Genomic DNA, 144,179 nt, shown 5'->3' on the forward strand with positions numbered 1-144,179 from the left:
GTAGGGCATAGTTCCCTTTTTCTATACCAGGGAGATACTACTTCCTTACTATCTATACTACTTCCTTACTATAGTACCCTTACTATCAAAAATTAGAGTGCTATGCTTCCTATATAGAGCAGGTATCAAATGTTTTCATGCAGATAAAAGGGCAGGATGTATGTTACCTACTTAATCTAAAGACAAGTTTATAATCCGTATAACAACTACATAATCTCAGCCCAGACATAATTTAGTAAAGTTGATCAACAAATTTCACCAGCTAATAGAAAAACTGGTAAACAGTACAAATGAAATTACATTAATTGGGCTTATATATATATTTTTTACAGCTATTACTACCCATAAAGGTCACAAAGTCTGGGACAGAAGAGATGCAGTAGAAACCTGTCAAAAGAGATGAGACAAAAAAAAGAGAGAGCTTACAGCTCAAGTGAAAAAGCAACAGCAATACAGTCATGGTGTACTCTAATAAGTGACAAGAGAAGTAAATTGGCTCTGCTTACCCTTGCACAGACTAGATTCATAATAAATAATTAACTACTCATTAACCCACTCAAAAAAAATAGTTGAGCTGTGTTAACTCGTTATCTTAGCAGGACTTGTTATTTGGTTGCCCATGCTTTTGGTGTAGATATTGTAGCAGTCTCACCATCATGCATCAGCTCTGCAAATTCCTTCAGTTCCTCACTCTTCTGCAAAGAAGCAATATGGTTTCTGCAAGACAACACAGGGGACAAGGCATAGATAGAAAAGAATGCATGTCTGGAGAATGGCTGTCAAACCATCACTGCTGAGCTCTAGAGTTTCAAACAGCCACATTCACGTTGAGACCACATTTTGGGGGAAATAAATAAAAAAGAAGAGGTGGTTTATTGTGAACTTACTCACCTGCTGTACTAACCAGTAAACTCTCTACACACATCCTTTTAAAAATCATCTCAGCTGCTTCTCAGTGACCTAGGATATACACACAAAAATGCCACTTAATTGCAATATATTTTTTTCCTTTTTCAATGAGCCTAATGAAGTTTTTAAGTACCCTGACAAAGCAAAAGGAACTTTCACAACAAAGTATTCTTTGGCCTGTATATCTGAAAAAAAAACCAGAGAGGGGTGACAGCATCTAGCAGATGCTGGGTTTTGTATTGTTGGGGCAGGAAAATTATCCAAAAGAATTCCAATTAATGGAAATTTTGCCCATTTTGGTATGTCTTTATTGTAGTTATGTCTAGGTATTACTTGCTCTTAATACCATATGCCTGTACATATTAACTAGGACAACAGACCATACACTCACAAATACAAAATGTTGTTACATTAACACTGTGACTTCCCATGAGCTCTTCTATGCAAAAATCCTGAGGTGCTTTTTAATGTTAATTAAGATTCATTTCTGCTGGGTGCAGCGTTAAGTATGGCAAGGGTTATTCAATTTATTTATTCTATAGGATTACAAATATCCCTGAAATATGAACTGAGAATAAAATTCCACCATAAGAGATGGAAAGGAGAGTAGTTATTTCACTAATAACATAAAGAAACTGTTGTGACATCTACATTTCACGTAAGCAGAACAAATTGCAATATCTTCTGAAACCAGGTAGGTTGTTTGCTAAGGCTGCTCTGAAAATAGCAGGCTTTTTGAAGTTCCCTACCAATGTGTTTTCATCAAATGGCAAAAGAATGCTGCTTTGGCTATGAAATTGTATCAAATGTTACAATTATAACAGTTTGACTGTAAAAATTCTGTTGTTTTGCACAGGAAATATCTGTTGCAAGAACAGTTTTTACAAAAAGGATCAGAAATAGATGTACCATTTTTAAGCAGAAGACTTGCAAATGTGTTTTAAAATTGGTAGTAACCAGTTTTCAGTAGAAGAAGGAGATTAAAAGCAAACTCATTGCACTGATTGTAGTCCTCTCTTACTTTTCTGCAATGAATATGTGAAATACTGTATTTTTTTTCCATAACTGCTGATGTAAAAATCTATATAAATGGGTATGTTTCATTCTCTTCTTGTGCAAAGGCTCTTCTGTTAGCTTTGGATTCCTATGAAACCGCACTGTGAATTATAATAAGAAACAAGATGACAGAGCTCAACATTTTCCAGTTAATTTTATTCTGCTCAAGGCATTCCTGCTGTCAGCAGGAGTAAAATTTACTGCCACAGAAAAGCACGGAAAAGTCAAAGAAGCTCTTCTAAAATTCAATGCAACTTGCATGTAAATGAAATCACAGCAGGGAAGGCACCTCCCTCTGCCTCTTTTTTCAAGGTAGGGATCAAGCACCCTTGTCATGTGTCACCCCAAAAACCAGAGTGGAAATGGGGCTCCACGTTGTACAGGAAGAAAAAAGAGAAGAAAGAAAGAGAAAAAGAAAAACCCTCTGACTCAATAAAGAGAAACTGCAATAGTCAGCACGAGGAATAAAGCTGTTACCCTGGCAACGGCTGCATCACATGGGACTCCTCCTGCCTCCAGGCCCACTGCTGTCACGGAAATTCGCCTGCTCTGATCTGGAGCAGTGGCTCACGCTCAGCAATGCAGGCACACCGCGAGACGAACACCGATGCATGGAGCACACTCACATTTCCAGCTAACGGCCTGTGTGTTTTCCAGTGTTCTTGCTTGGTTCTGAAGCCCTGTTTGAGAGCTGACTGCATAATTCATTAGCTCTGAATTTGAGAAGAAATTGGTGTTAGGTTGATGCAGAGCAAAGCAGTACTAATTGAGTACCATGAAGGTAACAGTAAGAAGAATGCCAAATAAGCCATGGGAATAACATGTGTAGTCATCTTTTGGAAGACTTACAGGAGTGTGCTACTTGGTCTAAAATAATTTATCTGTGAATCCTTTCTGTCCCCAGTAGTTCCACTTAGTTACTTTAAGCAATAAATTTTTTATGGTACCAAAATCAATGACAGGTTTTTCACTAACTTTTAAAAGCCACTCCCATTAATTTACAATGTGGCTGTTATTAAACTTTGCTGAACAGGATCCTTTACTTACTTACATAGCAACAGCTATGACGAGATAGATGTAACTTTATGGCTATCTTCTCCACCCCTGCCCCATAGAGCAACATTTTAAAGGTACTTACCTAGATGAAACAAGGCAGCTTTGAAAAACCTGCTCTGAGTAATTTCTCTTCATCCAGTTCCACAATTCCCATTTCCCTCAGTTTTCAATTGCTACAGGTATATTGAAAGGACTTTGCAAAAGTAACTTACGCTTCACATTCTACAGATCCATTCAACAGCATCTTTCCAGCAGTTCTGCAGCAGTACGAAGCATCAGTCTCTCCCTTCATCTAGATGTAATTTGCAAAAGCTAATGGAACCAAAAGCAGAGCAATTCAAGAATCTGCAAGATTAACTTACAGTTGACAATAGAATCAAAACATTTATAAAATCTGCTTACAGCTTCACGTGGGATGTCCAGAATCTACAGCAAAACTACCGGATTAGTAACTAGCTGAACTGAAGTTCCTTGTACTAAATTTATAAAACAATCTACATTGGTTGCTCCAAAAGTAATGCCCCCTATTTATTACCATGGAAACTATAACGGTTACAAAGAGAAGAACATTGTTTGATAGAGCAAATTCTCAGCTACAGAACACTACTTTTCAACATAGTCCCCACCATTAGCTATATATTTTTGCCAGCCATGAACAAGAGCCTGCATGCAGCGTTCATCAATATCTGCACCAGCAGAAGTGACCACTGTTGCTGTCACCACTGCTGAAACGCACCACCTACTGCCTCACTGTGCTCACATCCATTGTTTGGTCACCATTAACATTCAGCAAGTGCTGATGAATGTCAGTGGGTGCCATTATTTTCCACATGGAGGAACACAGTGACACGCCTTTGCTCCATATGCACTTCCATGTCAGACACGACTCTGTCCGAGTGCCTCTCTGCTGCCATCTGTCACACGGCAACAACATGTAATGGGATCTTGTTGGGAAGGTTCAGCCTCTACTGCCGTACCACCAACACCTGCCTCTGACGTCATGGGCCAACATAATAAAATACAAGGCATTACTTTCAGAGCAGCTCTCATAAATCTTAATGTAAATAATTAAGAATTAATTTATTTTTAAAAAATATATCTGTATTAGTTTATATTTACTGAAAGTCAAAAACTAACCAAAATTCACTGGCATCATGGTTACAGACATGAGGGGGTTTTCTGACCTCGCCTCACAAATGGTTTGCAAGTACTTCTTCGGGGATTAAATATCAAGCTGAGAATAGTACTAGAGCAGAAGAGAGACCAACTGGCAAAATGAGTTGCTTTATCCTCCAATGATCTCTCGCTCTAAAAATACGTGCACATACACACACCCCTCCACAGAGCAGAAAGTTCTCTCTTAACAAAATTGGCTCCTTTTTCACATCGTAAATAAACAGATAATTCCAGTTTTTAAGTTCTAGAGTAAACTATTTGCCTGTGTGAGCTGAGCAGTGGAGTCAGAGTGCTTGTGGGGCTGAGACTGGGCATGCCCTGCACCAGTGCTGCGCTGTGAGCTGCCGTAGGAGCCTGCATTGCACTGGTTTGTGCTCTGAGAGGCTTTCAGATGGCATGAGGGGACACTCACAGAGCAGCCAGAACAGCACCACAGGGCAAAAATAAACAAATTCTGACATCTGACAGATGAGCAGGATTTAATTCCTCTTTCTTCCTGCCAGTCACACACAGCAAGGTTTAACAAAAATATCATACATTAAAGAGGAAGTTTCTCAGGATGTCAGTGCTAAGAGTCAGATGATGAACAAGGCATGAGAACTGCTGCAGGGCAACACAGCAGCCAGAAGCTGCAGTCTGTTCAGCCCTTCCAGAACAAGAGGTTCTCAAAAAACACTGCTGCTACAGTGACTTGAGCAGCAGAGCAGACTTGGTGGCTTGCTCCTCTTGGAAGCATCTGCTTTTCTCCTCCCAGCTCCCAGTGACCTCCCAGTGTTCTCATTAATTATGGCTCCAGCTGGGTGCTACAGTTAAGTGTTTTAAACCACTGAAATAGCGGAATACGTACTATTTTTCCCAGTGGATCTATTGTATGTCATTCAAGCAAGATGAAGAAGCTCCCGGGCAATCAAGCTGCGTGACAACTAACACAAATTGAGTGGTGGCAACACATGAGCAAGAGACAGAAGGAGCAGAGAGTTAAAGCTTGAATTCATGTGACATACTGACCCACAATAATTAGCAAAACACCACATTTCACAGCCTTGGCAGCACAGAATACCACTACTTCTGAGTTTTAACAAAAATAAATAAATAAAAGAATAAACTGATTTACCTTAAAAAAATAAATCACACTTTTTCAAATAGTATACTGAGAAAATCAGGTGCTGGCATTCACTTACAGGTATTCAGTCCAAATGTAAATTAGCACAGAATACACTGAGTATCTCACACATGAAATACTCTTTAAAATAAATCTGCCTCCCCAGAGCAGGCAGAATGCGAGCTTGGATGTAACTACATGAGAACTAGCCAGAATAGACTAAATGATGCCTCAAATTTATCCATAGCTCTATTCTGTTAGTGCAGTATTTTTATAATAGAAACGGGGCTTTGTTCCTGACAAGCTCTTGGCTACATCCTGCTCTACATGAGCACCAGCACAACAATTCAAAGGAAGACATTTGAGTAAAACAGACCACATTTAGTCCTCTGTTCAGTCCAAGGAAGCCGTGGCAACTGTGTGTTTTAAATTTTTGGTTATAAAAATCATGTTCCCATTTTAATCAATAAAAACAGTGGTTCCAATAAAATAAAATTTAAAAAAAAAACTTCAAAATTATGTTTTCATACATCTAGTGAGAGGGAAGTGAAATAAGAAGGCACAGGAGCACAACAGCTAAATATGCAGTTCAGCTGAAAATACAGTTTAATCAGAACTTATGGATTTGTTACAGATATTGCTGAACGATGCGCTAAGAATAGACTGAGCATTATACTGGTGTCTCACAGGCTGTAATCTTTCAGCCCAAGAACTGGGAAGTGGCAAATGTGTCCTTAAGAGTGGAACTTTCAGACATGCTCAGAGCAATGGCACTGTAAAACAGATTTCAATCATTTCTCACATCTTTCAAAAAGCCTTCTTTTTAGGATCACCCAACTGGTTTCTACATTTTGCCTATTCTTTACATATAGGGACAATCCAAAAACAAAACAAACAAAAAAAAGCTCGCAACATTAACTTTCCAAAATCTAACAGTAACTTTGTTTTCAATGAAATCTGTAAGGAGCCTATGTTTACACTCAGCAGCCAAGTCACTTCAAGGACAGCTACTGAAAAAAAAAGATTTGTTTCTAACAAGTGCACCTCATAATCATAAAATTTAGTTCAAAGTTTCCAACCCTAGTTACTTTTGGACTGATAACAAAATGGGATGAAATGCAGATCAAGAAAGAAATGATCTAATTGGGAAAGGAAGAAAGAAATGTAAGATAGAAAGAACATAGCAATTCAATCTTCACTAAAAGAACCAGCTCAATTTTTGAGCCAATAAAAAACACAGTTTGACCTCCAGATGCATCTTTAAGACCAGCAAGAATATTATAAGCTATTATAAATCATACATATACTTTCTTCAGGGCTGCTTGAGTTGCTTAATTTCATTCAACGTGTGTAATAGCAACTTCTAATTACTCACTCAAAAATATTTCCTGTGCCTTCATTAATTTTTAGAGTAGAGGTGGTTAAGTGCAAATACAACATTAGACTGTTAAAAATAATTTGAGTTGCTATGGGGCAAATGTGTGAGTATGGTCTGCTGTGTCTGATACGAGGCAAAAGGTACAGAGCAAGGAATGTTTTTTGCCATTTTCCATCATAACTTCCAAAAGATATTGCACCCAACATTAATAATTTCTTCTTTCTCATAAATCAGTGTAATGTTATCACAGACATGCATGAGGCTGGTACGTGAAAGGTGCCAAAAACCATCTCTGTTCCTTAAAAGTACTTCATGCCTAAGTTTGCTTTCATATCTTTGAACAATCTGGCATTTCTCTCACTTTTCACTATGAAGAAAGACAACTTCAGTTTTGCATTTCCTCTTGAGGGCTGCCCCGAAAACCAAACAGATTTCTGAAACCTCCCTCACTTTCCAAGGTCCGCTTCTGCCTCCTGTACTGTGACCACCCAGCCCTGTGGTGATGTACTTACTTTAATAACCTCATCTGCACACATCTCATGAAGTCCACTGGGCTCCTTTATCTGTATGCTTTTCCACTCAGTGAACACTCACTATTTTGTTAGCAAGGATTACCCCTGAGAGAGACCACACTGCCCCAGCAGACCACACTTACATGTATACTCAGGTCTCTCAAGTGAATGCCACCCATATCTGGAGGCTTATTTGTGTTGCATTTCTGTATGGTTCAACATTTGAACAGGGTTCTTTCAAATCAACCTGGCTCCTCCACCCTCCCCACTACCAAGACGATGTCAGAACTGGGGATGATGTAGTCAAATGACAGTCAGAATCAGCGTGTAACATAGATTTAACCTTCAGGCTCACAGTCCAGGAAGATATTTGTGCATCATCTTATAGTGCATTAAAGGCTGCTGTCTGACCTGTCTATGTCTTAAATGTGTCCCTTATCAAGATAGCAAGGGTGCTCTGCATAGAACTGTAGCCTGGCATTACCTCAGCCATTGTGGGCAGCTGCCCATGCAAAAATAGCTGGTTCTGAGCACAGCAACTTGAGAACAGCCAGAACACTTTCAGAAGGGATTCTACCCTCATCTTAAAATGGGATGACTCTCTCAATACTCTGGGTTTGATTAATTCAGAAATTTAAAAATGAAAGCCAGATTTTCAATTGAATTTCCTTCGGCTTAGCTTTCATGCAATTATTTCCTCACATTACTAAATGTGAGAGCCTGAATACCCTGAGTTTCAATTATTTGTAAGTGAATTATTCTTCAGTATGTTTTGATAACCTTTTTGTTGACCCTTCTGCTACAAAGAATTCGTGGTGTATGTGAGAAATCTCCCTAGCCTCCCCAGCAGTAAAAACTGATACAAAGAGTTCACTGAGTTTCTCTGTCATGGTCTCATCGCACAACTGCCCCCGACACCTTTTCCTCAGGTGGTCTCACTGACTCATAAACAATGTTCTACTTTTGACATACATATTTACAGAATGTTTCACTAAACCCTCCAATTTCTTTAACAGAGAAGTTCTAAGCTCTCGGACTCCTGTTTACATTTGACCAGTTTGTCATGTATTAGCTGCCCTGTTCTTCGTCTTTAAGGTTTTCATTTCTTAAAAATCAGCCTTTCCCCTAGAATATCCACTTGGAGTCTTCCAATGAGTTTTATTGGATCATGTTTTTATTAGATCACTTTTTCTTTCTGAAATGTGGCACACTTTACATCGGCCAGTAAACTCTTTGTGATCTCCAGTTGTTTGTTGGTTCTTGCTTTCTGGATTGCCTTATTTTTACAAAAGTAAATACATGGATTTATTTGGATAAGTTCTACACTCTTTATTTATCTCATCTTCTCTCTCCTATTATGATTGTCAACCTAATTAAATTTGATTGTTCCTATAAAGTCTTAAAGTAACACAACTAGAAGAAGAAGTGTAGAAGAGCATTTACTCTTAAATTGCTGAGGAATAGTTCTTCCAAAGAGCAGTCACGTACTAAGTCTAAAAAATCCTCACTATAACATACATTCTAATACAGATTTTTTTTCTTAGCTATAGTGTTTAGATACAGTTAAAGTTAGCTAGCGGTGATCATAGAATTGAAAAAGGTAGCCTTTTGTTTTTCCAACTTCGGGATTAGGTTTGCATTTGATAGTGGGCATTAATCTTTTCGACAGTTTATACTATCCTGGTGATGTTATCTTATCTGGGTGATTAAGGTCAGATTTAGTCTTCCAATCAGACAAAACATTCAGTCTCAACAGGAGCTTTAATCAGAACGATTACTTGCTGTGTTGAAATTGCCCCAGTGAATAGTGTTGCTGACCTTCCTTCTGCAGGAAATTGAAGCTTCTGTGAATTGACCAGTCAGAATTACTGCCATTTCACCCAAGATCAGGATTAAATATGGACTTTCCAAACCAAAGACAGAAGAAAAAAAACAGTTCAGTTGGAAGAGACCTATAAAGTCCAACCGCCTGACCATCGTAGGGCTAACCAATAAACTTTCTCATTTGTACAGAAGCGTGTAGAATTGTTTATCTTAGTCTTCAAAAGCTACATTGGGTATGTCCTGTGGCTACAGTTACTGTCTGAATTCATTGCCTCCTATAGGTAATGGCATACAGTTAATGACTTTTTTTTTCTGGCAGGACTGTTTTCTAAATTACTATTAAGCATTAACTGATGTTAACTAAGGTTTCTGCCATCTTCCCACAGCTCACTGTGAAATAAAAATGAAAATGAAAAGCCATCAGCTCCCAAAGAATTATTTTTCCTGATTTAAGCAAGTCTCAGTAAAATTGCTGACTTGTGAGAGCATCTCTTCATTCCAAAAATGTCTTGCCTTCCGGCTGAAATTCTCCTAAATTAATCAATGAAACCTCCACAGAATAGGAAATGTGGAAGCAGACTTCTTGAAGGTTTGACACAGCATCACAACTTTGATTTTCTAAGTCAAAATCTTGTATAAGTAACATCAACAGTCATTTTCCAGTTGACTTGGAAGCAAAAAAGTTAAATCATACGAGCAGGGAACGCGTCATCATTTGAATGCTTTTTAAAGGAATTTCTCATTTTGAGGCCAGATAAAAATGTTAGTGACTACTGCAATTGCAATTTTCATTCTGATTATCATCCTGGATTCAAGACTAATTTAATGTAGCAGTAAGTCAATAACCACTCTCCTTTTTTTTTTTTTTCTGAAATCCACATTTTCCTTTAAAAAGAGGTCTGCCACTGCATAAACAGCAACACAGGTGGTACCAAACAAAAATGAAGAATATCAGAAAATAACATCAAAAAGAATATAAGCAGAAACAGCTAAATGTCAAATCTTGTAATTTTATTTAAAATCTTGTGTTACTCTGCAGCTGGTACATGATAAGCTGTATATTATATTTCAAGAATAAAAACAGAAGATTTCTATTCTTTAATCTAAAAAATACCTAGATGTAAGATGACAGAAAAGAGCCTCAAGACTGCATTTCTAAAGCTGGGAGGAAGATAAAAATATTCAAATATTGAGAGTAAATCTTTTTAAAATTGTTTGAGTTGAATGTTCAGATTTTTGCTCAAACAGTTTCAAACTTAAATACAAACATCATCATGAAAAATACAGCATTAACCTCAGTGAACTCAGCTTTCCTTTAACTTGCTAGTGGCACTTCAGGTCTCAGAATCACCATTCATGGGTGTAACTGATCTTACTGCTATCAGCTACCTGCTTCACTATCAACACTGCTCCCCACAAGACTTCAGCAATCTCTAAAAGCTCAGCCTGAAACATTAGGATTTGGTTAAATTTGTAAAATCAGTATAAGAAGGAAGACATTTGGGCATTTGTATTTCTTTTTCATCCCACTATATTTTTGATTCTGCAAAGCTTTCCTCCAAAATAAAGCATCCTAAAATTCATGTCTCCGAGCAGTTATCATAAATCCTATAAAAAACAATGAAAATTCCTCACTTTTTATGCTCCTTTCCTGCCACAGCCAGCCATTTAGCCTTCAAAGAAGTCTCAAAGAGGACTATTTCTAATTCAGACTTAAGGTTACCGAGATGCCCCAGATACCAGAGGCTGCTGAAATGCCAGACTACCTTGAGATGCTAGTACATGGAAATTGATCTAGTTGATGAGAAGTGAGTAATTGAGACCTCTAAAACCCTCCTGAAATGTGAAAATTTGGTTTTATGAAGCACTAGATCAACTGTAAAACTTGACTGTATCTCTCGTAAGTCATAGATCAGAGCCTGTAGATACAGATAATTTTGTACCATCTCTGTTCTCTGGGCTGAAACTTTTTACATCATTTTGACTGATAACAACAAGAGCGTTTCAAATACCAAACACTTCTTCCATCACCTTTTTACCACAACTAATTCTGACATAGTATCAGCTGAACATTGGAATGCTGAAAACCATTAAGAGAATTAAATTCCATAGAATAATACGGATGGACAGGGAGAAATCTTGCATGCAGCCACTTGCTTGGAGTTGTAGCTATTCTGGATATCTTTCAAGTCTCCACCATATGGGAAAAAAAAAAAAAAAAAAAAAAGGAAGGCATTTGTGCCAATTAAAATAAAAAACATTAAATCATGGAATTATGGCAGAAAAAAAAATGAATCTTACATTTACCGCTTTATTCTCTGTGCTCAATCTCAGCCATCTAGCTTAAAACCTTGGTGCTCTGCCACTAAATATTCTAGTGCACCATGACATTTTCTTTCCCTCTGTTTATTGATTTGAAGTCTGTTTCACAGAGCAAATCTCTACACTGCAATGTTTGTGGCCCAAAATAGAATTCTAAAAGTATCTCAGTACTCAACACTTTTCTTCAACGTTTTTTTGAGTTTCTGAAAAAATAGGTTAATGTAAAGCACTACAGAGAATCAAGCCTTGCTCAAATTTTCCAGAACTCTTAATGCTGTTCAGAAAGTTCTTGCATATTTTAGCACTCAGGTCTCCTTCACAGAAATAACAGGTCATTGGGAGCTCAAGCAGGCACAAGTCTAGCAAAAATCAAATGGGGCAATAATCTCACTCATCAGCACTGGTATTTATACTGGCATACAAAAAGAGGCCTGAAGCTTTTAATTTTTTTTTTTTTTTAACTGAAAATAACAATAAAGAAAATTTACAGATAGAAGTTTTTGTTCTTGCTTCTTATGCTTGCTTTGTCAAAGAGCACTGTAAAGTTGCACCAACTGCCTGCTGTCACAGCGTACAGCTGCACTGTGGGATCTGAATTCAGATCATATTTGAATGGCATAAATTATTCAGCTTATAATTTTATTCCCCCAGAATGTTCTTCTAAATTTCGTCTAAGCTTATGAGTATAAAATTTTACATGCATAGCCTCAAGCTCCTTCTTTCAATCTTTGCTGCAGCACAGCTCCAGTCAAGAACATTTTGCTAAAATGTCCCACACCTTCTCAATCCCCCAAGATAACCAAAAATGCCTTTCAGACAGATTTGAGATCAGCATAATCCAGCTCCCCTCCTTTGCTTGTTTTGACGCTGAAACCATACAATTTCACTCTCTTCTGCTTACAGAACTGCCCCAAAGGGTTTTTGAATGTTTTAATTCTTCAGACTTACTCCTCGTAAGTTTTGCTGAATTCTTCCTGTCCTTCTACTCTTTACAGAAAAAAAAAGCACAGCACAAAGCTCTCGTCCTTTTTCCAACACCTTTTCAATCCAGATTAATTCTTCAAAAAGACAAAGCATTTGTAAATTTAGACAGCTATGCCCTAAGAACGTCTGGAAAGGGATCAGTTAATACGCTTACCTTTCCTTTTGTTTTTGGAGCAATCTGATTCTGTATTTTTGTCCAGTTGTCCTTCATAATATCCTCTAATGTGATCTAGACAGTCCCTCCACTGATGCCATTCTCTAACACCAAACTACCAAAGCCTAAGGAGCAAGCTACTAAGTTAAAGAAGATGTAAGACATTTTTCTGAAACATTAGCTTAATGTTCCACCCTTCAGCTATGCCACAAAAATGCCCAATATTAGGTTTAGCGCTTTTGGTACTGGAGCAGAAGCACTGAATCTTAACTAGTTCCATTCTGAAGCAGAATGATGCAACAACCGAAGGCAACTTTGGAGGGAATGGCGCTACTGAGACCGATCCGACTGACGCTTAGACCCTGGGTGAGGTGACTGCTGACTGACTGAAGTTATCACTCTGATGCAAAGGAGTGCCTGATAATGACTCCTGAACCACAAGATGTTTTTTTTTTTCTTAATAATGAATCTGTTATGCTTTGTAGTTAAGTTACCAACTCAACCTGTGCTACTCCTGTGATTAGAGTCAGACACCTACAAAAGCAGCTCACAGAAAAATTCCTATACTTAAATTCATATACCTAGATGAGATTAGAAACAAGTACTGCGGACAACTAGGGCTTCCCTGTTCCTTCCTAAAAATGAAGCTCTCCATGTTTTAGTCATGAAGACACAGCTGGATCTTCCCTCAGTGCTTTTACAATGGAATAAATGGCAGGGGGAAAGGAAAAAATATTTAATTAAAATATTTAATTAGCAGAATACTTGGGGGGGGAAGAGAGCAGACAACATAATTTATCTTACCGTTCACAATAACTTATTGAGAAAAATCTTTACTCAGAGGGCAGTGAGGCACTGGGACAGGCTGCCCAGAGAAACTGTGGATGCCCCATCCCTGGAGGTGTTGAAGGTCAAGTCGGATGCATGATCTGGTGGGTGGCAGCCCTGACCATAGCAGGGGGTTGGAACTGTACTGGGCTCTTAAGTCCCTTCCAACCCAAGCCATTCTATGATCCTATGACTTGGAAAGTAGGAATTAACCTCTAGCTGTGAACTGATGTGATACAGAACAACAAGAAAACCAGACCAAACATTATAAAATATGTTGCTCAGAGGCTCCCTCTATTAGACATGTGTTTTGCTGTTCTAATAAAGTGTGTACTGTAATCACCCATCACAGAAACTGATGTCTCAATTAAGAGACCAAATCATTGAAAATCTTTCATGCAAATAGTCAGCCCCGGGAAAAGATAATCAGTAAAACTTTATTGGTCTACAATTCTGGCAAAATAGAAAAAAAATGTGCACTTTTACTGTTGGTAAATGTTCGGTCTGTCTTTAAAGATACTAGCATGGTTAATACTTTCAATTTTAGTTCTGCATTTTTCCTACAGCTTAATTTTACTACCTAGTCACATTTCTGTAATGTAGTGTCACCTTAAGGTCAGCATTCCTCCTAAAGAAATTTTTCTGTTTTTTTTTCCTTATATGTTCGTCAGACATCATTTCTGCTATTCTTTCTTCAAGGCAAGCATCTCTCTTTAAAATGAAGTGTAACAGAAATGACTGACTTAAGCTTGACCAAGCTCCCAACCATCAGAATTGTCAGTAATTCATTATGTTGAACAATTTCTGTTTTGAATTCTTCAGCACCATCGAAGGAAATGGAAAACAATAATGATGATATGCATTAATAATTCTCTGTTTAGTCAAAGTTGTAGGTTGTATCTCCTGTTGTCCTACTACAAATACATATTTCATCCATAAAATAACACCAGCTCATCAGCCATGTCTCACCCAGACACCAATATCTGCACTTCAAGAAGTTTAAAATCTTTTTTCTCCTGATCACTGCTCTCCCAAGATGGAAAAACTCTTTCCAGGAAAGCAGTTTTACAAAGCTCTAAAAGCCAGTTACCTGTTTTGTCATGTTGTTCAGTAGCCCTCATCTGCAGTTAACAATCCCACTGCAGTAAATGTGTTCAGCAAGGAGATAATCTCCCAGAAAACTTAACTTTAAGTCAGAATGCAGTGGATGCACTAAGTAAATTAATGCTGTGGCTTCAAGTGTTCGCACAGTTGTAAACATGAACCATAACAAAGCAGGACAGCATTACCTAGAAATATATACATGAAAAGAGAGAAAGAAAGAGAGAAATCACTGGAAAACTAATCAATTTCCTATTATATTTAAAAAAAAAAAGAAAACAACTCTGTGCCCTGATTTAAGATCTGCCTCAATATCACATCTTGCACATTTGTAGTTGATACCAAACCTACTTTGGTGTTGATCTATAGAAGATTTGTGTTAGTATCTTGTATGGTTTCTACCTTCAGGCATCTGATCCTCTGGAAGATACCTTATGCCAACAACAACCCAAAACCCTGATTCTTTGATTTATTGCAAAAGTAGTGAGAACTTTGTTCCCGGCAGATCTCACTTTGAAAAATCATTAATATTGTTCATATTCATTTTATGAGCCAGAAGACTCATCTCATCTTAGATTTTAATAAACTAATGGAAGATATTATCAACAGCAAGAAAAGATCAAAACCCTTCATTTGGCAGAGACTGTCCCTCTTTAAAAGATAGAAAACAGGCACTCCTTATGGATTTTGCAGATCTGATTAAGAACACTACAAATCAAAACTTCAGGCTCTTAAATGGTAACACCCTGTGAGATCTGCAAATGATATTATCTTGTGCAAGCACTCTGGCAAATAAGACACAGAACAGTGTCATGGTTTTGTGATTTTCGGTTATTGGTATTCCACATCATAACATCATGTAGTGGATATACCTGGTTCTCAGAAAAGAAGGACTACTACAGTCCCCACGGCACTTTGCTCCTCTGTTACCATTTCCAGCCAGAGGGAAAAGATAAAAGCTCGCAGTATAAAAACTTGCAGATCATGAGACCTCGTCCCTTTTCCGCCCGTCTCTCGTCTTGGCAGCACCTCGCTCTCCAGCCGTCTTATCGTCGGTAGTAGAGTAAGGCCTACCTTGATTTTGGGACATTCTCTCTCTCTGTATTTATCAGCTTAAATTGTAATTATATTGTATTATAGTGTGTTGTTTTGCATTCCAATATCTTATTTAGTAAATTAGTTTGTTTCTCCTCAGATTGTTGCTGCTGTTCTTTGCTCTCAGGGCCATCTCCTTACCCTTTTTCCCGGGGCGTGGACCCGTGGATCCCCCGTCCCCTTCGTCACGGAACCAGGCCAAACACCCGTAAACCATTGACAAACAGATAAAGCCTTAACACATTTTTCATGTTTGAACTTGGCAAAAAAGACCAGTCTCCAGCCCCTCTATGAATGTAGCTATACACTTACATCACAGGACCACATTAAGAAACAAGCACACAACTTTTATAATTACATGTCCTACTTTCTGAAATAACATAATCCTAAGCATTAGTTTCACAGAAATCCACGACTCCTGCTTTGAAGTTGTGTCTTCAAATGATTCCTTGACCACAGTTGTATTTTTTCTAAATGTCCTTATTCTCCTTCATAAGAAAAGACTCCACAACAACAGATATTTAGCATCCTTTTTATTTTTTCAGCCAGAAATACAGTTTCATATGGTATTTCAATAAATAGTGGTGTTTATTCCTTAAGCAATATCCCCAACTTCTTTGGCATCTGACCATACTGTTTTTCAAACTAAAGACTATATTAGGAAGATTTTACTTTTCAGATCATTGTTCAATACATTAGATTTACAGAGGTGTAGTTAACTTAAAGATACACATCAGTTAACAAACCTACAAAAGAAAACCCAGGCCAGGAAAACACAGACAGCCAGGCTGCCTTCATTTACAGCTGTGGAGTAGCTATTAGACTGGGATGAACTCTCCATCTCCCACAGCACGTGCACCAACCAGTGCTTCTTATTATTCCGAACAAACAAAAGTAGAAAAAAATTGCATTGTAGCAGAAACAACTGATCAAATAAGTTATGTTTCAAAACAATGTTATCTTAACTTCTACAGAGGTAATCAGCCAAAACCAAGTCACACACTGATTCAGTAAGAGATTGCACCTAAAAAAGTCTAATAACTATTTTTCATTTTCCAACATAAGTTACTAAAATGTTTTAAATACACCTAAGAATACAGCTGTCAAAACTGCTTTTGATGTCACATTTGGATAAAAATTTCTTAAGCAACCAAGTAAGCCAGTGTGTTCAATCTACTCTCAATAATCCAGGATCATCTCTTCAAGGCTAACATAGGAATATTTCACTTCCACTCCTTTAGAAAAAAATCTGCCTTACAAATCCCTGTAGAAGAGTTCAGTTCTTCAGATCAACTAAATTTCCAAAGCAATGACAAAGTTATTTGACATCTTCTATTAATATATATGTTACAGACATCATGAATTAAAATTAGAACACCGACATACCAATGCAGACATTCTAGTGAATTTCCTGGAATCTAAAGTGAATCCCCATTTAGGAGTCAAGACAATGTAAAAAATCCCCATTAACAAAAAAATCTTCGTTCCCCAAAAGATTCTTTTAGTATTCAAATATGTTTCCTAAAAAATTTTGTAGAACAGAGGAGGTAAAGCAGTTAGTTCCATGCAGAGTCAGAAAAATTTTGTGTGATTAAAGTAGCAAGTGAACTAAAGTGTATTTTCACAGAATCACAGAATTGCTTGAGTAGGAAGGAATCCAAAGATCTCCTAGATCCAACTCCCCTGTTTACCCCCGAGTTTGAGTGAATTTCCCCCTTATCAGCAGTGCAAGACCAATTTCTAGACTGTTTAAACATCGAATGATCAAGTTTAGCCAAGCTCACATTTCTTTCAATGATGTAAAAAAAAAATGAAAACAAACTCATATGAATATTCCACTGTAGAATGCAGGAACAAAAACTAAAGACAAAAGACCTCCAAATTTGAGTACTTATCCAAGAGCAGTTTCTAACATCAGGCAAAAATTAGCAACAACCAAGCAAACATCACCAATTTTTCAGTGTTAAATTACTGTAAATACTAGAACTGTACAAAAAAATCCCAAACCCAAAAAAACCAAAAGCCTTTTAAAAATTTTAGAATTTTTGTTCTTAGAAGGTGTCCAAAGAAATATCCCCTAGTTGCAGTCAAGTTTGCATTAGAAGCTGCTTTCTCAGGAAAGATTTATCCTTCCAAGTATTTCTAACACATTGCATTGTCTAGATTTCATTCAAATAAAACTTCTGATAACATTTAGCTGATACAACCACCTACAATGTGGACAGTCATGTACACAGTACAATAGTGGATTTTTGCAGCAACAGATAAACAATCAGAAATTGGTTCTACGTTTGAGATGACAGCTCATGTGTTATTTCTCGCAAACATACGGTCCCCTCTAAGGGTAAGGTGTTGGAGCTGGTATTGTAGCACTTCTGTGTCAGCAGGTTCCTTAATGCTCATTTTGTCTAAATTGAGGTAGTCCAGGGATTTTGAGTGAGCCCTTTTACCTTTTAAAAGGCAAAGAGGCAAGGGACCATGAAGTGCCTTATAGGGCTCATATGGTAAAGCCTTAGTGCATTTATCCCCTGAGCTGGGCATCCGTCTCCTCCTCCTTCCATTCACTGCTGGAATCTCATATGGCTGATAGTACCTACTTCTAGCTCTGTACAAACGGGAGGAACGTCCAAGTCCTGAATCAAGCTGTTTGGAGCGCAAGTTAGGCCCAGATTCCCCTTTACTCTCTTCATTTCCTGTACATTTCTGGGCGAGTTTTAGCAGCTCCTCTCCAGTTGCGAAGCCAACCAGGTAGTTAGAATCCATGTGGAGGATCTGATATCCCGAAACCGTCCGTCGCATGGGTGAGCAAGGGGTACTGGAGCATCGTGGCTTCTCAGCTTCCATTCGGCCTGCAGCACTCACCTCAGCCAGGGGCACTGGGAGCGTGGATATGGTACTTCTGGACTCTCCATTGATGTCAACTTCCATTTTAGACACAATGCTATTCTCCTAAAAATAAAACACAGCTTGTTCAGAAATAGAGCCTTTATACAATATGACAGGCTGAGAGAGGATTGCAGAAATGAGGTTTTCTCTCAGCCAGAAGACAGGACCAATACTTCTCTGTTCAGTTGTCTTGTGACAAATCGGGGTCTCCTAACAGAGCAATTACCGACATCTGCCTTCTAAAACTGTTTCAAGTGTTTTTTTAATAACAGATACAGGAAACATATTCCTGATACAGCATTCAAAATATTCTTGATTATTACTGTACAAAAACCACGTATCTTTCCACTCCATTTCTCATTTTAGTCCATTTGATTCCTTACACCCCCTCTTTTTAGGCCAACCATTAGCACATCCATGGTAGTTTCTCCCATATTCAGCTGCACATTTTTTTCCACTGACAATAAAGTCAGAAAACGAAGTTTTCTAAAACTGTGTCTAATAGCTACTATTTAGGGCATGACTGCAGAGCAGGCACTGCACATGTGGCAACAGTTCATTTTAGATTGAACAAGCAGCTTCCTGACTGTTCAACAGCATCTTTATAGGCTCTCAGGAAGTCTCCCTCTCCCAAAAACCATCACTTTATTCACAGTTAATCCAACGAAAATGTCATTTTATCTAACATATTTTTTAATAGTAGAAATAGTATTCTAGTGATCAATAAATAGTGTAAGGTAAGTACCTCACAAATGACCTACGTTCCGATTCCTGTGACACATTTTTTTCCCTATTTGTTTTGGAAATAAATATTTTGCCCTCTGTCTTCCCTCACAGCTATTCCTAATACACAGTTTGGTGTCTTTTGAACACAACAACTTTCTGCTACAAGTCAGCACCATCTCTAACATAAAAAGATAAGGTCGATATCACAGCAAGTATATGCCAGTGGATGCCCAGGCACATAGAAATCAATTCTTTACAATATCATTTCTTTCCAATCTCATTTACACAATCCCCACACCACAACTATAGCGGGAAACAGACAGGTCACTTTTTTCCCCAATCTACGCTCCCCCCGTTGTCAGCCCCACCTTTGCTCTTGATACTAACTATTGACTGCCTCACCAATGTCTTTCAGAGGTGGAGGTGTGGGGGGGAAGAAAATTAAAATCATACAGCTTCGTAATGGAGACTAGAAGAAGAAAGAAAATTTAGCATGCAAGTGTCAAGCAGAAAAAATTCCCAGCTTCACTAGAAGTTCAATAATATTTTCAAAAATGAGACACTTTTTAAAGAATTTATCAGTTGGCAACAGCGTGTTAAAGCTGCTACTTGCTGCCAGTCTGACTGCAGGCAGATGAGTAAGGATGAACCAAGCTAAGGAGGGAAAATTTTGCCTTTATTTCAATACTTTAACGAACTTTTTTGTAATTAGACACCCCAAAAAATCCCATCAAGATGAGTCTCCATCTTAACATGAGAGAAAGATGTCTGCAGACTTAACCTGTAAAAAACCAAAATATCTATCCACACAAAAAATTTAAGCCTATCTTGTTTCTATTCAAGAATTGGAAGAGATGCTCCAACCTCTACTTCTTCGCCTTATTTCAAATCAACATTGCTGCTCCAGTCCTATTCTAATAAATGAGCAGTAAAACAAATCACTACAATTTTGCCAAGGAGGATTTTGTTTGCCACTGACAAACTTCTACTAATGAGAGACTGTTGTGTCTCTGTAGCACAGTACCTGCCAGTAAGACAGCAACATGGTAAGATTTTCAGACAGGGAGCTATAGTCAGGAAAATTCCAAGATTACTGCAAGCGAAGCATAGATAAATCTTGCACTGAAACTTCTGGTTACTGAGAAACAAACATTTAACTGTTCCTGTTCATTTAATTTCTAATTTGTAGCCTGCAGTTCAGAAACCACTCTAATAGCCTTCTAGAAAGATTCAACATGTTCTGTTAAAAAGTATAAACACGCTAGAAAAAGTACAACTTAATCCTAGATGCATAAATAGAATTATCATACAGCAAGCTTAGACCTGAATCATTATCTAGACACATGTAGACAGCAGTAGTCAAATAAATCAATAAATAATACACACCCTAAGGAAAGAGAGAGAAGAAAGGGTGTCCCTGTGCACTTTCCGAGTTAAAAAAAGCCTTGAGAACTGGAAACCTCATTTCTAAGTACAGCTTTTAAAATTAATTTACTCCAACCTGAAATATGGGTGTGTATCCTGGTAATAAGAAGCAATCAACTTCAAAGAACAGCTAGAAGCAGGTGGGAAGAAGAAAGAATAATGACCCTTCAACTGTCTAAAAACCGTACAAAGGGAAAATCAGAGGAGAAAAAAGCCTTCAAGTGAGCAAGCTCCAGTCTAGTACTCAGTCTGAAGCTGCAGAACTTCCATGTCTGTCTGCACTGCAGTGCGTGAAGCAGAAACCCGACAGACATTTGAACACAACAGTAGCATCAGAAGCCAAGTTGCAGGATTTGGTGCCATAAACATCAGAAGCTTAAGGGAATAGCATGGCTCGTTGGTGCGAGGAATGACTGGCCAGCTCCACAGGCAGAGGTCCAAAACTCAGTGTATATGTGCTCAGCTGCTCTCTCCCAAGATTTAATGTGACTGACTCAAGCTGCCATATGGCTTCAATATGCTTTATTTCCTTATCTGGTTAAAAAAAAAAAAAAGTAGCATTATTTAAGACTTCCATAAAAGAAAATCATCTGATAGCTTCACAGTATCTGTGAATATAGATAACAGTACCTACAAATACATTTAACACTTCCAGACTGAATTTTTTAGCTATCTCCACAGTTCCCTACATCAGATGACTACTACTAGGTTTGTTGCTGAGTAATAGTGTAACCTTGTCAGTAATTATCAGCATCAACTATATTACTGAAGAAAAATAGCACTTAATTCTTCAGATTACAGTTCCCCTGTCTTCTTGCTTCTCAGAGAGCGCCAATTCAAGATAATTTATAATTAAAGATTTAATACAGAATCAATACAAGGAGAAGATAAACAAGATAGTACTTGCTTTTCTTTGCTGTTGCTTCATTTTACTGCTTTAAGAAGTTACCTTCAGTAATTTCCTGTACAGCTAACTAGAGGACTCACTTGATCAATACACACTAAAAGTGGTTCCAAGATGCACTTCACTTAAATGAGATTTTTACAAGATTATAAAAACTAACTTTAAATTACAGAGCAGGCTTTGCTTATAAAGAAATCTGGCCAAATGCAGCTAAATATTGGCAAAGCTGGTTAACCACAAAGAAAAAGAATTATGAATAGAAATGAAAGGTTAACTATTACAAATAATTTTATTACCTCAATAAATGCATTAGCATTCTTGGATAGATATTTGAGGGCAAAAAGCAACAAAATAAGAAGTCTCTGCTTTTTCACATATACCTGCCTGATTTCTGAATATTTCACAGAAGTTATCAAAAGCCACTCAAGGACTGACATGCTGCAAATAACGGAAGTGTATTGCATACTAACATCACACTTGGATGAGAGCCCTGAAATGACCTCTAGTCATGTGCTCTCACAGCACCAAATAACTTTTGCTTTTTTCTCCCCAAACCTTATTTTTTTCTGTAAAATGTGTTACTTACATTTGTCTCCTCCTCAAAGAGAGGGTAAGTGTCTTAAAAATTAATAATCTTTAATTATTCAGTATCTAAAGACAAAGAAAGATGAAGTGGGGTTTCCCTTGACAGTCTTAAGCTTTACAGACAACCTGTGTTATTTCAAAACCACTAAAAAAAGCTGCTCTGAGAAAACAAACTGGTTCTCTGTAAATTGGCACATTTCCGTTGTTATTTGTCTATCTACTAAAAGGTGAAGTAACTTGAGAACATGCCCTGTAAATGCATTTTACTTGTTGGTTTATTTAGATGAGTATTAGATTCCTGCCCATCTGAGTACTGTTGTTTGGGCTTTTTTTTTTTTAAATCCTTTTTTCTTTTTCTCTAGATAAGAAGCCTATCTGTGGTACCATTTGTTAAGAAACACCTAGATCTTTCTGAGAAAATTCTCTTAATCTGTAAAAGGCAGAAGTGGCAATAGATGCGGCACATCCCAGTTGAGTGCAAACATCAAACATATCAAGCAGAGACACCAACTCAAGCAGTGCCAGTTCTGATGTTTCCTGTTCTGTGCTTCCATTACTTAATATACACAATGCATTTAAAATATATGTCCATTAAACATTAGGAAAGAACACAGGAAGTAACGTCACCCAGCATCTGTGGAGCCAACATCTTTTTACGACATATTTTAATCATCTCTGTTTGTGAAGGGGAAAAATAAGGTCCACATCTTTGCCCTAACACTCTGAAATGAAAAAATAAATCACATACATGCAATATATGTATCTTGAAATATCATCTTGTTCTGCTGTCCTCAATGGACATGCTGATGGAATTACACACTTGCAGAGCAAAGGTTTCTGGAAATAATTATTTCCAATCTGTGATTAAAACACTAAGTATTTAGTCAAAACAGTGCATCTTAGCGTATCTTACAGACCAACATTGTGTTTGCAGAGAAAGGAAAACAGAAAAGAAGAATCATGGAACAAGCCCAAGATGGGTACTGATAAACTGTAAGCATTGCTCAACACTTTCCGTTCCCACTAAAGAAGTGGCTGGAGGTAATGCTGAATTGTTGCACTTTGTAATGCAATAATCAGGTGATTAACAGCTCTCAGTAACAGGTTAAAATGACAACTACAGAATCATACAGTCCTTAGAGTTGGAAGGGACCTCCGAGGGCCATCTAGTCCAACTCCCCTGCAATGAACAGGGACACCACAGCCAGATCAGGCTGCCCAGGGCCTTATCCAGCCTTGCCTTGAAAGTCTCCAGGGATGGGGCATCCACCACATCTCTGGACAACCTGTTCCAGTGCCTCACCACCCTCAGTGTATAAAGATTTTTTCCTTATACCTAAGGTAAGTCTACCCTCTTTAAGCTTGAAACGATTTCTGTCACCACAGACCCTGCTAAAGAGTCTGTCCCCTTCTTTCCTGTAGCTCCCCTTCAGACACTGAAAGGCTGCTACCAGGTCACCTCACAGCCTTCTCTTCTCCAGGCTGAACAGCCCGTCCTTGGAGGAAAGGTGTTCCATTCTGCAGATCATTTTTGTGGTGAAGTTACTGTGATTGTGGGCAGATGAAGGCTTAAGACCTCCAGCAATCCCAAGTATGGGGCAACAACACATCACTCCTACCACACAGTCTGTGCAGAACAATAGATTACTGTTTTCCAAAAAAAAAAAAACCATACATCAATTTCCAATGATGTTCCTACTGCAAGAAGGAAGAATCAGTTAACTAATTTGTTAACTCCTGCTATTAATTTGGCATTGAACAGAAAGCAAGTCTGATCCAGAAATGATTCATCAGAACAGAGAAGGCCACAATCGAAGTCCTGAGGAACTACACCTGCAGCCCCAGCAATGAGCTCCCCTGGCTGACAGGCAGCCAGCAGACCAGGTCAGCACCACATCATGCCACTACGCTCAGCAGAGACAGGCAGAATTTCAAAAGCAGATCCAGGCTGATTAATTTTGTATAAGGAGGCTTAGTAAGCAGGAAGAGTAAGAGAAAATGGTAGGAAAGGTGGCCATCTAGTATCTCTTCACCAAGCAAGAAGAGAGAGACACATATAAGAAGGTACCTTTTCTGGAATGCATACAGCCCTCTAAATAAGCAGTGCCCCCTCCTCAGTCCACCATTAGCTCATGTCCCTAGCCAACATGGAGTAGCTGTTTGCTATTATTGCTTATCAAAAGGCTGAGTGGGATGACACACATGAAGTACCTGACACACATTGTGACATGAAACAGTTTGTTCTTCAGTTAGTAACGGCTGAAAATTAAGATGGATTCTTTATGATTGCATTTTATGTTTTCACATCTTTGCTTTCCATCTTACTAACCAAAATAAATAACTTCCATAAGTTGTCTTCTCACAAGTTTTAGGTTAACTGACTTCGGAAAAAACTACCACACACCACAGCCCCACTTGTCAAAAAAAAAAAAAAAAAAGAGACTCCCTTTTTAATACTGGAAATAAAAAGATGGAATAACTTAAAAAAAATATTACATATTTCATTGAATAAGTACTAATTTTTATCTTAAAAAAAAAAAAAAGAAAACATGAACAGCAATGCTCCTACATCAGGCAACAAACAGGTGTTAAGCAGTGCACTGTCACCACACCTGAAAACATAACTCTGAAAACACACACACCTAAACAAGAACAGTACTGTATTCAGCTTTGACTAGGAACAGCAGTATGAAGACAGACGCTAGTTAAAAACAAGACGTAGTTCTTAGTTATTGGGGAAAACACTATATTTAATTCATGCAACTTACTTTGCAGGATTTCTCATTTCTGTAACTGGAGCACTCTAGATGACTAGCTTTCTGTCTCAAGGTGATGTAATCTGCACCAGATATTTAGGTATTTGCTGAAAGGGTGCATCTCATTTGCTTACACCATCCAGATTGCAAAAAGGCCAATTCCTAAGCATCCTAAAGCAAAGAACGCACTGGCTTAATAGTTTTGTTCTCTCTTTCCTTCTCAAATGCTCCTTCCCATACTTAAACACTGGCTAAACACATGTTTATTTATTTAAGCGAAATACAAATGAGGGTGACTATTAATAAGTATTCTACAGCATACCAAAGTACAGTGCATTTATTTTTACTATAACAAGTGCCAAACGAAAACTTTGACCAGGAACACTTGGTTTGTTTGACTTTACCCTAGCACATGCATTTGCACATAATCGTGCAATTATGCAAGCCTAGTCACCAGGCCTGCGGAGTAAGGCTGGTCAAAGTGGGGGATTATAAATGGCTACCATGTCGGTGCTGTTATGCAAGAACTTAATTTCGACGGCCACACCGCCCCTGCCTCCCTTCCCTCCATTTCAAAGTCAGTGGGAGAAACTCCCTCCTCCATCTTTATTATTCTAATAAGAGCTCTTCTTCGAGAAAGGAGGAAAAAAAAAAAAAAAAAAAAAAAAAAAAAAAAAAAAAGGAGCACACTCCAAAGCAGAAAGTGTTTCAAAACGCACAAACAGCAGTAGCAGGACAGTGGGAAGAGAGGCTTTCAGGACGGGAGATGGGAGGGAAAGCTGGAAGGGGGATCAGCGCTGAGCACACCACAGCCTCTGCCCAGCTCGCGCTTTGGGGCGGCCCTCGAGGTGCAGCCAGGCCCCGCTCCCAGCACAGCTCCACCGACCCGTTCCCACGGGAAACACCTACGCATGGAAGGGCACGCAGACCCGATGCAGAGACACAGTGACGAGCAAGGACATGCTCATAGAAAGCATCCCTTGCACATCATTCACAGATGTGAATGAAAAGTGAACTCCCGCGGCGGCACTCTACAGCCCGTGAAGCACTTGGAACCGCACGCTGTATTTGCCTGACGAGCTGCCACCTGCAAAAAGGCACACACACAGCAGCGCGGGGACTGCTGCTGGCCGCCAAAGGGCAGTCGGAAAGAACGATGGTTGGTCACGCACAGGCACGGCGCGATACCGGGCTGCAGGGCTAACGGCGAACACCGGCACGGAGCGCCAGCTGCCCTCCCGCCGCCGGCCCGGCGGGCACCGCTCAGCCCCGCCGCACGCGGCCGATAGCCGCGGGCACGCCCCGGGCTCCCGCTCGAAGCCGCGAGAACCAGCCCTCGCCTTCCGCCCGGAGCCGCGCGCCGCTAGGGCCGAGCCCGCCTCCCGCGCGAGGTCCCCGGGGACGCCCTCCCGGCGGCTCCCAGCCCAGCACGATCCCTGGGAGTGCTGCGGCTGGGCCCAGGCGACCCCAGCCGGACCCGCGCCGACAGCGCCAGCCGCTGCCACCGCCTCTCCCGCCGGGACTCCCCCAGCCCCGCCGCCCGCTGCGGGAGGCGCGGAGGCCTAGCCCATCCCGCCTCCTACCTGCGCTCCAGGGCGGCGAGCTCGGCACCGGGAGGCAGCGAGAGACGCGATGGCTGGTGGACGAAGTGGCCCGGTGCTTCCTTTGCTCGTCCCGGAGCGGCCCCGCCCCGCTCAGCGCGCCGGGGGCGGGGCGCGCTGTCCGGGGGCGCTCCGCCATCTAGCGGCCGCCTCGCGTCCCGCCTCGCTGCTTTCCGCGCCGCTCTTCTGCGCCCGGGGCCGTCGAGGGGTGCCGAGCGGCGCGGGAGGTGCGGTGCTCTCCGGAGATTTTAGTCCTGTTGTCCAACCTGAACCTCCCCTGGCACAACTTGAGGCCATTCCCTCTCGTCCTACCGCTAGTTACAAAGGAGGAGAGGCCCACTGTCTGAACCCTACTTTTTTTTTTTGGCTCAAAGCTTGCTTTCTGAGGTATCTTTTGTAATAAGACTCTAACGACTTACCAAGGAGGTGTCGCCATGTGGCAATCAGCATCACCTTGTGGACATTTGAAAGCATTTCCTTCAGAGCTGTTTGCCTCAGGAAGAGAGTGCTCAGGAGTGTTTACTGGCAGAAGATCTGGCCTGTGACCAAATAACTCCAGCTTGGTATGGGAGTCTGGGGAATGATACCATCGTACCCTGTGAAAAACAGGATGCAGGTGGGCACCTCCCTGCTCCCTCTTATCTGCTGGCAAGGCCTGGAAGATGGGAACAAAGGAGTTTCTGCTGAGATCCCAAAGCCAGAAGCTGCCACTCCAAAGAGAGCTGACTCGACCACTTTGGTCATCATAAATAAGTTCATACTGCTGTTGGAAATCATCGTCAACCAAAGCAGTCGTCAACAGAAGTTTTTGTCAACTGAAGCAGTCTCAACTGAAGCAGTCATCAACCAAACAACAACCCCCGATGACCCATCACTACTGAAGGTCAACATCTGAACCATGAGCAAAGCTGGACCCATGGTGGTGACTATCTCTCTTGCTTTCTACAAAGACTCCTTGCTTTTATTTCCTATCTCTTTTCTATCACCTGCCTTCCCTTCCCCATCTCCCTAAGCAACTAGGATCTGTAATAAACTGGTCAGGCTAACAGTTGACCCATTGTGTCTTAATCTCGCCATTGGGTATACATATATTAAAAGAACCTCCTCTCCCTCCTATAAATTGGACTGAGACACCCACCCCCACCTCGCCAACAACCTCCTCTCAGGGTGTTGTAGAGAGCAGTGAGGACTCCCCTGAGCATTCTCTTCTCCAGACTAGTAGAACCACAGAATCAAGCATTGGTAACACATTCTCTCAAGGAGGAGCTTTGTTTATGACAGGTATCTTTTCACTTTGCACATAGCCATAAAAAGAAGGCAACTTCCAGCGGACAGAAGCATTGCTCATCTCAGCCTGCAAACTGCTGCGATATTTCCACATCCATAACGTGTGGACGCGACTAGATACAAACTTGTATCAATGGTTTTGCCAACAACCAGTTTCACCGTTTCCCTACTCTGTTTGGTACTTATGGGACCAGGTTAAGGTGTGGTTACTGGACCTAACATTGTAGTTATTGCCTAAATTATATTCTTCAAGTAAGAAAAAAGGGAGCGGAAAAGAGAGCATTAACTTCACAGTGATTATTTCGTTGTTTGCAGGGAGCTGAGATACACAGCTGGGTCGCAGGTATTTCTGATCATGCTGGGCTGGAGCTGAGCCAGCTTTTGTTCCTAAAGCCTCTCCAAAGACATGCTCTTCAGTACACAGCTAATGTCTGCTACCCTTCTTGGCAGTGCACAGAGGTCCTCTGCAGAAAGGCTGTGCTCCTGTCTCCCTCTGGACTCTGAGGTCAAGCTACAGCTATCTCAGTTACCATTGCCTTGCATGGCTGAGGAAGCAGCCAACGCGAGGCCTGCACCTGCCTCACCAAGCAGTGTGCACTGAGACACACCTGATGTTTGCTTCATGGAAATTTTAGCTGGAACTACTCAACACAGGGAGAAAGAACAAGGGTTTTGTAAGGAATTTCAGTTATTGTCCTTTTAGACTTTTTCCATGCAGCAAAGCAAGCTCAGGATTTCCCAAGACTGACAACTGTTTTTCACTGTATTTCTGCAGTACTTTCAAAATCACCCAAGATTTTACGTGCTGAAAAAGATACATTAAGGTGCTTGGGATTTGTTTTCCTTACTTAAGAACTCATGAATTCCTGCACTGATGACAGTGAATTAGACTGACAGTATAAATCAATTTTTAAAAAATTATAATATTAAAGGTGAAACATACGGAGAAAGTGCTCATTTTCTTTTATTATCTGTAATTTCTTCCTTAATTATTACCCCTAGAGAAATTTTATCAAAATATTTTTCTCTCTGCTTTTGTCTATTTTGGGCTTGCATGTTGGAAACTGCTGTGGTGATTAGAGCACTAATGAAGTTACTACATCACAAGGATGGAAAGACGATCAATTAAAAGAATATGTTTTGTTAATCAAAAGAATAATAGTTTGTGTATTTGTTTTTGTGCATGTGAATTAAATTCCAATGCTTAATAGAGCAAGCATTTTTTATTATGTATTCAGTTTCTTTCTCCTTACTGCGGATTGTAGCCATTATTCTGAAAATCTGGATTTTGCTAGTAATCCGTAAGGACATCCAAGATAAAATAGAAAATATTTTTATTTTGGGGACGAGAGGGGGAAGGAAGAGAGAAAGACAGTCCTGAGTGGGTACACTTGAAATAGTAGGGTAATGTTTATGATGAAAAAAATCATTAAAATCCTGAGTATTTTTATACTGGAAGTTAAGAGTATGTCCTCTGTCCTATGGATAAGTAATTGTAATATAACATAGCAACATTTGCCATCCAAAACCTAAAGCTGCATCTTTTTTTAACAGATCTTAAAAGGATGTTTGGCTGAGTTAAAAGGGACTATGGTAACAATTTATTTAAAACTTAAAGTGCCTTAAGTACGTAATTGAATGATCCCATCTTTATTTCTTATATAATAAGTTAAAAATGAATTTCAGAGAGCATGGAAGTATTCCTTAATTTGCTTTCTGACACAAATTTCCTTTTTGCACAATTAAACTGACTTCAATAGGAATCTTGACTACTTTTGCAAGGCTGAATTTATTTCTTCATGTCCAGATGGAGGAGGCAAGCACTGGAAAGTATTTAAGTAGGTTGTGTTTTTAGAGTTTTATGTTTTGCAGATGTTCGGTCACTACCCACTCTGATTCAAACTATCTCAAAGAAATAATTACACCCAACCAACATGAAAAGGTATACCGTATTCTGTCTACACAATAGGATTTAAAACTTATCTGGGAAGGGGAAGATTTGGAGCAGTTTGGGAGAAACAGTGCATTTAGCATGCACATATACAGGAAAAGGCAGCAGAAAGTACTTGCTAACTGTTCTAGCTGGAAGTCTTCCAGCTATGAACTAAAAAAATCTTCGGTTGGTTCACTCTATTAAGTGAACCAACTATGACAGACACTTAATTAAGATTCACAAATACTTTGAAATATTTCTCATATTTAACATCATTTTTAGAGGCTTTAGAAATTATGTTTTAATTTCAAGTATATTAGCAGCCCTCACTCCAAAGAGGAATTAAACAGATATCAAGAAAAAGAAGATAAATGAGATAAGGTTCAAATGGACCTATACCTAGATTTTAAAAGACTAACAGAGTTTTAGTAGGTATACAAGTATAAAATAAGTAACAGTGATCTTATGGAAAGCAGTTATTCTCTTCTGGGGAAACATTTATTGGAACAGGATGAGATTTAATGAGATGTGCACCCAGACCACCCAATCCACCCAAGATTGGCTGGAAGCAAAGGTACTGCAATTATGTTCTAATTCTTGATCTAATACAAAATGCATATCACTCAATTACCTTTTTTCCCCCCTTGCTAGTGATTTTTGTTTCTCTTTCTGAATAGTATGGAGATACGCAAGTGTGGAGCACCAGAAAATAACTTTGATTTTATTTCCATTTAAAGGGGATGTCACATAATATAAAAGAAAGCCATTTCTCAAAAGTGTGTTGAATAAAAGATACATTCCGGCTAGTATACCTCCTTTTTGTAAATTATACCTTTGCAAAATATAAGTGTTTCTTGTCCTGTACTTCTCATTAATCTCTTGATTAAAACAAGTGAAGCTGACTGGCCTAGAATTTTCTGGTTCCTCCTTGACCTTTTTGAAGACAGATGTGCCATTGACTTTCCACACACACACAACACACACACAACACACACACACGGTGACCTCTCCAAGATTCTTCTGCAGTGTGAACTGCAAATACAGAATCTGTCTCCAAAGTACAGATCATTTGTAAGGCTCTCATATGCCATCACTCCTCAACTCGTTCATTGGAGGAAGAATGAGTCATCAGAGACAGACCTGGACATCGTTTGAGGACTGAGCTGGACTTTCCGCAGGCTACTTTGCAGGGAATGTTAGTGCTGGAATACCAACTCTTTGCTACCCTTAATAGAACTGTATTCCAGTGCTGTTAGATGTAAAAATGATGAGTCACAGTGCTAATGGAGGTACTATAGTGTATGGTCCAGAGTAATAAACCCTAGAGTATTCTGGGGTTTGTTTGTTTATTTAAAATTTATGTGAATGTAATTTTAGTTTTATTTTTAAATTAGGCATCTCTTTTTCATGGAAATACAAACTGGATTGCTTTGTCATTACATTAGCTTTTACATTTCAGAGCAGACAATTCATTTGAACTTTGTGGGGATAAGTGTGGGAGTTGATTAATTAGTATTTGAAAATAGTGAAATGTGTCCAGTGATTTCAATAGTAAAATGTGTCAACAAGCAAAGTGAAAGCCATTATTTGAAAAGAATAATAAAAGAAACACAAATAACACCTAGCCTTTGCTTCTTACACCACCTATAAATTCTTTCAGAACTGACTGTTTGGAAGGGTCTTCACTGTTTTCTCTTTAGCATGTTACTTATGGGTCAATCAACAATATAACTCTAACAACAATGTAAGCTGGTTTAAAAAAAATTATACAGGAACAGGGGAAACCTTATGCTTCTTAGGTAACAGACCATTGTTAGATCACTACATTCTTCTACTTGAATATTCTACTGCATTGAAATGGCTCTTAAAAATGTTACTTATAGCTCTTCTGCCATCTTCCCTTTGAACTCTACTGGTTTTGGTGCTACTGATCAGATCGCATGATCAGTATGTTTTTTTTTGCCTTTCTCCTTATTCCTCTCTCCATAGGCCTGTTTATATGGATTCCTACAAAACTGAACTATGAAGACACATTTGATTTTTCTTAACAAAGATCAATTGCTAGTACAAAAAGAACTCAAAAATATGTCTTTATTATAACAGATTTAAAAAAAAAAGATTAAAAAATTGCACAAGTTTGAAGAAATATTTTTGTTTTTTCTTCTCTTGAAGGAAACACTAAATGTTTACTTAAACTACATATCTGTGTGGTAGCATTTTGGGAGTTACTAACTTTGAGCATTGATTTTCTGTGAACTTAATCCTTGAGAACTCTGTCATATCTGGCTGCAATAGGATCATAGAATCATAGAATGGTATGGGTTGAAAAGGACCTCAAAGATCATCGAGTTTCAACCCCCCTGCTAAGTGCAGGGTTGCCAACCACTAGACCAGGCTGCCCAGAGCCAAGTCCAGTCTGGCCTTGAATGCCTGCAGGGATGGGGCATCCACAACCTCCTTGAGCAACCTGTTCCAGTGCATCACCACCCTCTGTGTGAAAAACTTCCTCCTAATATCTAACCTAAATCTCCCCTGTCTCAGTTTAAAAACATTTCCCTTTGTCCTATCACTATCCACCCTCACAAACAATCGTTCCTCCTCCTGTTTATACGCTCCCTTCAAGTATTGGAAGGCCACAATGAGGTCTCCCTGGAGCCTTCTCTTCTCCAAGCTAAACAAGCCCAGGTCCTTTCCTCAGAGGAGAGGAACCTTTCCTCATAGGAGAGGTGCTCCAGCCCTCTGATCATCTTGGTTGCCCTCCTCTGCACTCGCTCCAAGAGCTCTGCATCTTTCTTGTGCTGGGGGCCCCAGGCCTGGACACAGTACTCCAGATGGGGCCTCACAAGAGCTGAGTAGGGGGGGACAATCACCTCCCTCTCCCTGCTGGCAACTCCTCTTTTAATGCAGCCCAGAACATAGTTGGCCCTCCGGGCTGCCAGCGCACACTGCTGGCTCATGTCCAGCTTCTTGTCCACCAGGACCCCCAAGTCCCTCTCCGCAGAGCTGCTTTCAAGTACTTCTTCCCCCAGTTTGTATAAATACCTGGGATTGCCCTGGCCCAAGTGCAGCACCTTGCATTTGGCCTTGTTGAACCTCATTAGGTTCTCATGGGCCCACTTGTCCAGCCTGTCCAGGTCCCTCTGGATGGCTTCCCTTCCCTCCAGTGTATCAACTGCACTGCTCAGCTTGGTGTCATCTGCAAACTTGCTGAGGGTGCACTCAATGCCATCGTCTATGTCATTGATAAAGACATTGAAGAGCACTGGTCCCAAGACTGAGCAATGGGGGACACCACTTGTGACCGGCCTCCACCCTGACATAGAACCATTGATCACAACCCTTTGGCTGCGACCAGCCAACCAGTTCTTAACCCACCGAACAGTCCATCCTTCAAATCCATACCTCTCCAATTTGGAGAGAAGGATGTGGTGAGGGACCATGTCAAAGGCTTTGGAGAAGTCCAGGTAGATGACATCTGTCACCCTTCTCCCATCCACCGATGCCGTCACTCCATGGTAGAAGGCCATCAGATTGGTCAGGCAAGTTCTGCCCTTGTTGAAGCCATGCTGGCTGTCTCAGACCACCTCTTTGTCACATATGTGCCTTGACATGTGTTCTAGGAGGATCTGCTCCATGATTTTCCCATGCGCAGTACAGGCACAGATATGCAGTTCAAAAAACTTAATGGGAGAGAGTTCAACTGCATAAAGAAATAGGTTCTGAAGGTCAGAATGCACAGTTTGTCTTGTGTAGTACAGTCCTCACTTTGCCTTATTGCCAGAGTAGTAAGCAGAAACAGAAAAGCACTTATAGTGGTTCTATGCCTAATGTTATCTCTGGAACATCAGGACGAATAGCAGAACATGTGACTACTTGATCTTGCACCTTTGTGAGGAGTGCTTTCAGCATCAAATGCTAAATGCATTATGTCTTCAACCACCAGGAGTAAATTTGGCTCATCTGTTCATTAGTGGCATATTTGCATTTTTTCCCCACTAAGACCAATTTGGGACACTTCAAATATACTCTTAAAGAGAAAACAAAACAGACACGTTTGCCAATGGCCTTATTTTTATTTAGGAGCACATAAAAAAAGTTATGCGACAGCTTTGGTTGACTGGAATGGTATGCATACTTCAACAGTATTTTTTCAAATGGTAAACAATGTGTACATTCAGTTGTGTGCAAGACAAACACTGTCAGTAACAGTTACACTACAAAAATGAAATGTTTTAAGTACATAGCTGTGAAACCCTTCATATTTTTGGTATTTAACCAGCAGTTTTTATAATTAGTGTGCTGAAGCTATTTCACACGTGGTAAAGACACAGACCCTGTGGCAAGGTGAGTAAAATTATGGTTGCACTGGCTCTGGAGATGAGAAATAGCCCACCTATTACTCAGAAGCTTTGCAAATTAAACATGAGTCTTTAACTTGTAGCTTATTAAGTCTGTAATTAACAATCTGCCACTTGAACTGAAAAAAGTGGACAATTTTTTCATACATTTGGAATAATTATAATCATTCAATGGTTTATCATACCACAGAAAATGACAGGACTGCTGAGACTGGATGATTACTCTATATAATCCAGTAACTCAAGGTTCCACTGACATGGTAATGCTTCTCACAAATCTTACAAAATCATTAATGTCCTTTAATAAGAGCTGCTGTCTATCCCCTAGATTGGAAGGACAGGGTTATGGAAATCCCCATGCCATGCTCAAGCCTCAGTATTTTGCAACATCAGCAACTGAGTCCTGGCAGATTACACTCTCTACTCTGAAGGGATGGGAATAAAGTATAGACAGAATATTTACAATTTTTAGGATAAACTTACTAGCAGACCAGCTGTAACCTTTTCTCTTTTTATAAACCCTGCTTTTTAACATCATCTTTTTGTAGAAACACATGGCAAAGCAAATAAAGCTGTCTTTTTAGTAAACAAAAGAATTTTTTGATAAAAACATATAAAAGACAGTTTTATCTGCTGGATGATATACAGGTACCCGTATACAAGCATGTATACTAAACAACAAAAGAGAAGGTACTTTGAATGTTATAGGTCTGATGCAAACACAGAGTGACACAAAAATAAAAGCACACTGACTCACTCTATCATGCCTAATTATTGCAGCATATATGATATAAAGTTGTTCAAATGCAAAACCACCAGCTAATTTTTTAAAAACAGGCAAAAGAGATCTCTTTGGAAATGTAATTAACTTTAAAATAATAAAAAAAAAAGCTTTTAGCCGGGATGTGTGTTACGTTTCAGCCCACAAAAGAAATGTGCAGGCAAATCATAAACTCCTGAAAATAGATGTTCATAATGACAGCAGACAGTGCTTCATTACAGTGACATCAACAGAGCCTCTGTAACACATACCAGTTTTGTACAAGTTTACAGTCAGTATCTGAAGACACTGAAAAGGTTTATGTGCAGCTTTTTCTTTAGACGTGTGCAGTTCAAACTGATAAATGCATTTCCTGAAATTTTTAGAAAATGAGAAGACATTTGACATACATATGAACAATGCACATCAGTTAACCTTGTTTAAACAGAAGATTCTTAAATGCACAATGAATAGCAGACATTAATGGCTTTTGCATGATCCACAATTTGGTTGAATGAACACTAAGAAATTGTTTAAGAAGTTGTTTCCAGTTTTTTCTGATCAAATTTATGTGTTCTCAGGAATAGTGTCACCACTATGTTCTACATCTAGCGAGGCTTCTTCAACAGGAAGCTTAACATCAGGTACACAGACAGAAGATTCACTGGAAGCTGTAGAGATGAAGAAATTACTAGATTTTATACTTAAGAATATCCACGCTAAAACATCAAAAGCAAGAAAAATGTGGGGAAAGTGTTACTTCATGAGAAAGAACACACTGCCTTGACGTTGGCAACAAGATACAGAAAGAACCAAAGGAATTACTGTTGACTTCTGCATCTCACATTTCCAACAAAACATTCTTGCCTCACGTAACACCACAGGAAGATGAACTTCCTCACAAAGGCCTTGAAGATCCCAGATGATGCACTTACACCTTTTCAGACAGCATCTTTCAGAAAATCTTTTGTGTACTATTTTCCATTTGTTTACATAAACTACTTCTGTATTGTAATTTTCAATTTTGAAGACCTGTTACCATACGTAAAAGGACTTACATTAAGCAAAAAAAAACCCCAACATATTTGCAATATAAAATATATATCACAAAATGTACTTGTAAAGCACATACACAAAATGGCTTTGACTCTAAAACTGTCTTTAAGATAAAGGACCTTTAGATGCAGCTACTACACAAAGCCTGGGATCTTACGAACAGATTGTATCCACAAATTGCATAACTCAAAGAGAAATCCATCGTGGTAATGTTTTAGCTTAGGTGAAAATTGTTGCAGCTTCTGGCCCATACGCCAATGAGCAGCTGAACTTGAAAAAAAAAAAAACAAAAACGTACGTTTAAAAAAAGAAAGCTTTTTACCCTGTTCATGTGTGTGATTTTAATTACTAAAGGACAAATATACTGTGTGCAGCAAGATAATGTTATTAAAAAAAGCATTAAAAATATTATTTTCATTTTATCTCATTTACATGTATGTAAAATTTCTGCATCTACAAACTTTGTGTGGAAGATTGTCTTTACATAATCAAAATTCACATTCACAGCAGAAGTATCTAAATTATCCACAACATTTTTCCTCCTTCCTCAGATTTGTCAAGAGCAGATCTTCAGTTAGGAACAGTCAGCTTTATTTGCTGGATCCTTACTACACTTCATGGTAGAAATTCCAGCATTTAAATAATTTTCTTCTGCTTGTCTCACTTGGGAATAGCTAGATATTACTGTCATACTTCAAAATGAAAAACTATCAATTCTGATACCACAGAAATTCTTTCCAACATTTCGGAGAAAAAGAGAAAATAACGACTAGTTCAGTTTTACCATTAAAACTATTTATGCAACAGTACTGAGTTCAAATTGACTCATAAAATGATCCCACCTACACAGACAAGGAATGTTAAGAAACAGGTGCCCTCAGAAACAATGTAATACATACGAAAAACAACCAACCGAATGAAAATACTGCTGGAAATAATGTAATGAAGTTTTACAATTCTGCCCCTGACAGAAGTTACTTACAGGAGGTTGGTTTCTCTATTGCTGGCTTTTCAGGCAAAGTTTCAAGTGGTGTTGGTTGAATTTTTGCAGGGGTATACGTATTCAATGGAATTTTTCTTCCTGACAATGGACTCATATAAGTTGGAGAAGCTGAAAAGCAACATTAAAAGCATTAACAGTAAAAACTCTCAGCTTAGCACAATGCTAAAAATTGCAGCTACTAAACTGTTTTCTGTCCAGTACGATCTGTTATCTGTCATGTTCTATAGAAGCCACTATTATAGAACAAGCAGCTCAGCTACAGATTTTTGACTACTGCATTACCAGTAAAAACTTTTAGAAATTTACTTTGAAAAGTGATACAACTTCATGCTGCCACTAACCCAAGTTTCAGCAATAGTTGCCTTGACAGAAAACTGGCAACAGCATTGATGCTACTTCTCACAGGTTATGAGGATCGCACTGGAATGTATATTTAATTCAAGATGTGAATGAAATGTGTGCACAATAGATTACTCTCCAGACAACTGCATGCTAGTACTATAAGAAAGCAGAGGGGGAACAAAGTGCCTATGGCCTCAATTCTGTCAGGTCAGATTTCCATCCGGTGATAACCAGACCACCACAGAAGTATTTTAAAAATACTGTCATGTCCTGTGTACTGTGAAATCTTGAATTGCTACTGAAGCAATGTTTTCTTCCTAACCAGCGTAAAGGAGGCATTCTAAATAGCTGAGAACTTTGACATACTTATGACCCACTGAGATCTTTTCCAGTAAGATCAGTTTTCTTAAATTATCCCCTCTCCTACAAATAGGAGCCCCAGGCTACCAAATTAGCTACTGATTCAAATACGGACTGTATAAACCTAAAGTAACATTAAAGAAAGGAAAAATCCTAGCACCTGTGTTAACAAATTTTCTCATCAGCAAGTTTTCTCATCGAAGCACGAGTCTGTAAGCATTTCCTCAAGACTGTTTTTCACTCACCTGACATACAAATTATAACTGTCCTAACAAGTGGTCAACTGGACCCCACTGAAACTGCTTCTGAAGAAACAGCAGTAGACTCGCAATGGGAAAGCATCTTCCCAGATATGTACACATGTACGAAACTCAGTTTTCATTTCAAGACCACTTAAATGTTAAACATACTGCACAAACTATTAAAAAAACAGAGTAGTGGCAAAGCACTCTACAGGTTAAACACTAAGTAATATTGAAATAAATAGAGAATGACACAGTTTTAAGAAATTAAAGGCAACTAATCTCCTGAGGTTACTCCAGTAGAACAGTACAATACAAAGCCAGAAATACTGCGTGCTCACTAGGAAGGACTCCTTATCATTTGACTAACAATGCGGGCAGCTCAGACAAGTTCCTAATGTGAAGAAATAAATGAATTATGATTTTGAGAAGTCTCTAATCTACTATACCAGTCAACAGAAGCATTACTTCACTGGATAATGACAGTGTCTATACAGCGAGATATGCTGTAATTTTAATTTTTTGTGGTATCATCTACATTATTTCTTTTTTTCCTTTCAAAGCAATATTCTTAGTTTGCTTGTTAGCTGTACTAGAAAGATTAACTAGACAATATCTAGCAATTTAAAGTGAGTGTAATTACACACTAAAATCAGTACATGACTCCTGTAGGTTCTCCTTTGATGGAGCAGCAACAGAGGCAAGAAATTCATCCACCTGCTTCAGAGACAGGGAGTTGTGAAGAGTTTCCAAAGGGCAAATAGAAGGCACCATGGAATATAGTTCAAAACCTGCAAGAAAAATAATAAAAAAAGAGATTTCCAGACTTAGGACAGGATTTAAGCTATTGCATCAGCAAGAATTAATCCACGACAAAGAGCACATGCAGACATAGTACTGTTGATATCATATTAAATATTACAGGAGTTGGAACAAGATGTGCCAGTTTCCAGGATATACAAAACTCAAGGTACCATGTAGCAAGCATATCATGGGATATAAATCCCATGTGCAGTCTTCAAACTTTACAGCTGTACTCTACTCCCAAATTAGTTAATGAAAGATAATCTTCCTCTAAGACAAACATATTAAAAAAAAAAAAAAAGAGTCAGCTATGGCAGTATTTCTTCTACTCATTCACATTCCTCATAGAACAACAAATAGGTGACTAATTCATGTTAAGTGCAATAAGACAGCTGTGCTGTAAACAGCCAAGATAAGAACTACAAATGCTACCACTTCCAGGAAGAAATATATTTTCAGAATTGAAATTCTATCACATTCATTATTCCGTGAAAACGAACTGTAGCCTTATGTATCAAAGGAAAACCACTATTAGCACTTTTCTACCTTTCGTTAATGAGTTTTAACTTTGTAAGACAGTTTTACACCTACCTTTAGGCATTTTCAAACCTTACTTAAAATACTAGAAGTTTCATACATTAGAACAGGTACGTATTTCCAAACCAGAATCTAAAAATTTTTCAGACTTTGCTTTTCTATATTAGTATTGATCATAAGGCAACCATGCATACTCCTATTACTAATGTAAGGACAAGTATTTAAACACATCTTGGAAAACCCTGCAGCTCTGTAAACTGGTGTACATTTGGTAACTCAATGAGCAGCTCTTCATCCAATTGCATTTCAAAAGCAGAAAATACATCCATTAGTATTTTCAACATACAGCTGTAATGTTACAACTTTGAAATTAAATATTTTAAATTTACAGTTGCTACATATTAAAAAATATATTTCAATGAAGAAACAATAGTGAATGAAATAATGTTTAGAGTTTCAGTTCAAGGCACATTTATTAGCAATAGCATTACGACTATCAACTGCTCCCTCCCCCCAGACAAATCAGCATCAATATTCCTCCATTATCCAGTGCTACTCATTCATTCATCCAGTGCTTTGCACAAAGAAGAAAAATTTCACCCTGAAAATGCCTAAATTTATATTTGGATCCACCTTGGCCATAAAACAGGAGGAACAGTCACTCCAAATATACAATCAACCAAAGCGTACTTATGTCGACTTCACTTATACTACAAATAAAATTATGCATTTCATGGAAACTTTGTTTTCATATACAAAAGAAACACTGCCACATATTTTGTTTCTATTTTCATGTAAACACAATGACTTAAGTTTCAGTGTAAGCACTAAAAAATGTTTGGCATACATGTTAATATCTTAAATAACTATGCATGCATGCAAAGCGCAAACCCTTTCTTTGCATTACAGTAAGGTTAAGACTGCTCTTTTTACACTGACAGAAAAATCACAATCATTCAATCATTTGAATGAGAATTTTTTTTAATTTTATTTTGCAATGAAAGTAGTGGGACAATGTCAGGTTAACTTTTTAATAACTATTACTGCGACAGTGCAGTGTTATAGAAAACCATAAATGAATTTCAAGTGCACTCACCGACTTTACAAAGAGAAAAAAAAAAACATTTTTTATTCAGGAATTTGCCCCTTCAAAGTTTTTTATTCTGTTTTGGCAATTCTGCTGATAGCCATATACCAGCACGTTGCTGCAATATCTTCAAATCTGATACGACTTAAAAGACATCTTGGAAAACTATCTGCAGTGTTTTATTTGAATATTTTATAAATCATGAGATTTTTTGTTATAATTCCATGACAAATAAGTTTGAATTTTAAAGATGAAGAAGCCTGACAGTATCCCTTTAAAAAAGCAATTTCCTGTAAACTAACAACCTTTGAGTTTGGGCTACATTGACTCATAAAATATCATCCCCATCAAAATGCAAGACAATGAAAGGGTTACGCGGCATCTCAAAAAGCCACCCTGCTGCCTTACATTTAAAAGCTATAGAGACATACCACTGGAGCCTAGAAATTCCACAGAGGAAATGGACCAGCACCTAAAGAGGTGTGGGTGTTCTGCACAGAGGCCCAGAAAATAAGGTAAAGCACTGTCAGAAGACACTTGTTTCACCATGTTCCTTGAACTAAAGATGGTGGGAGAGGGAGGAGTCTGATATGAGTTAAAGGGTGTGATAACAACATAAAAGTAAGAAAAAACAGAGTGAAAGGGAAAAAGAGAATCAAAATGACAGTCCATAGGGCAGACAAAACAACACCAACATGTCCTTATGTTAGTAGAGAACTCTGAAATCTGCGATGTACTCAGGTACTACAGGAGCTCATGGAGCATGCATTAGTCTTGTAAAATGTGTGGTAAAACATCTGTATTAAATGAATCAGAACAATCAATGCATTCATTAAAAGCAATTTAGATCTATTTTTGAAGAATGCAGTCACAAAAAGAGAGCGCTAAATGGAACAGAAAGTAACCAATTATTAGATTGATACTCAAATGCAACTCTGACCTTGTATGTTTTGGAAATATTACGTGATTTGATCCTAAAGATAAATAAGGGGTTCCTATTCTTCCTAATACGCTAGTTTTCCTTCAACAAGCACTGCAGTGCAAAAAACTTCCTATGTATTCCAAATGAATATCGTAAGACTACTTTGCTTCTTAGCAAAGCAAAACAAAAACATGCCCTTTCCTTAATCTTGTTTCTAAACAAATTTATTTTGAATCTAATATGCTGATGATTTCTACTGCAGTCTCGATGTCATCATCACTAAGCTTGGCCAGAAGCCATGCGTATTTTAAAACTACAGTTAAGAAATCTGAAAAAGCTACATTAAGATCAGGTGGATACTGAAGACTTGAGTTTGGTTTTCGTGAACAGGATATACTTTGGTCCTACTCAATCAAGTATAAAGTTAGGCATGAAATATTTTGCTGAGGAAGAGAAAGACGTACCTCTGTCTTGTGTGTTAAATGAGACCTTATCTGTAAATACATTACTTTGAAAACGATCTAACTCTCTTGAAGCTCGAAAGGTCAATGTAAGCAACAGGCAACTCTCTCACTGTGATTTTTTAGTGCAACCTATAAGTAATTTGCACATCTGATGAGAACTATGAAAAGGTAAAATAAACTTTTGTCTGATGATAAATACAGCAATTAAGCGGGAATGGAAATGAAGCGACTGCTTTGTTTTTTTTTTAATTTAGCATCATTTCAAGAAGATAGTTATAAACTCGAGTTGTCATTTCAATGATTTATTTAGAATCAGGAGGCTGATTCTATATTGGGGAAACAGCTCAGCAGGAGAAAGGTGAAGAAGAAGCAGCAGCAGCTATCAAGAAGAGTATGCCCAATAAAGATCAGATTTATTTATCTTTTTATCTTGCTCCATACAGTCTGATTACATGAGAAATTGGGGAGAATAATTTATTACAGAGATCATGATTAACAGTAGCACTTCCATTTTTTCAAGAATTTTTCAGAGAAATGAATTTTGATGTTATATTTAAACTAATGAATGGTAAAGAAGGGGTTTAGGATATCTAATGATTACAAATACACTTGGAATTGTGCTTGAAGTTAGGAATGACAGACGGCTAGATGATACCGTACACCCCATATTTGAAATAAAAATAAAAGGGATGAAGCAAGGAACCTTTTGTTTCTGTTTTTAAAATAAAAGCAAAACGTACCATTGGTTGGGTGTCGAGCAAATGAGATAGAAAACCTTTTAACAGCAGAACCACGTGTGGTGTCTAAGAAAGAGAAAAACAGGTACCTGAAATTTGTAACAGCTACCAAAAGAGGGACATTTTAAAAAAGGAAAGGAAGAGGAAAGAAAAAAAAAAGATGAGAAGGTATTAGAACTGAGTGGCATGCAGAAGGGACTGAGGAAAAGGACTAAAATCTAAATAGAGGTTAAAAAGAAGAAAATTTGGATTGCTGCTAACTACAAGATGTGTAATGAAGTGTATGGAAACGAGCAGAATGAGCTGGTGATTCTGGCATACAACATTATATCAAGTTGGAGCTGAACACTGAGTAGTGAACCGTGAGGGGGAAACAGCATGAATACCATCTCACCTCAGAGTTATAAAGGTGTCCTTTGGCACTTTTATGTTCTGAAATCTAGTGAAAAACTTTCTTCTCTACCCCAGATTATTAAAAACCGAAAACCTCCTGCTCGTTTGTAATCCAAACCCCACTGAAAAACAAGTCAGGAATCCTAAAATTTTCACCATCAGTATTTAAATTATCAGTTTGTCATTTCTTTCGTTTGTTGTATATGCTCCAAGTAATTTACTTCAAGATCAGTACCTGATGATAAAACCCGACATATAAAATGAGAAAAGAAATTCAAAACTGAAATCTTTGTTTTCTTAAAAAAAAAAAGCATTTGCTGAAGTCTCCTGACACGTATTACAATTTTGTGAGCTAATGTTCAAGACAGAAATGAGAATTAAGTACACTGTAACATTAAATATAAGCAAGCTATGGGCAATCATGAAAGAACAGAACCTCATAAAACTAATACTAAGGCAAAGGATTCTAGGATTCCATTAAAAAAAGATTTATCCTTAGAAGTTTAATGTGGCACATGAGTTTGTGCGTGCATGTGCGAGAGTGTGCACATACCATCTACGAAGCCAGAAGAAGTCAGCTTTTTACGATGAGTACGAGCATAATCCTGTAGGTTAGGTGCACTTGAAGAACCCCCGAGCACTGAGGTGCTAAACAGGCCCGCACAGTGAGACCCTAATGGGAGTTAGAGAAAATACATACAACAACCAGGTGTTCGTCCATTCACATTGGGGATGCATGCAGCATGCAAGCACATGGCTCTTACCACACAAAAGGCAGCTTTTGGCAGTGCCTTGGACAGGTTCACAATATGCTTGTAATGTCAGTGAGGTACTTGTAGGCTGAAACTACCATAACTTACTGTGCTTCTACTCATGAGACAGCACTCTCTGCCATATGTGCAAAGAGAGGACTGAGTTTAACATAGTGACTTCTTATCCTGTTTTCACATTTGGTAAAGAAAAGTTACTAGTTAGCATTAATGTAAACATAACCAAAACAACAAAACAAAAGCAAGACGATGATGTGAATCTCATGTGCTTTAAAACCTGCAGTTCTGAAACAAATATGAACTGGGAAAATACTGCTCATTGCTTTCATCCAAATCAGCTTTTGAGATAACAGGCTGCAATGAAGTATGCACGCATTTCCACAGACACGGAAATATTTCCCTTTTAACCCCTACAAAACATTAATCAAATTGGAAATACTCTATTCAATAGTTCAGCTACCATCACTGACTGTTAGAAACTGAAAATGTTTAAAAGTTTCACAGTGTTTAGCTTGATTTCCTTTCCAGAGAAGACATTTGTACATCTCCATGCAAGTAACAGTCCTTTGTTACAACTCATACAATCCTGCCACTGGAATGGAAGTTTTGACAAATCTCTGAAAGCCACATCGAGAAAAATAACTTCTATAATTCACTGCATTTGAAATTTACATAGGACAGCGATTGAAACGGAAAAAAAAATGCTTCATTTTTTTCCTCAACTCTTCACTGCCAGTTGAAAGGAAAAGTGGTTTCACTCAGAACTTATCTTTTGCATTTTAGATAGGTTGTTTCTGAAGACCAACTATCTATCCAGTAATACTTCCTTTCATTGCGTTTGATGACCCAAAAAGGAAACATTACTAGCACATGTGACTAATCACAGCCAAAATAAATTGGTGCCTGGTCTGTGGCAACAGCCTTCAACATCAAATGTAATATCTTGACCTGTGCACAGCAATAAATCAACTTCCACAAGCCACATTGTGCCATATTGGCAAAAGAAAGTTACTTAACTTTAGCAAGCACACAATAAAAAAATGACTTTGATAAACAGGAGCACCTGATGTATGCATTTTACTAATGGAAAAATACAGTTGGAAGAAAAATATCACAGAATGATTAGACATGCAAAAAAAAAAACAAACAGATCCTTACAAAGAATTAAAAAGCTACTTTCAGTTATGTATATATAGCGTATACACTTTATACACTTTATTTTTTCCATGAAAGGACACGCTTACAGAAAAAAGATATAGTATTAATTTATATTAGTGTTAGATTTCATGGTTTTACATATCAGTCTTATGAATGCCAGGTCCCAAGAAGCAACAGAAAAACACCATGTGAATTAAAAGAATTTCAAACAACTTCTTGCATTATAGCATGATTTGTTCTAATGCTGAAAAGAAGAAATTTATTTTAGGAGAGGGAATCTATGCAAAAACCCTAATATATCAAGATACTTGATGTTAGTTCCCCTTTCCTCCTCCTCTTGGTAAAACACCCTCAAGAAATGTGTTTTAACAGTTTCCACTGTAGGTCATTTCTATTCAAAAGATTCTTGCAAAAACCTCAGTGTCAACTTCAGTCACAAATTACTTCTTAAAAATCTATTTATGTTAAAAATAATCCTGTGTACCTCCTTCAGTCAGTACTGTCAATAGTGTGAACAATTTGCTCTTTTCAGTTGTGATTTATTTAGAAACTATTGTTGCAGAAAACTGTCCAGTTCAATAGGTAGACACTCAACGCATTATTGATAGCAGAACACTACCAGGTCCTATTCACACAGAAGTTTTTTAAAGAATATACAACTGTGCAGAACAACAGGCAGATGAAAAGCTGCTAACATGAAACAAAATTTCAATTGTATGCACATACCTAGACCACCCTGCTTTTGTTCCAGAAGAGTTCTTGGTGTTCGTAAGTTACTATTGCTTTCTGATAGGACCTGAATATAAAAAAAACCAAAACAACAGAAAAATAAGGAAAAGTAGAACAGCAGAGTGAAACGTCCATTTAACTTGATACAGCAGCCTGTTTCATACAGACAAGTGTTAATAAGCTGTATGATAAGTGTTAGTAAAAATGTGTAAAGGAAACATGAAAGATCATGCAATATCCCCTTCTGAAGGGAGTCCATTTCACATATGAGTTCCTTGCAATGGAGTGGTGCAAAGCAAGCATTCAGAATGAGAAGGGACACAGACCAAGACGGATATGAGAACAGACATTTGAGACATTTTATTTTATTTTACCAAATTCACTCTCCTAAACTGCGCCTGTATTGAAAAAAGGAGGGGAGGGAAGGAAAGACAGACAAGCTATTGAGGACACCATACAGTCACTGATCCATGCACGGGCTCAGTCAGTGTAATCTTCAGATGCTCACAGCCTTTACTGATGTATACTTTTCCTATGCACTTAGTTTTATAATCTTCCACAAAAGGAAAATCACAAAAATTTTCAAAGAAAAAGCGTATGATTAACAGAACACCATCCACTGTCACACATGTAAACAGTCTCTTGAAATACAACGAATCTTGGATCTTCACTGGTATTTTAAAAAACTGCCTTTTTTTTTTCCTGCTTCCTCCCCCACATATTTAGAAAAATCTTCAAAATATTGTACAAGACAATGGATGATGTACTGCGTTGGGAGTTTTAGATACCTCCAGATACAGAACGCAAGAATTATTAGTGCTAGAGTTTGTTCCCTGCAATAGTTAATATCAGGCCACTGAAAATATGATAAATGCAAAACAAGTTTTGAATAGCAATATGAAGTTCCAAATAAATTATTTTAAATGGTATTGGTTGCAATTATTAAAAAAAAATAATTAAATTTCAATTTACCTACCACCAAATTAAGCAATGCCATTTTTAAAGTCTTAAAGGACAACTAAACCAAAGGAGAAATCTGTTTTATTAGGCAGTAGACTGTCTTTTCTACTGTGGTAACATTTGCAATTCCTAGAAAGAAACCAATTTTTCAGGAAAGTGTGTAACACATTCAGTGAAAAAACATGCACTTGCTCTTTTTCCCCCAAACATTCTCGGGAAGTAATTTTAAAAAGTGGAAGAATTTGCTTCAAATGTAATCCATAACAAGGGATTAGATGTCCTTAAAGACAGTTGGTTGTTGCTTGGAATGCATAATAATGTTTAATGAAGTAAAGTTTAAAAACCTGTTGCCATGAGCCAAAAATACTGGATGTGAAAGCCAATGATTTAGGGGAGACAGGGGAAGAAGTGATTTGTTCCCCTGATCTGCGTCTTCGACGCCCAGTACCCACACCACTGGTGTAATGCAGCCAGGTACCAATACACTCTGGGCTAGACACACTCAGGGGGCTCTCTTCCTGGAAGTGAGAAAGGGGGCAAAAAACAGCAAAGCATGCAAAGTTAGATTCAACAGAGCCAAATGAACAGAAAAGAAAAAAAAAAAACAGTCTGCTTGCACCTTTTTATATACTACTTCTGAAACTATTAAACAGTGAGTAGGGAAGAATATTATTAAAATACTAGGAAGTTATCAGTTCCACTCAATCAATTATCTTTTAATACAATACTTTCATCACATTTCTGGTAGATTAATTATTGAATGGCATGAGAGAAAGAACAATGGGCACCAGTAACTGGTAACCTTGACATACTGTTTAATAGTTTTCCCCATCTAAATACATTAAACTTTCCTATTCAATTAAGAGTTTTCATTTCTAGTCTATATATAGCCCTATCTAAAAGACTCATTTTTATAATTCCCTTTGAGGCTTTCTAACTGGCTGGTAGGCAATACAACCTGACTCATAGTAGATTTCTAGTCCTAAATACCCCCTAAACATTATCGGAAGCTAGACAGCTGTAAGACTTTAAGAGAAGACAGCATCAGGCTAAGAGCTCCACAAGCCTTAAATTACCATGTATCATTAGCAAACAACATTTTTGCAATACAGATTTTGATTTTGAACACTGATGAGCCTTACTTTCCGATTTCAACCCTCAAACTCCTTTTTCATTACTCAATCACACATGAAATGTTTTTAGAAATACTGCTGACTATATCCCAGATTTAAACTTCCATCTAACATCTGACAGTGTCCTTTCAAATTAATAGATATAAGGGAAAAGAGAATTGCCTTAAAAAAAAAAAAAAAAAAAAAAAACCAAAAAAAAAAAAAAGGTTCAAGGCAGTTGCAGTTTAAGTTTCAGTAAAATCACTTTTTTAAAACACTTGAAAATACCATTTGGTATAAATATTCCAAATACTGGTTTTGCAGATTTCAGTGGGCCAGATGAAACTTTCAACATTTCTCTCAGAAAATAAAAAAAGCCCTCACAATATATGTCTTCCTTAAATATTCCAGCAAATAAACAATCACTGAAAGCTGGAACACATTCTATCCAGACATTTGTTACTCACACAGTTAAAATTTAGCAATTCATGTTGTTGATACCTTTTGAAAGTAACTTCCACATGATTCACAAAAACGAAAAAGTTTAAAGGTTTGAAGTAAATAGTCTAATAAATTTTATGCATATGAACTCATAACTAGGAGGGGAGCTTGCATGATCATACTGAAAACAGCATTTAAAAATCCAAAATATTGATGTTGTGAGCATTTGTTTATGATAAAACTTGGAAATAGAAAATGTAAGACATTCACATTTATTATCTTTGTTAATCTATGAAAGTCACATGAAGTTATACAGATATCCTTATAGGAGGAAACCATGCACCTTTTTCTCTCTACACTACTAATAACCAAGTAACTTGCAAATCTTAATTCTTTAATGCTTGCATTGCATACAAACAGTCCATTCCCAACACAAACATGAAAGGAAAAGGTTTTGGTGTGAATCTTAAGTTCTGATGGCTTTAAGCAACTAAAAATGAGGCAATAAGAAGCTGTTAGTCTGCTTCTAGCATTAAAGTCGCAGAAGTGCCACTATGCACCAACTGAAGCTTTGCCACTCAATTGCACAAATGGTATCAGTGACAATGCTGTGCATTCCCCACCTCTGTGACATTAAAGCCATATCCGTGAAGCACACCTAGATGTCATGGCCTTCAAGGCAGGAGACTAGACTGTTCAAGCTATCATTTAAAGAATTCATGAAATGCAAACCCCACCCATTATAAAACAACAACAACAACAACAACTGACAGTTTGTTCTCTTACCTTCAAATGCAAATGCTGAACAAGTGGAGTCACTTCCACTCCACGTGAAAACAAATACAGCTGAAGACATTTGTCTCTCCTCTTCTACCAACCCCCCCTTCATAACCCACCAATCCCTCCGTTCCCTCTCTGCATGATCACCCTGAAGGTTTTCTCAATTCCCAATACCAGATGTCTTGTAAGGATGAATACAGAAGCAATACAAGTTAGTTTGAAGATGAAGACTTTTTCAATCTAACCACACATCTTCAAAAATGGATTTTTCTAATACGGCTTAAAAAGAAAAATGGAAATAAGTATTTTATGGCAAAATAATCATTCATTTAAAAACATCCTTCAGGCAAATTATTGCCAAGGAGGGACACTATATTTAACACTATGTGTAACTGAAAACAGAATTACTTTTATTATTGTTTTGCTAAGGTAAACAGAAGTTGATTTCTGTGAAAGATATTTTCCGAAACATAAACACTTACTTCAACAGAACCAATCTTCCTGGATCTCGGAAGGGGTGACTTTCTGTGTATATGAATTGGGTCTGATACCATTGGCTTGAACATCACTACTGACCGATCTGTTTCATCCCTTTTAGAAGTATGTGCCTCCTCATCACTATCATTTCTATGTGAGGTTTTCTTCGAGCCTTCATTCTATAAAAAATACATAATTCCCTTTCAGTTTAGCTGCACATCTTGTATCATGTAGACAGAAGTGGTTACTAAATTAACCTTTCAGAAAAACACAAAACAAGCTGATTTTAAAGATGTAAGTAATTTACATATGATTAAATAACTAGTTATAACATACATATTACTGTAGACTTTAATGATCCATGTGTATTTGCTCCTAATTAACCACTGCCTATACAGTGGGTTCCTAACTAGTCAAACTGTTCAGCCTACATATCCTACTTCAATTTTCTTCTTACACAGTAGGAAAATTCTAGCCTTATAAGTCAATAGCTGAATTCCAGCCTTTGCTTTCATTCATTCTCAGAAATCACGTGGTAATTCCACAGACCTACACATACAACTTTGAAAATATTAAGCAGTCTTAATCTATACAACAATCTATGTTTATAAGCATACTAAACTACCTTATTTTCTTAAATATTTCTTTCAGTTGCCAGAATATCATTGATGTGACACCAGCATTGCTACCACTTTTCTTACCAAGAGTACTTTGTATTCCTAGTTCAGTCTGGTAAAGCCATACAAGGCTCAAATTACCTATGTCGAGTCAAAGCGGACAAAAAAAAATTACACTTGTATTTTTAACCTAAAAATTTCCCACTGTTTATTTTAGTTATTTCTGCATCCAGAAAAATTAACTTTTGCTTGAAACAAAGGCCTAATTATTACCTCTCGGGAGGCAGGTCTGTATCCATATCCAGATGGTAAATTTTTATCTTCCTCACAGCCTTTGGCTCCTGGACTAAAGTGCAGCTCTACATGAAAACGTTCTTCTGAAGAAAGTTCCTGAAAAAAATGATAAATAGGTTTACACTTTAATACATAGCTTAGCACTACTCATTTCTGAAGACATTCATACATTTCAAATACCTTGTTTGGATCCTCGTAAAGCATGATAACAATCTGTGTCATGTAATTGAGTTCATTGACAACATTTAAGTAATCCATAGCTCGTTTCCACTGTTCGTCTTTTGTTTCCTTATGAACAGAAAAAAATATTAATATCTTGACAAATAAAAGCCAACAATTTTCTTTAGAAAGACTGATGATTTCCATTTTGAACCATTTAGATCATTTTTACATTAACAGCAGAAGTATGAAGCTCTTTTACAGCTAATGAAAAACTAAAGGTACATCTAGAAAAAGTGAATTAAAATTATGCATCAAATGAATAGAAAGTGGATTTATCCCACAGTATCTTTCAGGTTATTTTGTTAATAATGTTGCATGCTTTGTAAACAGAAGTGCCACTAAAATTTTGCTGGTGGGAATTTTTGATTTTGCAATAGTGTCGGTATATTGTGGGAAATGTTTCTAGGTATCTCTCTGGCAGTTAAACAGATAGAGAAGGCTTCCAAAATATAGAAGAAAAATAATAATCTCATTCTTAATTATTTAAAATGAATACTCATCTTTTTCATGCTCTAAAAAAATGTCCATGAATAATGAAAAACTGATACACATAGAAATTCATCTTAAAGGAAAGTAAAAAGTTTATAAGCCTAAAAGTACAAGTGTATCTGCTACAGCATGCCATAGAGGTTTATGAGTTTAACCAATGAGTTTACATAAGTAAACTCATTCTTACCAGAAAAAAGTATGCCAATACAGCCATTTCAGAAATTAGATTTAGATTTAGGTCAAGCTTAGAATCAGCTGTATAGGCCCTCTGGTGGTACCTCTGTCCTTTCCATGAGCTTATTTGGGTAACTGATGAATCTGAAAAATCAGTCTTTTTTTTTTTTTTTTTTTTTTAAAGTCTTTGGTTTACAAGCCAATTAGATGGAAAATAAAGCAGAACCTTTAAAGTATTATACAACAGTGCCAGGCAGAAAGGTCTTGACAATATGCCAATCACAAAAATGAGCCAATCCAAAAGTGAATTCAGAGACATCTGAACTGGAATTTGAAGGAAAAAAGAGTTGGAAAGGTGACAACAGAAGACAAAAAAAATGGGTTATCTGCCCTTTGCAAACCCTTTTGAGACCACAGTATCAGCTGTGTAACTGAACACACCAATGGAACCCAGCACTGATTTAAAAGAGTATGCTCTTTTCCAACAAATGATCACATTAGGAGTTTGAAATATGGCCCTGCATATATTCTAAGAAATCCAGTGTTTCAAAAAGTGTAACAACTTTCAAAGTCACTTAGGAAAATTAAACTTTCACTTACTACGGTTTCAGTAAACATTAGTTATTTTGGTTTCTCTTCAAATATCAGTTTTCACAGAAAAAGTGTTCAACTTACATCACATAAGGCACCGTAACGAAGGGTGGATAACAGGGAATGAACATGACTTTCGCTGGTGAAATACAGTCGTGTACGAACATGGCGTTCAGGGGACATAACACCCCTGGAGTAGCTTAAAAGAAAAAAAAACTTATTAGACCATAATGACATGTGGCCCTATTTTAGAATTAGCCACCAACTAATAAATAAATCATATATTTAAAATTACTCTGAACTAGTAAGATATTTCAAGTATGGAAGCTATGGAGCATATCCAGTAAGTCTTACAGGAATTAACATAACCAAATAAAAATATTAGAAGACTTACAGAGGGTGAAGCTTATTTACAGTGTCATCATCTTGAGTTCTCTGAAGGTCAGAACGGATTTTTCTAACTAGAGGAGTGCAGTAACCTTTGGCAATCTCTAGTTTCTCAGCCTTAGAAATACCATATTCCTACATAAGGAAAAAAAAGTCTTAAAATCCAGTTCAAGATTAACCTACCTTCTAATTCAAGGCTTGTATAACAAATTCACAGAATCACTGAATTATGGGGTTGGAAGGGACCTCCGGAGATCATCTAGTCCAACACCCTGCCAAAAGCAGCTTCCCTTGCACAGAAAAGTGTCCAGTGAGTTTTGATTATCTCCAGAGGAAGAGACTCCACAACTCCTCTGGGCAGCCTGTTCCAGTGCTCTGTCACCCTCACAATAAAGAAGTTTTTCCTCATTTTCAGTTTGTGCCCAATTTGTGTCCATTACACCTTGCCCTGTCCTTGGGCACCGTTGAAAAGAGCCTCGCTCCATCCACTTAACACCTGCACTTCAGATATTTATAAACAGCCTTCACAGATCTCTCAGTCATTTCTAAGAAGGGAGATGCTCCAGCTCCTTAATCATCTTTGTGGTCCTCCACTGGACTGTTTTTAGAAGTTCCCTTCTCTCTTGGACTGACGAGCCCAGAATGGGACACAGTACTCCAGATGTGGCCTCGGTAAGGCAGATCGGAGTGTAAGGATCACCTCCCTTGACCTGCTGGCCACACTCTTTTTAAAGCACCCCAGGATACCATTGGCCTTCTTGGCCACAAGGGCACACTGCTGGCTCACAGCCAACCTATTGTTCACCAGCACACCCAGGTGCTTCTCTGCAGATCTCCTTTCTAGCAGGTCAGCCCCTAACCTGTACCGATGTGTACAGTTATTTAATTAGCAACCTACTACTTCATTCTGACTGCAAACAGTTAAACAGTTCTGTTTAATGTCTTTATTACACCTGACCTACTTTAAGTTAGAAGAGGTTTGCTTTTTTCCTGTTTGAGATGACACAGAGAAACACTTCTTCATTAACCAGTTAAACCACAGAAGTGGATTTCCTGCCTAGTACAATCAGAAAAAGATGCGAAGATCATTTTCCCAAGCAAAAGATCTGGGGAATTATTCTTTAGACATGTACGGTGGATTTAATCTCTCTCTTTTTTTTTTTTCCAGTCAATGGAGACAGGCACATTACATATTTGATGTCTACTTTAGTCTGAGTTAAAACTTCTCACAGAGGATCTCCTATTTACCTCAAATAGCCCTAAAATGGTAGTTAAATACAACTGGAAGATATTATATCTGTTACGGTACTTACAATAGTAAAAAACATCATATTTCAGAAGCTTCTCAGTCTGCGCTACATATGGTATGAAAGTGTTGCATCATTTTGATGGATCTTTTGGTTTCACTAGAAAGCAGCACAGGTGCTTTCCCATATGGATTATGCAAGTTTGACAAGCTTTCTTTTATTTTCTTCCTTCCTTTTATTTTCAGTTACTCCTCCCTTGTACTCTATTCAAAATTAAGCTTAGCAGATCCACATAATACACATACTACACTTAGAATTATTTCTCTTTTCATCCTCCCTGCTGTCAGGCAGTTTGAGAAATGGGCAGGAAAAGAAGTTCTTTCACTTGCTCAAGAAAATGAGTAATACCTCCCTCTTACAGAGGTATATAATTTCAAAGACACAGGAAAAGAAGTTCTTTCACTTGCTCAAGAAAATGAGTAATACTTCCCTCTTACAGAGGTATATAATTTCAAAGACACTTCTGGACAGCTTTTGCATGTTCTGTCCTACACTACAATACAATTTTATTTCCTGTAGTCTATTTAGCGCTAATCTGAATTTAACAGAGTGCAGTACACAGAAGTTTAACTCGTACATCTGTCCTTAAATTCTGTGAAACTTAAAGAGTACATTTTTATCAAGGACTGGAAGTATTTTGAAGTAGTAGAAAAGTCTTTCTAAATGTAATTTAAGTAAATTAAAATTAGATAGATTAGGATTCAATGTCAGAATGCAGAAAGCCTGAAAATAAATTTGTTAAGAGCAGCAACAATTAAGTTAAATGTGTGATTCAAGAATACATAGTTGTTCACATGGGCTCCACTTACATCCATGGAGAATGTTTGAGACAAACCACATCACTTTAGTACATTGCAGTAGAGAAGGCAGACATGTTCACAGCTTAAATTGCCAGAAGAAAAAATCACTCTGACCACAATTCAATGAATTATGAATCAAATTTTTCCTCACACAAAATAATCTTACTGTGATCAGAAAATAAAATGTGAAGTTAAAGGGGCTTTTAATAGAAAAGGCAAAGTAACCATCTTACATACAGTCTGTTAAAACATGATAAAGTATTCTATTTCATAACTGAAAATGTTTACCTGAGGAATCACAATGTCAGCTAAAGCTTTTGAAAGCCTGTATAATTCCATTGTGTTTTCTAATTTTAAGGAGCCATTGTGCTGAACATCATATTTTATACAGTCGTAAATATCAGGAATTTTGCTAATATCGTATCTTCCATTCTTTGTTTTAAAGTCTTTTTCCAGCTTGGCCCACCTGCGCAGCATCAGTTCTAGTGTTTCACTGTGGTACAGCTGAATATCTGGATAAACAGTAAGTAATCAGGAGCATCCAAATAACAGAAAAAAGTTAATTATACGGTAATAGTAGTTGAAAGCAATTTTCAAGTATATTTAAAGGGGTAAAAGTAAATAACTATACTATTTCTGAGAGAACAGATGTGCATATGGTTAATTTTACTGCTGAAATCATCTAGTTACATCAAGACAGCAGAAGCATCCCTCTAGTACTGTACCACCAGCCCTTTAAACAAAGCTACAATGCAAAGAATAAAGTGTCCTACAAAATAGATTATATGGTAATTAAAAAAAAAAAAGAGTAAAATAAAACCCCACAGTTAGAAAATTCTAGGAGGGAGGAAGAGGAAGAAGACAACATCTCTGTTTCAGAACAGAATGCCAGTCCAATTTATTGCTCCCTTCCAAGTGTCAACAGTAAAAGACCGTCAGAAAGGATTAATTATCCTCGTTTGCAGGACAGGAGACTGGATCAGACAGACAAAAATGACTCATACTGTCTACAGGTGATACTTGCACAGTTCAATCTCAGAAGAGTAGTTGTTTGTACACAATGCACTGCAAAGAATACCAGATAACAAATATTCAAATATTTAGCTCATACAGAAAATGCAATGTGGTTGCTCCCAGCTTTAGTTTTCCTTTTTCGTTGGTTCAATACCATTAAAATAGAGCATAATTCTTTGCAGTACTTCTGTGCATTATGTGCAGGGAGTAATGCATCTTCAGCAAAGATATTTAAACATAAAAATGTACCTGTATAATTTAGCTTTTTTTTTTTTTTTTTTTTTACCATGTGCTCTGCCTATTTCTTCTGTGGACTGCTGAGTTACAAATTTCTATATCAAAATTTCTGTAAAAATGTGACAACTAGCCTGAATGCCACAAAGAGCTCTTACCTGCAATATGACCAGGTGTTCCTCCTGCTTTTTACTGTAAAATTATGTATATTGAAACAGATTGTGAAAATCCGTATGCCATCACCAAAAAAGTTCTTCTAAAAGCCAATTTACTGCAGAATGGTTATATTACAGTTCTCTCAAATGCAAACAAGAGAAACTATACACAGCTACAAAAAGCATTCAAATACCTGCAGACTTTGGTTCTTCCATTTTTTGCCTAATCTGAGAAGTCAAGCTCTGGATCAATGAGTAGACTTTGTCACATGTCTTAACAGGATTTTTAATAACCTGCATTGATTTTATCAATGAGATGCTTCCAGATGGAGTAAGCTGCAATTTGAGATAAACGTAAACTGATTAGATTTGAAAAAAACTACAGAAATAACATGGAAAGTACTAAAGATTCTAAGTATCAGATGAAAGGCATTGAAGCAGGTTGTTAATTTTTGAAACCATTTCTCAATTATCTACTCCCTTAGAGAAACTAAGAATCAAAAATATATTGAAAAGTAGTTTTACTAGAGATTCAAAGATGTCAAGAAATTAGGAGTAACCTCATACAGTAAATGAGCAGCTTCAAGAGTTCCTAAATCTCTTCTTTGTTCTAAGACATAGACAATTATAAGAAAATTCTTAGGATTCTTATGATTCTGTATATACTTAGCAACTTTCCATAACTTTTGTTCAACTAAATACTGTATTTAAAAGCTTAGTAAAAGATTTATGAGAAATTATAGTTAGGCTATGTACCTCAATAAAACCCATCTTGTTCTGTACTGTACCTTTGTTAACATTTCTAGAAGGAAGAATGAGACACCTGGAAAAAAAAACTGATTCTTCCTGGCTTAGCTTTCTGTTTGGATAGGATGTACCCCAACAAACATAGACAAAAAGAAACCCTTTAAAGCACAAATGTACTGCGAGATATTCTTTAGAGCAGTTCCTACCTCCCTATTATATCCATAGGAATAACTCTGGCATGGAGAAAGCAAAATATAACAAAACGAAACCAAAACCAAATTGTTTCTTCAGATTGCAGGTAAGTTAAAAAGAAAGAAAGGAAGAAAGAAAAAATGCAGAAGAGATACTATCATTTTATAATCTCAAACATTAGTCACTCTCAGTGACTATCTTAAAATAGAATGTACTATAATTTCAGTCATCTTTTAAATCCCACTATATACAGAGCAAAAAAGGGGAAAATAAATATTTGAAACCTTGTACCCTCTCACTTTTTCCAAGTACTGCAAAATCTATGGCTGGCAGTGCTTTGACTGATTCTTTTAATCTATATACTTAAGCAAGTCCAGAAAGAGTATACATATAGCTAGTAGAGTTATTTTTCAATAATTTGCTCCCAACACCGTTTAGAAAATAGCAGCTAAAACTTATAGAGACCACACTTGAGGTACTTTCATTTAAACCAGAAACAATCATGCAGTTTATACTATGTCAGCATTAACTATTTTATTATGCACAAGGTTATTATGATAATGAGACACTTCCTTTCACTAGTAAGGAAGTATTCTACTGATTTTCTTCCCCTTATTGCTTTTATAGTCAGAAAAAAAAGCCTTGTAGGATACCAGCACCTTGTAGGATACAGTATCACAAAGGTCAAAGCAAAGATTAGAAAAAAAGATAAAAATATAGTTTTATCCCTTGAATAATTAAAAAAAAAACTAAGTGAAAAAGATTTACTAATGTGGTTCCTATCATCAATTATATTTCTACTTTAAAGTTTGTTACTTCCGATTACTCAAGTTTCAGTAGCTCAAAATATCTAATACCACAATTGCTACAGCTTCCTTCTTAGATCAAATTATTTGCAAACACATACATGATTTTTCAAAAGACATACATAAAGCTGCTTGTTATTTTAATGTAAGTATTTACTTGTCTATTTATTTCATTTCACTGAAAACAACTTATGTTCTAACCTTGTCGTAGTCATCAGCAGTAAATTCTCTGTCTCTCTGGAGAATTTCATGGAGCCTTGCTTTAACACGATGCTGACAGCTGCTTAAAGAATCACTGTCACTGTCCAATAGACCATTCATATTAGCACTTTTTACCATCTGGACAAGAATAGGAGTCAGCTCGCCCTCTAAGGCCAGTAGTCCCTGAAGCAAATAATATAATTAATCAAGCAAACATGAGATAATAACAGTATTTTAAGAATAAGCAAACAAAAAACCCACTCAAAATACTAATTTAAACTCAAGACTATATTAGTTGCCTATAGCTTAGATACACAGAGACTTAGCATAAGAATGGTCTTCAAAGGCATTAGGACAGGGGTGAATGGATTGATAAGAGAGGGGAGAATGGTTTTAAACTAAAGGAAGGGAGATTTAGATTAGATGTCAGGGGGAAGTTTTTTACTGAGAGAGTGGTGAGGTGCTGGAACAAGCTGCCCAGACAGGTTGTGGATGCCCCGTCCCTGAAGGTGTTGAAGGCCAGGATGGGGCCCTGGGCAATCTGATCTAGTACTTGACCTAGTGGTTGGCAACCCTGCCTGTGGCAGAACGGCTGGAGCCTGACAATCCTTAAGGTCCCTACTAACCCAAGCCATTCTATGACTCCATTCTATGATTCTACGAAAGCACTGCCCTCATGTGTAGGACTGCTACAGTTTGTACAACAGCGATGGTGACATGCCCTTAGAGCATGACCCCCAGTGTGAGACCCTGGCATCTTGCAGGTGCCAAGAGTGCTCCTGGGAGGCCATAGGTATTCAGGTCTCAAGTTGCAGGGAGTGAACGGTGCAACAGCAACCTGACTTGTGGGGCACATGCTATGGCCCAGAAGACCAGATGAAGGAGCTATGGAAAGAGACTGAGCAGCATCTGGGAGGACACAGAGGACACACACAAGGCCTTTGCACAGATCCTACGGAGCCCATACCCTGTGTGGCATAGAAGGACAATAAAATTCTGTAGTTGAAAAAGAGGCAGATGGAGATGTACAAAATGGAGAAGGCTAGAAACTTTTGTGACTCTTCTGGCAAGAGAAGGGCTCTGAGATAAGTACGGAAATGGAGTGGTGTTCCCCTCAAATCTGCTGACTGAGGAGAAAGCACGACAGATGGCTATTCATGTGAAATACCTGTGCACCAACACATGCAGCATGGAAACAAACGGGGAACAGAAATTCTGAACATTTGCAGAGGTTTAATTTTACAAAGATTACAGGGACAGAGGAACAGCTCACACGAGTGGAACTTTGCTACATTTACAGGAAGGTATGGAAGAAGAACTGGATTCTGCATAAAAGAGTGACTTGACCTTTGGGAGCTTTGCTTTCAAATCAGTTAACAAGTCAGTTGAGACGTTCCATGTAAGGATGAAAGGACAGATACATGGTAATATCAAGGCAAGCCTCTGCTACAGAACAGCCCACTAAAAGAGGAAGCTAAGAATGTCTCCGGATTTCATGCCTTTTTTAATACTTAATTCCGGACACCTCATGCATGGGCAATATTGCATGTGACAAGAGTCCCAGATTTCTGAAGAAAATCCAGGACAATTCTTTGGCACAGGACACTGATTAACTATCTAGCTGAGACATTTTCCTGGAGCTGTTTCTCAGAAAGTGTCAGGAATGTGAAGTTCAATGGCAGCCTTGGCAAAAGAAACCACGATACTGTGACAAATTCTCAGAGAAGAAGAAGAAAAATCATTGTATCAGAGGTCCTGCAAATGATGATACTCTGGCTTTTCATGCAATCCCAGGGAAGAGTGTTCTGAAGGGCAAAGGAGCGCAGGACAGCTGTCCCTAAGGACAAAATCCTCAAAACACAAAAGCAGTCCAACCTGAGATGTGGAAAGTCATGTATAAAGTCAGCATGGATTTAAAAGGAACACACGGAAGGTAAAGGTAGGGATGGGCTACCCAGAAGGAACAGAGAAACTACCTGAGAATGAAGGAGTAGAATTAAAAGCTTGGAGAGGCTGTGGAATCTACATTCCTGTAGATGCTCAGAACTTGACTGGATACAGTTGTAGGTGACCTCATTCAGGCTGGCCCTGTGCTCTCTGGAGCTGAACTACATGGCCTACAGAGACTCCCTCTCACCTAATTCACTCTTTAACTCTGTATTAATGAAAATCATCACCTAAAGAAGTCTTTATGTAGCACTTGCTCTGAGTTCTCTCAGACAATTCAAGATCTGTATCACTGCAAGAAGGAAGTGAATAAAATTATTAACAGTGAAAGTATTACACATGAGAAAGGCTACTTCGGAAGAGGAGAGAAAAAGGAATTTGCCTAGAATGAAGAGGGGTAAAGGAACACTTTGGCAAACACTGGAGATGTAGGAAGTTCTGAACTCTGGTTTCTATTAGTAGTTGCTATAAATTCACATTTGTAGTCAAAAATGAGTTAGTGTTTCTTAAAACCTCCATAAAATGTTTACTTCACATTTAAAAAAACAAATAATATCTCTGATATATCAAGACGTGGTTTTGCCACTATATGTTACTTATTCAAGAGTTATTTTGACACGTCAAAAATTAAAAAGTATCCTTTTAACTTTCAAATAAATTATTTCAACTGGTGGAAAACAAACACACACACACAAAAACAACAACAAGAAAACCCAAACCAAATTAATCTTTAGTTTTCACAATTTCTCACTGAAATATTTTCAGAGGAGTTTATTAATTCTGTATTTCTGATAGCTTCAAACCCTCTCACTTCCTCTTTAAGATTATTAGTCAGTACAAGAAAGGTGGTTTCCATGAAAATATTGCTTTCTACACCCCAGGTCTTTCCGTTTAATTCACTGAGTCAACTGAAAATCACAATTTTTGCTCATGGAAAATAAATGTATTAAGTTAGTTATAATGTCTGTGCTCTTACCCATCACTCATACAATTTGTCAAAGAAATCTGACAAAATTTCATGAACATTTCAGAAAGTAAGCCCTAAACAAATAAGAAAGATGCAAACTAAAAATGCTTCTGTTTTGTTTCTTTTATTTTGATTTTGAGGACTATAGCATACTGCTATGACTGTGAAATGAAAACCTGTCTGCAATGGCTTAAGGAACTTCAAAGCATGGCACATTAACTGAAAACCTTCCTGCATATCACTAAATAATCTTTGAGAATACCTTCTTTTTTAAAAAAAAACAACACAGCCTCTGTGTGTATAATAAACCACAAATCTCCACAAATTTTTAGAAGAAATAAGCTAGAAAATTTCAGAATTTTATAATTGAAAATAGAATTTGGTGCAGTACCTTTGCAAATGCTGCTGCAGTCATCTGAACTCGTCCCTCATCAGAAGCGTAGATTTTGAGATCATGTCGGTAAGTGCTATGCAATCTAAGTAAACCACATCCAGGAAATCCAGCATAATCTCCTACCAAACAAACATTTTGCTCAGATTCTCATTTTGCGCTTTATTACCTTCAAAAGGGATTTATGCCATTCAGCACTTTTTTTTTTTTTTTACCTTGTCCACCTGGATACATACACCTGAATGCCCTTCCAAGCTCCTCTGCTTGAACCCTGCCTGCAGGGGTCAGTTCTCCTCCCCATTTTAGAACCAGCAGGAGGGATGGCTCATTTCTCCTGTTATCTAATTGTACACAGAGAGAGGAGTTTAGTAGAGAAGTATACTGTAAATATATATTTTTTTGCACATAAACAAAAATACTGGAACTATGAAGGCTGATAAAGTGCTTCTTTGACATTAGGAATCCTTAATAGCTTTCTAACACTAAGAAAATACTGAACCAGAGAACTAAAAAGGCACTTAAACAGATAAATCTGAAATAATTATATTCTACAGAAAAAAATAAGTGACAAATACTGAGTAAGAAACCTAAAACAAATATTGAGTCAAAAAAATTAGAAAAAAAAAAGGATTTTAAATACTCAGGGTTATTTCAGTTAATGACCATGGAACAAAGATCAGAAAAAGCTTAGAAACATTTTAAAGACAGCAGTAAATGACAAGCAGGATTTTCTCATCTTTCTCCCAATACACCATTTTTGGTGAATCACTGAAACTTCTTTCCCCATTTTCAGTTACAAAAAAATAGTGTTGTAATGCAAATTTACAAATAATTTTAGGGTACGATTCAGTAGATTAAGAGACTGCTGAGTATTTGCCATCAACACAAACATTCATTCAAATCAACATACTGCTTCTTCTTAATATGTGTTATGCCACTGGTCCTTTAATATGTAAATATACATGTTCCTAAGTGAATATACAGGAAAGTAATACTACACCTTCCTCTTCACTGGAAGTCTTTGGGCAACCATGAGGAAGATATGTTAACTGAACTTTGCGATTTATGCCTGAAAAATGCCCATACCTGAAGAAGGAACAGGGGGAGGTGAGAAAGAAAAAGAGAAAAAAAATTAAAATGTTTTCCTGTACATACCCAAACTTACTATGCTCTTGAAACAGAATATAATACAACTACGTTGGTCATTCATTTGAGCATTTGACCACCATTTAGCAATGCAGTCTTAAATCAAGCCTTACTCATGAAGCACATAAAACTACATACATAACAAACATTCTGTGATGAAACATTTCCAGATATTATTATACACTACTTATTTTCCACACGCCGAGCATAAAACAAAAAAAAAACTGCCTTTACATTTGCAGGTTGCATGAGCAGTTTACAACTACAAGAGCTATCAGCACCCAGAATCTGATCTGGCAGTGCAGATGGTCACAGTTTTGCCAGCCAGTGAAGATCTCAAGTAAAACTTGAGAACTTTTAAGTAATCTTCATAAATTTCAAGAATAATTGTATTTGCCTCAATTTCTAAAAATTAAAGTTATCATGCCAAGTCCTGAGACCTCAGAATATTAAAAAACCTTAAACCCTTCTTTTTTTCCTTCCACTGAATACATCAGGTTTCATATGCAAAGCTTTGTTTGGAATCCTCAGTTTGCTGTACAAAATGAAAGTTCCTACAGGCTCCATGAGACTTCATTATGTCACTCACGGCTAAGAGGCAAACCCTACACTCAAGTCCTTAAGCATGCAAACAAAAAAAAAAAGAGCAAAAAAAGTAACTCTTTCAAGTAGAAAGCATACTGAGACAATACAGAGATTAAACAGTAAGTTCCATTAAAAAGATAATGAGAAAACAGAGAGGGCTCAGTCTCCTTCACAATGTCAAACATGACATCCTTTCTTGTTCTTTGAGCAAGACCCACCTGTTCCAATTAATATATCCTTACATAGTTGATAATCATTGCAACTGAGAAATAACTGGTCAAACAGATCAAAATAACAGGTATGTCTTTGTTGCTATGAAGACTGCAAACAGATACTTACATTTCTAACACAGTCTTTAGCTGTTCCAGCTTTGCTTTACTTTCCTCAATTTCAGAATCGTTGTTTTGCCCAAGTTCTACAAGGAGTTGCCTTGCTATATCAAGCACTTCCTAAAGAAAGCAAACACAGGACTAATTTAAAATATATTATTTTCTATTTGTTGTAAAACACTAGAGCAAAAAAATAGAGACAAACTTGCCTGCAGCTGTTTTGGTTTTTTCAGTTTTAATTTTCCAGATTTATATCCATCACATTTTTCAAAGAGATCAAAAAATCTTTAGGAGAAAGAATATACATATACATTTAATAAGCTAAAATATTAGTCACATAGCTTTTAAACCTAAAACCTAAAAATAGTAACTTCACGTAACTTGAAAAGCATATTAAAATCTGAACTCCAGAGCTCAAGCAATCCTTCATTCAAATCTCATTTCTCAAGGAAGTCCTCAATAGTTTAGAGAAATTTGAGTACAAAAACATTCTCTTACTGACTTGCTAAGTGTGAAATACAAAAAGGGAAGAATATACAGCTGTCCTTAGCATTCTAGAAAATCCTCAAGAGAAGTAGGGACTATAAATACCAAATTAATATATATATATTTTTAATGTATATTTACAGCGGGTATCTGTGAATACACAAGATACTGAAACTGCACCTAATTCCAGGCACTTTGTGAATGCTAACATAAAAAGGGTATCTACCAGAAATACACAGTAATCAGACTTTGACAAAATTAAGAGACAAAAAAAGTGGTACAGCAAGAAAGTAAGTCACACAAGAACCATACAATAAAAACAAAGTCACCATACAATTAAAACAAAGTCAGAGGTCAAAGTCATATGGGGAACCAGAAATATTCTCTACTGATTATTCATAAAGAAACGTAAAGAAATAAATGTATTTTCATTAAAGTCAAACGGGACTGTTTACAAAGCGCATCATGCAATGAAGGAAGTCTGAAAAACTAATTTGACAGTCCTCTTAGAAAGAGGTGCATGCTTGTTAATTAGCTAGAAAGACAACAGCTACATTTAAAAGAAAAAATAAAGAATATATTGTATGATGGACTTTCTGCTTAATTCATTGCTTGCACATCCCCAAGAAATGAGGTTTTTATCAAAGTTCAACTTACTTCTGATGTTTTACTTCCATTTTCATTTTTTGTTTTGGTGTTCGGTCTCCATGACGTATTACAGCTATAACACACCTAAGCTCCATCCTGCAATGTTTCACAATTTTATAAATGGAATTTTTATTTATTATTAAAACCACTACGAATCAGAACAACTGACAAAGTTGTCATTATCTGACATGACTACAAAAGTGAAAGAAGGATATGCAAGAATATAATGTTAACCAAAAGCAATGTGAAGTATAAAACATACATACTGATTTTAAGACTAGTAACTACTTGGGTAATATTTTAAAATGATTTTGAGGTTCATTAAATGAGAGAGCATGTTTATTAGAAGTGCATATTAAGCTGGTGCTGGAAAAATGATTAGCAGTGAAGGAAGCTATGCACAGAAGATGCTACACTTGAAAATCTGCTGTTCTATACTCAGCTTGACTAAGGATCAGAAATTCTGATTGCTGGCATAGCAATTGTGATTCCTTCCTTGTTTTCATCACACAAAACAAGCGTTCATAGGCCAAAATAGGTACACCTTGTGAAGAGAAAAAACAATGCACACAAAAGTTATGCTAGGATTTTCCAGAATTCAGATGTAGCTACTATTCTCTTACATTGTTCCAGAGGTGGTTGGCACAATAGGGATGTCTTCCGCTTCCAGAGGAATTGACCATGGTATCTGAAACTGGGGAGCAAGTTCTCTCATTATGATATTTCTACAGAAGAGTTAAAAAGAAAAAAAAAGTTTAGAGCAAATCTTGTAAAACACATACACACTCCAAACAAAATATATTTATGCACATGCACTTTTATCTATGTACTTTTAGAGTACTTGTGACAGCATGTATCTATTTGAGAGAGAAAAATAAGTATTTTTCTTCTAATTTTACACACACAAAAAAGTACTTACAGAACAATTTAAAGCTACTACAACTGCAACAGAGCTAATACTAGACTAACAGCACAGGATACTTAAGAAATATCAGTCTTTGAATTCCAGTTCCTAAAATTGTTCCTTGGAAACAGTTTGGTATGGTTCATTTAAATATTCAGATATCCAACTCCATTATCAAACTGAAAGTCCCTGAAAAGCAGCAAGCCATGCTAATCAGAGTTACTCATAGCTTTAGTGGTAATTTCATTTCTCAGAAAGTTTGCTGGTAAAACTGGAAAAAATGTGGATAACCTAACTACAAGCTTTCACATGCAGAAGCTTATTATATCTTACTAATGTTCTATTTCTGAGTATTTTATCAACTACACTGAATTCAAATTAATATCTACATTGAAAAGCAGTAGCATCAAGAAAAAAATGTGCATCTTGAATTAGCACTACTCAAGTTTTCATTTATAAAAAGCTAGAAAAATAAAAGCTGCTGTTTTGTACTACGTGTACTATATTGTACTACGTTGCAGCATGAGGAAAAAATGGTAAGATTGCTTTTTTCAGAAAATTCAAGATCTAAAGCAACTTAAGAGAACTCAAAATCAGTCTTAGAATTCTAACTCTAACTCAAGAAATGACCTAAGACAAGAAGACTACAATCATTAACTATGATTTTACCTTACCTCTTCCTCAATTTTGATATGATGCCAGATCATCTGATAATGCAGAAAGGTCATGCTATGTCTTATCAGTGCAATCTTACCATGAAAGCAATTTAAGTGGGGAAAATGGGATCAGTCCCATTTGAAGCTAACATTTCACTGGTATAAAGTTCAGTACAACTCTGCATGACCTGCTATTCTGCCTCCTTTTGCCCTCAGTGCAACAGAGGAAATGTGATATGATAGAAGAGGTCTTGATAATACATCGGCTTGGATATAACGGTATGAAATACTAAGTACATGTCAGCTTCAGGTCAAGGACAACATACATCAATTTGCGCACATACTAAATAGCAACACGCATAATCGTCCCATGGTACTTCTCTACTTGAAAAAAATCTCAACTACCTTTAAAAATTTAATCCCTTCACAGTACTTAGTTAGCTTCCAGCACCTGAAGAACACTCAGATGTTTTAGATGATTTTAGGAATAAGGAATAATTTATGATTTATTTATGAATTTACAGTTCTTAGTACTTCTTTAATACTTATTTGAAATCTTACCTATTTCATTAAACATTTAATTTTAAATATTTATTTAGGAAAAAGGAGAAAGTAGTATATAATCTATAGTTACATGCAACAGAATGAATAGGCAAAACTCATGAAGTAAATCAATAAACTCTTACCCCAATATCTTAGCACAATCATCATAGTATTTCATGGAGTTTTTCACAAAACTGAAGCCGTTCACATCACAGACATATGACTGTCCATTAGCACGCAGCAAATCAAAGCCACAAACTGTTTGCTGTTTTTAAGAATAAAAGTTCAAGTCACTGATCACTTTCCTTAAGTTTTCTTATTTTATACTTAAAATTTTTTCCAGTCCCATGTTAGGCTCACTCATTATGTAAGCATCTTCCTACCTGTTAACTTTGTACCCCCAACTTGATTTAAACTTTCCTATACAACCCCAGCAGAATCAGTATTATCCATCAAGTTCACATACACACAAGCTTAGCCTTCAAAACATATAGCTTAGGCAATGATAGACTTACAAATTCCCATTCAGATGGTGGAGTTTCCCCTCACACACTTTTTTATGAGTGGTAGGCAAGAAATGATAAAACATTAATAAAGACATTTTTGTCCAAATTTAAATTTGATAGGATAATCTTGATATAGACTTACTACTGATACTGTTAGTAAAAGATATTAAATACAATTTCAAAGGCTGCTTTGCTAGGTAACCACTTGTCCACACTCTCTAGCATACTATCATGTTTGCACACACTTTATGAGACAGACTGAAAGACAACTTTTCCAAAAGAAGTCTGAAAAGGATGTAAGGGACTGAATGAGGTTTTAACACAGGAAACTTAGAACTATACAAAAATGGAATCTATCAAACACTTTGAATAAAGAAAAGCTAGCCATTTAAATACCAAATTAATGTTTATTGAGGCCCAGCGTAAACACTAGTTAACAAGAGTTGCAAAAACTTGACTACTGAAGTTGCACTTCCCTAATTAGAAACCACAAACATGGTTATGGATAGAACAGATACACTGTGGACTAGCAAAGCAAAAGAGTAAGGAAACATGTAGGAAACTCATGCAACATAAGCAACAAATCCAGAACTTCTCACTGCAATTAAAGATTTTTTTACATTAAAGAAACATCAATGTGGTAGTTCAACTTTTCATCCTTTGCTCAAAATGTACAACATACTCTATCAGGGGCACAGAACCTACAGCATCACTGCTAGCTCCTGACATCTAAACTCTACAGAAGTTTCAGGTAGTAAATAATTAACTAGCATTAAACGTTTGATCAGATAGGAAAGTAATCAGCTTACCTTAAAGGCAAGGCATACTTTCCAAGCAATTAATTTCTCCCTTGCATTCAGGATGACTGGATACCTCACTTCTTTTCCTTCGCTATCCCGTTCTACCTTGCCGTCGAGAGCAGGAGACTTCCGTGCTTCAGCATGAGCATAGTCAGGACCTACTGTGTACACCTTTATTAAAAAAGAAGAGCTCTTGATTCAGTGTAATTAAGTTACATTATACTTATCCATACATCCTTCTAAATTTATCTCAAATGTGGTAACTGCTGCAATCACACTGCACAATCTGTTCTAGATGTCTCTGTTTGCACATGGGGTTTGGACCAGATGACCTTCAGAGGCCCCATGCAACCTTAAACATTCTATGATTCCGTGAAGATACTAGCAGTTGTTATCATTCATAATTCTGAAGTACCCTTCTCAGTGGTATGGCATTCAGAGAGCACCCATTATTTAGTGGCCACTGAGGATGAAGTTGGAGCACGTCTTTAGATGTAAATATTTACATGTAAATAAAACATAAAACTTGATGAACAAAAATTAATTCTTCAATTACGGCAATGCAAAGAATAATGTTTTCCTCTCCAAAACATCTGCAGTACTTGGAAAACAGGTTAACTCAAGAACAGTTTGAGCTTACCTGATTATAGAAACCTGGCTGCAGGACTAAATGATTACTTAAAAAGTACTTTCATATCTTAGGTAAGACTGAACAAAGCGACAGTCTGCCCAGTTTTAACATTACAAGAAAGGAGCTTCAGAGAATGATTGTGCTACCTGCTCTGCTACAGTTTTAATACTCACTGCAAGCAAATAGTGGGGCCTGTGCATTACGAGACTCGTCAACAGCTCTCAGTAAATGGGATACTGTCACTTTACTTGAAAACAAGACTGTTAAGCTTTGAGATAAAGAAGTACTCAGGTAAAACAGATGACTGCAAATACTACCAAACATTATAATTGTTCTCGAACAAAACTGAAGAAAGCTGTCATGAGAACTGCCATATTCTTTTGATAACTTCTTAGTTCTTATGAAGTAGAATAATGGCCTGGTTTAGACAAAGAAACTGCACTAGTTGTGACTATCTTTCTGCATGAAGGTTAGAAGCCGAAGCTGACAACATCCCTTCCATGTAATGCCTTCAACAATATGAGATTATATAGTGATATTGAGAGTATACTAAATATGGCTACTCTCTAACGAGTTTGCCTTTCTTGTTCGATTTAAGGGAACAGCAATAGGCACTTATGCTTCTCGAGACAGCTCTCAGATGCAAACATCCTGCAGGACATCATTTCAAAAAGAGATGGTAACAGAAGTGTCTTAGACAGTGATTTTAAGGCATGGCATATTATCAATATCCTTGAATGTGAATCTCCTGTTTGAATGACAAACACAATACTTCAGCTGCTAACAAGCTGAGATTAGAAGACGGACAAGAAATGTCTGAAATGAGCTTGGTAAAACTGTGTAGTGTAAAGCTGACGGTCTTGTTATTCAAAGAAAATCATTATTCATATGGGGTGTTCAAGTCTACAGATGCTGTTTGATGTCTACCATTTAATAACAGTCAAAATAAGCCACATCCTCAAGTCATACGCATCTCTTCAGGTTGCTGTAAACTTTTCTCTTTGGAAACAGATCGTAAAACTCTTACATAGACTCAGATTAAACTAGCATAAAGTGTTCCACACGAAAATAATATGAACAGTAAGCAGAACATCTTTAAGAAGGGGGGAATTTGCCTGTGAACACAAAATCGGCATTCCCTTCATGAATCTCCAGGTGGAAGAAGCTGACTGCAATTTCTCAATTCCTCATACACTCTGACTTCCACTCTTTGTCTAAACATGGTGATCTCTCACGTACATGGTAAAACACTCACTATGCTTGTTCAGTGCTGGGCTTAAAATAGCCAGAACTAACACAAAATGGGCAAAGTGGTAGCACCTGTGCTATTACTGCTCTATTTTATCACTCTTTTATGATGCCTAATCTTTATATCTGTTAAAAAAAAATAAATAAAGGAGTGAAAGTAATAATAATAAAAGGAGTAAAAATAAACAGGCACAACTCATTATTTTTCCAACTTCATATCATTTTATTTAATAACTTTTAATTATTAATTAGAATACCTTATTTGGTAAAATGTATCTCAGCTACAGATTTTTTTTAAAACATTTAGACGAAACATCTAGACAGTATTTATCAGTATACACACAGAAAAGTATATACAGTTCTAACGCTAACACAAAAAAGACAAAGTGTCATGTAATGAGCTGTATGGAAGAATAGAGATCATGGCCTGGACAGGTGACCAACCCACAAGAAAGGACTTGTGTTAGCTTGGGAACACAAGTAAACTGTCTCTAGCTATATGGCCATGGTGCTAAGAGGTGGTGTGGGCATACTGCAGGTCTGCCACCACCAGTATCTGCTAGGGGAAACCCCAGGGCGGACACTCTACCTGCCAGCCACCTCCACTAACACGAGTAACTCTCAATTAAACTGATGAATGTTAATTTGCCTCCACATGCTTTCTTTGGGATCTGTAAACCTTTTGCAGAAGTGCTGGCGCTTCTGCATTACATAAGCCTCCTGCACCAGATTCCAACGACGTAAGCCAACTTCTCTATAAGTACTGTGTTTAACTAGATAAAACTGTCATTCTTTTCTTATGAACTATACCAAAACATAATTAAAATTAATCCTCAACACAGTGATTTCCTTTTATCTTTAAAACTGAGAAATTCTTGGAGTACTCGATTGTTCTACATATACAGTTATCATACCTTCACATCTGTGCCATCCGTAGGCATAAATTCCTCATAAATATAGGAGCCTGTTTTTCTCACACTGCTTTCAGGGGAATAAACACTGCTTCTGCTGCCAATCTGAAAAAAAAATTTTTCTATTAATAAGCTCAAAGGCTACTGAGAAATTGTAAAGCTCCTTAAAATAACAAACCTATACTGGGAAAACATTTCCTGTACCAAGCATAGCAAGTAGGTTTCGATCATACCCAAATGCACTGATAGTGTACGTTTCCTCTATCTGTAAAAATTAGCACCTGCTGAATGTCTACTGAAAAAAACAGGGGTCTTCCGTCAGCCTATAAGTTTTCTTGGAATGCATTTATCTGATCTGCTGCCACTCCTTTACTGGCAGGTCATGCTCAGCAATTCTGCTGGACATCTACAACTTAAATAAAAACAAAACAAAACAAAAAGGAGGGCTGGGGGAGGGAAGCTACACTAGCTATCAAATTCAACATCAATTAATTTCACCTTTTTTATGGTCATTAAAACATATCCAAGAATAGTCACTTAGCATGATGGAATTTCCATTGTTTTAGCATACTATCCTCACCTTTCGAAAAAGCCTCTGGCTTCCACCCCCAGCAGATGTTGGGTAATAAATGTAAACATTGTGGTCCTCAGCACTAACTGGTTTTTCTACAAAAGGCTTTTGGAAAATTTCCCCATTCACTTCCACATGATCTTCTCCTTCAATCAAGTTGCATTCTGAAGAAACAATGCAAACAACAGATGTAATAATATTTTCATGGAACAAAATTATTAGAGATTTGGAATAACTTTGGAGGTTGCAATAAAAAGGCTGCTATGAATCTTTGGTTCACTGATTTCTTACTGATGCACAAAGACTCAATCAACATTTGCTGAACGCCTGCTGGACCACATTTCTATTGAGTTATGTTATTAGGCTTTCTGGACATTCTTGTGGCATCACACAAATTTCACATAGGAAATTTCTCCTACAGACCTTGCACGCATAGTACTTTTTTTTTAATGTTTTTAAGATAGGGTACTAGGGTAACATGGCAAGGTTTTGGTAATAGGGCTGGAGAGTGGGCTGCAGGGGGGCCTGTGCTCACAGGGCCCAGCAGTGCCCTGTGTCAGAGCAGCGCCGCTCCAGCAGGGCCCCACTGCCACTGGAAGGGTGGGCCCCACAGTACAGAGCTGTGTCAGAGTGGTGCTGGGAGAGCTGCAGGCTGTGGGAAGCCCACACAGAATCAGATGGGGAAGGATGGCATGCTGTGGGAGGAACCCAAGTGGAGCACTGGAAAAGAGGGACTGTGGAGGAGCAGCAGAGATGGAGTGTTATGGACTGACTGACCACAGCCCCCATTCCCCTTCATTGCCTGGGGAAGGGGTGAGGCAGGGGAAGCAGATAGTGTTTTTAATAAGCATTTTGATCTCATTGCTCTAGTCTGTTAGCAACAGGCAATAAATTACATTAATCTCCCTAAGCTGCATCTGTTTTGCACACGCTTGTAAACCGTGAGTAATCTCCCTGCTCTTATCTCATGCCATGACCGTTGTATTTTCATCATATTTTCTCCCCCATTCCTGCTGAGGAGGGAGGGGAGAGCAGCATGGTGGAGCAGACCTGTCCATCCGTGTGAAATCACCACCGGCTGCTTGTTTTTTCTTTAGTGCTCTTCTTTGAAACATCAGAGGTATGACAGCTGAGAAGTGAGCGTTATGTGGTGCCAGATGCAGTATTTTCAAGAGGCTGAGAACTATCTTAATGTATGATTGATGTACCAATCACAGATTGTTAAGGTCTTTGGAATTTGAGTTAATGGATCTCTCTACTACTGGTTGGCCACATGCAGCAGACTTAACTTCTACAGAATAAATGAATCTTTTTCCCCCACAATTAGGCAGACACTGTTACATAAAATTCTCTATCCCTTAAAAGTTACACACTATGGAAATGCTTCAATTTTCCTTATTGCTTATCTCACACTGTCTTGACCTGTCACTGCAATCTCCTATTGTTACTCAGTTTTCATTTTAGGAGAAAAAGCTCTCACATTTCTTTCAAATACAGAAAATAAAATAAGAGGTCTTACAGAGGGATTTACATAAACTGGATCACTGGGTAATCAGCAATGGAATGAAATTCAGCAAAGGAAAATGCCCAGTTCTTCACCTGGGATGAAGTAATGCCAGACTCAGGTATAGACTGGGAGACAAGTGGCTGGAAAATAGCTTAGCAGAAAGTAACCTGTGGGTGCTGCTGACAGCAGCTCAGCAAAAGCCAGCAATGTGCTTTGGCAGCCAAGAAGGCAAAGCACATTTTGGAATGCACTGAATACAGCACAGTCAGTTAAAAGAGATGATTCTTCCGCTATATTTAGCACTAGGGCTGCCACACCTTGAATACTGTACAAAGTTCCACACTCTATAATACAAAAGATGTTAAGATCATTGTAAGCACGCCGAGGAGGGCAACAAAGCTAGCAAAAAGGCTGGAAGGCACGTCCTGTGAAGAGAGGCTGAAGGCACTTGTCTAGTTTGCAAAAAAGATGGCCAAGATACAACCTCATTGCTCTTTGCAGCTCCCTATGGAAGGGAAGCACAAAGGGAAGTGCCAGTGCCTTCTCCCCAGTAACTGATAACAGGACATATACGAATGGCACAAAGTTGTGACAGGTGAGGTTCCGAGTTGATATTAAGAAAAATTTCTTTACCATGAGGGCTGTCCAGCAGGCCTCCTAGTGAGGTGGTTGGCGCCCCATGCTTGTTATGTTCAAGAGACATTTGGATAACACACTCAATAATATGCTTTAACTTTTGGTTAGCCCTGAAGTCATGCAATTGGACCTGACATCTTTGTAGATCCCTTCTAACCAAACCAATCTGTTCTGTTCTACAAAGAAAAGTATTCAGTAGCCTGAGTAGTTTCTGCCAGTTCCTAGTTGAAATTACTGTTTATGGTGGGTAATGTTAAATTCATGAACACTACTCTCCTTGGTGACATATTTGTATCTCAGTGCGAGCTGGAAGGCCTTCATGTTCTAGTTGGTTTATGAAGGCTAAAAGAAGACTGCGAACCCAGAATTCAGAACCACAACTTTTCAGATGCATACTTCTACTGGTTTTGCTGGGGATGGAGTTAACGAGCTTCATAGGAGGTGATACGATGCTATGCTTTGGATTTGTGATCAAAGGAGTACTGCGAACACATGTAGTTTGAAGTATGACTGAACAGGGCTTGCACAGTGTCAATGCCTTTTCTGTTTCTCAATCTTCCCTGACAGGAAGCAGCAGAAGTATGTTTGTGGGTTAACTCCTAAGTATTGCATAAGAAATTTCTGAGGCAATGAATTAATCCTCTAAGAAGTGAAATCCAGCTTTCTGCTATGTATCTACCACTCTCAGTGGAAACAAAGAGATGCCATTGGTTAATAGTTTTGAAATCAGTTTTTACCTTGTGGATTGTTTGGATCACGATTCAGAACCGCGTAACGAGGAAGTAAAATGCCTTCAGCTTTAAGAATGCCATACACTTCTCTCCTACAAGAAAGAGGTTCCATAGCATGACAGCAAATCCTGACAGTATTGGTATTTTTATAGACCATGAGTAAGGGAGGAGGAAAATACATACAACTATTTTCTTAAAAAAAAAACAAAAAACAACAACAACAAAAAATCCAGTGCATAGGGTATGTTGTGTATTAGGTGTGTTACGGGGCATTCAGGTTGTAACACGGAAGGCCCTTCCCCATATGCCTGCTATTGGTTCACCTACTTTACTTGAACTTGTCGTAAGAAGGAGAGGCTGTCCTTCTTTGTTTTCATAACAAGGTGTATAACAACCCCGTATATGGCCTTTCGGAAGTGAGAGGTCAGAAGCGGGAGATTGAATATGATTGGCCAGGAGCCCGTATGAGCTTCTGGAACAGTCTAGTAAAAAGATAAGAAATACTATATAGTTCAGTAGCTTTTAACAATAAACGCCATTTTGCTGCTCATCATATTGATGCTACGTGCAGTTGCTGGCCAGGAACCAGGTTTAGGTTCTCTACGTGCAAGGGTAATACAAAAAGGGTCGCCGGAGTTTGGTAACAAAGGTTTGTATGTGACTATTATATATTTAATACACTATATTTCTGAATATAATACTTTAAAGGTCACTGACACAATGGTTCCATTGCAGTGACCACACCAGTACCAGTAAAAAATGCCATTTGTTGTGCCAGTCTTGTCCTCTCCACTCTGGCAAGAGAAACAATTTGAACAGTTCTCTTGTTAAAGACACTAATAGAGATTGAAAAAGTTTATGCATGACAGCAAGTAAGGCATCTAAAATAGCAGCTCCACTCACTGTCCAAAGGCTCCAGTGTTTATGTATTTTGATCACTATTGTTTTGTTAGTATTTGCTGTGCATGATTGAAGCTCCAAAAGGAAACTGACTTTGAATGACCACATGATCTTCTAATACTAACAACTCCCAGAAGTATCCATGGAACATTAAAAAAAACCCTTAAGTAAGCTACATAAAGAAGGTTGTATGGTTGCTATAAGTACCTATGCTACACTTAGTTTTTCCAAAGCCTACATTTTGTATTTGCTAGACATTAAACTAACGCATTACTCAATTAAAACCTTGGTAACCTTCAAGTATCAAAATAAAAGCATTAAAAGAAAAAGAACATCTAAACACATATCACTGAAAACTACTAGGAAAACAAAATTCACTGTGACTTTATTTGTTCTACTATACAATACATTAGAAGCAGTGTTATACAATGCCAGCACATCCTCATACTCTGACTTAGAAGAAAGTTACTTTTAGAGGTAATCATTGCTTACCTGTCTTGTATATGATACTGCATATTCAAGTCATTGATTATGAATGGATTCCTGAGTTTTGCATACGCAACTGCTTTGTCCAGTGGAAATCCTAAAACGTTATTAAGAAATAAATTAAAACTGTAAGACAAACCACCAGTAAATAGTTTGGAACATTCTTTCCAAGCTTTAGTTAGAAACAGACTATGGCATAAGAGGGGGGATGGTCCCTCCCTCAGCTACAGATAACACTAACATCTCCTTAAGATGATCATAAAACTGTAGCCTGATTTCAGTGTAGACTGCCAAAAGTAGAGGTCTTGCCTCCTGTTAGCTCCTCCACACTCCCTCCACTTTCTTAGAGCCAGAACTAAGGCTTCTATTATTTCTGCCTAGTAAGAAGAAACATTCTAAACTTTAGTTTGGTCATCTTAGCCTCACTGCACAAACCTACAAAAAATCTAAATATTAACAGAGATAGATGAACATGTGTCAGGAGATCCAACACTTCACAGAGAAAGGAGCACACATTCAGAATTAACAGACGAAGTAAGCATTGGTTTAACACTGTTTATCACTTCCAGTGGTTTCACAAAAGGAACAGCTACTTTAAAATACCATGTCAGACAGACTTCTTCAAGGAATTAAAAGTAACATTTAAGAATGCAAGCTTTCTAAATGATATACAACTGACTTTTAAAAAGACAGAAGTAATCATCTCCTAGGATAACCCACTGAAATTGACAGGCAAAAAAACCAACACTTAGGAGACAAAGTATTTACGTGTCTAAAATTTTGATGATTTTATTAAAGATTTACCTTTAGAATGGAAAGAAATGAGACAGTCACATAATGGCCAGTTTTCTACTGGCTCATTCAAAATAACATCCTCTTCAAATATTACAACAGTAATGTACTTAAACATGGAGAGACGTTCAAGAATTTCTTTCATGGGTTTGGACTTTGATTTCTTGGCCATTGAACAAATCCCAACTGCAATTTGTCTTTCTGGTGGCTGAAGAGGAGGGGAAAAAAATATTAAGTTTTCTCAGAATATAATAGTGTTATAGCAGCATAGTATTAGAGAAGACATTTTCTGCTAAAATTCACTTACTACCTCTAAGTCAGTTTTTACTAGAAGGTAACATTGCAATGTCAGCATGCTTCTCTGCATCCTTATGAAAAATGTCTCAAGAAATTAAGTTAATAGTATTATAATATTTTTCTGATTTTTGTATCGGGAACAAAAGGAGCAAAAAATAAGTCATAAATTGTGCTATGACTTTCTGTGAAATTAACCAGCAACTTGTTTTTAAACTGTTTAATATTTCTAGATCTAGTAGGTAGGCCTCTCACCTTGTTACCTAATATTAAAAGGGAATTAAAGCTAAGAAAAGCTAATCAAAGAAAATATTACTCTAGGTTTCTGAATGAAACTGTCTGTGCACTTCTTCTTCATAACGTGTTTTATTTCATGTTGTGAGGCTTTAAAAAAACAGAAACAAAACCAACCTCCCCTGGTGGTAATCGTAAGAGAACAGCCAATATGCTCCTCTGTTTTAAAACCAAGTACAAAAACCCTTTATTTCAAATGACTGCTCTTTAGAAGGTAGACAATTACCTTTCCTTGCTAAAATACACTGATTGCATTGAACAGTCTGAGCCACAAATCTTGCAGTACTTCTTTGCATTTCCCAGTTAAGTTTAATCACAGTCAAGTGTTTTGTTAACATTTATTTGCTTTTAAATTTCCTTGACAAGCTTGCAGTCAATGAAAAATAAATATCACATTTCCTTAAAGTGAAATGCTATAGAGTAAAAGAATAGTAAAATTCAGCTAAAAATGCTATAACATGACAGCACACATGATAAAGTTAAGAGTTTGACAAAGAACTGGTAATACAATTCAATACCCTCTGCAAGTGTAACAAACTAAGCTATCACATAAGAGTAACCTAGCATACACTTTCTATATACCAAGATAAAGAACAAGAATAAAGACACGTTTGGTCTTAATGAAAAGGACAATATGATGAAAAAAAGAGATGAAGTGTCTGTTCAAACTGAAAATCAAGGGTAACTGCATCAGTTGACAACATACTTAGAAGAAAAACTCCATAATTTTTTGCTACTAACTGTACAAATAAATAAAATGAATGTTTAGGACATCAAGCTCAATAACTGAAGCTTAATCAGGCCTGCAAAGCTTAGCTGATTTGAAACTGCAATAATGTAAAGCACAGCTACTTCCAAATTCAAGGTTCATTTACTTTTCAAGGGTGCCACATTTCCAAACATAAGCGACAAGATCATTGACTGAATACGAATATTATTTCCCCATTCAGAACACCATTTCAGTATTACACTTCTGTAGTAATCTAACATCACCTCAAAATAAAATAATGCTAGAGAGCACACAAATAACACACATGCCCCTACAATACATACAGAGTCATATTCTTCCTCCTCTTCTTCCCCATGGTCATAGAAATGTTCATAATCTGTAGATCTGGCTGAATCCAATAGCTCTTCTCCATCTTCTGCACCAACGAAAAATCTAGGAGGATCACTCTCTGTTGCAATAACAGACATGGCTGCAAGATCTACAGATATTTACGTAGACAGCACAGTCACTCTAGCAGCTGAGATACCAGGCATGCTTCCTAGGGACTTGGGAGCACAGAAGTCCCTGGCTTGCTGATGCTGCCAAACAGTGGCATGACAATTGCCACTGTGATGACGACAGCCAAACACTGTTTTCCTGGTATCATCTGCTCATTATTGGTTTAACTTATTGCTCCAAGAGACCCACAACAGGCTGCAGCTTCTCTGAGATGACGCTACTTTTGAACCTGCAAAAAAATAAATAAATAAATAATAAAAATTAAAAAAAAAAAAACAAGAAAAAGAAAAAATCCAAACAAAACACACACACTTGATAGACAAAAATAAACCTCTCATTTAGAAAAAGCATTTGGACATATATATACCTGTGAGGAAAGTTTCAGAAAGAAAATACTACAAAGTACGGGATACGCTTTTACATGTCCATTTAGAGCAGGGGAAGTACTTTCAAGAGATTTTCAAACTACTGACTCACATTTTAAAAACAGACACTTTAACTCAGGATAGTATAACTGTCAACTGCATTTTTTCCCATCTTAAGAACAGTAAAGTTGAGACCATATATTAAGATAAAAGAACAAAAATCCTTAATATTTCTAACTCCCAATCAGCTGTTTTTCCGCAGAGTTTCGTGGCCAAATGCAAGCAAATAAAATCAGTATGAAAAGTGTAAAGCTGACATTTGAACTATTCTTAAGTAGAAAACTATTATTTCAAAAACAAAGCAAATCTTCATTTTGGAAGCAGGATGTATGTGCTAACTCAGTGCTACATGCATACTTATTTCCAGTGAAACACTGTTTCATTTTCACACTGAAAAATTAATATTTACAGAGGTATGCACTACCACTGCCTTCTACCAGAAGTACTTTCAAGCAGCAGTGTACCAGTTAAGAGAGCACTCTCTTCTAACCAGTCACATGAAAATAAATTCCTGGCCAAGTAAATTGGCCACAGAAACAAAGACCCAACGCTCAGCCTTCTGACATATTAATTGGTAATTGTTCTTGCTGTAAGCTGTGCACGGCTTTATACCACTAATTATAATCTATTACAATTATTTAAAATGTTAATAAAGCAGTTGTTTAGAAGCTGATCTGATGCTGTAGGTTGTCTGTTACCCAGATCATTACGTAAGTGCCATTCAATAATGGTGTCTCAGCAGAACTAGATTAGTCATTAAATATCTGTCAAAATGACCGCACTACGAACCATGTGAAGAAATAGTAAATTCCCAACAGTGGTCAGCCATTCAGCTTCCTCAGAAAGAGGGGTGGTAAATGGAGCAAAAGTTACCTAGAAAGGATCTGTCAGGGAGCAATAAGTTAAGCATGGGTAAACAACATAGCTGTTTCAGAATCTGAAGCTGAGGTCTGAACAACAGGCACATAAGGATCCAGAGTGACAAAAGGCAATTAAAAATATTCCTTTCTTAAACTTATTTTACATATTTGCTCGTTCAATTTCATTAATAAAAACTATTCTCGCTTATCCTGTTAAACTGCAGCTATTTGTCCTTCAAGCAACCAGAACAAAATGAAACTTCAAACACCTGGTATCACCTTTCTCCCATGAGAATTAGAAATTAGGTTTCAAGAAATCAATCTTGTTTACAAAAGGGTGAAGAAAACAAGCTTTCCAAATCCTAATTTCAGCAAGCTTCAGAAAGGCAAGGGTAACTGCCAATTGGCAAATAATACAAATTTTGATTTAGTATTTAAGATTGACAAAACAAAACAAATCCACCTGGCAGATCCTGAAAAATAAGTTGAACAGTTCCCCTTGGAACAGTTTTGTCTGCTCGCTTCTCCCCAGCCAGATATCATAATTTTAAACCAAATGCTTTATGAGAAAACCTTAAGTTTGAAAAAGTTATTAAAGAAGGAAAAACACTCACATGAAGTAGATAAGCAGAAGGCCATCAAAATGTGGGCTTTCTTTCCCCTACATATTCCTAAAGCACACACTGCAACAACAGCAGAGGTTGTGTAGTTGAGCAATTAACATCTAGTTACTTCATGAGGATTTCCAGCCGCATTTCTCTAACAGATTACTTCCCAAAGGAAGTAGCTAAAATAAATATTGAAGAGAAAGCACATCTTTGTCTACAAATCACTAAAAGATAAGTTTCTGAGGGAATTAAACTTGTCAGTTGATCTGAAACTTAGCATGTTTCTACTTTCTTAACTCAAGAATCTTGGAGCACTTGCTGGTTTCGCTGGCATCAAGTAAACCTGACAAGTGGAGCTTCACTTGTGGAAGACAGACTTTGGACGTTCACCTACTCTCCTCAGAGTTAACGTTATTTTCTGCAAGGTAAATCACATTGTCCACCCCTCTGAAGGTACTGTCTTTTCCACAACAAGTATCTTGTAAGGCATAAATCTATCTCACCTCACCGCCAGACCCATGTGTCCTATGCAGCATTCCACAGTCAGCTCACAAGACTTCTAAGACACTAGTCTGAAGAAGAGAACTCTTTTTGTCATCACATAGTTTTCAACTGCACGAGTTCCTCCAACTCTTTGTGGAAAAGTTTATACTCAGCATTACTGCAGAAAGACAGTAAGTCTAGAGAAAAGGAGACAATGACAACTTTGAAGGAGAAGTTCATGTTTTTTCTTTGGAATACAGATGTCTGCCTACTCAGATACATAAAATGTGCAACCTGGCAAAATATAAAATGCCATGAAAACTGGCAGAGCTTCAACTGCTGTTTTGGTGCTCTCTTCAGAGAAAGAGATAAAATTTTCAGAAGTATTTAGGCACAGCTATATGAACACCAGCTCAAAATACAGATTACTTCCCAGCTGAAAAGACAGAGGAAGAAGGACAGATTGCAATCCTAAGATTCACACAAGTGAAAGCACTGCAGATGAAGTGAAAGAAATCTTGGAATCAATTTCTCTCATAAATAACTATCCAGGTTGTGAGTTACTTAACTGCCATCTGCTATTATTGCCACTGGGCCCCAAAGTTTCCAGACAGTTTACAAAAATGGGACCAAAGACAAAGAATCAAGAAAAGCAACTGATGCTCTTGTAAATCACTGCATGGACTCACTGAATTGCATATAAATTGGCGTTCTGACTGCTGATGGTTAGCAGCTTATCTTCCAGACAGCAGATGCTGCAGGCCACTCTCATTAGCATAAAATTGAGTCAGGATATAAATAAATAATTTACGTTCAGAATAAATGCTTTAAAAGACAGGAATTAAAACTCTCCCTCCAAAGGCTTTGGCTTCAGTAAAAATAGAGGAATCCACCTCTTTCCTGTGGTGCGTGAAGTAACAAGAGTCCAAGGAAAGTAACACGGAAAGAGAAATCTGAGAGTAACTGACTGAATACAGTGAATAGCTTACAGAAGTCTCCCAACATATCTACAGTAATCTGAGGTTAAAAAAAAAAAAAAAAAAGGCAGAAACTGCTATATAATTTGACAAATGCCATTTCTCAAATTGTATACCAAGAAGAAACAGTAAATGGCAGAGCAAAAGGATGGAGCTTTCTTCTGAAATAGTCCCAGCTACCCCAGAAGGACCGTCAGAGACGTGTTTCACTGATGATGGCAGAAGGCACTGTCAGCAAGGATGATTTCTAGCTGTCGCTTTCTAGCCACTGTTTTTCTGTATTAACAAGAATCCTGGTTTTGACCAGGGTTGAGTTAATTTTCTTCCCAGTAGCTGGCAAGGTGCAGTGTTTTGGATTTACAATGAGAATAATGTTGATAACACAGCGATGCTTTGGTTGTCACAGAAAGCCAAGGACTCTGCTCCTTGTGCAGCCCTGCCAGTGAGGGGCTGGGGGGACAGAACCCGGACAGGTGACCCACACTGGCCAAAGGGATGTCCCATACCATGTGGTGGTGTGCCCAGCAATAAAAGCTGTGGTAAAGGAGGAAGAAGGGATGCTGGGAGTGACAGCAGCTATCTACCAAGAAACTGTTCAGCGTGACAGGCTCTGCTGCCCTGGAAGTGGCCAAATATTTGCCTGCTGATGGAAAGCAGTGAATGCATTCCTTGTTTCACTGTGCTTCCCTGTGCTGTTTTGGTTTACCTGGTAAACTGTCTTTATCTCAACCCACGACTTGTAGAACTTTGACATTCCCAATTCTCTCCCATCCCACCCAGGGAAGGCAATTGGCTGCATGGTGCTGAGCTTCCTGCCAGGTTAAACCATCGGAAGAGAGCAGCAGAAGCAGCAGCATTAGGGCAGACATTCTCCATCCAAGACTCTCTTGTACCTGGTGCACGAGCATACACTTCAGACAGCGAAGGTTAGAGAGAAGATTACAATTTAGACAAGAATAAAAGCAGAGCTTCCTGTTGGAGCATACATCGACTCATTTGCAGAGAGAGAACACCAAGAAAATCCAGGAAACGATCTCCTCCCACACAATTTACATCCAGGTAAAATTAATTAGTCTGCGTTCCCTTCTAACTTCTGTTGTTACACATGGGTTCTGTTTTACAAATTAAAAATCTATTTTAGAAAGCCACAATTTAACTGAGTGTTGTTTCAAAAAGGACTTTCAATCGAAAGTACATCCTGTTCATTCCACCCATCCTAAAACTTCCTGTTCATCACAACATGGTACCTCCAGGCCAAAAAAACCCCAAGTGTTTGGAGAAAATTAATTACCTTAACATAAATGTACCTTAGCTTTTACCTAATAAGTTAGATGGCACTAAAATAATGCATCGCAAAGGAGATGTACAAGCCCTTGAATTTTGTTACTATTTTGAACATTTAGTAATGGAAGGTACACAAAAGCATCCTAATTATTTAAAACTGTACACACATAAATTTAACATTAACAGACAAATAGAGCAGTATTTGAATTACACATTTTGACAGCCTGCTGAGCACTCAAAGTACAGTGCTCACCCCAGTGGCACAGTATGTACTTTTTCCTCGCAGAACATATATTCTAGCAGAACGTATATACGCAGAATGTATATTCTAGCAGAGGAATACTAAACAAAAAATAGTCCTTACTAACCATTAACAGGTATTCACCCAAACAGTTTTCCTGTTCCTACTCTACATGTTTTAACAGCTCAGGAATCCAGCCTTGGTATTTCCCATATTTACTTAGACCGTAAAGATTAGCATTCCAGGAATAGCCAGCAACAAATCCGCTCAACACAGCAGCAGTGGTCTGAACAGATATGTAAAAGAGGCTCAAAGTGTTAACAGCTATGTTATGAATAAAAGCACAGACGAGTCCTTTAAAAAAAGAAGGTAAGGTATTTCACCGGCTCTTCTTGGGTGTAGTGACATCTATCAGAGAACAAATACTGCCTCTACTGAACTCTAATGGGAAGTAATGGAACAAAAGTAGAATTAAAACATTTCTCATCTGTTATCTCAAGGAAAAAAAAAGACATCATACAAGAAATAGCCACAAAACACCTCTAAATCAGAAACCACTCAAGAATACTTCTTTTGGAAATACCATGAAAACTACAGAACACTTCTGTGACATTCACATTTGGCATTTAGCTGTACAAGAAGGGTCACTGCTGCTCATCTGTTACATGATTCTGAACATAAAACATACAGAATCATAGAATGGCTTGAGTTGGAAGGGACCCCAAGGATCATCAAGTTCCAAACCCCTGCCACAGGCAGGGCCACCAACCTCCAGATCTGCTACTGGCTGCCCAGAGCCCCATCTAACCTGGTCTTGAACACCTCCAGGAACTGTGCATTCACAACCTCCCTGCGCAGCCTGTTCCAGCATCTCACCACTCTCTCTGTAAAGAACTTCTCCCCAACATCCAATCTAAACCTTCCCTCCTTGAGCTTAAAACCATTCCCCCCTGCCCTATCACTATCTTCCCGAGTTGATTTCCCTTCTTTTTATAATCCCTTTTTAAATACTGGAAGGCTGCAATGAGGTCTCCTCACAGCATTCTCTTCTCCAGGCTGAACAAGCCCAGCTCACTCAGCCTGTCTTCAAAGGGGAGGTGCTCCAAACCCTCTGATCACTTTTGTGGCCCTCCTACTGACCCTCTCCAACAGCTCCATATCTTTCCTTTACTGGGGGCCCCAGATCTGGTCGCAATCCTCCAGATGGGGCCTCACAAGGGCAGAGTAAAGAGGGATAATCACCTCCCTGTCCCTGCTGGCCACCCCTCTTCTGATGGAGCCCAGGATACCGTTGGCTTTCTGAGCTGCAAGAGCACACTGCTGACTCATGTTCAGTTTTTCATCCACCAGGACCCCCAGGTCCTTTTCCACAGGGCCACTCTCAAGCACTTCTTCTCCCAGTCTGTATATGTATCTGGGATTAATCCAACCCAAGTGCAAAACCTTGCACTTTGCTGTGTTGAACATACAGGCCCACATTTTGAGTTTGCTGAGGTTCCTCCGGATGGTGTCCCTTCCTTCTAATGCATCAACTGCACCACTCAGCGTGGTGTCATTGGTTAACTGTCTTACAGTGCACTCAAGCCCCTCATCAATGTCACTGAATTGAAGGAGATGCTGAAGAACAGCAGTCCCAAGAGAGACCTGTGGGGGATATTGTTTGTCACCAGCCTCCACCTGGACATAGTGCTGTTTAACACAACCCTCTGTCTATGGCCTTCCAACCAATTCCTTATCCACCAAATAGTCCACCCCTCAAATCTGTCTCTCTCCAATTTAGAGATAAGGGCATGGTGGGGGACCATGTCAAAGTCCTTGCACAAGTCCAGGTAGATGACATTGGTCACATTCCTTTTGTCCACCAATGTCATCACTCCACAAAGTCGTGACCCTCCCTATGTAAAGCCATGCTGGCTGTCTCAGATCACCTGCTCATCTCTCATGTGCCTTAACATGTCTTCTAGGAGGAGCTGTTCCATGATCTTCCCACGCACAGAGGTGAGCCTCTAGTTCCTTGGGTCCTCCTTCCTCTTTCTTCTAAATGGGAGCGATGTTTCCTTTTTTCCAGTCCCTGGGAAGTTAGCCTGACAACCACAACTACTCTGATATGATGGAGAGTGGCTCAGCAATCACATCAGCCAGCTCCTTTAGTACCCTGGGTGCATGTCATCCAGCCCACAGACTTGTATACATTCAGTCTCATGAGGTGGTCTCAGACTTGCTCTGCCATATGCAAAACAAGACCCTCCTTTGCCTTGTTCCCCAGTATTGCTCCTTTAATGATTCAGTTCTTACTGCTGAAGGCATATTCAAACCACTAAGAGTCCATTACGTTTCATCCAACTCAAATTAAGCAGTGAAAACCTGAACAGTTTTAATACCAATTCTCCAGGTTGTCTCAGTAAGGTGTCAAAAGACTTCTTTCTGCTACAGCTGCTGCAACTAAAATTTCCATTAACAGCACTAACAACAGCAAAAACATTTGCCTTACTGTAGCTAAAAGGCATTTTATCTGTTTAGAACTTCAGTTTTACAACCCAATTTAAGGCATAACAAACCACAAAAGGCAGTTGGTTTGTTGGGTTACTGGTGGTATAGGAAGTACAGGAGAGGGCAGCAGAAGTGAGATGGAAAGCAGAACAAACTGGTAGTTGTTTGCATTCCGAGAGCTGGCAGCACTAAGTATGAGATCTTCAAGGGTAAGGACCTAAGAGCTCCAAAATCTGCCAAAAAAAAAAAAAAAAGGTGACACAATGGAATTATAGAAAAAAAGACTATTCTTCAGCTTCTCTATTTGTTACTTTTAATTAGCCACTTGGTTGTACACAAAAGCCTAGCAGAGCTCTCTGTCAGGTTAAAAGTTTAAGTTACAGACAGCTGTGAACATACTAAATTCTTTCTGTTTACAGGAACACCACAAATATTTTGTGCAGCTTTCCAAAAGCATTCTTACGTAGTATTTTATGCATCATACCACCCGAAAAATTATAACAGCTCCCACTGCACAACTGAAACTGACCAATCTTTCAGTTTCACTCCACCAAGCTCTACTGAGACCAGAAAGAACACTCAAATGAAGAGAAGCCACAAGCCTTCCTCCCTCAGTTAGGTGCTCCAAAGATTCTCTCTGGCCAAATAGCAACTGCACCGTTACCTGCACTCCATTTTCAGCTGTGAACGGCACAGGTGCTTTTACTCACATTTTTTTCAGCTCAGTGGTTACAGAATCATAGAGGCTGGAAAAGGTTAAGGCATTCTTCAATAAACAGGAAACCAGGCCTCAAAACCACCGAGACAGGAGGGAACATAAACGGTGCTTTGACCTGTTCCATCCAAATGCTCTGGCCACTGGGCTGCCATAATACAACTTCAGCAGCAGTTTCTTTTAAAGTTTAGGGCTCCTTCTTACCGTTGAGGGCTCAGTGCTTCAGATTTCAAGCAGGAGGTACCTGATGTGCAGTGAGATGCCTACAGGAGTCCATAAACACCCATACTGCCAGCATTTCCTACTGGGACCACCTCTGGACAGTGCGACTTACAGGAGCACTGACATTTCTGGAAGTGCTGTGCAGCCAGGCTAGCCAACTAAGAGCCGTTTCCTAAATCTTCTCATCACATTCCAAAAATTGACAGTTGCACGCTGCCATATGAACCAGGACACTGTCACAAAGCCAACTTACAGACAGGAAACAGACATGCCTTTGAGGTTGTTGGTGAATTAGATTTCTGGTATTAAAGCACAATTGCTGTAGTTTTCAGGCAGTAACCTTTTGGCTGACCTCCCGATGTTTGCTGTCCTCCCTAGTAACTGCAGTTTTCTAGGCAAAGCATTTCCAGACATTCAGAATCATCAAACAACATGAAATACCTTTTCAAAGCAAATATTTTCCCCCTTACAACTTTTCTTTCTGGGAGAACTTATATTTTCCTAACATCTCATCCACCAAAAGCATGACTTTTCTGCACCTGAGTCTGTTAAAACTCCAAGTTTTAAGCTGAGCCATTCCACGCACATTCCAATGCAGGGCAGCCTCCAGCCTTTCAGTAGGGAGAGTGGAAACTGGAAAGTAAACTATTGCAATCCCTCAAAACAAATGTCCGAACTGCCTTAAAAGGCTATAAGAGGCTTTCTGGTACATATCACTGTCATCCCTTCCAGACAGAGGGGTAATATTTTTTAAGCAGGCAAACAAAGTCGCGTCTGGCACGGGTTGCCTGTGTGTCCTGCACAGCCACAGAGCAGATAACCTTTGTGTCCTCTGACTTCCAAGTTTGTTTCCAAGTCAACTCTTGTCAAACACATCACATGAAGACTTTTATATTTGTGCCAACTTTGAGTGTTCCAAGAAGGACAGACTTTCTTTAGAGACCCCACTGAAGCCTGTCAAAACAGCTTCTCCACACCCTCACAGAGAGAAGAGCTCGTTCTTTCATTTAGAAGACCAATTGTTTGTGAAGAGGAAAAGTTTCAGCACTGAGACTGCAGCCGATGCAACTCCTGGAAGCTCTGCTCTAAGCACAGCCGCAGGGAGCATGGAGCTTCCTCCACACACAGCATCAGCCGCAAGACAACTGACTTCCGTACAAAGCTGCATTTCCCATGTGTATACTTTACAAGAGAGGCACGTTGCATCAGTCAGCTCCCTCTGCCAAAAGCAGTTTCACACAGCAGTAGTGCTGTCATAACTTGAATTAAAACTTGGTGAAATGCAGCTTCCCAAAAAGAAGAGGAAAACTCTACAGGAGTGGCAAAACAAGTTCGGCATACCATTAGAGCAAAAAATGATGTGGAAAGAATGCAGAGAAGATAGACAAGACGTGAATCAAATGGACAAAGCACAGAAAAGACTCTACTGCAAGAGCCACAGGGCGCAGCTTCTCAGCTCGAGGCACGATGCGGGTGGCCCAGGTGGGACCGGGAACTGCTCGCCTCTCTGAGGCTGCGATGCGACTCGCCGGCCTCCCTGCCCGCGGGAGCGGCCAACGCAGAGCAGCAGCATCTGTGCAGAAGGTCAGCGTGCTGCGGGCTCGCTGCTGCTCAGCAAAACCCCCGGCTGCGGGAAAACACCACCAGGACAAAGAGTAGCGTTACACAAACCCTCTATCTGTGCCTCACCCTCACGTCAGCTCTCTGCGAGCACGGCCATACCGCTAGTGTCAAAGAACCGCAGCCCAACCGCTGCGGCTCGCAACGCAGCCCGCCCCGCCCGGGAGCTGAGCTGAGCTGCGCTGCGCTCACGGCGGTTTCCGGGGCCGCTCGGGAAACGCCCCTCCGCCCCGCACACAGCGCTGCCCGCGCGCTCCTTTGTGCTCAGAGCCCCGCCCGCCGCTGAGGCGGACTCACCGCGCTCCGCAGAGCCGCGCCCAGCACAAAGAACGGGCCCCGATCCCTCCCGTCACCGTCCGCCCCGGCCCCACAAGGTCCCGGCGAGAACCGCTGACCAACGAATCCCTGCCGGCCGGCACTTAGCAACCGCCGCCTCACCTGCCCGCGGCGCCGCCCGCACCCCGCGTCCCATTGAAGCGCTGCCGCCGTCCCGCCTCCCGCGGCGGCCCGCCCCCGCCCCCACCCTGCCCGCCGCACTTCCGGGGGCGCCACATAAGTCCCGAGCGCGGAGGGCCGGCGGCGCCGCTGCTAAGCGATCGGGGAAAGGTTGCGGGTGTGCCCGTACCTCTGCTGGAGCAGGTGCGTACCTACGGCTCTACGCAGCGTCCAACGCGACAGTGACCCCGCGGCGGATCCCGGACGAGGGCTTGGGAATCAATAGCAGGGAGCGGGACAGGGGGAGGAAAAAGATCGCGTCGGCTTTGCTTCACGCATGCGTGGGTCTCGTCAGGTGGAGCCGCTCGGCGAGTAGCGACTGCTCGGCGCTCCCGGCGTGCCCTGCGTGGTCTGCGCTGCCGCCGTTGGCCGCCGGGAGCGGCGCAGTGCACCATGGGAGCTGTAGTCCCAGCGTGTGTGTGTGTGTGGGGGGGGGGAGCTGCTCCTTCCCCGTTTGAAACGTTCTTCGGGGCGTAAGAGTGAGCATGCCCTGAGGAAGCATAAGTCTGTCGCCACGCAGGGAGGGCTTTGATTCTGAAGAGCGCATGCAAGGCTATCCGGGGAATTCCTTCTTCTGGGAAGTACTCTGTGGTTAGAGTGAAACTAACTTTGAGTTAGGGTTGTGTGGGCACACATCAGTACGGATTAGGGGCTGACCTGCTGGAAGAGAGCTCTGCAGAGGATTTAGGGATCCCGGTTGGCCATGAGCTGGCAGTATGCTGTTGTGGCCAAGAAGGCCAATGGTATCCTGGGTGTACTACAAAGAGTGTGGCCAGCAGGTCGAGGGAGGTGATCCTTCCCTCTGCTCTGCCTTGGTGAGGCCGCCTTTAGACTACTGTGTCCAGTTCTAGGCTCCTTCTTTCAAGAAAGAGAGGGAACTTCTGGAGAGAGTCCAGCAGAGGGCCAGATGATGAGGGACCTGGAGCATCTCCCTTCTGAGGAAAGACTGAGAGATCAGAGGCTGTTCAGTCTGGACAAAACTGAGAGAAGATCTTATCAATGCTTATAAATATCTCAAGTGCAGAGTCAAGTGAATGGTGCTGGGCTCTTTTCAGTGGAGTGCAGTGACAGGACAAGAAGCAATGAGCACACACAGCAGCAGAGGAAGTTCCGTACAGATATGAGGAAGAACTTCTTTGCTGTGAGGGTTCAGAGCACTGGAACAGGCTGCCCAGAGAAGCTGTGCAGTCTCCTTCTCTGAAGGTATTCAAAACCAGCCTGGATGCTTTCCTGTACAACCTACTGTAGGGAACCTGCTTTAGCAGTTGGTTGGACTAGGTGATCTCCAGAGGTCCCTTGCAGTCCCTACAATCCTGTGATTCTTTGAAAAGGGGGGAAAAGTAACAAAAATGTTCCCGACAAAACATTTCATTCACAGGATCTCAGAATCTTATTGCAGTTTGTGTGGGGATGGAAAATGGGCATTAAATGGCAAAATAGTGAAGTATTAATAGCCACGGCTGCTTCAGCGAAGATGCTAACGTGAGAGCAGCCCTGCTGATAGGGAAGTGTCAGCCTCATCTTCACTGTAAAACTATACATTCCTTCCCTACTTCAAAGTACTGGGGACTGATGACTCACTGTATAGTTAATTCATTTGCTTAGAGTACTAGCTATGGTATGAACACTGATAGAGGTAGCTGTGAATTATCTGTGGTAATGGTTTGTTCTAAAATAACCGAAACAGAAGATTATGTAACTTATTATTTTCAGCTTTTTCTTTTTCTTTTTTTTTAAGATTAGACCAAATACACAGACCTAGAAATGAGTGGGGACATAGCAAGCTACATATGCCGGAAGGAAACTCACTTAATGCTTTCCTTTCAGGCAGTAGTCCAGCAGCCTGCTGAAGCACTTAGATTTGCTGGCTCAGGATTTCATGCAGTACTCTAAATGTATGTGGATGCTACATAAGCTACATAATGTGTTCTTTCTTCATCAGATTATGTGCACTCTGCCAAACTTCTATAACAGAAACTGACATTGCAGGAATGAAGTTCAGCTGAAGTATAAGCTGCATGGCTTGTCAGATAGGTCCGCTATGCAACTTTATTTTTACTAGAACCTATGACCATGTATTACATAGGGAGCTTTCACTGTCTCAGGCAAGACATGTGTGATGAGCAAAAGCTGGTGAAAGAATAAAGATTGTTCTGGAACGTCTTTTCATGCAGTGTATGAAAATCTGTGTCAATCCAAAATGGACCATTGTCCCTGAGGTTACGTCAGAAATCATGCCCAGCCACTTGCGACTTCCAGGCACACTCTTGTAACTTCGGGCTGGTCTTCAGGGAAGCCATAAGTGAATGCAAATTGAATGCATATGCCTAGCAGATGGAATATTTTAACTGCTCTTTACCAGTAATCTCTTACTATCAGATATGCTAGTTAATGGACTGCTTTAAAAAAGCAGAAACAATACCTTTATCATGGTAGCCTCACCTTACTTCATGCTGTTATCCAATTTACCAGCTCAGCTGCTTTGGCTTGTACTATCAGATATAAATTTCCAAGAAACTGCTGTGCCAGCCAAGATAGCTAGAAACAGTACTGTGTTCTGGATTCACTCCTTCCTTTTCTGAAATGCTCTCTTTCCTGATAGGAGCAGTTGTTTACTTGTGCAAATTCTCTCAATTATGAGAATTTTGCTTTGAAATTGTGACGTTCAGTGATGACAGGCTTGGCTGTTTGTGCAAACCAGATTGAGGTTATGCAAACTGAAATATTTAGTGGGTCAAAGGTCTTGTCAGTGGTTGAATGAGAAGTTCCTGACATGCATTTGATGTTGATAACACAGCCAAGCTACATACAGGGAAAATGATATTCTGTAAATAGCATACAGCATTTCACTTTCTCAGGGAAACAGTGATTAAAACCAGGTGTAATCACAGTGGAGCTCTTTACCTCTTTCCCACCCTAAATATAGCAAGGCAGGTGAGAATCTAGAAATTGGAAGCTAAATATCCTAGCTTACACATTATGCTTTCAAATAACATCAGCATGTAATGAGGTGAAGGATTCTGGAATGGCTGGATACTGTCATTTTTAAATAATTACGTGCCACTTAGCAGATATGGCAGACAAACTGATTATTCCTTTTAGCAGGCTGTGTGTTGTCACATTGTCTAGTCTTGTGTTGCCAGAAAGATAAGGAAGAAATTTAGTTAATGCTGTGGATAACCAGCCTTCATTAAAAACTACAACATGGCAGGCTCTAAACCTGATCCTGCTCTGTAGAAGTCAATTAGAGCAGGATCAAAGAGCTATTCCATCTAAATGCTCATTATTGCAGGAGCAGATCTGAAAAAATAAGTCATAGAAATCACATTGAGCCTGTGCGAATATTTCTGCTCATCATTAATTGGTAATTATTTTTAGGCTATTCATGGTACACCTAAGCTTTTCCTGCGCCAATGACGCATTTTACTAATGACATTTTAGCTTATTAATGTGATCAGAGAAGTCAGCCTATGTCAGGGAATTAATTATTAACTTACAGGCAGAGTCTCACTTGGTGCTTCAGAATCCGGTTGTCAAATGAATTAATGAAGAAAATAAATGTGTCAGTCTCTATCTGGGAAGTTGGGTTTTTTTCCCATTTGTCTGTGTTTTTTTCAGATCAGGGTGACTGTTTGGTCACATCTAGTCTGCAGCACACCTGCGTGTGAGAGCTATCCAAATGTTTAAAAATAAGACAAGCAGTTTTTCTGGTTTAACTTCACGTGTCATTCTCCAATGAATATAATGGAAGATGCTATTGTTTAGAAATTTTAAAATGTATGTTGACAAAACCAATGTTGTGTATGACAAAGTGGTGTGTCAAGTAGAGTTCATTACTGCCTGTGCTTGTGAAGGAATGGAACAGCTCTCCTATGAGGACAGTCTGAGAGAGCTGGAGCTGTTCAGCCTGGAGAAGAGAAGGCTGCGAGGTGACCTGGATTCCTACCTGTGCAGCCTGCTGTAGGGAGCCTGCTTTGCAGGGGGGTTGGTCTCGATCTCTAGAGGTCTCTTCCAGACCCTACAATTCTGTGATTCTGTGACCTGATAGCAGCCTTTCAGTGCCTATAGGGGAGCTACAGGACTGTGACAATAGAACAAGGGGAAATGGCTTGAAGCTCAGGGAGGGTAGACTTAGGTTAGATATAAGGAAAAAGTCCTTTACAGTGAGGGTGGTGAGGCACTGGAACAGGTTGCCTAGTGTTGTGGTTGATGCCCTGTCCCTGGAGACTTTCAAGGCAAGGCTGGATAAGGCCCTGGGCAGCCTGATCTAGCTGTGGTGTCCCTGTTCATTGCAGGGGAGTTGGACTAGATGGCCCTCAGAGGTCCCTTCCAACTCTAAGAATTTTATTATTCTATGATAACATGCAGTAAATGGCATTAAAAGGCCCTCAGGTGTACAAAGCTTAACAGCACTTGAAGCAATTTGCAGTATTAAAATATAGCTGCTTTTGAGAGCTCAATTAGATAAGTGATTTTGCTACTTCATTGGGATACCTCTGCCTAAACTACAGTAATCTAATGAGTTAAATGAATGAAGATGTGCTGCTTTGACAGCTGCTCCATCTAACAAATGCTGTGCATTTTCAGCAGGTTGCAATGGTCCGTAGTGGGAAAAATGGTGGACTCCACCTGAAACAAATTGCATACTACAAGAGAACGGGGGAGTACCATCCTACAACGCTATCAAGTGAAAGAAGTGGAATCAGAAGAGCAGCCAAAAAATTTGTTTTCAAAGGTAAACATGTTCTTTCAAACGGTCTGAGAATTTGATTTTTAGGTGAAGATTCACTGATTGATACAAGCATTGAGAGTGGTATCTTGCTCTGCAGCATACTATGATTTTAACGTACATCCTCCATGAACAAACAGCCTGCCAATCGCTTGTTAATATATGACAGAATGTTTACAGAAACTCAGTCTTCTCTAGTACTTGCTCGAAGGTTTTATGTATCTGTCTGAAAGACAAACATCATTTTAGGTACTGGGGAACTTTCTATCTTTTGCAACATGTTGTTCATAGGACAACAGAAGTCCTGCTCTGTGGCTGTTGATAAGGAAGGTTTGGGTTGGTTGGAGTGCTTTGTTTGTGACTGGGCAACAGGACTTTGCTCTGTCATCTTACAGCCTCCTGACCTACGCAAGCTTTGTTGTATCCCTGGGAAGACAACTTGAAGTAGTGAGGCTTTGCAGTCTGCTTTGTGCTCTCAGTCACATCAAACCCACCCAGCTTTTGTAGAGAGAAGACAGGAAGGAGTTAAAGCCACAGATCACACTGTGTGGTTGCTTGGCAAGCACTCAGTACACCTCATGATACAGCCTACGTCCCTTTCACACCCCCAGCACTAGCTTGCATTAATGTTGGAGTCCTGTGGGGACAGTTTGCATTCTAACCTGCCCTATTAACACTTCAAATAGATAAATGTTGGTGAACAATTTGTTCTTAGGAGAAAATAATGAAAGTCTTTTTAGATCAAACAAATGAGCAAAAAAAAAAAAAAAAAAGAATAAACTACCCACAACAAATCTACTTTTGCACAAAGGTAATATGAAGTTGATTTAATAAATTCTGTACTGAATTATGCCCAGTAGTTGGACAGTTTCCTAAACTACAGAAGGCAAAGTTCTTGCTTGTAAATTGCTGGTATTTTTCTCTTTTCAGAAAATAAATTGTTCTATGTTGGAAAAGACAGAAAACAAATGCGCCTCGTGATTGTTTCAGATGAAGAAAAGAAAAAGGTGCTTCAGAAATGCCATGAAAATGCTGCAGGCACTCATCACGGCATATCAAGGACACTGACTTTGGTGGAATCTAATTACTATTGGACTTCTGTAACAAATGATGTTAAACAGTGGGTATGGTCTCATAGCTACAGGATACCTTTTTAATGTAGTCTTTGCTGCAAACATTTTGTAACCATATGACTGATACAGCAATCATCGTTGCTTCATGATGAGGAAACAGAAGCTTACAATCAAACTTTAAGCAGCCTTTATGTCAAAGCATAGTGTTACTTTTTTATTTTTCATCTCAACTGTGTAGCTTGCATGTAGCCATATGTTAGCTACTGGTAGGGAGCCATGATTTCTTTCAGTATACAGGGCACATATGGTCTTTAAGAGGCACTTCTCTGGAATACCCTCTTACATATCTTTGTAAGGCTGCAGCGTACCATATCCAGGGAGTACAGCTGGCCAGAGTAACTGCTGGCAGACGAGAACAGGCCTCTGCCTTCGAACTAAGTGTGTTGGGGAAGCAGTTGAACAAATCACTACTTTGGTACATTCCTTCTCATCCTTCACCCAAAGATACACTGACGTAATCCCTGGGCAGAATCTGATCCTTGAGCAAACTGTATGTAAATGTTGTTCTTTGCGGCCAAGTTATTGCTGCTATCATCTTGCTGCATCGCCTGAGTACTTAGTGCAACTGTAACATGAACTGAAAATGAGTCTTTGCTTTCACTTCAGACCTGGAAAAGGAGTTCTGTCCTGTAGATAAAGCTGATCCATGTTGTACATGGCAGATCTTGCTCACTCCCATTGTTTACCGGGTGCATCATATGCAACAGAAGCAAAAGGGAGATGATTGGATTTTTTTTCTTTCAAGCTTAGGTGCTTCATGCTTCCTTTAGTATTTACAGATGGGAATGAATTTTGAATTTGATACTCTCCTCCTGAAATAGCACAGTGCTTTCGAGATGAGGGGAGTTCAGCTCTGAACTGCTGCGCACATCCTTCCGCTGGCCTTCACTATCATTTGGTTTTGTTTTATTTTTTTATCCTAGGGCTGAAAAATCTAAGGGTAACAAATCATAAGAAAGATGACAAAATAAGTTTATTTCATGTGACCCGATCTGACCTCACTTAGAGGAATAATTGGGATTTATGGTATTTCATTGTTGTAAATCTTCACCATCACTTTTTATTGACGGCATCTTCCCTTGTTTCTTCTCTAGGTGTATGCATGTCAGCAGTGCCAAGTGGCAAAGAGTATGACCACCACCACACTCAAACCATACCCTATCAAAGCAGAAGACCCCTGGACAGCAGTCACTGTAGCCTTAATGGGACCTTTTAGAGCTACCAAAAGAAGCCACAAGTATGTCATGATCATGATAGATTTGTTCACAAAATGGACTGTTATCTTGCCTCTGCATGATACTTCAGCAGCTGAAATTGCTAAGGGAATCATCAGTGTGTTTTTCTTGTACGGACCACCTCAAAAAATGCCTATTGACCAAGGGAAGGAGCTTGTTCATCAGGTAAGTCTTTACATAAATGATTTTTTTCAAGAAAAAATACATTTTTCTCCATAGTAAATTTGCATTTTAGGCCATTACTGAGGGAAAGAAAGCAATGTAAATCTTGAATGTTTATTCTCTTTAATTAAAAAAAAAATACAGAAAATGACTAATTATTCACAATTGTAGCATTATGCAACTTTTTTTTTTCTGGAGATGCTTTCTTTGGATAAAGAACAAAGCGAAATGACTTCTTAATAGTCATACTACATATTTCATCATTTAGTTGGACTGTCACAAGATTTTACACACCAACATTCTGCTGTACTTCATCTATCCAGTATTTCATATTGCCCAACATATCAGATAGACCAGTGTCAAAATACCCTTAGATCTAATGATCATGAAGAACTTTGTTTAATCCTCTCAGAAATCATGAAATCATGAGGCTTTGATATGGAGAAAATAGTAAACTGAGTTATTGGCGGAAGTACATTTAGAAACCATCGATTACTGTATCCAAAGCCATACTGATTCCTTTAGCTCTCAATCCTCGGTCTGGACTGTTATGTAGGAGTAGGTTGCTCCAAAAGTAATGCCTCGTATTTATTTCCATGGAAATGACACCAGTACAATGAGCTGGAAGTCTCTTTAATAGAGCATTTATTTGATAGAGCAACTTCTGAATTACAAAACACTCTTTTTCAACATAGCACCACTGACTACGCATTTTTGCAAGCTAGGAACAAGGGCCTGCATATTGTGCTCATCAAAAGCTGTGCCAATGGAGGTGACCCACTGTCACCACTGCTGAAATGCACCACCTCACTATGCTCACATCCACTGTTTGGTCCCCATAAATGTTCAGGAAGTGCTGATGAATGTCAGTGGGTGCCATTCTTTTCTACATGGAGGAATTCAGTAACACACCTTTGCTTCATATGCATTTACTCCCATGTCAGAGCAATCTTTGTATCGAAGGCTTTTGCTCAGTTGCCACCTCACCAACAAAATAGGCAGTGAACTACTGAGTATGTTTACGTGAACTGCATGATACAGAAAATGTAAAATTTTAATAATTGTCTTTCTTTCTAATAATTGTTTTTCTTTCTAAGATAAACAAAGAACTATTTGCACTATTTGGAATGAAACAAATAGTATTGTCTTATCCTCAAACCAATGAAGTAAATGAAAGAACATGCAAGACAGTCAAAGCTTTCCTTAACAAATACTGCACAGATCATCCAAACGATTGGGATGAACATTTGTCTGCTATTGCCTATGCTTTCAATTTGACTAATTTGGTAAGTAAAGGTTCTTCCTCTTTTGACTGAAGTCCCACAGAATATTTGCAAAACTGTATGCTAAATTGGTTTGCTTTTTGCTCCCTAAATAAATAGGTGCCTGATCAAAACACCCCATATTTCCAAATGTTTAATCGTAACCCATATGTTATTGAACCAATGAGCATGTGTGTGGAAGGAGAAGACAATATGTTTGCAAAAATATTTGAGGCAACTAGAGGAGCTAGTCAAGCACTTGAAGAAGAGAGAACCTTGGATGGCCAGGTAAATGTTATAACTTCAAACTACTAGAAAGGAGACTGAAGAGACAAGAGACATAAGATAGAGAGATTTAAATATAACCAACCTTTGGAGCTATGCATTTTTTGTTTTTTCTTCAGCTTCCAATCCATATCCATAGGTTCCAGTGTATGTGGAAGGAGTAAATAAGAAAAGCAATATGTTTCCAGGAGATTCGTGCTTGACTTACAGGACTGCATATGCATGGAAACTGAAAAATATTGCCTATGGACTATTGATCTAGGACTTGAAGATAAAATACATTTCTTCAGAACTCTCCAGCTCTACGCATCGTGACATTATGACATCCAAAGACATTTAATGTTAAACTTCTGCATAATTAACCAATGTTAGGAAAACACTTGATTATTTCTGGATAAAGAAAATGTAAGTCACATATATGTCTATTGCAGGTGGAGAAAACCACTTCAGGTGAACAGAAACCCAGAAATAAAATCACTGTCAAAAGGAAGCCAAAGAAATTAAATACTCTTCGACTCAAAGTTGGTCATGAAGTCCTCAGACAAAGAAAAAATTGGTGGAAAGATGGTCGTTTCCAGTCAGAATGGGTTGGTCCTTGTATTATAGATTATATCACAGAAAATGGCTGTGCAATATTAAGAGATGCCACAGGCTCCAGACTGAAAAGGCCCATCAAGATGTCTCACCTCAGGCCATACATGAGAGGGTCCAATGAAAAAGGTGTGTGTGTGTGTATATGTGTATTTTATATAGGTATATATATTTTTAACTTGTCCTGCCATGCATGGGCGTTAGGTGAGGTTATCACGATGAAAAAGTATCATTCAGTCATCGGGATGAATGAAACCAACAGTAGGTAGTGGGGTAATCATTGCAGGTGTTATCAATGGGAATGGTGAGTGTTCATGGCTTCAAACCTATGCAGAGCATAGAACAGAGTTAATAATCATGTTTAAAGTCTTTTTTTAAAAACAATTCTATTGAAACTGCTTCTACTATGTGGTTTGGCCCTGTTCATGCTGGCTGACAGAAACATCCTAGAAGTATAATTAGGCTGAACGGTATTCATAGAGCATCTTCTGTGTTCTTGTTTTGATACAGACAGGATCCACACTAATCTTCTTTGTGCAATGGAAATGTTTGTTTGTTTGTGCTTACTCTGACTAGTGCAGATGGTAGATGTTTAGATGAAGAAGCCTGTCCTACATCAAAAATCTGGTCTGTGGAGAGTTTGTTTTAAACTGCAGTCATGAAGAAGTAAATTCCCAAACACTTAGGTAATCAGCTGCCACTCTTTCTCTTGCACATTGAGTGCCCCCTTTTACAGTGGTGCTGTATTAGTAAAAAACACCAGCCGTTTATGTTTTGCTGATGCTGTCGGTGGGTCACTTCAGGCATCTGTAGTGAAAGGTCATCCAAACACTGGGAATTCTTCTGTCACAGAACTGTTGTTCAGGATTCTTGAACAGTGGAGGGATTTCTACCTTCTCAGCATGGGCGGTTGAGTTCTTTAAAATGCATAAATTATGTTGAGATGGCCATCTCTTCCATCACATAAAAATGAGGGTTTACAAAGCTGAAAGTCATTCTGGAGTTTCACATGAGAACCTGGTATCAGGGCCATTTGTCAGCCTCTGCTGCAGCTTGTGTAACCAGGACTGCAGCATCACGTAGCCTCCCTCGGATGGTGCTGTCACTGTAGGACCATGACTCTGTGGCTTCCAGCTCTTGGCTGAACTGCTGAGCTGAGGGGTGAAGTCACATGCCTATCCTGTAGGCAGGTCCTCTGCAGCAGCTGCAACGGCTTGGGTAAATTGTATCTCAGTCTGGAAAGTGAAGTGCAGTCGTCCTGATAGGATTAGTCTGGCAGGCTTACCAACAAATATTGCAGAAACAGAAAGTAAAGGGAGGGTTTCTTCCCTATCCCAGGAAGTGACTGAAGATTTGTTGTCTGACACGAGGGGAAAAAAAAAAAATCAGTGGGTTATGAATATGTATAAATTCTAAAATTATATTTTTATATTCATACATATTTACACTGTGGAGAGAAGTAAACGACATTTGTCCAAAGTAATAGACAGCCTCTACTAAACGGCCTAACAGAAGTCAGGAAAGGAAGCTTTTACTTCATTAGAATAAGGGTAGTGAAACCTGGCAGTGAATTACAGCTTTTTCATCCTTAAAGACACATGTATCTTTTTTAACAAAGGACTGTTCTTTGTTAGCAACTAACTTACTATTCCTCTGGCTCTGGTGTGACAGTCTGATAGCTGTCCCTTTGCAGAACCTTGAGTGGGGACAAAGTATTTGTGGCTGTGTCTCTGAAATGAATTTGGGAAAAGTGCACCTTAGGTGAGGTATTTGCGACCTGTTAGTACCGCTAAAGATTTTGCTTACACTTCAGAAGTTTAGAGTAGGTTATCTTCAGTGTATTGCACTAGAAGTGTGGGTTTGGGCTTTTTAATTGGGGAAGACAAACTGAGTGCTTATCCTTTATACAATTTTAAAGTTGTATGCACTTAAGAAAGGGCAAGTAGAAGTGAGGCATTTTACTAACCTTCTGTAACACTCTTGGTCTAAAGAAAAATCCTGAGTCAGTGCACTGGTATATACTCTTGGCAGAGGGATCACAAAGTAAAAGTCTATGCGAACCTGGGTTGCTTGCTACCAGGTATTTGAATGGCCCAGCAGAGGTTGCAGAGCACCCTGTGTACACGTGTGTCCATGTGTTTGAAGCAACACTTTCTCATGCATGAATTAGTTTAGTTTAAGTACTAAACTCGAGAGAATCCATGTAGTTCCAATGCTCATGTGATTCAGGAATGTACATAGACAGACTGAGGACACATCTGTTGAGAATTATAACTCGTGAATGAATTCATAGCCTCTAGAAAACATCTTTCCCCAGTATGGTACTCAGATGAGCAAGAAGATAGGCCCTAACACTGTCTTCCAGGACAAAATTATAAATCTCATGCTGACATGCATTTAATTTGGCTGGTCAGACTGTTTTCATTTTATTTTAACTCCCTTGGAAAAATCAAACAGTAAGTGTATAGAAAAGTTCAGTAGTACTATGTAATAGTAATCAATGCTGTTGTCATAAGACAGTTTTATAGAATTTTATTTCTATTTTATTTTCTTAAAAAAAAAACAAAAAAACCCCCAAAAAAACTATGGTGCTGCATAGCAGTTTCCCAGCAAGAATTTGGAGATGCCACATTTCTGTGTATGTTGGTGCACAAAGTAGAAGAAAGTGCATGCCTATTGGTTTAAGTTACTAGCTTGGTGGGTGACTATGACAGTCCTCAAGCTGGTCTATGACAAATAAAAAAAAAAACAAAAAAAACATGAAGCATCGTGAGCATTGTTTCATGGATGTATGAGATGCAACCAGACATTTATTGTATAGTAAAATCAGGAAATCCACATTATCAGACTGCTGTCACTCCAGTAGTCTAGATGGCAGCTCACTATCATCTTCAGTATGGCTTTCAATAAACTAGAAGGATCTGCATTAATGTGTACTTTCTATTTTGCAGACAACCGCTACTACTTACAAGGTGCAATAGTTGTTGACCATGACTACATTGGCTTATCTGAGAGATCATATCATGCAGACCAGCAGGATCCTGCTGCTGAAGAAGAAATAAATGCCTGTGTGAGAGGTGTCATGTCTGCTGTGCAAATGCCACCTTCCGCCTGCAAAGACCAAGAGTCAGCAGATGATAGACATCAGTCGGAGCTAACAGAAGATCATTGCGTTGAACCAAATGGTGCAAAGCCAGAACAACGGCCTTCACCTTGCTGGACGCTTCAGACCAAGTTAGAAGATACTTAAGCAGTCTCGTGGCATTTCATTGACAAACAGTTTGGAGCACACATGGCGGACTGACAAAGTTTGAATAGCTCCAAGTTCCTCAGCCAAATCCACTTTGCTGTGTGAAGAATACTGCAGGTGTACAGTTATTAGTTTACATGGGCATTAACAAGCAATCGCTCTGTTAATAAAATTTAGGCACAACCTAGTAAAAGCACATGTTCTCCTACTGTGTACGTTCAAGAACAATGTAGGTGTCCAGTGTTAATTTAAGTGAACACTGAGAAGTAAGCATTCGATTACCAGTACTTTCACAACCTAGTAAAAGCACAAGTTCTCATGCCTTTGAAGTTCAGTTTCTATTAGTAAAATGATTACAAGGCCCACCTTTACTGTTACCCTCTCAGGACACAACATGTTTCACTATAATGACCTTTTTGTTAGTTCTCATTTGACTCATTCCTACCATGTAGAGGTGTTTTGGGATCAGTGTAATCTAAACAACGTAAATTCTGTCTTCCCTGTAGAAAGGCAAATAAGCTGATGTCTTCCTGTTATAAAACTGTTTTTTGTTTTTCATGAGAAGCTGCAAGCTCTGATTTTTACAGCTTAAACTTATATGTCAGCCCACAGCTCTAAGGTGTCACAAAACCATAAAGCTGCCAAAAGTACAGGTAATGTTTTGCATGGGGAACAGTGAGGCCTTCAGCTGCTCCCTGCTCATCAAAACTCTGCTAGGAGAGCAGTTTTAGTTCCTCACGCATGCCAAAATCTTAAGAGCAGTCAGCATTCATTTGTTCTTCCTTCACAAACATCTGGTTTCCCTGAGAGATACATCTTCCTAGATCTAGCATCAGATGTGAGATTTCTGCTGGCAGTGCCCTAGGAAAAGTGAGGGATGGTGTTATTTATTCTGTGAATTCCTTGAATAAGTTGTTGCAGACCTGGACTTCCTGCCAAGAAGACTGTATTTCATGGAAAGATTAAAATGTGGCTGCTGCTAAAGTCAGCTGAGCAGGAACTCTCTCATGTGGAAAACTGATGAGTGCAAGCTGCTTCTTTTATAGGGGTGTGACAAGAAGAGGAAGAATGCTAGCAGGGAGCTGAATTTAGAAATGCAGCAGCATCCATTTGATACTGCAGCAGACTTGCTTTTCCTGCTCTCTGAACACCTGCATTCCTTACCACCTCTGCTGCTGGATAGCATGTGGCATTTAATGCAGGTGGCTTTTAGATTAAAGGGCTAGTTATAATGGCATTGTCTTTAGATAAAACCTGGAAGAGGAAAGTATTTATTAAAGGCTTTTACTAAACTTAAGTAAAAAGACTTTGTCCTCAAGTCTGATTAGATACCTTGCTCATGTAGAAACTCGTACATGGCACGCTTGTGGTATCATGACTCAAAGCTAATGAAAGAGCAGCTGAGCACAGTGGTAGTATTCTAGGATCAGATCTTAAAATCCCTCTAAAAATTCTTTCTTTTCCCTGTGTGTGTTTTCCCCACTGAGACTGTTTCAGAAGGCAGGTGCTGGGGTGGCAGGGTACGCCAGCTGTGTCCTCTTTGTTACTTGTGCACGATTCCATGGAGCTCTTTCCTGTGGCGGGTGCTTGGGGGAGCTCTGGGGTAACACATGCTGTGTACTTGTAGCTACACTGGAGAGAAATAAAATGCTAAACTGACAGTGGAATAGGAAAAACAGTAACCACTTAGCAGTCTGTGTAATGCTGATCATTCAAGTTTCCTGGTAATGGTGATCTACTACATTAAGAGCCAAGCATTAGTGCTTCTTGGGTGCACTGAAATGAGGCCTTCTGTGCACATAGGAAGTTTATTGAAACAAGGAGAGGGTTTTAAAGGTAATGATTCGAAAAACAATCACTGGAAACTGTGGAAAAGATACCATCAGGAAACCTGAAACATGGCAAATAGCACTCAATGCTCAGCGAAACTGGAGGAAGCCTCCGCCCTCCCCGTAGGTAAGTGCTGCACGGTGCACACTTGCCAGTGTGAGGAGCACAAACCTCTGCTTCTGGTTTGTGCTTCAACCAAGCTCGGTGAATGCACAAGTGCCCATCTGAAACCAGGCGTGCAGGCCTGGTTTATGGTGGGACAGTAGCAGAAGACTGTTATTCCCTGACAGAACTCTTAGAAATGCTGTGTTTTCATAGAGTTTGTAGCCCCTCGTGGCAGGTTTTTCAGGAAGGAGGAATAAATAGGAGAGCACAGCGTGAAAGAACAGCCAGTTTGCTCATACCTCCCAGCACGTTTTTCCTTTGGGTTTGCTACTGGCACCAATTACCAGCTAATAATTAGTTAGTTAGGTGAAAAACATGTCACGGAAAAACGAAAGAAGAAAAACAATTTGCTGGTGAAAAGCCTCTGCATGTACACTCAAAGTGTTTCAGTATTGAATGATAAACTGTATCCCACATTTGAATGCTTCCTGAACTTTTGTGTAGCATTTGCTCATTCTGTGCTAATGTGCTCCTGCGTTCCAGCTCCAGACAATACTTGACATTTTAAAGTTTTTCTCTCCTTTTCCCAAGAACAGAATGTTCCCTGTTGGAGGACAGCAATGAGTCATGATCTGCTTTTCACAGCAAGCCATTGACAAATCTTCTGGAAACATTGCTTTTGAGAAACAGATAAATTTCCTTTACTCACTGTGGTGCAACATCCATATCAATGCCCTTTTGCAGCAGACATCATTACTATAATGACCTAACATCAAAATCTGTTTGCACAGTTGCCTCTTTGATATTTTCAAAATAGGAAATAATATCTTTTCTTATGGTGGTGAGATAGATAGGTGCTTTCAGCTAACTCACTGGACTAACTAGAAATAAATCACGGAAGCACTGGAGTCTCACCAGGCAGTAGAAACGCAGCAGAGAGGATGCTGCTTGAATCCAACAGAAGTCACTGAGACCAGAAAGACAATTAGAAGGCTGAATAAATAAGTGGAATTAGCAGTGTCTTCAGGAGATGATTGGTACTACTCCCTTTTACACAATAGTAGAAAACCTATGGGCCTTGTATCAAAACCTTGGTAATCAAGCTGTGCAGACATTTATGATCATAGAATCATAGAATAGTTTGGGTTGGAAGGGACGTTTAAGATCATCTAGTTCCAACCCCCTGCTACAAGCAGGGACTCCTCCCTCTAGACCATGTTGCTCAAAGCCGCATCCAGCCTGGTCTTGAATGCTGCCAGGGAGGGGGCATCCACGGCCTCACTGGCAACCTGTTCCAGTGTCTCACAACCCTCACAGTAAAGAATTTCTTCCTAGTATCTAGTCTAAATCTGCCCTCTTCCAGCTTAAAACCATTTCCCCTCATCCTGTCGCTTCCTGCCCTTCTAAAAAGTCCCTCCCCAGCTTTCATGTAGGCCCCTTTCAGGTACTGGAAGGCTGCTATAAGGTCCCCCTGGAGCTTTCTCTTCTCCAGGCTGACGAGCCTCTGCTCTCTCAGCCTGTTATGATGAAGAACACTGTGCAGTAAGCTTTAATTTGGCATGGAAGCCTCTTCAGAAAGAAGTAACAGCAAACTAGACAGTAACTTTATTTTAAAACATTTTTATCAGGAACTGCCTGAGAGCTCCAGTCAGTTCCCCTTTCTTCCCCTCTGGTTTTACGCAGCCCAGTGCCACACTTAGAAGTGTGAGTGCACAGAAGGCCATGTTGCAGTTATGGGCACTGCCTATTGGTTTGTCCTGCTGGAGCAGGCGTTACTGCAGCCTCCAAGAATGGGCCTGGGTGTCCTTCCTCCTGCAGGGCTTCTGGCTACAGCCACACACAGTGCTTCTGGCCCTGGCAGTGGGGAAGGGGCCTGCAGGAGCCGTGCTGCCTTGGTAGCAGAAATAGGTGGGCTGTAAGCAGGCTGTCAGAAGGACGGTATTCCTGGCTGCAGACTGTGCTGCCCCAGTGGGGGTAGTCAGCGTGATGGCCCTGAAATCATGTGGATAAAGCTTTCCATAATTTACCAGCTGTTACTCAGGTGGACCTTTTCTGGGTGCTCAGTAGGAATCACCGAGCTTTGATATGCAGAAGGGGAGTACTCAGAGCTGCAGCTGATGGCAAGAAGCAGAGCCTTGCATGTATAAAATGATATCCAAGTGGGTTGAAAGGGAATAAATCAGATTACATAGACTCTGCACTTCAAAGTAGTTGAAATTTTTTGTCAGTTTATGCCTTAAGTCTCTCAGTGCTGCCTCCTATACAAAGTGCATATCACTGTGTCAGTTCCCAGGCATACTGAAAGAAGTACTCATTACTCTTCACAAGGCTGGCAGGCATAGCAATGGGAGCCCCACAAAAAAAGGCCACAGGAAAATGGGGTCTGTATTCTGTTCAGAATTTCAGTGATATGTGGTAAATAAATAATACATGGGGTTCCCCATAAGATGGGATAAACTTGGCATTGAGTGTTTGCCCATACAGAGGCGTCATCCATCACTTTGGCACATTAAAGACCCAGAAGAAGGAGAGCAGGAACATTTCCTGTAGAAGCAGGAGAGGCTTCAGCAAACTTAGCTTTTCCAGTTTGTTCACTTCTGCTGTCTGGCAGAAGCTGCCTGTCTGTATGTGGGGTAACCACTCAGATGCCAGCCCTGACTCTCGCTGCTGGTGTGGCCATGGGCTCCACCCGGCTCTGTGTCCAGCACCAACAGCCATCAAGGCATGAGGAAAGTATGACAGCTTGTGAAGCTGCTATCCAGTAGTTCATTTTTCCACGAAGGCCTTTCCTCTCCAAACTACATCCTCAGCAAAGACTGCACTTGAATAGCATTTTGGTACTCATTTCATAGATACATGCCATTTTTAACATGCCAGCTGAATTCTGCTTTAACACATTTATTTCAAGTATACCCATAGCCATAACATCGGTTTTGCATTTGGTAGAGTCAACACATTTCTGTTCTTGCCAGCAGGCCGGATTGGTGCAGGCAGACAGGGGAAATCCTGCAGAACTGATGGTGGGAGATGGCCCTGGGATCTGGCAGCAGGTGGGATGCAGCCCGGAGCACTCCTTCCTGTGGGCACATGGACGTGGAAAACATCAGAGCAGAAACTGGAACCATGGATGTATTTCTGAAGCAGCACGACCCACATTATTTGAATGCTGCACGACTGACCACTCACAAAATATATGGTATAAGAAACATCTGCTTGTGCATCAGGTAGCTTGCACCTTGACTGCCATGGTGCCAAAAGTTCCGTACAGCTTTGTGGTTTACACCGAAATGGGCACTCACCAAACCGTGGTGGCAATGAGCAAGGTCTCGCAGAGCAGTGCTTGGGCCTGAGACCCATCTCAAGAAAAAAAAAAATAGCATAATTGAGGGATTCTCTCCTTTTTAATGCAATTTTCTCTTCAATGGCATCCTAAGGGCATGCCAAAAAAAAAAACAAAACAGTGAGAAGCGTGGTGGTGGCAGACTGGAACTGGGGCAGGGTTCCGCACTTAATGTCCATGTAAACTGAAGACACCTTCAGCCTGCAATGCCTTGCTATGGCCAGGAACATGGTCTGCTGTACCCCACCCTGCTAGATCTCTCCCATCCTAATGATTTTAAAAAACATTTCTTGTGTTTGTTAGTTTAAAATATAGTTGGCAACTAATAACCATTTCCCAAGTTTGCTTAAAACTGTTTGCTAGAAATGATTTTTCCACGGCATCTTTATATGAGGATTTAATGATACTTTCAGTGCAAGTTCCTAAACAAATGTGTCTATGTATTTTGTGATGGTTTATTTTTTATTATTTCATACAAGAAAATCAACCAGGGGTTTCCTAGCAGAATGTCCTGCTTCACATGGAAATAATTAGTGGAAATGTTACCAGAAAGGACTGAAGGAAGCAGCTCAGCATTTAAAAAAAATCTGATGTTACTTGCACCTTGGCCCCCATGCAGCTCTCCCAGTGCTTGCGGAACAAAGCCAGTCAGATGCTCCTTCTGTTTTGAAGCTACAGAGGCCAAACCCAGCAGTGTGCAGGTTTTGCTTCCGTACAGGCAAATCTAAATTTTTCACAGGAACTGGAGAGGAGCTTTGGGAGCAGTAACATCACAGCAATATTTTGCTAATAAATTTTGATTATTTGCAATGGAGACAATCTTTCACTTCTAAGAATTAAGAAATATGCTTTATAGGTAAAGGCAAAACAGGGTGCTAAAACTTTAGTTTCTTACCATCTCTTTTACACAGAAAATACAGTGGCTTAATTTCAGTTTTTAATTTCAATCGACAAGGATTTCTTTGTCTTATTTGCGCATGGTTCTCAGTACCATGACCCACACACTGAATCCGAATGCTGTGTAACACGGCAGACATCGCTGACCTAAAAGTTTTGGTACGACGGAAATAAATCCAGCTTTCACAAACTAGATGGCGTTGCCATTTACTGTATTGATCTGTAAATCCTCATTAACTACTACAGCATACAGCTTAATTAGAAAATTCTCCTTAATCAAGGTGCTTCCCAAGGAATCAATTTACACCTAATGATATTTGTGGCAAGGGCAGCTGCTGAATTGGGACAGTAATTCCATCTAACTGGAACGCCTCCAGGTGACGTGATGTTACCCACACGCTGCCATCCAGTGCGTTCTCCCCATGGCTGCCATGTGCCCCCACCTCGCCTCCCCTCTCCTCCCCTCCCAACCCAAAAAGGCTTAAGATTAATAAGCAATTCTTAAAAATTAGTGTCGTGTCTTTGGAGTTTCAGTGTGGGCAACTCCATGCTGTTCATTAAAAAAAAAACACACATCCTCACTGATCACGTTTGATGAAAGCTCATTACTTTTCAGAACTGGTGCCATTTACGCTGCCTATGTTAGCAGTGCCACCTCAGCTTTCTCAATAGCTCTCATTAAAAACTTCCTGTAAACTAGCGACTTTTGTCTTGTCCGAAGAAAGATTTAAAGGGTTCTTCTGAGCTACCCTGTTCATCTTTTCTCGCACACAAGGTGACCAAGGGCACACCTAAAAACAAAAACAAAAACCACCTTGCTTCCAAAAGCAGGACAGAAAAACACTGTCCTTACAGCACTAGGAAAATATGTAATATCTGGAAAGGAAGCAACACAGAACATGCCCTAGGAAATGGAGCCTATATTCCAGCATTTTAGAAAGTTATCTTTGAAAAAAAAAAAAAAATCTTCCAAGGATTCCAAGTATTTTTTCTGCAAAGGGGAAATGTATAAAATCCCTCAGGCTGGGTGAGGAATCTTGTCTTTTGCTGCTGTACAATTCCCTTTATTGCCTCACAAAACACCTCACAAAACCCACACCCACAGTGAACCCAAGGCCTACTTTTTGAGCTCTTTTAATCACCAGCAGCAGTGCGCTACAACACCCACACCGATGATCATGAAAGCTGTTTCATAAAACCCTGTGGCAATTACAGCTGCGTACACTCTGCTCATAACTCAGGTTTTAAAAGGAGATTAATCACGCGCTGGTCCTCAAACTAGACTGATAAATCGTGACAACGTCACACAGTGATTCACACTTCGATGACTCAGGCAGGAGGACAATTATCTGGCAGGTCTTCTGTTCCAAGAGGGCGCACATTAGGAATCAGCACTACTGCTGCATGCATGAAAATGGGAGCGAGGAGAAACACGACAATCAGAAATGTCCATCAGGTAGCGCTAGATGCCTACCCTGACTGATCTGCGTATGTAATTTGAGACGTGAGCTTCCTCTTAGCTGTGACCATGTTTTATTACATACCCTGTGGTTTTATCATACATTTCCTCTTTAAATGTTTTTACACGTATATAAATCATGAGTATTAAAAAACAAAAGCAAAACAAACAGCCCCAAAACAAAGAAACCAAACCTTGTGACATAACAAAATATTTTCCAGCTTTCGCACAAAACAGCACTTTTTCTCCTCTGGTAGAAGACATTAATTTTTTTTCTTTTTTTTTTTTTTTTTTTTTTTTACTGTATTAAGTGGTCTGTGTAACTTTTACAAAAGCTGTATACAAAAAACCTAAAAGCATGCAAAAATTCCAGAGTACACTCAGACAGCTAATGCTCTGCGAACACTTTATTACACAAATTACATTCAGTTCCTGAAAATAGTGTTCTAACAGTGATACCATCTAAAAATAAGACATCCCAGAAACACATCAAGTCAAGAAGAAAAAACAGTTAAATAGATATTTTTTTTCCTTCAATGCAATATAATGTTAGTGATTTTAAAAAAATAGAGGAAGATTTAGCAGCTTCATTTTTTTGTGGCACTGTATTTTCTCTGTACTGCAACAGTTAAGGACATGGAAGAGTAAAGGCACAAAAAAGAAATTGGCAACAGAATATTTATAGGAAAAATACTTTCTCAAAGCAGGTAATACAATTTATTTACAAATACAGAAAAGATCCCCAATTTGTTATGAGAAAATACTACTGCTTTAAATCAGTGCTGCAATCAGAAGAAGACTGTATGCTGTATTAAGATGGTCACATAAAAAACAACGGCACTGATATGCAACTTCCATACACTCCTCCACTTAAAAAAAGACTCAAAACCAAACAAAAATTAAAGAAACCAGTGTACAGCCCCCACACAGACTAGTACAGTTTACAATTAAATACACAAAATCTTAAACGTGCTTAAGGGAAAAGGAATCTGACATTCTGGGTTGAATCATATAATGGAGAACTCGAAGGCTGTTTTCAGGAAGATGAAAGTGCTTGTGGGGGTGGAAGTGCTGAGTATTCCTCTTCGGAGTCTGTGCCATCATCTTCATCTTTTTCTTGATCGCTTCCTTCGGTGCTGAGTCGGTCAAACCCTTTTCGGCTGTAGCCCTTGTGACTTGCAAAGAAGTTCCCAAGGTTGAGGCCACCACCACCCTTCCCTGTGGGAAGGAAACTGCTTTAGCGTGCAGGGAGAAAATCAAAATCTACCTACACACTCAATACTTCTTTTAAGTGTCCTTCTAGGAAGTGTTTTTGAAGATCTGCACAAGAGCTAATTATAGAGATTATGGAACAGGAAGGAAACTCATCTTTGAAGTTTCAAATATTATTTTTTCAGCAAACATTGTTTCACTGGAAGTCTTTATGCAGGCTATCCACATCCCTACCAGACTGCCCAGTCTCAAAGCACTTCATTCCATTCACCAGATACATTATTAATGGCCTCTCCTCTTCCACTTCCTTTTTTAGTGGGCAGATACTGCTGGATGAAAGGAGTTAAAAAAGATATTTTCCCTGAACTTTCTCTGAGAAAGTTCCACTAGAAGTTACCAAAAGAAAAAAACCTGCACCTACTGGGTGCTTGAAAAATCTTAGGTGTTACTTACCTCTAAGTCTGCCTAAAATTCGGCCTGAATTTGTGTCAAGTTTCTGCTCACCATCAGCTGAAAGATAACACAGATTTCAAAAATGACCTTAAAAATGATACTGTGATTCAGTAATTATTTCTATTTTCTAATACAGAGCACAGACATTGATGACATCGATCAGGAGCATCAAGCACACTGAATTTTCAACTTCTTGGTTAAGGTGAAAAGTGATAATTCTTAACAGAATAATTATACCGCAAATACTCAGTGTAAGGCACTTTAGCCACTGAGAAGTTTCCCACATAAGTTATTTCCAAGAATTTGATTCCTTCAAGTGTTCTGCTACTGCCAAGAGTTCACAGGAAGGACAAGAATCCCATGGTTTATAACACACACAACCAACAACTATACTCTGGCACAGGACAAAATACAACTTGATATTTGCAGGTAATATAGTTCGTCTTCAGAGATGAATGCTTTCTGAAAGACAGTGATCTGTAAATTCCTTCAGGTGTGCTGGAACAAATCCTTCTCCCCACAAACAAAGAACATCTTCCTCCCTGGCAAACCTTCCAATCCTTGATCTCAAAGAAAAAAAGCCATAACCAGAATTTCTCTATGTAATACTTATATTCCATAAACCTGTGCACGAAGTTTACTTTTACCGGTGTAACTACACTATGCTATTTCACTGTGTGAATCACTACAGAAGGTGAAGCTGCTGGTATGCAATGCAATCATGGAGCACAGCAGTGCAGTATTCCAGTGAGAGCACGCTTGGTGTGCCACACATGCTTGAACACAGAAAACAGTCAGAAGGAGATTTTAACACATCAAAAAAATTGTATCCAACTCAGTGGCACAGTAAAATCAGATTGCTGAATGGCCCTCTCTTTGATACGATGTCTCAGCCAATGGCAGAACCATAATTTGCCTGTACCACGTATGTTTTCCATGCTTACTGAAAATACTTTCACGAAATTGTTTATGCCATACAAAATAAAAAACCGTGATTTTAATCATCAAACTCCTACTACAGTCTACCAGCTTCTCAGAAACAATGCTGTTATATAATATGAATTAAAAACAAATTTAAGTAGCACTGTAATCACAAGGCAAAATCCTCAGAGCAATGAATTAAGGTGTATTGTGGCAATGCACGGTTATACATTTATAACACCCACAGCCCTCTGTTCTTAACAATTTAAAGATCCCAAAGTGAAAATCAAACTGCACTGTTAATGGACTCTAGCCAATAACACAAATACGTTCTTGAGCCCAATTAAAGGGAAGCAATGGATACATGTGCTGACAGGATGGTGGCTTGAGGTACAAGAACAAATTTGGGTGTCATTGCTAAATGTGTGCTGACGCTTAGTTTCATGCAAAATCAATGAACCTGCGTATAAGGGTAAAGGGATAGCACTCCTCACGTCCATGTCCTTCTGTGCTCAGAGATGTGCTGAAATGGAATGATAAAGACCTGTTCCATACAGTTATTCATGGTTACCTCCACAGACCGTTGCCTTCCTCCAACGAATAAATACTAAAATTGCCAGCAGGACAACAACAGGGATAATTAGGAGAGTTGTAATAAGAACAAAGGAAACTCCAGTACTCGCTTGTCGGACCAAATGCTGTTTTTCCTGCTTCTTTAGAGGGTCTGCTGGTTCTGGGTTGTTTTTCAGTCTGGCTTCTACAACCCTTTCTGATGCTTTAAAAAAGAAGACAATTTCAGTAAGTAATTCGTAAGCATCAAGCAACAGAATGAGGAATTAAAGAAAACAACCACGAGAACACCTGAAGTGTTGAGTAACAAGGAAACAAAAGGCAAATGGAGACATAATTAGCTCTCACTAAAGAGGGATCTCATTCTCCATCCTGTCTGGCTCCTGAAAGTTTTCCTTCCAAATGCTTACTTCTAACCTCAGAGAAGAAGAACGTAAGGCAGAGAGAACGATACCACTGTCTAGCAAGAATGCCTTCTCTTTTTCTCAGAAAGAAGAGGTGCCAGGCAGGGTTATGCCTTTAGTTAACCAATTTATTTTAAATATGCACAGATCCTGAAAAAAATTCTATTTTGCAAATAAGCATATCTCCTTTTGAAAATGACTTTCTCATAATAAATTTAGAAAGCTCATATAGCTATCAACAATCTAACAATCTGGGACTGTATTATCACAGACAAAAAGGATAGCATTTAAAGTTGCTTTCAAAAAACTGCTGACAGAGGGTTACATTTTCAGAACTGCTATGTCTCATGCAAGAACTTTGCCTCTGTAAAGAGCTTCTGAAAACTGCATCCAGTCATTCCCCGCTATTTCCTCTCCACCTACGCAGAGAAAAACAGTTTCAATAAAATCCTTTACTTATGTTCCAAGTGTATGAAAGACCATGTACTTCATGCTATTTTTTCATGACAACTGTCTAGCTACGTATTTTAATATTTTAACTGCTTGTCTAAAAAGGTAGCTACATCACAACCATTAAATAAATTGTGATTCTATTCTGTATCCAATTAAAAAATCATCTGAATGAATAGTAGACTCTTCAAATTTCAACTAACATTATTAGAAAGATAGCCCACTCTGTGGAAATGGCCATGAACTCCTTTTCCTACCACTATCCTTGCCAACCTATGAGCAACACTGCAGTTCGTCAAATAAGAGTGAGATCTCACGGTATGTGTGGGACAACCAGTGGATCAGGTCCAGACCTCACAAAAGGTAGGTCCTGCTTGACCAACCTGATCTCCTTCTATGATTAAGTGACCTGCTTTGTGGATCATGGAAAGGCTGCTGACATAGTCTACCTAGACTTCAGCAAAGCCTTCGGCACTGCCTCCCACAGCATTCTCCTGGAGAAGCCGGCAACTGATGGCTTGGACAGGTACACTCTCTGCTGGGTAAAGAACTGTGTGGGTGACTGGGCCCAGAGAGTGGTGGTGAATGGAGTTAAATCCAGCTGGTGATTGGTCACAAGTTGTGTTCCCCAGGAGTCAGTACTGGGGCCTGTCCTGTAAATTATCTTTATTGATGACCTGGACAAAGGGATTGAGGGCACTCTCAGTAAGTTTGCAGATGACACCAAGTTGGGAGGAAGTGTCAATCTACATGGGGGTAACAAGGCCCTCAGGGGGATCTGGACAGGCTGGATCTCTGGAAGATGCCACCTGCATGAGGTTCAAGTGCTGGGTCCTGCACCTTGACGACAACAACCCCAGGCAATGCTACAGGCTTGGGGCAGAGTGGCTGAAGACTGTATGGAAGAAACGGACCTGGGAGTGTTGGTCAACATCAGCTGAATATGAGCCAGCAGTGTACCTGCGTGGCCAAGCAGCCCGGTGGCATCCTGGCTTGTATCAGAAATAGTGCTGCCAGCAGGAGTAGGGAGGTGATCGTCCCCCTGTACTAAGCCCCAGTGAGGCAGCACTTCAAGTACTGTGCCCAGTTTTGGGCTCCTCACTGCAGGAAAGACATTGAGGCCTTGGAGCGTGTTCAGAGAAGAGCAACAAAGCTGTGAGGGGTCTGGAGCACAGGCATTATGAGGAGCTGCTGAGGGAACGGGGATTGTTCAGTCAGGAGAAGAGGAGGCTCAAGGGAGATCTTATCGCTCTCCACAACTGCCTGAAATGAGGTTGTGGCAAGGTGGGGGTCGGCCTCTTCTCTGGCATAACTAGTGATGAGAAAGAATGGCCTCAAGTTGTGCCAGGGGAGGTTCAGTTTGGATATGAGGAAAAATTTCTTCTCCAAAAGTGTTATCAGGTGCTGGAATGGGCTGTCCAGGGAGGTGGTGGACTCACTGTCCCTGAAGGTGTTCGAGAAATGTTTAGATGTGGTGCAATGGGATGTGGTTTAGTGGAGAAATATTGGTGGTAGGTGGATTTTTGGACTAGATGACTTTGAAGATCTTTTCCAAGCTTGGTGAATCTTTGACTCTATGATTCTGTATATTCCCTTTAGAGATTCTTTCTTTAAAACTGTTTCTTACCCCATGTGATGCTATTTCAACATGCTCTGTAACATCAGAGTTGTCAGCTAGGATGGTATCTACCTAAAAAAAAAAGCTGAAACACATTGACACATCCCTAGATTATTTATACTGCAGATGCTTCCTTTTCAGCACTTCCCCCTTTTGAATGCTTCAAGAGTACTCATGCACCAATAGGGTAAAACAGAAGGGTAACTGTTTTGACAGTAAGAATTTCACTGCTTTGAAATGGCCACCTACTTCTTTTCTGCTACGTGTTGCATGTGGCAGTTGGGATCTTTTAGTACATTTCTCTGTCTGAATATACATGCATAAGGTAAAGCAAAAAAGTACTGAATCCAACTAAAGGAAACCAAATAAGAACAGCTGAACATTTTATAAAGCTCTCTTAGTTGCCAGGCACTATTTTGCTGAAAGAAAAATAGACTTTTCCTCTCCAACACAGAAGTCTATAAGACAGAAGATTAATGGTTAAAACTACTTTTCATCTTCATGAACTACTATTTTGCCCCCTTCAACTTTATCTACATACATTCCCTAATCCCCTCATATTAAATTTCTACATTTTCCTTTTTTAGCTCCCATTCTCGTTCATATAAAATGAGAAAAAAAGCAGTAAGTCTAGAAAGTAATAGATAAGAATATAACGAATGACTTTTTTGATATACAGTGTAACCGAGGAGACTGCACGCTGAAAGATTGTGCAGAAAGATGAACCAATTGCTGTCTCAAAAAAACCTTCTTTATTGGTTCAGGATGTTAGAATAAGGAGAAAGCTGCTGGGGAGCAGCTATTGCCATTATGTTTCAGAACTATTTCTGCATCTAAGGGAGCTAACACATACACCAATCTGGACCAAAGCAGACAGTGATGCAAAGTTAAACCCCTTGTTAAATTTTCATCTTCATGCTTGTAAAGCACAAGTCATTACCGAAAATGTGCATTGGCTGGCTGTGAGTTACTGCCTACTAAGTACCATGGTTATAAGCTGCTTTCTCTTACTTTCTGTGCCAACTCATTTTATCAATGAATATATGTATGAAATGGTGGTGAAAAATAAAAAAAATCAAACTAGTTCGCATTTTTTTTAACCCCAGTTTGGCAGAAATGGACATAGTCTATATGAAAATTTTGGTTCCTTCATTTCCATTCAGAATCAGACTAACCTTTTATTTCCTGCACCTCAATACCAGCCTTTTTAACTGACCGATGTTCCATTTCTGTAAAACAAAATCATTCTTCAGGACAACTGACATTTCAGAAGGACACTCACTGACATTTTCCTGCTAGCTTTCTCAAATGTACATTACAATCCTATAGTAAACAATCCAACTAGCATCTGAACTTCACGAAGTAGAGGCAATATAAACTATTCAACAGCTCACAAGGCCATAAAAAAGAAGAGACCTTGCTTCATAAAAAGTATTGCAATAATTAATTCTTATGCTTTATGGACATGTGCAAGGCTTCCAGGGAGTTCTACAAAAACGAACACTGCCAATTACAACACAAATCATGATAGATTAAAGACTGGTTGAACCAGGACTCCTTAGCTACTGCAGTGCTATACTGCAGCTTCAGTCAAAAATAAGATAGTAAGTACTTTCCTCTCTGAATGTGTAAGTGATGAAGAAATCACTTTGTTCTTATTCTCAAATTTCTTTGAATAAAAGCCTAGAAGTATTCTTGTTCAGGTTACTAGATGCAGAAAAAAGGCACATCCATTCAGACTTATCTGGTCCCATTTCCTTTTACTAACAGCAGCTGATAACAGGTGCCCCATAGGAAAATCCATGAATTATAAACAGACAAATGTGGAGTAACTGGCTTAGTCAGAAGTTCATTTGAAACAGCAGACTGTTGCTGGTTGTCTAACACCCTCAAGCCTGAGATTTTATGTCTCTCATATATATTTTTTTATCCAAGATGATGTAATGATAGATTATATTTCTATTCTCTTGAAGTTTATTCATTATCCTTATATATCCTTATTCCATTTATTCTCTTCTCTGAATCCTACTAAACTGATGTCTGACTAATAAGGCTTCTCTCCCTGACATCAGGCTATTAAGTTTGGGGGTTACTACATTAAAATTGGGAAATATTTCTACTTGATAAGAATAGGACTTCAAAAGATGCTGCATTCATTTTCCAATGATAAATACTCCCAAACAAATGAAAAGAAGTTTAAAGCTGACTTGTGATTTCAGTTCAGCCCTAGAAAGTTTTCTAAAGGAAGCAGAGGACTTGTCAGCATATGACACACAAAAAGAAACTAAACGCTAAAAAGTCATGCTTTTGTTTAAGCATGCATTGACGTAATGAGGGGCAGATCTACCATGAGGCAAATACATTTTGATTTCTTCTCATATACACAGGACTCCCCTTTGACGGAGCATGCAGTAATGCTAATGAATGTTCTTTTAAAAGAACTTCTGCAGGCAGAGCATTTTGTGTACTGAAATCACTGTGATTAAACCAGCATCAGATAAGCAGTAAGTATCTGAAAACACAAAACGTCAGGATGTGACAGTAAGAACAAAAAGAACATACTGTCTGTGGCTGCAAACTTCCACACTGCTCTGGCATGAACATCTCCAACAAATACTGTTTTATCTTCTGAAGCAACAATATCATGTGGCATCTCAAAGCTCTGTGAAGACAAGCAGCGACAGATTACTCTTCAGTGCCTACACATTCATGAGGTCTTTCTCACCCCAAAGCTTGAGAATGGTCATATCCAGTCCGTAGACTGGAAAACATGGCGGGTCTAATGTGCGTGAAGGGAGAGGAATTATACCTCTATTATTTGTTTGCCTTCTCCAGGGATAACATCATGGAGATTATCAGATATACTAATGCTTAGCAATTCGTATTTATATTCTACCATTCAATTTTATCCTGTGAAACATGAGATACATATGGCATGTACAGCTATGAATGATAGTGGTAAAAAGAATATTTGATAGAAATGTAGTTTACTAAAAGTGGACTCTGTGGATAGCATTATGTAGCTACCCCCAGTGTAAACTTGCATTTCTTATCTTTTAAACAAGGAAAGTGACCTGAATGTTCTTAAGCACATGTAACAAGCAATGTATCAGCTTGTATGTATTCCATTAGCATAGCAGCTTTAAGCATTGGCACTAGATCACTCATTCTCCAGGAAATCTAGTAAAGCTCTGTGCTAACTGGTTCGTTTTTCAAGGAAGCATGTCAGCATTCTATGCCAGTGTATCATTGCTTACAGATTTAATGTTAGAAACAGCTGAACCTAGGATCCCATTTTGCAAGTTAGGAGTGTGATGGATGAAAAACCATAATTTACCAGAAAATATACATGATTTTAGTGGGCACACTACATATAATGACAGATCAGGAGAAATATCAAAATACATAAAGGTTTTAATTATTGTTTAGAATGATTATTAAAAGATGACATTGCTTCTTATCATACATTTATTATGTTATCCTAAATATGAATGGCTTCTCAATCTTAACCACAAGATCTACAAACAAGTGTGTGACACAAGCGCTCATCTATCTGAGAGATGATGAAATAATAGGCGGGTAAACAAACAGCGCCAAAAATATTAAGTCTTTCCACAATGGGCCCTTCCACATGGCTTTAGACTTCAAATTAACTTCTTGACCCGAACCATTGTCCTTGGTTATCTGCAAACTAGTTAAACGAAGAACTTCAAGGAGAAGGGATAAGCTGCCACAGTGGTGAGTACATTCCAAGGCAACACCTACTCTATCTGCAACTTATAATTTATATACCAGAAAAGAACTAAAAATTATCTGCCATTGTTTTTAAGAAATGTTTCTTCCCAGCTATTATAACTGCTGCCCAGAGTAAAAAGCTTTAGAGTAAATGGCAGTTCACTTTCCTAGCCCTGAGAAACCGAAGAACTGGGAATAAAAGCTGGGATAAGGCAGTGTCTTCGTAGAAGCACATGTTGCTCTTTCCTAAATGCCTTTCCTGAGTATCTACTATATTCGCCTAGACACAGAGAGTTACAGATTCCTCCCTAAAACAAGATTCTTAATCTATCATTTCTTTTACAATGACTTAGGGATACTCCAACCTGCAGCAGCAGGCCTTGACTCAATCTAGAACTACTTTCTTGACAAGTAGGACAGACAAATTAAGAATTTTTCCTTCCAGTGAGTAGCCTGGAAAATTGAATACGGTGAACTTATTTATCAGGTCAAGTTCTGTTAATTGTTCTATTTTAGCTCTCAGGACTGAATACTCCATCCTTTAGCTGACAAAAGAATTGTTTACAGAAGAAAGAATCACCCTCTTGCTCTCAAAAAAAAAAAACAACCCTCAAACCAATCACCACCAAAAACATATGAAACCAAAAGAAAAGAAAAATCACTCTAATCCTAAACCATGTTTCTTTATGTGTAAAGTTTTGCATAAGCCAAATGGAATGGAAGTGATTAGGAACACAGATAACAAATGCTAAAAATTTCAGTACAGTCATCCTTTCAAAATATTAATAAGTGAGAGATTCCCATTACTTGAATTTTGTTTTTCATAATCATTCTTAGTGGAATTTTTCCCAGATGAAGAAGTGTGTCTATTTTACTTGTGAATATAAAATTTTATAAAAGCATAAAAACAATTCAAAAGTATTTCAAGATTGAATTTGGAGTATTTTCATTTATCTAATCTCTGAAGACATTCCTAGGTTAAAGATTGATCTTGGCTCAAGTTATGAAAGCTGTATACCTGCTCTACTGTCTGGAGACAAAATTCAAGCACACAGCAATTTTTCCCAAGGATCTGAAACTGCACAAACACTTAAAACTATCTAATACCCACCAATTCTCTAGACGATAATGAAAATACTTTGGCAATTGTAAATGAACCCACTGCTGAAAACCATTAGATAAAAAAGCCCTCATAAGGACTACTGATGTGCTAACATTATGACAAAATTTCTATGTGTGTTTATATAGAAACAATTAATCCTTGTTATAAGGTCACATATTTAGTTTTTGTCAGTCTGTAGGCAGCACAGGAATTTGCTACACTCAAGAATAAATATCTTTCTCTAGTATCACTTGGAACTGGACTGCAAATCACAAAGTGTACACGCTAACTAGAAATGGGAATCTTGACATTCATTCTTTAGTCTCAGACAATCTACAATCAAGAATTCTACTTTAATTTTTTCATAATACTGTATAAATGCTGTTTATGCTTCATACTAATCTTCTGCAAAGAGCAGGTATAACCATGCAGTTGAACTTTATTTCTGCTTAGGAATATCTTTTTCTTTCTGATATAGTGTTAGCATGTAATTGTATGAATATTTCTGGACCTTTACTTTTCTTCTATATTGGTTTTTAATAACTATCTGCCAACTATAAAGTAAATTTATCTTAACTGATGGCGTTACCCAAAGAGATCACCTTGAAGGTAGTATAATTTTTGAGTGTGTAGAAACTAAGGCCTGATAACCTAGCTTGATTATCAAGCTCGTATTATGAAAAATTCCTTTGAAAATGATGCATTTTAAAACATATAATTTCCTGTAATAATAATGTAATAATCTTACATAAGCTGCAGAAGTAGAACGTTGTCAACAATCTCCTAAACATAAGTATACACACCAGGAACTCTGTATAATACTCTACCTTTCTAAGAGGAATGAAAGTATCAATTATCTCTCCGGTAGAGAAGTTCATCACAAATCCTTGCAGTGGCTCTGACTCTCCAGGATAAGGCATTCCATTAACTGCAAAGAGCAGACCACCTGCAACAACATTAGATTTTCTGTAACAACCCACACACTGCAAACTACAGTGCAGATCAATGATAATAGATAGTATTCATGGAAAAAAGCTGTCAGACAGACTGGCAGAGACAGAAGTAACTCAACAGGATACTAAACAACAATAGGGAAGTTAAGTAAGGTGTCAAAGGCAAAAGTTTGTCCTTTAAGAGCTGGAAACGTTGTACAAATGACAAGAATGAGGAAGGCAGCATTTTGCAGGTTGGGCAAATGAAAACAGGAATGTTAAAGTGCTGAAAAAAATCAAAATGATGCCTTGGCTAAGGACGTTTATGTTGATAATAGAAAGTTCTTAAAATGAACCTAAAACAGAGAATCAGATAGGCAATCACTGGGACCACAAGAATGTGAAAAAGGAAGATCAATATTGGTTTCTTCTTACTGTTGGGTATGCTGGGGAGATCTGACACACAATTTTTTCTTTTTTCTGTAGCAAAGATGTCAGAGGAGCCAGTTCAACTTCAAGGAGATATACAAAAAGCTTTAAAAAAAGTTGGAGGTTAGTAAGTCTCTAGGCACGGATGGCATCCACTGAAGTTCAGAAGGAAGTCAAATGTGAAAGTAAATAAGCCAAACTGAGTCATCTAGCACTGCAGACAGCCACACTACCAGGAGACTGGAAGAATGCCAAAATATTTCACATTTATAAAAAGAGGTCAGAAAGAGTGCCTAGGAAAGACAGATGTACATATCTTTCTTTCATTCCCAATAAGAGCGTAGAACAAGACTCGTGAGCATACAGGTAAACATGGCCTGTTGGAAACAAGTTGGCATGGCTTCTCAAAGGGGAAATTCAGCCTCACCTGATGGGGGAGAAACACCACGCAAGTAAAGGAGACTCTGTAGACATACCCGGGATTTTCAAAAAGCTCTTGACAAGGCCGTGCCTCAGAAGTTATTAAAGAATCAGAGTTGTCACCATTGTTGGGGGAAAGATCCATTAACGAACAGAAGGCAAAGGCCAGAGCTTAAAAGTCATTTTTCAGGACAGAAAACTCTGAGTAGTGGGATCCCTCCTTCAGGGATCACAGGCAGAAACAATTTCATTAAATGGTATTTAACAGTGATGTGAAGAATGCGGGTGAACAGTGACATCTCCCAGACTGGGGAATATACTGAATTCTGTGGAATAGTTTTGTGTCATGATATCAAGAGCATCTGGAAAGACTTTTTGTTAAGAGTAATTGAACTGTCTAACAGATGGCAGAAGAGCTTCAGCAAAGGCAACAGCAGGGTGTTGCTGCTGTGAGAAAAAAAAAATCCAGATCTTATATATGTGATGCTTAGATTGGAACTCACAGTGACAGCTCAAGATCAAAGAGCCAACAATAAAAAGGTCTCTGAAATCTTTGGCTGCATGTGCAGTGACAATCAGAATTTCAAAAGAATGCTGAGCAACAACAGGAAGAGCATTAGTGAAGGAGGATAATTTTGCTACTATGAAAGAACTTATGATGCCCATATGTTGAATACTGAATACTGGTTAACTCTCTGCATCTCAAGTGAGGATTAGAAAAACTCATGGGCAACAGGTTTAAAGAGAGATACTACGAATACAAAGTCAAAAGGTATCACCTACCACATCTAAGACAAAGTAGTTTTGGGTGCGTGGGGAGAAAAAGAGGAGTGGATCACAAAATGCAGTCAGACTTGCACATTCTCCCTAGAATGCATCTCCTGCTGCCACTGTCAGAGACAGCAGTGGGCTCTGCACACTGAGTGCCTCAACTTGTACAGTATTTCTTAAATTCTCAGAAAATGAAACATAGATAAACTTGGTATTAAATTTGATATCAACTAGAGAGTCAGGAGTCAGACATTCCAAAATTCCTAGTCCAGTTCTTAACATTTCCATTACCTTCGGTACTGATATTAAAAATCTGACTAAAAACCTTAATACAGTAATTGTATGAATCATCAAATCTTAACAGTAAATCACACAACTTTTAAATTAGAACTGTTTGCTTTCAGATTTTTTCTTTTAAGAATCTCAACACTTTCCCTGATGGCTTGGAAGCTCTTTAGTTTGCTCTTTTTAATGGAGCTTGAAATAAATATTTTAAAACATAATTTCTAACGAGTTATTGACTGTGCAGTCACTAGGAAGCAAACAATACAATCTACTTGTTGACATCACGTTTAGGGAGCCTAATCAGTCATCTCTCAGCAGTAAAGATTTATGCAAGCTTCCCTTCCTGCAAATTGGAAAAACAGACAGCTCTAAAATTTTCCATTACATCAACACCACTTTGAAAGAAAATAAACATCCGGCTGAAGATACATGATAGAACTCTCTATGAAATAACATATTATTTTATGTATATTGTGACATACTGGCATCAAACAACTACTTGTGATCTTAAGAACAGGAAAATAAAATTACCTGGAGCATATGAAACAGCAAACAACTCTCTTCCAAATGATTTGTGCTTTATCTCTCTTACAAACTCTCCAGTTTCTAATCTGAAGCATTGAATTCGACCATTTTCCCTGTCTGCAACACAGAGCTGACTCAATTCAGGGATCAGAGCTAAGCTGTGGGGTATATGAAACTGTCCAGGTCTGGCTTTGCCTGAAGAAGTCTCTGCAAAACAAAATATCCACAATATCTGTTAAAGAACACACTGAAACTACCAGTTCTGCTTTGAAATATCAGCATTTCACATAGTGCAACATAGCACTGGGAAAAGAATAAACATTGTTTCCTCCTTCTTCTAATAGTTTTACTCATTTAGGGAAGCTGTGAGTCTTTGACATTATCTTTGTGAAATCTGAATTTATGAATTAGCCATTCCTCTACAATACTTGGCGAAGCTTAGTCACTGATATCTCAGCCAGAAACAAAACTTAAAACAGATGAGATCATGTCATAAGTCTTAGAAAAACGGTAAAGCTTAAATAATTTCATCAAATTTTTACAAAAAAGATATATATATTTGAAAGTCAGAACATTTTAACAATACAAAAAGACATGCCGATACTTGTGCTAAATGCATGCTAACAGGCTGCAGTATTTATTTTTAGTAAATATATAAATACCCATAACAACTAGCAGAATAAACAGGAGAAACGTGGAATCCAGTGAAAAAGGAAAAAATTCAACCGAGGCCTTGAAGGTATGATGGTAACAGAGATTTACAATTTTTAAAAAATGAGAGTAATAACATCAGCAATTTCACAGCTCACGATAACATTAATTGACAGCAGCGCATCAGTGAAGTACCAAGCACTCTAACCTTCTCCCCACTGCATGATGTACACTCCACTTGGAGAGAACTGAACGATTCGGCTGTTGCAGTAGCCATCAGATATGTAAATGCTGCCAGTGATTGGGTCCACAGCCACATCAGTTGGTTGACAGAAATGACTGTTGTCACTGCCTGGCTGCAGAGCCACTCCAAGGATCAGCAATGGTTCTTTTGCATCTGCTCCCAGTTTGAAAACCTTTTTAGTCAATGGGAAAAGAGAAGATGTTGAAGTAAGAAGAGGGATGACTGCCAACGAGAAATATATATATTATTCTGCAGAGAAGAAATGCATATACTAAGCGCAACCTTAACATTTTGATTATGAGAGCTACTATCTGCTTTATAACAGTTTTGATTCTGAGAAATTACTTCTTAACACATAAATATCCCATGAGTACAACAAACAAACTAGTTGTACATTCTGAGTTGGAATGCACAAGAAAATTGACAAGCAAAGATTTAGCAGAAAAAAATCTGTTTTCTTTTAAAAGAATCTGTTTTCAAACAGGTATTTTTATTTCTGAATATTATGTTCAAATTACCCCACACAGCTATATTCCATGAAGGCCACAGAGGCCAAGTTCTGTGGGATTATTCTTAATGTTTGTCTTAATAGACCTATTTAAATACTTTACATCATAAGTTCACATAAATCTTGAAGAAAGCAAACAAAGAAAAACGGCAAATTACTAAAGTCCAGTTATTACAACTTCACAAGTGTACCTGATGGAGAGCTACATCAGTGACCCAGTAGTTACCATCTTTATCTATACTCAAACCATGTGGTAAATAAAATCTGCAAACATAAATGTAGAAGAATCAAGTTAAAAACTTCTTTTGAGAAAAAATGACGTAAAGTAGATTTGAAGATTTCATTTTTTAATCATGAAATAGTAATATGTTTATCTTAATACATAAAAAATAATTATCAATTGATAAAGTACCACTCTACAAACTAATAACCTGTTAACATTTGACAAAAAAAGATAACAGTAAAGAATTTTCTTTACAAGAGTGTCTCAGATTTGGAATTTGCTTTCTCTGTTTTCTCAGTCAGGCTAACATTTAGTAACTTTGAAGAAAATGCACAACACTTTGCATTTCTGCTAATCTGACTGGTAAGTTAAATACCTACCAGTTAAATAAATTGGTAGAAAGCAGATGCAGTAAAGAAGGTAAATAATTTGGATTATTTGCTGATTAAAAAAACACAAAAAACTCAAGAGGTTATAATCACACAATGGGATACAAACAGGCATGTGAAAATGGGGACTTCTGGGGCTAAAACATACAGAAATGTTAACAGTTCTATTAATAAAGGCAACAAACTCCACACAAACCACAAAACTTACAGATTTTTGCCCGTGGAATGCAGCAGCTTTGCATTACTTGGATTCAGAACAAGAATTGTGTTTTGTTCAATCGGTCCAAGTCCTCTTTGTTGATAAACAAATTTGGTGTCAAAAGAACTACACAAAAACATTGGAATACAAAGCCGGTATTAGAACAGACCAGTGGTGACAAGTACACATGAAAACTTAAAGACGGGTTTTATATTTTAATTCCAGTGGGGGCGACTTGACTTTTTTTTTAATTTATTTTTAGTAAGTCTTATTTTATTATTGTATGATCATAAGAGCTCTAATGTTGGGATGTCTGCATTTCCTACTAAGGTACCACAAGGAACACCAAACCAACTCAGCAACAATTAAGGATAATTCTAAAGCAAGCTAGCAAACAAAAAAACTTATTGTTGTTGGTTTTTGTTGCTTTTTTTTCTTTGCTATGGCAAATAAAAATAATGTAGTCTAGGTAAAGTCATAGTTAATCACCAGGGCATAACTACCAGTATGAACCGATGTGTATGTATATATATATATATATATATATATATATATATATTTCTCTTACCTCCACAGATCCACACACAATTTTCAAAGTACATAGAATTATTAATAAAAAAAATTTAAACAAATACAACATTACTATGTATTTTGGACATTAAGAACCAGAACTGATTAGCATCCCAGAATATATGTAATGTATATATGTATAAAGAATAAAAAAAATTAGCTGTTTGTGCCCCTACAGAGAAGCTGGCTATTCCTTTAACCTGTTAAAATGCATTCAGCCTTCAAATGCTCTGTTTACCTTCATTAAAACACTGTTCAGTTTCTAAATGTTAGAAAATGGTACATGATTAGGGACAAAAAATGTTAATAAATGACATGCTCTTCCCTCCTGTCTTATATTTTTAAACCGTTTTTTAATCTCCCTAAGAGAAACCCAGCTACGACTGATGTGACTTGGTAAACAAAAACATATTTTGTAGTCGCAGACAAGGCAATGAATAAAGCTATTAAGGCTTTAAATTCCATAGTCCTAACAGCCTAGTCTCTCTTTAATATTAAATATTCATATGTCTTGAATTTTCAATGTGAAAAAGCAATACTGGCTTCATTTATAACCGGTAAAACCTGCAAAATAATGCATTCAAGTTTATGTACAGACTACAATTAAAAAATAGTGTTTAGATATCATCTTTATGTATGCTAACTATCTGCAGCTACTTATTTATCGGCTGACAAAAATCAATACATCCTTTTCACTGGGAACAATCATGCATAAAATGTTACTAAAACTCTCTGCAGAGCCCTTCCCAAACACTTGGTGAGATGCACAGGATCACAAAATGTAAGGTTGGCATGGTCCTGTGGGTCCATTTGGTCCCACCCCGGCTCCAGAAAGGCCACCCAGAGCAGGGTGCCCAGGCTCATGTTCAGGTGGCCTTCTGAAGGTCTCCAGGCCTCACAGCCTGGACCTGTGCCAGTGCTCCACCACCCACGCAGCACATAAGTGCTTCCTGATGGTCAGAGCGAACCTCCTGTGCTCCAGTTTGTGCCCACTGCCTCTTGTCCTGCCCCTGGTCACCACAGAAAAAAAGCCTGGCTCTGTCATCTCTGTACTCACTATTCAGGTATTTCTAGATGTTGATAACCAGTAAGCCTTCTCCAGGCTGAATAGCCCTAGCCCTCTCAGCTGCCTCATACAGGGGTATACTACAGTCCCTTCATCATCTTCACATACAGCACTTCAGGTGTGGCCTCACCAATGCTGAGCAGAAGAGAAAGGTTACAGCTTTAGAAATGCTAGCAATAATTTGCCTAATGCAGCCAATTAGCCTTTATAGCAGCACAGGGTGATGGCTCACGCTCAAGGGTAACACTACTGGCACACACACCCTACTGATGTTCATTTGCTTTTTTGATGATGGCTTGACAGTTTTTGCTTTATTCCTTATCATTATTGACAGTAATCATCTGTGACAAGCTCTCTTGGTTTTAAGCAATCAGTAAAAAAAAACAAAAAAAACCAAACACAACAAAATCTCCCAAAAGGCCCACCTCACATTTCAGTAAACAGCAGGGGCCCAACAATCTGATACTCCAAAAAATTCCTGCAGGTATTGATGACCACTGGAAAATCAACTGTTCAGACAGAACTAATCTTTGGCAGCAGTACAGTAGTTTCTAATGTGCTTGTCTAATGTTAAATCTTTATGTGTGCGCGCAAAGAATTAGGTTTGGGGCCAAGAATCTTATTCCTGCCATCCACAGCTGCATGATAGATGCTTGTTTGCTACCTATTTATCCTTGCTAAAATGTTTTATTTTTTCCCATATTAATGGATACGAGTGAAAACAGCTGAAGCTCAAGCTCTGTGGAAGCTATTATTATTAATCAGCACAGCTAATCACAGAAGAGAATCTTAGAGACGGTACATATTCTACAAAAACAACAGCAACAACAAGAAAACATGATTCTATCTCTTTGCAGAACTGACTAGCTAGACAGCTTAAAAAACTGATCAACTTTCCTTATTATTATTCTGGATCCTAGGAACAGTCCTGTCCAGAATTCTAAGCATTCCCTGTTAGAAACTACTCAGCTCTTCTGGGAATGGAGTGCTTTCAGCATAAATATGACACTGTAACTCCCTGTCAAATATTCCTTTCTACGAGTATGACTAGCATGCTACAGAGTCGCTCTTTCTAGGGCTTAAGACCATTTTACAAGGTAGTCAGTGTTTTTATTTGATAAATGGGAATAAAAAATACTGTTAGTTTAAATAAAAGAAAAAGCAAACAAAAGAAGTGAACACCTTAATATTAAACATCATATTGCTCTGCTCCCATCATGGTTTTCTAATAGGTTCTGCAGTTTCATATCAAAGGACAACTAAAACATGCTGAATGTCACAACTTCAAACTCCAATACAATTTCACAGCTATTTTTCTGCTTCTCAGCTGGACACTTCATACTAATACAAACAATTCAGTACTACATCTGATGTCTTTCTAGTGTGCTATGTATTAAGCTTAGACAGACCACTGGACCTCATAACCCTTCAAAGTATAACCTAGAGCTCTACTCTTAGTCAATATCCATGCACTGTGCTCAGCCTAAATTAAACCTACCTACCTTGTCAAGAATGCAGTAAGGATGTCCAAGAAAAATTTTATATTCTTTACTATGTTTTTTATAATTTGTTCACACAGTCAATCCTTTTTCATCACAAAATCAAAAAACTTTCAAATGATTCATTGTTCAGCCAGCTGAATAGTTTCATCTTCTTTTTGAATTGCACACTGCATATAGCATGAAAGACAAAACTGAAAACAGTATGTGCTAAGAGAACATGAATAATTTAAAGGGATTATTATTATTTTATTTTTTAAACTATGCCAAGAAAGAACTAAGAGCCACTGAAAAGCTGCAACTATATTATAGGACTTGTCATTGTGTGTTTCTGCACTCCAAAAGCAGACTAAAGTTGCCTTATAACACAGTGCAGACCATTCATTCAGCTATATTTAGTTGAACGAGGATCTAGCTTTTACAGCATGTATTAATAATGCACTGGAAACATTTGTGCAGTTCCTAATAGCTTCCTAACAGACTTTTTTTTTTTTTTAATTTGTTCCTGTACTATGCTGGTGAAGCACTAAAATAGAAAAAATCTGAGCTTTCAGGCTCAATTCATCATGTTTATGATTTGCTAACGAATATTATACTCAATTACTTGGGTATTTACTGCTATAATGATAAACATTAACTTCCAAGTTAACTTCTTATCCCTCCACATACAAAAGCTGTGATAATTCCCCTTCAAAGAAAAGTTTAGACTCCTTTTCAATGAAAGATAAGAACACAGCACAATGCATGCAAGGATCCTCAAACCATTTAGTATGCCCATACCTGAAAATAAAAAAGGAAGCTCACTGGCTGAGCACGCAAAAGTATGCAGCTTTTCTGTGATGTGAAATTGTGTTGTGCCAGGAGCTGGACTGGGTGACCCTAATGGGTCCCTTCTGACTTGGGATTTATGATTCTATAAAGATATGGAGCAACTACTTAACTTCAGTCATGTTCTGAAGTCATACTAGGTTGTCCTGTTTTCAGCTGGGACAGAGTTGATTTTTCCTTTATAGTGTCTGGTATGATGCTATGTTTTGGCTTTAGATGAAAAACAATGCTGATAACACACTGATGTATTAGTTGCTGTTGAGCAGCGTGGCATAGAGCCAAGGATGTCTCAGCTTCTCATGCTGTCTTGCAAGTGAGAGGTCTGGGGGCACAAGGAGGTGGGAGGGGACAGAACCAGGACAGCTGACCCACACTGGCCAAGGGGATATTCCATACCACATGACATCATGCGAAAGAAACCTTGAAAAATGGTGAGGAGTTGGCTGGGGGAAGCAGGGACAGCTGCTGCTTCGGGACTGGCAGGGCATCAGTTGGCAGGTGGTGAACAACTGCTTGTGTATCACTTGTTTTGTATGTATGTATATACACACATATAAGATAATACAGAGTATATAAGATGACAGTAATGATAACTACACACATTTTTTTTTTCTTCCTTTTCTGTCATAGTTTTTATCTTAATCCACTTTGTTTTAGTTTTTTTCTTTTTGATTCTCTTTCCTATCTCCCTGGAGGAAGCGCTGGGAAGAGGGGTGGTGGTGAGAGAACGCACATCACATATGGTGATGAACTCCCTCCTGGGTTAAACTGTAACACAGGTTTGCAGAAGTTTTAGCCTATTTAACCTGAGTATTCCTAACAGCATGAGATTTCTTAGCTATTGATCAACTATGCTCCACAAGACAAAACCACCTGTGAACAAAACCCCTTTGAAATGATTTGTATTTCACACACAGGTAGCTTCATGGAAGGCACATAACCAGCTTCACTTATTGACAGTTCCTCTTGTATCTTGGTTGCATATCTGGGATTTAATACTTTAATATTAAGACTATTTAATATTAAGACTTTAATAAGTCTTACCTTACTCCAACCTCAATTCCTGCACTATGGAAAATATGGGAAGCCTCCGTAACGAACTAATGTGCAGATTAGCATGCAATATTTTACCATTACCGTATGGACAGAATTGGAACATTTCAGACAAGACTCAGGACCATTAACAATTAAAATAAAGGACCTTCTTAAATTCTCTTTTAGCCAGTAGCTAATAGGTATTAGTTAGTTCAAGGCTGACTACACAGTGGCACTCAAAGAGCAAATATGATGTCACGTACTGGAAAAGAAAGAAGGATGGAACAGAAAAAGCACTTCTAATTCATAACCTTGAAGCACAGTCCCTTCTGCCCCATCTCATAAAGTAAGAACTGGGAAATCATAGAAAGACGACAAGAATGACACAATTATTTTGATGCAATGGAATATTAATTATATTAGGCCACTGAACTTGGAAATGAGGTAACTGGTGGGGACCATAAAGAAGAAGCAGAAACGAGAAGTCATGAGAAGACGAATTAAAAATGACTGTACTTGTTTGCAAAAGGAAACTAAACAATACTGAATGACGTGCTTAGGTAGCAGATACAGTACTTTTACAAAACTGACTTTCCCACACAGTGGGCAACAGTCAAACTCTAGAATTCACTGACAAAGGTGTAAAGGTTTTACAGGGATTCCTAAGCTATAAGCTGGTACACTTGTTGAGGGGGTAACTCCCTACAGCTACAGAACATAAATCATTGTTTCTGGGCAGTCCCCATAATATCAGGCTGCAAATACTCAGAATATGTGCAATGGCTGCTGTCTAGGACTGGACTGAGTTAAGAGAATCTTTTGTACAACCCAGTACAGTTATTAGATACATCAATAGATTTCAGACCTATGCCAATGCCTCACCACTCTCTGAAAAAATATTTTTTTCCTTGTATCTGATCTAAAACAACCCTGTGACAGTTTAAAACCACTGCCCCTTGTTCTGTCACTAAAGGCCTTAGTTAGAAGTCTTTCTCCACCTTTCTTACAAACTGTTTTCATACACTGAAAGACCACAATAAGGTCTCACCAGAGTGCTCTTTTTTCTAGGCTGAACAACTCCTACACTCATTGCCTCCCTTCACAGGAGAGGCGCTCCAGCCCTCTAATCAGGCCCCACCTCAGGACCTGCTGTAACAGGTCCATGTTTGTCTCGTGATTAGCCCCAGAGCTGGATTTAGTACTGCAGCTGGGGTCTCATGAAGGTGGAGTAAAGGGACAGAATTGCCTCCCTCAATCTGCTGGCCAACACTCTTTTGAAGCAGCCCAGGATACAGTTGTCTTCCTGGGCAGCAGCAAATTGCCAGCTCATGTTTCAGTTTTTCATCCACTGCTTTACTGAGGCCTTTCTCAGAAGAGCTGCTCTCAATTATTTCATCACCTCATCTACACCGATGTCTTGGATTGCTGCAGCCCAGGTGCAGCATCTTGCACTTTCTTGAACTTCAGGATGTTCACACAGGTCCAATTCTCAAGATTCTCAAGGGCCCTCTGGATGGCACCCCTTCTCCTGTAAAAGGTCAACTGCACCACTCAGCTTAGTACCATCTGCAAACTTGATGACGGTGCACTCAATCCCAGTACCTATGTCAAATAATTTAGATATTAAACAGTACTGGTCCCAGCACGGATATCCAAGGAACACCATTCATTAATGGTTTCAGTTTGGACACTGAGCCACTGGCTTTAAATCTTTGGATAAGGCCATCCAGCCAATTATTTATCCATCTAAATAGTCAATTCATCAAACTTTAAGTTTAAACTCTGTAGGCTTTCTAAACACTGATTTGTCTCATATTCCCGTTTTTTATTCTGGGCTTGAGTACACCTCAGTTGCCAGAATCCCAAAAACATACATTACAGAAGTGAGAAATGAATAGAACTACCAGTTTATTTACAAATGTTTTCTCAGTACTTTCTTCAGTGACACAAAGAGAAGAATTTGTGTTCATCTGTAGAATGATGAGGGAAAAAAAAAAATCAATACCAGCATTTACTTGAAGAGGGCTGCTTGAAATTGCAAGCATGCGTCACTCTTTCAAATTTGTCTGTATCTATATACACTTGAGCTGGAGAGATCACAGGTACAATGCACAAGAACAGAAATCATTGCCTGATCTTCTCCATTATGTTATTCAGCTTTTACCCATAGGATCATATTCTAAGCATCATTTTACTGTAAGGTTTAGAAAGCTGCTCCTCTGATTTTTGAAAAATATGTTAAAACAAAGGAACTGAAAAAAAAAACAAAACCTACTGCTTAGCCTTACAGTTACATACATGGAAAAGAGAGGCTTTGAAAAATTAGAAAAGCAAATTCACTACCAAAATTCTGTTAAAAGCTATTATTAATTACTTCCAGTGTTCTGGTACAATTTGATGCAGATTTTGCACCTACAGTTCGATATGCTGTTTAAAAGTGAAAGACAGCATTATGTAAAGAGGGACACTATACTCCATTTGGAATGTTCTGTGCTAAGATAATATACCTTTGGGTGTATTAAACTAAAGAGTGGCTTTTTTTTTTCTTTTTGAGATGACACTAGTTTTTAAGTCAGTAATGAAATTGTGTTCTGAGCAAGTTCTCTTTAACAAGCCTTTTTTTTTTTTTTTTTCCCCTCAGATGCACTCAATTCAGATGCACTGAAGCTAGCTCTGCACGTCTTAAACCTAGGTATTAAGAACATTGTACCTTTCTGAAATACCATTCTCCCAGGCTAGTTAATCCAGCCAACGACATGGAGAAGCAGAGATAATTATTTTAAGTGAAGATCACACTAATTTGGTTATACAGCTTTGGGATCTAATGTACAATGATCTTAATCCTCAGAGACATGTTCTTACTGTCTAAGGATCTAGCAACCCCATAAATGACACTTGTCAGTCACCAGCTCTGAGTCTTCTCAAGGCACTTTCAAAGCCAAAGAGCTGAATCTTAAATAGTAAAGGATCTGCACAAAAAGCTGAATCTTAAATAGAAAGGGTCTGCAATCTATTTTGTTTCTTCAAGAAGATACTCAAACAGCACACACCAATTTGATCTTTTAACATGTAATTCAGCAAAGTGTCTACTTACTTTTCATCCCAAATATGATCACCTCTGTGGAAGACAACTAGGTTATTTTCAGGGTCCAGAGCCAAACCAGAAACTTGGCCTAGTTTGAGGTCTAACCCTGGCCAGTCCACAGCCTCTTCTACGTGGAAATCTGATCAAAGAAACAAAGGAAAGACATTAATGCAGCGTATTTATAAAAAAAAAAGAAAATATAAAACTGGTAAACTGGAGTGTTTGATACTGTATGGATATTCCCTTACATGCATAATTTTCATGAACGCACTGGAATTGCATTCCAAGCATAATTTTATCACAGTAAAGCATGCACAAACACTGGTATCCTGTCATATGCAGGAACACAGAAATTTCAAAACTACTTTTGGCTTCAATCTTCTATTTCTTATAAGCATATAGGTACACAGATTCTAGATGTCCGAGGAGCTCTGTAAATACTTTCTAACACTGATCAATTACAGAAACACAAAACTGCTGTCCAAAAAAAATTATATATATAATTATATAAGGTATATATAATATATATATATACTATATAATATATAAATTTATATATATAATATTACAGGCATGAATAGGAAACAGATGTCTAACTCTGATGAAAGAAATGAAGAGGATAAGATCTGTCATTGCTTATAAATTAGGACACTATTAAGAACAAATGCCGGGCAGTTTTTGAGAAACACAAATCTTGTCTTCACGCTAAATCAAAAGTATAGGGATTAGGCAAGTGAACCACTACCAAGAAGTTGGATACTTTCTGCATTTTTCTTAAATTGTAAAACTCCTCAATGAAGGGAGTAAAATATAGCTGTAACTTTAAGATTAATATTAGAAATGTAAAAAGACGTTTGCTTCAATCTCTGTTTATGTAAAGACAGACTGACTGATTAAAGGCTTGAATGGAGGAAGTATAAAATCTGGAAAAATTGCAGAGTGTTGACTAAGAGGATTAATTTCTCACAAATGAAGTGCTTAATATGCAATTAGAAAGAGGCTGGCTTGCATTGCTGTTGCATTATGAAATAAAAAATGAGACAGAACACTATCCCCAAAATCTTCAGATCACAACCTCTGCAACTTGATAAGCATAACCGTCACTTCCTTAATACTGGGAAGAGATGCTGTTTGAAGAGTAACAGCAAAGATGTAGATGACGGAAAACAATTTCCTGCAATCTACTGCAGGAAAAGAGAAAACTAGTGCTGAAACCTAACTCAGACTAAGAGATATTTTACCTCTGTAGTTTCAGATAACTGAGTATCTTACGGAGAAACCAAGGCAAATTTGAGACCATCTGCAGTGAACACAATCAAGCAACTGCAAAATAACAGATTCTATTCTAGTCTGTAGTAGTTTTATTATGAAAAAAAAGCTTCAAGCTAAAAGAAGAACTGTTGAGAAAAAATTCAAAAAATATTCAAAAAACCCACAGTACTTCTGTGCAGTACAGCTCATGAACAGCATGCACAGTGCCAGGTATGCTTGACTATAACAGGACACTAGGGTTTTGAAAGGAATAAAAAGATGCAAATCCAGTGTCACTTGTTCATCCCATATCAAAGTGATCTTGCACGAAACTTACGTACATTTAATGTTTCGATGTTTCTTGATCACTAAGACTTTTCAAAAAAATCTAGAAACTCTGAAAGTCTAAACACAGAAACATATTTTGGTCTTTGTAAAATTCAGTTTCCCAAAAGTCATATACTACAAAATACAAAATTTTATTGTTCTTTTTGAAGGACTAAAAGATTTCTGATAGATAAAAACAATAAAATAATAAAATCATTTAGGTTGAATATGACCTTAAAGAGTCTTCATCACAAGAACTTCGCTTTTTCTTACCATTTTTCAAAATTCATTTATTATGCTTTTTTTGCCCTTTACAAGTTTCACACAGGAAGAGCTCTTATGAAGCTGTATCTTAAATGCAACTACTTTTTCTTAGAAAAGCCTGCATGCTAAATTTGTACTTCATACATATGGGACTGTTATTAATTCCCTACAAAAGCAGCCCACAGACCAGTTACATGTGAAACCAAACAATGACTTATACCCATTAAAATGACTTAAATATACAGTTATGCAATCACTGGTTTTGTTGTAGATGTGATTTCTAAACTGAGGATCAGATCATCTGCATGGTAATTCTTTTGATTCAATAAAATAATTAAGAATTAAACACACTTCCAAAATGCAAATCAACTTCTAACCTCCCTGGAATTGAAAGGATAAAGCCTCTATTGATCAGTAAAATTGCAACTTACTCTCCATGAACCCTTGGTAGGTCTTAACTTTACAAATTTTATCCATTCACTTCATTTATTCCCTGCCACCATAGCTGTCACCTACGTTTTGAAAAATGTAAGCAAGCACTTCAGAAGGAGTATTAAAAAAATGGAAAATCATACTGTTAGCCATAATTAGAAGATGTAATTGTGCTGTTGCAGTGACGTGGAACAACCTGACTGACCAGTGAACAGTCACAGAGTAATAATAGTGCAGGGCGAGCAGTACCATAAGCTTATAGACATAATATTTACAACAACCTTACTTACCTGGTCAACAGGAGTTCCACATCAGTCACATGTTAAAAAATAGAATATTTGGCAAGACTAAAAATATTAAACTTTTATAATTCTGGTAATTGTTAAACAGTTAAATGAAATGAATGCTATAATTTAGCAGAAGCCACAGTCTTCTCCTAATGAGTAGAAAATTTTTAATTCAATGTAACAATTTTATGAAGGGTGTGATGGTACTTTTCATCAAATAATCACAACTTAAAGACCCTTTGCAATCCACTTCTTTCTCTGTTAGAGAAAAAGCTGTCAAAGAAGCAAGGTTTTGTTCTTTAACGCGTGTAGAACCAGAACAAAATCTACATGTGATTAGACTTTATTGCACTAAAAATTTTACCAAAAGATGGCGCTGACAGCTTCTGCTGTTCAGAATTTCTGTAATTAGCAGTATCAGAAACACTGGAAAAGGATGCTAACATCATTTCAGTTCTGCTTTATCTCAGAATTGCACCATTTAGAAGTCCATTTATTAGTGCTGCACCAACATGTTCCCCTCAGATAAATACAGAGCAACTAAAGCAGCAGAGCCAACACTTTCTACAGTCAGAATTAATGCCATATGGTGTTGCAAATACGGTATTTATTCAGTTTGCTGACACTCCTTCATCTGAATTAGTTAAAGAATTTTCCAACCCTTTTTTCTTCTACACATCACATCATTCTGAAGTTAACAAAACGGTTTTGCAGAAATATATACACGTTACCTTTCTGATCATTTCATTCCAGTGTTGCTCATGGAATCATTTATGTTTAACACTTGGTTAGGCACATGACAATATCCCAACTGTTTTTTTTTTTTTTTTTTTTTTTTTTTTTTTTTTTTGCCTCTAAGCTAATAGTTTGACAGGCTTTCATTTAACCAGCTGGAATAACACAACACTGGAAAGGCCTCATCTTTGGCTTTCCATTTAATACATACCCAGAACTGTGCTGAATTTGAATACTATAACAAAAGCTCACATAACACTACATTTTGAATAAAGAATCAAATGAATGATGTATAATTGTATACAACAGTACTTCGAAACATCAAGCTCGTTGGTTGCAACATAAAAGCAAGCATGTGCTGCTCCAACTTACGCATACAAATGACTTCCATGCATACATATCAGTTTCTTTTATAAGACACTGATCACATGCTGCATTACCTGGCTTTCCACATTAGCAAAACTAAGCACAAACACAGAGACAAAAACACAAGTAAAACAAACACAACACTTCCAAGGTTTCTGCTGTCATAGAAACCTGAAGGGAATTAATTATAATCCTAGTATAATGAAACAGCCTGTCCAGGAATATTAGGATACCCAAAGCCAATTTGTAATGAATATTTTACTTCTGAAGACTTTTTCATCATTAACTACCACTCTTTTGGAATGAGAGAAAAACAGCTGATGGAATTACAGCATGAATCTCAAAATCTTGTGTCTGACAAACCAAAGTAAATCCGGAACCTCAAAGTACAGTGGTTATCTCAGTGACTGCTTCAGAGTAATTAACTGTATTAAGACAACTCCCCACTCCTGGTGATTACTACGTACTTTCGGTTTTAGCCTGTTTAGCATTATTTACATAAAATCTTCAAGTCTTAAAATTGGAAAAAAACCTCTACAATCCAAACAGTACCAGCATTGTTTTTCTCACATGGAGGGGGAAGAAACCAATGAAACCCCTCTCAAAAAAAGGCAGAATATTTCCATAATTGGGAAAGCTGTTATCTAAAATACTTCCAGGAATCAACTGATATTCCCTTCAGATTTGCTAATGTGGATCACAGCTCTTACATTGCATTTCACTGTACAAAATTAACCCCTAACCCACCTCCTGTATTTTCTTTTTCCCAGCTTCCCTCACCATGCTTAGGCTGCTGTAAAGGGAACTGTTTGTTTTCTGGTGGCCTCAAGGTAGACTCTAGTCTGTGAAATTTGTGGATTCTGTCTCTGACAAGAATAGTACTGTCCCTCTCGTGATTTGTGATCTCTCTGGCAAGGTCCTTCTTTTGGACTACATTAGCAATCTCAGCTACAAGATCTGATTCTGCCTTTTCTGTAGGGTTTTGCTTATGCATGTGAACAACATCTTCCCTTTCTCCTAGCAGCCTGGAAAGCAGTGAATAGAAATCACCTGTACAGAAAAGAGAAAAGAGGAAAGGAGGAAAAAAACCCAAAACAACAATTATAGCAGATCATATAGTTTTAGAAAATTTCAGCAAAGCACATGTAACATAAGTTATTTAAACAGTCAGTAGTAGCATTAGAGGGAATTGTGTCTCAGGAATTCAATGAGCCAAGCCTGAGGTATGAAAAAATGATGCCAATTCATTACAATCTTTTATTTATGCATAGAAGTCTACTTATACCTCACATTTTAGCATCCAAAACTTGTTACTCCTGTACATATGTCCTTGGGGAGAAGAAAAGGGGTATATATAGTAATAATACTATTTATCTAGATTTGAGCAATTACCTAGAACTGCAGGTTACTGCTGACTTACTCTGTTTTTATATAACAGAGGTGTAAAAACTCTATAGTTATTCACTTATAAAGACAATAATACGCAGTCACAATACATATCAAAATACACTCCTCTGAAATCTGTCACCACATAAGGAGCTTAGTCTGAAAGAGAACAAAGCTTCACAACTGCAAACAGATTCCATATAGCACACAGCAGAAAGAAGACTCATAACCAAAACGCAGAGTGGTCTACTAAATATTCCTGTACTAATTCAGTCTGGGTTTTGCCCTTCCCTTCCCTGCAAATAAAAATGGACCTCAGCCACAGATTCAGCTGGTAATGCATGGAACAATATTATCCTGTTTACAGTCATTCCTACAGCTTTCTTAGACAAGCATTTCAGTAAATTCCAGAACAGCTCAAAGGACACGACCCAAAATTAAGTATGCGAAGTCCACAAGAACAATTTTCTTCGAAAAGCATTCAAGCCATCCAAATTGTTTTGGTGAAGGCCATTTTCAATCTTTTGGTGGGATTTAATAAAAATGATGACAAATGTATATCCTATGAACCAAGAGGTACTCAACTTGCTCACGTTTACTGTGTAAAGTACCTTGGCTACCAGAAACAATGATCAGTTCTGCTATGAACAACAGATGCTACACTATTTGAATAGAGTCATTCAATACACATATAGATTCGATTCAAACAAGTATACTTCTATTTCATTTTAAGAAAAAATCACCCAATGAAAAATTTGCATTATTTCATACACATCTCAGGGTATAAAAAGTATTATTTAGATAAGAAAAACTGTAACTATTGCAGCTTTCACCAAGAAATCAGGTGACATAAAAATCTGGAAATTATGTCTTTTGAAAAAATCCTTAAGAGGATCTGTCATATTTATAAACAGTCCTACTTCAGTGATTTTGAGTAGCGCTCTACTCAGTGTCCTTGCAAACTGAATATCCCAGGTGAAAATTCCTGTCAGAAAATAATTACTGAAGTAACAGGGCCAATTTCAAAGAAATTAAATTAACAAAGCAAATTAGGTAAGAGAAAAAACTGCTATTCAAAAAATATGAGTTATTTGCTTCAAATACAATTATGGAGCTTGAATGCTTCATAACCCTAATTATGTCATTCAACTAGTCCAACTACTAATTGAGAACAAACCCAGACATTGATATAATGGAAACTTTGAACAAAGACCATATTTACTGTAAGAAACTTCCATAATTATGTTAATCAGGTTCAGTAGCCTCTAAAAGCATCCAGGACTTGGTGATGATGCAGGAACACATCTGGAATTCCCTTTACATAGAAACATGTGGTATTAATATGGTTTTCATTAGCCTTAACTATATGTTTCCACCATTTTAGAAATTAAACAAAGTTCCTAAGTACAAACATTTTGATTTTACTCATGGATGAAAGGAGACCTGTAGATGAGAAAAGTCTGCTGACTTCTTTTTAAGCAATCATTTCCAAAGGAGAGGACTGAATGGTAAAAGCAGCGTTCTTGATGCGTTGATACAACTGTTAATAACCTCCCCAAACCACCAAGTCTGGTGCTTCTCCATAACTTTTAAAAGCAACTTCAGTGTACCTTCTTAGTTCTGTATCAACAGTTAGTTCAGTTGATTTATTTGCTTGTATCTCTTGGTTGCAGTAAGAACAACAATGCATTACAGTTCATACAAAGGTTTCATATTCCAAACTCACAACTCATACACTCATTCTTTTCAAACGAACAAGTTGTCAGGCTTCCTGCTTTTGCCACAGACATTGCATTCTAACTCTAATGTGCAATACTTGATATAGAAGAATTAACTGACTTTCTAAAACAGCAGGCCTGAAATCTTGCTTATTTGTTGACACTTTTATACTACTTACAGTATTTACAAAGGAGAAAGGATGTCTACAGATTTGAGTGGGAAGAACTGAAGATTCCTGGTTACTAAGTGTAACCAACTCCTCTCTGAATTTCACATATTTGCATGGAGGCCCTGTATTATCTGGAACCAGACTTTTTCAGCTTTACAAACCACAGGCAGACTGCAATCAATTTGACAGAAGCATCATTTTAAGAAGTTGTTCAGTATTCACTACAGATAACTTGCAAAGAGTAGACTTCTTGTCTCTGATTAACAGTTGGATCTCAGCAAAGAAATATCCAGTAAATGTCAAAAGAATAACTAATGTTTTTATTTCACAGCTGTTTTGTACTAGCCGGAACAGCTGAAGGATGTTGCTTGTCTGAAGATACTCAGTGGGAAAGAACACCAGCAAGGTACACCATATTATTTGTTTGATTTTGTCTGAGATGAGACCATGTGACCTTCAGAGCATCTGTGCACGAGTAGAAGACAACTGGATGAAGGCACAGTGTGTTCTTGTCGAGATAACTGAAGCCTAACATGAATAATTTTTTTCCTTCCAATACTCCATGCAGAGTCAGGGAAGTTGACTGACTAGGCTAGTTTCAGAGAGGATACCCGCATGCACTTCTTACGTTTAAGCTTCTACTTAACACAGCATGAGATAACTGACTACAAATAACCAGTTTAATTGGTTCTAAAGGAAGTGAGGATCTTAAAACCAACATCTACAGAACAACAAAAAAAAAAATTCAGAAACATAGTACAGTAAGTTTAACCTTAAGTTCTATGTCAGTTTGATGCTAGCAACAGAACTGGACCTGACCCGTTTGGAGGGCTGAATTAGTTGAACATAATAAAACAGTTTAGTATGTTAAGTTTATTACGTTGACCACAACAGCCTGGATAGAAATCCTGATGGTGCTGAACTGTCCAGGACTAAAACCAGTCTTCCGTTTTCATCTCTACATCACTATCTACACAACTTGCAAAGAATAATTTCTGTCCATGGTTCTTAAGCTGCACACCATTATAGTATTGGAAGTACCAGTTTCTGATCTGGATGAAGTATCTGGTCACAGTGCAGTAAGATCAAGCTAAGAGATGGCTGGTTCAACCACAGTAAGACTGTCATACAATTTGAATGCACAGCTGTTAAGATACATAGGCGAAAACTTATTTTATAAAATCTTAGAAAAAATGCAGGAACATTCTAGTGGTGCCTGAGAATTCTCATCTCCAGAACATGTATTTACCTCATACTGCCTGTGAGCTTTACTGAGATAGGCCCCTCACTCTGTCCCTGGCTTTTTCCAACTTCTGTTAGGAACAGAACTGAAGATTTCAAACACCATGCCTTGTGACACAATGTCTTGCCTAGAAATAACCAGAACTGAACAGCTCTCTACAGTGACAGGGGATCACTACTGCAAAGCTGGTCAGGGTGTTGCTTCAGCTCAGGTGGTTTTAATCAGATTGCGAATACTTGTATTGAAAGACACTTTGAGCACAACTGATCAGATATGGAGCCACTAATGATAATCCTTCTGAACTTCAGTGTTTCAGTCTTACAATTACAGGAAGGGATAAGCCTTCATAGACAGCTTTAGTTTTCCTAATTAACTCCGAATAAAATCTTGTGTATTCTGAAACTGCATATTTCTATCTTATGAGGAAGTGCTTCTGTTTAGTTTGTTGTTTTGGCAAAAATAGTGAGCTGACATACTCAAATTAGGGTCCAAATGGTATGTATTCCAATAAGGACATCACCTCACCTTAAATACCAGGCAGTATTTAAGCACTATGTTAAAAGAACGTGCTCTCATATCAGAGGAAGTGCCCTTTAGATGAAGGGCTATCTTACTGAGGAAGAAATCAAAATCTGGCTGCCAGTGGCACCTTCATGACTATGCCCTCCTATCTACATGCCTTCCAAATAAGCATGTATTAGTATTTAATAAAATCAAGTTTCTTTTTCTGTATTTGTTTAAACACACCTTCTTTGGTTCCTACATGAAGCTAGTAAGCTGACTATAATAGACACACATGATATAACATTACTGGTAGAAAAGAGGGGGAGAAAGGTACGGAAAGGCACTGCAGAAGTGAACAAAATCTAATGCCTGCTTAAGGTGACTGTGGACACAGTTCAAGATAACAGGCCAAAACAATTTTCAAAATGGTTTATATATTATATAATATATATATATATTATATTATATATATTATTTTTCATACTGATTTGATCTGTTGTTTTGATGAAAGGACTAGAAAGTTTCCTGAGAAGTAAAAACTATTAACTATGGTTGTTTCTTTCTGAGGGGATTTGAAGGAGCTGGGAGCAGAGGTATAACTATTAGGAAGTGAAAACTGTTAAGTTATCCTAAAGACTGTTGGTTGCCATCACCTTGCCCTAGGACACAGCAAAACCAAACTGACACGTTTGAAGAACAGAAACTTTATCTGTTCTCAAGCCATATATAGGCAGCTCACAAGAGAAAAAATCTTGTGGAAGTAAAGGTTAAAAAAATGACATCATTAGCTTTTGTTGGAAGTAATACTATGTCCTGTCTTATTCTATGCCTAAGTGTTGCAAAGAAGAGCTTTTACTACTATCCCAGTGTAAATGCAGCCTCTTTATTTTTACTTTCTTTTTTCTTTTAATTCAACTCTCAAAATCTGTTTATGTATGAATCTTCTGAGAGCCCAAGGACAGTTAATAAACTCACTTGATTATGAGATTTTGCAACAGGCAAAGACAGAGTTAAATGTAAGAGAAAGTATCTCTCCTCTTCACTTAAGAATTGCAACAAGTAACCTTGTAGCTACTTAAGATTACAAAGTAATTCTCACTTAAGAATTATATTTTGGTACAGATGGAGGTTGCTTCATCAACAAGTTAGAATTTGACACTCAAACCCCAAACTGGAAGTTCACTCTCTAGGAAAACAAAATGCTTCCTCAAGCAGTGTAACAGAACAGCAAGGAAAATTTCTGCGTGTTCTTGCCAGGATTATAATTGCTTTTATTATTTTTTTTAATTAAAAAAAAAAAAAGTGAGTATCCCTGTTATTTGGTCATAAGTAGCTGTTGCTGATTTGTATTCCCCTAAATTTACCCTTCCTTCTTTTACTCTTTGCATGGATAGATGTAATTTATTCTCAGCATGTAAAATAATACATTCCTCCACAACTGTGTACAATAATGACCACTAATACATTTTGGCTTTCAGGAAAACGGACTGCTAAGTTTGCTAGTTTCTCAACTGCCTTAACCTTTTCCTTCCTCCCTGAACAGTACTAAGTTACTGACAAGCACCGATCATTTTGCTACAATCAAATATATTCATCATCTACTTTCAAATGAAAAGCAATAAATAAAAATGCTTTTACACTCAATTTTGCTGTGCTCAGTGAGATATATTACACAAGTTTGTAATTCAGGAGCACAGAATGCCAATTTTACCTCAAATTTCTATTCTATGTGGCACAGATTTGCAAATACATTTCATGTTACTGAACTGCATGTATGTAACCATGTTTATTAAAGAGTAGTTCTGTGTTCTTCAATTTCTCCTTTTTTTGAGACCTACAATTATGCCTCAGTTTAAAAAAAGAGGACGTGTAAATTATAAAGAAACATTTTGCACAAAATTAAAAATGCATTGCTTTTGGTGTGTTTTATATTTGTGCTATGACTTTATTTGAACATCTGTGAAAATAACAACCATGTATCTGAACTCTTCATACACTGATACAGCGTCTACTTTCCATTTCCTCAAACAAGTTATAATGATCTTATGAGTAGTTTTCGGAGTCGCTCCTTATTAAGTATTCTTCCAGCATTACAGGAAATACCTAAGCAAAGAAGATAAATCAAGCATCAAACAGTAAAGACTATAACACACAATTTAAAAGTACTTCTTTCCATGCTTGTTATATTCTTCCCCTGTATAGGTATGCAGCACATACCAATTCGCAATTTTTTGCTTAGATCTGATGCTTCTTCTCTACAATGCTGAAAATGCTTTTGTAAAGATTAAGAATACTCTTATCTTAACCTAATTGGAGGCTAACCTTTTACTTAAAAATTACAGCAGGATCTTGTAGTCCTGAAACAAAATGCAAATTTTGAATCTTTCTACTCTAATTCTCTAACTATTACTCCTAGTACCTCTCAGAAGTATTTTCTGCCAAGGTTTAATTCAGACACTTTTCCTGCTGTACTCCATTTCAGCAATTTCTCTCTTAGCACCAAAAAAGCACCTCAACACTGTGTCATGGTTTTATGATTTTTGGTTATCGGTATTCCACATCATAACATTATGTGGTGCGCGGGGAGTGAAAGAGTTAATGCTCCAGTTCCATGGATTGCCTATTTTCTGGGTACCTGGTTCTCAGAAGAGAACAACTACACACCAATCAATGACCAGTCTCTACTTACTATATTTAACTTCTTTCAAAGAATACCCTAACCATTCCTAAGCAAAGTATTTTACTGAACAGATAGACTTCTCCTTAATATTTCTATTCTTTTCTGTCTACAAAACAATTACACTATATTACTTCATTACCACAGCCTGTCCCATGAAACTAAGGTCTGTAACTGCTACTATTTTACTACTGATGACAGCCAGAATTGACACCTAGTATCCACTTACTTTGGGTGTTCATCTAGAACATTTCAAAATCTGATTTCAGTGGGTACTTAACATTATATTTCATATCATACATTCAAACCATAACTACTGTTAGTTTCAGCAAGAGCTGTTTATATGCAAGACAGCTTCAGTTGCTTGTTTTGTCAGTGGCAAGGGAGGAGATTGTCCCCACTCAGCTCCGCCCTTGTGAGGCCACACCTGCAGTACTGCAAAGAGGCCCGGGGTCCTGAGCACAAGCCAGAAGTGGAGGCACTGGAGCAAGTCCAGAGGAGGCCGTGAAAATGATCGAAGGGCTGGAGCACACATTTC

The 144,179-nt window shown here is 38.5% G+C and overlaps 4 protein-coding genes across 38 annotated transcripts in view; 1 reads left to right on the top strand and 3 right to left on the bottom strand.

Moving 5' to 3' along the window:
* CZH5orf30 (chromosome Z C5orf30 homolog) lies at nucleotides 16,014–26,489 on the bottom strand. Its single transcript, XM_021381234.1, has 2 exons — nucleotides 26,363–26,489; nucleotides 16,014–18,446 (listed from the first exon to the last, which is right to left on the bottom strand). Exon 2 carries the CDS (start codon nucleotides 18,423–18,425, stop codon nucleotides 17,802–17,804), a length of 624 nt encoding a protein of 207 aa, XP_021236909.1. The 5' UTR covers nucleotides 18,426–18,446; nucleotides 26,363–26,489; the 3' UTR covers nucleotides 16,014–17,801.
* PPIP5K2 (diphosphoinositol pentakisphosphate kinase 2) lies at nucleotides 33,654–88,256 on the bottom strand. Of its 29 annotated transcripts, none has more exons than XR_002433287.1 (31): nucleotides 88,010–88,255; nucleotides 77,285–77,688; nucleotides 75,656–75,851; nucleotides 74,858–74,948; nucleotides 73,472–73,557; nucleotides 70,601–70,755; nucleotides 70,024–70,125; nucleotides 67,240–67,401; nucleotides 66,068–66,189; nucleotides 64,445–64,546; nucleotides 63,831–63,917; nucleotides 62,897–62,972; nucleotides 62,698–62,807; nucleotides 61,628–61,713; nucleotides 60,843–60,968; nucleotides 60,628–60,749; nucleotides 57,323–57,505; nucleotides 55,571–55,712; nucleotides 54,262–54,485; nucleotides 51,874–52,001; nucleotides 51,564–51,678; nucleotides 50,184–50,291; nucleotides 49,983–50,099; nucleotides 49,098–49,271; nucleotides 46,627–46,800; nucleotides 45,320–45,389; nucleotides 43,219–43,338; nucleotides 42,276–42,338; nucleotides 38,439–38,512; nucleotides 36,757–36,885; nucleotides 33,654–35,389 (listed from the first exon to the last, which is right to left on the bottom strand). XR_002433287.1 is itself a non-coding variant. In XM_021380171.1 (31 exons), exons 2-31 carry the CDS (start codon nucleotides 77,426–77,428, stop codon nucleotides 35,909–35,911), a joined length of 3,789 nt encoding a protein of 1,262 aa, XP_021235846.1. In that variant the 5' UTR covers nucleotides 77,429–77,688; nucleotides 88,032–88,256; the 3' UTR covers nucleotides 33,654–35,908. The 29 variants fall into 29 exon arrangements, 24 of the variants coding, with proteins under 24 accessions (XP_021235846.1, XP_021235848.1, XP_021235849.1 ...); XM_021380171.1 differs by having other exon boundaries at nucleotides 33,654–36,039; nucleotides 38,369–38,512; nucleotides 88,032–88,256; XM_021380173.1 differs by having other exon boundaries at nucleotides 33,654–36,039; nucleotides 38,381–38,512; nucleotides 88,010–88,256.
* GIN1 (gypsy retrotransposon integrase 1) lies at nucleotides 87,898–101,325 on the top strand. Of its 2 annotated transcripts, none has more exons than XM_021380196.1 (8): nucleotides 87,898–88,023; nucleotides 92,470–92,614; nucleotides 93,539–93,732; nucleotides 94,836–95,141; nucleotides 96,236–96,424; nucleotides 96,521–96,688; nucleotides 97,117–97,405; nucleotides 100,228–101,325. In XM_021380196.1, the coding sequence occupies exons 2-8, from the start codon at nucleotides 92,476–92,478 to the stop codon at nucleotides 100,524–100,526; spliced, it is 1,584 nt and encodes a 527-aa protein (XP_021235871.1). In that variant the 5' UTR covers nucleotides 87,898–88,023; nucleotides 92,470–92,475; the 3' UTR covers nucleotides 100,527–101,325. The 2 variants fall into 2 exon arrangements, with proteins under 2 accessions (XP_021235871.1, XP_021235869.1); XM_021380194.1 differs by having other exon boundaries at nucleotides 87,901–88,023; nucleotides 92,467–92,614.
* PAM (peptidylglycine alpha-amidating monooxygenase) overlaps nucleotides 108,547–144,179 on the bottom strand; it is a 141,357-nt gene continuing 105,724 nt past the window's right edge. For 2 of the 6 annotated variants that reach the window (XM_021380513.1, XM_021380512.1), the window contains 11 exons: nucleotides 132,291–132,420; nucleotides 124,208–124,324; nucleotides 123,579–123,651; nucleotides 122,844–123,051; nucleotides 121,991–122,191; nucleotides 119,450–119,568; nucleotides 116,348–116,447; nucleotides 114,961–115,014; nucleotides 111,315–111,518; nucleotides 109,823–109,879; nucleotides 109,194–109,375 (listed from right to left, as the gene is read on the bottom strand). In XM_021380513.1, the coding sequence (XP_021236188.1) occupies nucleotides 109,194–109,375; nucleotides 109,823–109,879; nucleotides 111,315–111,518; nucleotides 114,961–115,014; nucleotides 116,348–116,447; nucleotides 119,450–119,568; nucleotides 121,991–122,191; nucleotides 122,844–123,051; nucleotides 123,579–123,651; nucleotides 124,208–124,324; nucleotides 132,291–132,420 (1,445 nt within the window). Of the gene's footprint in view, nucleotides 109,376–109,822; nucleotides 109,880–111,314; nucleotides 111,519–114,960; nucleotides 115,015–116,347; nucleotides 116,448–119,449; nucleotides 119,569–121,990; nucleotides 122,192–122,843; nucleotides 123,052–123,578; nucleotides 123,652–124,207; nucleotides 124,325–132,290; nucleotides 132,421–136,690; nucleotides 136,994–144,179 lie in introns of all 6 variants that reach the window. The other 4 variants (XM_021380518.1, XM_021380514.1, XM_021380515.1 and 1 more) reach the window with 4 other exon arrangements.

The sequence above is a fragment of the Numida meleagris genome, chromosome Z (genome assembly GCF_002078875.1).
Source record: "Numida meleagris isolate 19003 breed g44 Domestic line chromosome Z, NumMel1.0, whole genome shotgun sequence".
NCBI lineage: Eukaryota > Metazoa > Chordata > Aves > Galliformes > Numididae > Numida > Numida meleagris.

Excerpts from the sequence above, each read along its gene's own strand:
- CZH5orf30 (XM_021381234.1), bottom strand. The coding sequence starts at position 18,425 with ATGGAAGTTGACATCAATGGAGAGTCCAGAAGTACCATATCCACGCTC.
- GIN1 (XM_021380196.1), top strand. The coding sequence starts at position 92,476 with ATGGTCCGTAGTGGGAAAAATGGTGGACTCCACCTGAAACAAATTGCA. Across the intron at positions 93,733-94,835 it reads CAAATGATGTTAAACAGTGG|GTGTATGCATGTCAGCAGTG; the intron begins GTATGGTCTCAT and ends TTTCTTCTCTAG. Across the intron at positions 96,425-96,520 it reads CTTTCAATTTGACTAATTTG|GTGCCTGATCAAAACACCCC; the intron begins GTAAGTAAAGGT and ends CTAAATAAATAG.
- PPIP5K2 (XM_021380171.1), bottom strand. The coding sequence starts at position 77,428 with ATGTCTGTTATTGCAACAGAGAGTGATCCTCCTAGATTTTTCGTTGGT. Across the intron at positions 70,126-70,600 it reads GCCAGAGGCTTTTTCGAAAG|ATTGGCAGCAGAAGCAGTGT; the intron begins GTGAGGATAGTA and ends TTTTTTTTTCAG. Across the intron at positions 36,040-36,756 it reads AATAGAGAAACCAACCTCCT|CTGCTCATTGGCGTATGGGC; the intron begins GTAAGTAACTTC and ends TTTCAAGTTCAG.